The sequence below is a fragment of the Anguilla rostrata genome, chromosome 2, assembly GCF_018555375.3.
Source record: "Anguilla rostrata isolate EN2019 chromosome 2, ASM1855537v3, whole genome shotgun sequence".
NCBI classification, from domain to species: domain Eukaryota; kingdom Metazoa; phylum Chordata; class Actinopteri; order Anguilliformes; family Anguillidae; genus Anguilla; species Anguilla rostrata.
The window spans coordinates 27,802,384-27,924,279 of NC_057934.1; the positions used below are offsets into that span (position 1 = coordinate 27,802,384).

The window sequence follows — 121,896 nt, forward strand, 5'->3', positions numbered from 1 at the left end:
CTCAGAGAGATTTTGGAAAAATTTGTATTTCTGTATTTGGATGACATTTTGATTTTTTCCGCTAATCTTTCTGAACACATTGGACATGTCAGACAGGTCTTAACATGTCTCTTGGACGCTCAGTTATTTGCGAAGGCATCTTTTTACCATGTTTTAACAATTAAATAATAAACAGAGGTTAAAGTGACAATCTCGAAGATTTCAGTTTCGTTCTCTATGGCGGTGCCAATGGCGAGAAGCGGTAATTGCAGCTGTGTTTTTGGACCTCACTTCCCATAGATCCAACCGGATCCAACCAGTGTCGCCTGTGTGACGTCAGCCAGTTGGCACGCCAACTATAACACTTACTATTTACTGAATAAAAAACGGTTGTTATAAAAGTAACATTATGTACATACTCATTCGTTGTCTAACATTAGGCTAACTCAAGATGTCTTCACACTGCCAAGCCGGTTTAAAATGCCGTAGCAAACCTGGGGTAGAATTAGTGATGATCAATTTCTGCAAACGTTCTTTATCCACCTTTTGCGCGGTATGAACATCTTTACACTGCAGAGAAGAATTTGCGGGGTTCGCTGTGGCTCGTGCAATTATGTATCTCGTGCACAATAAGCAGTCTTTTTCGTGAATGATTGTTGTGTGGTATTTTTGAAACAACTGCCTTGCAAAATGTTACTCCTGGTGTTTCTGGTTTTGCTAGCTAAACTGTTCGAGAATAAAGCTGAGCTGGGTGTTGAATTAGCAATCAGAACAAGAAGAATAAAACAAAAACAAAGGAGATTTCATCAAAAAGGGCATAAAGGCTGAAGGAACATATGAGGAAGTGTAATAAAATAATAACAATGCTAATCCATACTGCCGTATTCTTTTATTTAGTTTTCTCCTGCATGACGTCTTCAGAAATCAGACCCGGCTCTGCTCCACATACCCCGGCTTTATTCCGATCATTACAATATATTGATGAACTCGATGGCAATGTAAATAACTTTCAGATCAGATCAATGATTCGCAACGAGGTGAAACGGTTTTAGAATGTTGCAGAGAAAATTGCAGCGGTGTGAACTGTCTAGTAGCAGAGCCGTTGCCTGCCCTGGGGTTTTAAAAGACGTCCTTGTCAAATCGCCAAGTGCAGTTTTAGAACATTTACAATCAGACATCTTGGAATTTTGCATGTTGCACCCAGTCTCGTTGCGAATCATTGATCTGAACTGGCCTTAAGTTAGCTACACTGCAACGTTGCAACAAGGTAGCACTGCATTCGAGAGACGGTTTGCGAGGTCGGTACCGGTCGGTAGCGTTAGCTAGCGTTTTTTTCTAATTGTTAGCCGACATTAGATTGTGTTAATTACATTAGCTAGCTAACTAACGCAACGTTACCTGATATGAGAGATGGATACTGTGCGCAAAGTTGTCTAAACTAATGTTGTCTTTCTTTACATGGTCCGGTAGCTAGCGTAAGCTGTGCAAATAGCTATGTAATTTAGTAAAGTTACATTGTCATTAAATGTAATACGAAATCTACATCAACAAATAATATGATCTCTCATGTTACACAGAAACGTTTTAGGGTTCCATAAGCCCCCTCCCCTCCCTTTCTCTGTTATTGTAACACATGCAGACACCGGAAAAAACAGTACGCCGCTCACACACAAGTGAGTTGAAGAGCGAGCCTGTTGCGTTAGTTCCGCCTACCCTCTCTGGCAGACCAAACACTGATGGGTGATGAAAAACGCGTCACTAACTGTGCGCCGCTTGTGATTTTTTCCCGGGAATGTCGCCACAGACACCAAGTTTTTTAATCATGAATTATGATAATAATAATAGTATAAATTAATATAAAAATAGGCTCAATCACCATTGTGTTAACCAATGCAGTGATAGATAGTGACTTAAAAGACATTTATTTTAATGAAAATCTTCGAGATTATTACTTTAAATTAGAATACGTTTTGCCTCAATTTATTACCACGCTCTTAGCTACTGCTGTTATAGTCTGATATAAACGTGTTGTGCAAGCTAACCTGCCATATGCATAGTCAGGACAAGAGGACAGCCATAACATCTACACCCGTTAAATGCTGTCCCTTTTCTTTATTATTCAAACGTTAGTAAAAATTCATTTCTTTTGTCAACTAATACTGGTTATGATATGTACATTTGTGTACAGTGTATTAACAAATGTGTAAAATATCACAGGAGGAAACGGGTACTACCAACAGCAGCCTGACCTGAGCTTCAACCTGATCAAACAAACCACAAAGTTCTACAGGGAGCCCCCTAAGTATCTCTGCTGCCTCTGCACTGGAGCTGAATGTGTACTTCATCTGGAACATGGGTAACTGTACTTTAAGACACTCCCTGTTAAGCTCTGGGTATTGGTCTATAATGGCACCATTAAGCTCTCCAGTGATGAGAGCATTTTCCAGTTTCTCAAGGATGGCTAGACCATCCTGGTCAAAGCGATCTCTGAACTGTGTGTCAGCCATATCTAGAACTTTATAATACTCTGCTCTGTAGTGTTCCACTAGAGATTTGGCTATATGAGCATCTGCTATACCAGTAAGGTGCCTGGGTGGCTGTCTGGAGTGCAGTATTTCAATGGGATCGATATTTAAGTAATCAATCAACCATGCCTGTTGTCTTCTCAAACAAGGTTTGGAAGCTTTCCTCATTTATTTTCTCTTGAAGAGAGAATCGGACACAACCAACAGCAGCCTGCATGCCTGAGATAGTTTGCGTTTTCTTTTGAAGCGATATGTTCAGACATTCAAGCTCTCCGATGACTGCTGATGCAAGGAAAAGTCCCAACACCGTTTTCCATTTTCGGAACCTCTCTAGCAGACCATTCGCAGTGGAGGCTGTATTTGATGCACAAGTCGCCATTTCCTGTAAGCTAGCTAAAACCACCTCATATTGATTCAGCACAGATGTGATTGCTGGTTTCCGTACAGTTCATCTGGTTGCGCACAAAGGTTTCAATGTGGTGTTAAAGCCACACTGACCTGGCAATCCCTTCAAATATTACTTTGAACTTCCCTGACCTCCCAAGCAGAACACCTAATTGGTGGACCCAATGTAAAGAGTCTCGAATCAGAGGAGAGGCTGAGCATGCTGCTTGTGTTAACAAGTTGATGCAGTGCGCACCGCAATGAACATAGAGGGCTAGTGGTTGCTGCTTCCTTAGAAGTGCCTGTGCGCCATTATATTTTCCTGCCATATTGGACACTCCATCGTAACTGTGCCCTCGCAATCCAGAAAGTGGTAGATTAAGTATCAACATCACATCAATGGCAATTTTGGCGATGCTCTGCCCTGTTGTTTCAGACACTCCATAAAGACCAACGAATTGTTCATGTGGTACGAGGTCATGGTCAATAAACCGTAAACAAATGGATTCTTGTTCGTTGCCAGAGATGTCCTGTGTACCATCTATTATGATCGAGAATTGAAGGAGTGGAAGGGACCTGATTGTGTTTGCTATGTCTTGAATTATGGCATTGCCCATTAAGTTAAGAATTTTGTTCTGTGCTTGGGGGCTAGAAAAATCTTGCCCATGCTCTGTCAACCATTTTGCAAGGATGGGATCATCCACCGACCTAAGTCTCAAAAGTTGGTACAGATTCCCACTGTCCCCATCATGACCTCGTAAGGTTTGGCCTTGTCTTGCCAAATACTGCACCGTTGCAACAACTTTCAGAAGACAATGCCTTGCCTCCTCCTGTTGTTTTCCCCAACCACTGGATAACTGTGTGTGTACAGAGTTAGATTCCTGTACACTCACCCTAACAGCGTGGCAATGAGCCTTACTACTTCCATGGAATGAAAATTTCTCGAGAGCCTTCTTCCAGTTCCTAAAGCCTAAACTGATAAAAGTGATGTCTGCTTTTTTTTTTTAGCAAAGGGTGACTTCTTTTTTGAAAATGGTTTGTGACAATGAAAGCACAAAACCACATTTACCGAGGGACTATAATGCAGCCACGGAAAATCAACGAACCACCTCTCTTGAAAGGACAACACCTTGTTTGACAGTCTCTGAACCTCACTGAATTTGGGGTGTGGTTGATATAGCTTTACATCTGACTCAACATCTTCTGCCATGGGTCTGTCCCTGTCTCTGTCCCTTTCATTGCTGCTGACCTGTGGCTAGGGCTCCTAGGACAAATGTATCACAAACTTACCCATCTTATATACACACACATGTCCACACAGCATTAACGTCAACAGCATATAGGTCGTTTCCACTACCTGTACCTGGACATGGCCAGGTGTGGCTAATCCATTTCCATTCTTTCACATTCCAGAAAGCTACGTAGGTGCTTTATATCAACGTGACAGCACAGCAACCAATCAGAGAAGGTCAAAGGTAACCCAACAAATTGGTGGAAATGTAGCTTGAAATGTTAATTTTTCATAGGAGGGGGCCTTTAACCTTTCTATCTATCTATACCTTTCTATACCTATCTCCAATGGCTTAAAAACGGCTATTTTCGCCTGTTTTGCACTACTCTTATATAAAGTCTTATAACTTTGCAGTAACACACTGCAGAGACATGGTTGATGGCTTGATTTGAAGGGCACATGTGTACCATCAAGGCTCAATGTCAAAACCTATGAAATATGTGAGTAAATATTCATGGTACACACATAATATAAAAATAAATATTTAAAAAAACACGAATCGCTTTATACTTTCCTTGGTGTAATGTTTATTTCACGAAATCTAAGAAGGATAGTTCAGGCCTCGTTTGAAAGCTAAGACTCTGCTCTGATTCGTCAAACAGTCTGATCGACATGCAAATGAACCTATCACTACTCAGGTAACTCTCGTTTGTTTACACCTCCTGATGTCTTAGGACAAGATTGGTGCTTGTAAATGTCGGTCTTGTAATAGAGCTTGTAAGTGAAAACGTCACCAAGCCACTCCCCACGTTTTCCCACAAAGTTGTCAATGGGAAAATGAATGGAGAAATTTTGAATAAGCAATATTTTTAGTTACAAGTTGGGAACCAGTTAGCTATTGGTATGCGGTACTCATGACATATATGACTCATAAAATATAATATCAGCAGCACAATTGACCCATGGCAAGTACAAGGTATAACGTTGTGTACGTTTCGTACACTTAGGAACTACACAAACCGGTACTGCGCTCCCAACGTACGCTTATATCGTCACGACTCAGATGGAACATGCTTGCGCCCTTCTACTTCTAGTGTCACTTCGATATCGTATTTCAATTTCAAATTACTGGAAATAACAGATTTGTTACTAATAAGTCATATATATTTTCATCACAATACAACAACAATATAGCTAGCCAGCATGGTTTTCGATAAATTACCGACAATATGTTTACTACTTACTATGTTTTAATAAAACTATTTATTAGAAATAGTCTATCTCTTGCCTACTGCACCTGTCTTGTCTAAGTGCACTGTGATTCTGATTCTCACAATATGTGTATTCCTTTCTAAGTGCTGTGAGCAGACTGAAAGTCTGTTACACCGAAGCCTTGCGAAACGAATGACGGTCCCAAAAAAACGTGAGAAATCTTTTATTTTTAATCGCTATAGATATTTTACAATCAGTGATTTTTAAAAAGTCAATAGGATTTTAACATTGGGCTGTGACGCCACGAACCAGACGCCCCCTGGAGGCAATTTGGCTTACAAGCTCAATACAATGCAAAACTCATCGACAGAGAAGCAGGAATTTACAATACAAAATTGAGGCGTGTTTGTCGGATATCATTTTATACGTTATGGATTTATGATGAATAGTCTTGTTGTAGTCGGTACCGCCTATACCACTAGGCAGCCGAAAACTATGTAATTTCTTTCTGTCACTTCATCAATTCTTACTCTCTGCTAAAATCATACCTGTCTGATGTGAATGTGTCACAACTCTGTCCCTTTCACTGATACGGAAGAAAACTCATCTAGACATAAAAAAGATAAAAACTGCATTTGAAATAGTGTAGCAGACAGATATGGATAACGTTAGCTTCCAAAAACACAGCTCCCCTAAGTATTGATACCCAGCATTAGCTTATATATACTGTTAACATTAGCTAACGATAGTTATCTGCTATTGATAACTAACGTTAGCTAGCTAAAGTTAGCTAACGATGAACTTACATTCTGTGATTCTGGGTTGAGTGAATAGTTGAGAATCATTTGTGGTCATTAACTAGCTATCGATAGTTGCATTCCAAATTAGCTAGAGCGATGTAACTAGCTAGCTAGCGAACTTGTTAAAAAATAAAGACACAGAAAAGACAGCTAGTTAGTTAACGTTAGCTACTCCTTCTAACTGGGAAAAGGCGCCAGTCACGTCAATTTTTTCGCGAATAGCTAGCAGGCAACACCATACAACTGGCAATGCAGCTAATGTTAAAAAGAGATATCGATAGCTAAAATAAACTTGTAATTTTACAAGACGTGTCCATAATGTTACACAAAACATTGGCTAAAACACTAACACTGCAACATGGGGATTCATGTTAATTCGTTAATCCCCCCCCCCCCCCCCAGTTAAATTAAGTGAACATCACATTCAGACAGTGTACCGACAGCTATTAACTAGCTAGCTACCTATCATACTATCAGATATAGTTCATTTGTTGACAATTAGCTAGCTAACATTGACGTTAGCTAGCATATTGATAGGTAACGCTACAAATATAATATTACCATTTACCGTTCTTTCTAACCGCTGTGAGTAACTGACTTTAGCTGACGTTAGCTACCGAGTTATGGATCGTTTTCTGGCGGACGGATGGAGATCTTCAGATGGTAGTTAGATTGGCGTCATAGAACATTTATTAACAAGGGTTATGGGAAGTGAAGTCCATAGTATGATCGGCTTGAGCAATCGCCTCTAATTTTTGACTACATATCCCATTTGTGCTTTCGTAAACTCTAACTTTTTGTGGCCATGGGGGTAAACCATTGCTACTGTGTGAAGAGGGGAGTCAGTAATTCATGTTATGTTTACAGGCGTTACATACCTTTTTGCATAATTTTGAAGTCATCTTTTACTGCTGTTGCAGCCTTTACTGTATGAAAGCTTTACATGGGAGAGGGATCAGTTATGGTTGGGGGGGACAATTCGCTTCTTTCCAAACATTGGAGGGGACATGTCCCCCGTATCCCCCTATAATCCTACGCCCATGATTCATAGCAATCCGTACATATTCACAGTTGTAACTCAAGTCTCAGAATGCAATATAGCCCTTAGGAAAGCAGTTGAAAACTGAAGCAATGTATGCCCCTGAAACCCCTTTTATGCTGGGGACTCAAGCCCTGCCAATTTTTATGAAGATTTTAACTCCTTTTATGTTTGGGACTCAAACCCTGCCTAATACTATAGGGACTCCAACCTCTTTTATGCTGGAGACTCAAACTCTTCTCGTTTTTATGTACATGTATGAAGTTGTGTTTAGACAGTTTATTATGTGTATTATATGTATTTTTCATCAAATGTAAATTAGGCGTTTATTTGATCTGTGGCCCCACTACACCTCTGATAAGCATATAGTAAAATTCAACAAAGTAAATGATTAGCTATTCAGTACTGAATGAGAACAAAATAACTTACAGTCTTATCCAATGTTCTTAGGCTTACAAAAACAAGCGCTTAGTCAGGCATCAGCATTTAGTTCTTGTTTAGCATATGTTTTGGGATGTTCATAGTTACTTGAAACAATTTAGGAAACATTGGGTAGCATTGCTTTGGAATACAGCTTGTTAATTTGTGCGAGCCAAGATAGCCAATATTGTTTCATGTAACTTGGCACAATTTAGATCAATACCAATATCAATACTTTTAATGGCAGGCCTACATTTGAATGAATGACTTATACACAGTGCTTTGTATGTGTGGGCAACCTGGCATTTTATTTTTCATCAGATTGAAACTAAAACAATGGTCATATTCTGGCACAACCCCCGCCTATTTTTGGACTCAGTCCTCTTTCGTGCTTGACCCAACAAGCACAAAAAATGAGCCGTTACCACTGCTCCTTAACATCTTTGTGCAAGAATCCTTGTGGCTAGGAACACTGGTGTCCTGAGATTGCTCAATTCAGACATTCAGTGCTTCTGCAACCAAACTATGAGTGGAAACAAGTGTGTTTTAGAGTTATTATTGGATGATTCAGGAGTTTCTAAGTGCTATTGTTGTCATGTAGTTCTTCCATTTACAGTACATTGATATCATACTCAAACATTAGTTAAGCATTCAAATGAAAATCACAAATACAAGTTGATCCATTTACGAAAGTTATCTTTATTCATGAAGACCATTGATCGCTACAATACAACACAATTGATTGAACTGCAGAATATTCATAATCATTATTAGGACTGTGCAAACCATAGCCTAGCCTACTATTTACAGTTTTGTAGCCTACAGTGAGTAGTCTACATCTTTTCATGAAACAAGCTTCACTTTTCGTTCGTAAATTATAAATACTTCACACTAGTAAATTATTCTCATTTTAACATTTGTTTACAGCTAGATTTGAGAGAAATACTTTTAGAGGGAATAGAGTTTAGTATTCTTCTCTCAAAAAAGAAATGTCTTTCATAATCTTTCATGATAAGTGGATCTTGGATGTTAACCCCTTAGCGCACATGCCAAATCTGACCAATCCCTGCCCACTTAGGGGGTACCCTATTTAAAGCTTCATAACTCCAGATGTGAGCATCACAGAGACTTGAAAAATGGCTTACATGAAGCAATACATTTGTACAATTTACAATACTAGATTAGTTTATATTCATAATTTTGGAAGAAATGAAGTGCCACAAATGTCTAGACAATTGTCTAAACAAAAAATAAAAAATGAATTTGCTCTTTTTTAGTTTGCACTGAAATACTAAGAGATTGCATATATACAGCAGGTTAAACTATACATGTCATGGATCAAAAACTTATTGACCACAAGTTTATAAAATCTAAGGGTGGATATGGAGAACTACTAAAGGTCTATGAAGCAAAAACTAAGCAGTGTACCCAGCGTCTCCAAATCTATCCAAAATGTTTAAATTATGCATTGCTGTAAATCACAACATATTCATGTATTTCACTACAAATCAACTGTTGCATCATTTTCAAGTGTGTATTACAAGCTTTCCGTGAGTATAGTGGTATAAAATATCAAGGGGTCCAGAAACATATCCAAAATCTTTCTTTTGTCCATTGTAAAGCATATAAATTAGCCCCTTATGAAGGTTTTAGATGAAACATTGATACCAGATAAAAAAATAATGCAAAAATATTGTCACACAATGTGGAAGAGTACCTAAATGTGTAATAATATTTCTATACTCTGTACTCTCGTATGTTTTCTTGTATGGGGATGGGACGACATGAAAACAATTTTCAACCGTCCACCACATTTGGCAATGTCCACCACGTTTTGGCAACTCTCACTGATCACTGTTGCATGCATCACAAAAACTAATAACTACCAATGAAGGCTTACATTACAGTGTGAAATATCCTCATTATAAAATACCACTAACCTATTGAAAGACACTCAATTTCAAAAAGAATGTATATAACCAAAATATTTTGAGCAGTAATACTTACATAGCAATGATGAAATCTTATCTGTGTTCAGTAGATAGAGATAGAGACTGTAAATCAATGATACAGTTCTATCTGCTTCTGTCCTACTCCAGAAAACAATTGGTGAAAGAATATTTTTATGAATGCCCAGATAGACAATATTGTCCATTATGTCATGGTTAGGGGGTGTAGTTGCAGATGAGACTGCAGGGAGGGGGTGCTTTTTAAATGAACGACCAGAGCGACAATGGTGGCGCGGCAAAACTCCGCATTCGGCATAGTTGTCGTGTATCGTCTACTAAGGAAACTAAAACAAAGCGTTTCTGTTTTTTACTCATACTTTGGTTGCAGTACCAGTGAATGTTTGAGTTCAGCTATCTCGGCACACCAGCGTGCTGACCACTAGGGGCTTTGCGTTAAGAGATTAATGGAGTGAACCCCCTTTTGATTGATTTGACATAAGCCATGACTTTTTGTCCCAGGAACTACTTTTCAAGGAACTAAAAGGTTCCTTCAGCCCATTGTTGTCTGTGTTTCCACCGCGGTCTAAAGTCCTGCGAAGATTAGGCAAATTAGCCCACTGACGTATGAAAAAGCGATGTTGTCGTCGGTCCATCTGTCCTATGATTTCTTCTGTAACCCCATACTAGCCTACATTATTTTCTAATAGCCGGGATAGCCCAAAGGGGTTTATTCCACTTATATACAACGGGTTACCAACAATGACTATAGATGGTTACTTTTGTATTTATTGATTTTTATCGATTTAATCACCTGAAATTGAAATATTCCTCTCCAGCCGTTTGGGCATATTTTACCGTTGTCAACCAACTGTCGTTGGTAGTTGAACTTGGACCGTTGTTATGCAACAAATAGGATATGACAGGCCAATAGTCAGATTGTAACTGTTTTATATGTCCTCTCAAACACATTCATTATGATTTTATATGAACATTCACTTTCATGTCTTGACATCCGAGGCGACAGAATGCATTCACATTCCACAAATAACTGGCAACAACAGCAGAAAACATGCACACGTTGTAAACAATTTGCTGTTGAATTGATTACTTTCTCATTGTCAATTCCATATAGGCTGATCGCAAAATGACAAGAATAGAACGAAAACTCGGACTTGCGTGAAAATTTAAATTAGCAGTGGTACAGCCACCGTTTGCTTTCCTTCAAAGTTACTGCTAGTCGAACAGCGAAGTGTGCCCTCCAGATGCGAACCATGCACCATAAATTAGTTCATAGTCTTCCTGGTCTTTTTGTGGAATTGAAGAATGACCGAGTAAAATTACGGCAGTCTGAAAAAGCAAAAGGGACGATTACTCGAATTAACCTGTTATTTTACCCTGACAAAAGTGCGGAAGGTGATTTCCAGTTGTCTTTTACTGTATCACCAATGTAAATTACGCAGAACTACCGCATACCTCACATAACTGTATCAAACGTTTTGAGTCAATTACAACGGGCTAACAAAGAAAATCCGGAAGAAAATATTCAGCAACCGAATTAAACCGTTTGAATGTTTTGGTACGTAACATGCTGTCCCAGCACAAATGCTTAGCATTTTATAAAACGAATACTAAAGCAAGAAAATAACAGAAGAGCACACGTTATAATTCCAAGACGTTGGCAGGCTATAACCAAAAGTAGGCTACTGCGCCGCATAACATACAAGTTTGATTTCAAGTTATTATGAAAATAAATCGGTTTGCGGCTGCAGATTTAAAACAGAAACAGAAATAAAACACTGCAAGTAGTCAAACAATCAGAAATGTTCAGCGCTTGCGCCCCACCCCAAAGGTTCCGGTACCTTTGGAAAGTACTACCCCTGAGCAGGGACTTTTTTGGGGGTAAAATAAAGTCCACGGAATTTAATTTAGACCCTAGTTCCTGTGGTCAAAACGCGGCTATAGGTGAGTGGTAGGGTAGAAGGAGCACCCAACTGCACTGGCACCAAAAATCCTGGGAAGTCCACATTTTCTTAAAAATTATTTTTACAATTGAGCTGGTGAGCAGGTAATAAAGGAAAAACAGTGTACTTATTCACTAGATTTGAACAAACAGCATAAATAGCTGGGCTGACAGTGCTCTGGCTTATGCCAGCCACCAAGCTGATGGTTTGCTGGCCAGAAAGGAAGGGCTGCTGTTACATTGAGAGAACCTTTGTGCATGCGGGAACCTGTTGTGTTGCCCTGGATGTTAGCTGCAGCTATCCCGCAGACCTCCTGCAGCACTACACAGGATAAATGTCCTGGTGAACATATTTATTTTAACCACAGTCACATAATAAAAATTGAATCATGTTCATGCTCACGTGTTTATTGTCATTATTCTTATTATAGACTGGTGTAAGAACAAGAACATAATACAGTACGCTGGGACCAAAGTTAAGTTAGGCCATATATGATTGATGAAATCCCTTGATGGGCTTTTGAATCAGCTATGATCGTGTGTGCATTGCATGGGAAAGCCCCGAAGTTAGCAGTCCACTGTACACTGTACACTGGGCTGCGACTTGCGCCATAGACCTGGCCTCAGCAGTTGGGTGGTAAGGGCACGAATAGCAGACTAGCTGACACCAAAATTGAAATGTGTCGCTTGATCTTGTCTGACACACCCCCAACAGCGGTTCTCCTCCTGCTACGGCACACAGCGAGTGACAAAATTACCAAATGACTGTGGCATGTCAAAATCCAGGATGAAAATACCACTTTGCCAGTGCAAAGGCTCACAACACACCATGTGTCATCTGAAAAATACAGTCCCATGAGTTTTGGAAGAGAACTGTGGATGCTCACACTCTCCCAAAGCAGCCATGGGGATCAAATATATAACTGGACATTCCAAATTTTGGAGGAAAATAGACATTACATTTTTTAAAACTGTATTGGAAATATACAATTTTTTAAAATTAAAATAGAAATTATTAATAATTCTCTGATATCAAATAATTTAATAGCAAAGGTTTGATGTAGACTCATTAAATAGCAACAATTCTTATATGTAAGTCAACTATGGGTTGCATGTTAATTTTGCTGTATGTTCTATGATTTTGTGATTTCTGTCATTTAAAAAATATCCTGTATGTCTGATACCATGGCCTTTCTTTAAGGCATTTTAAACAATGTTGTCTAAACAATACAATGAATTACCAAAATCACTACTCCCATACCTAAAGGCAGAACTTGTGGCTGCTTTCTCTTTTACACAACAGATTATATTTGATTGATTTCTCTGAAATTTGTCTTTCATCATACGGCTTACTCCTTTTCTGAGTACACCATTAACAAATTAATTAACATACTTATAGAAAATATTTTCAGTTAACTAAAAATAATAAATAGCAAGGGGCATGTCTGAGGAGGGGCATCCCTTTTCAAATGCATTTAAATGAGGATTGGCTTTGCAAGAAGATTTACAAGGGAAAACCAATCATTCCTCAATTGGAGCGCTCGCAAGAAGTGGTGAAAAGTCTCACCTCCATGTAACTTACAGTACGGTGCAAAAAACATCCGTGTATAACTCAGGATCAGCTGTGGACTTGGCTGCGCAGGTCAGCAATATGACACCATATCCTAACATATTCAGAGTGTAAGTCAGCAGCTCTTCTGTAGATTCACATTCTTTTTGGAAGAATAGACATTTAGTGAAAAATATTTAGCATTTATTTGGGCTTATTTAAACCAACATTTTTGTATTTCCATTTCAACATGTATTTATCAAGGGACACACATCCTTGCTACTGGGGATACTGTAATTGACATGGATATCTGTCACCTACCAGACCATTTCTGAAAACCTAATCACTTGTTAAAAATAGCTGTTGGCAAGTGTTCTAAGTGAAGCCATGGGTTCTCTTTAGAAACCTAAAAAGGTTTCAGCGGTTACAGCAGTGTTACAGTGGGAAGTCAACTGAAATGCATCTATTTCGATAATGTAGTTTGATATATTTAATAGTGACATACCTTATGAAATATATTGCAGAATTTAGAGGAAATTATCATAGTTATTAATTTATGCCACATTCACATACAAACATACACTTAACATGACTGTGGTCATTATGTAGCATTTGGATCTTCTTTGAAGAAGTGACTTTCCATCACATCTTCTTTCACTTTGTCATTCACTTGAAATATGTGAACCATGCCCTCACCATGTTTACCAATATAGCACTACCAGTAACCTCTGGTGTATATTCAGTATACAGAAGAATATTTGTCATTTTTTATTAGAATCCTTAAGTATGCATGTGTACTGACACAATTTTTGGTTCCAGTAGAAATGAAATGGAAAGCTGAGGTAAATGCTATATATAGTCTTATGCCTACCCATAAATGGGATGCGAGAGGAATAACATTCCTTAAGTGCAAGGGTAATATTTTTGTATCAATCGGCAAGTGACTCCCAAGTGGGCTCTGGCTGATGCTCCTCCACTTTGCAGTTCTTTATTCTCCTGGGGTAAGTCAGATTTCCTTTATACTGTTTTTATCAAGCTGAACATTAAAGATTTCTGTGATATCAAGGAAAAAGCTAAGCTTTTCAACATTCATTTTTTTGGGAACAATTTAATTGTCAGAGCTTTTGAAATTCAAACATATTGAGGTAGATGCTTTTTAATGACACATTCAATCTGGACAAGATGTGATCCTGACAATATGCAATCAAGTCAAACAAATTGATATTTTTGAATGCGGATACATTAACAAATGCTAAGTTATTGTTGCATATCTTTTGAGGTGAGATAAAATGAGGTGTTGCACATCTGGCATTTTTGTCTTACTTTCATAATTTTTGTCTTACCGTACATAATCCTTGAGGGTATAGCACAGAGAAATAAGAAGGAATGCTTTCATAGTTGTTGTAGAAGTATTTTTGATAGTTTCCATTTTCATAGAGATGGTAACGGAAGGCTATATTTTAGTAATGAAGCAGTGTTGTTTATCATTTTGTTTGTTGTACTGTATGTAATCTTTGGCCTTAAAAATATACTTAAATCATTTTATTTAGCCAAAATGTATGGTTTCTGTTACTCACCACAGCATACAAAGAAAACATACTGGGTTCAACTAGGGAGAAAATTCTCAATAAGGTCATGCAGGTCATATGATGGTAAATTATTTTTAAATGAATGTGCTAAAGGACAAAGAGATTTTCTTGTACATTATCATGTGCTTTGGAAGCCTATAGGTGTGAGCTGCTACAATTATTAGTAGAGTTGTTGAAACAATTTTATATGGCTTTATTTTTATTCAACATCTTCAATAAAATATTAAATGATGCAGTAGCATATCACCACAGTACTTTTATTTTATTATGATCTCCAACAGAACCAAGGCTTTTGCGGCTTTTATAAGTCCAAAATTAAATCAAAACTATTTAACAGTATATTAATAATTTTCATTCATGTATCAATTTCCATTAAAAAAAAAACTTGTTTTAATTGCCACAATTGTTGGATGCATTATTGCCTACACTGTCTAAGAAATTGATTTTTATATTAAAGCAACATTTAAGGGTTCAGGGAATAAGGCTTCAGGACTGAATGTGCCCAATCCTACTTGAAACCAGCAGTCAGCTTACTTCCACTGTGGCATATACTGCTAGTTTATATTATATTGTATTGCAGCCACATTAGCTACAGCAAACAGTCAAAAATAATTAAGTTTACATTAATTATTAATTGATTAATACACATTAATTGATTTTTTTATAATACATTAGAGGTACCGAGTTTCTGTATATTACAGGGTGTACAGGTCATGTCTGTGTTAATGTTAGTGACTTGTAATTATACTGTATGTAAATACCAATCAGAATTCATCTGGGGCTCATGTGGCCTGGAACCCCAGTTATCATTCATTGCAATACACTTTGTATTGTTTAATAGTAAATTGTGCTTAAACAATATGTGTACTTTTAAAAAAAGTGATGATTTTTCAAAAAATCATCCTTTTATCCACCTTTGTGTTTTTACCCAGTACTGAAAGCCCAGACCTATTGCAGGTACATCCCATAATTGCAGCATCTTCTGTAACACTAGCACATGTATTCCTCAGCCATTTTTCTTATCCAGTTGTCCATCAGAGATCTATGCAGTTATTGCGCTGGAGGGCTGTACAAGAACAGACCCTCTGAAACCTAATCCCAGACAGAGACAACATCCTTCCCAAGACAGATCTAGAGTATGCCAAGACTTATCATAACATACCAAATTTCCATGAGACCAAGACACAAGACCTTTGACCAAGACCAGTCACTATCATCAATCTTAGGGAGCAAAATTTGGTTAAACAGTGAAAAAAATAAAAAATAATCTTTTGGCATTGCTTTATAACAATCATGTATTGTCATTAAACTATTTTACTTTATACCAGCGTTTTCCAAAAACAAAACGTGAAGACACACAATTCTACCCTCCAAATTTATACAAAAATTTCTATCAAACTTATAATTCTGACAACTTCTTTCCTGCAAAAGTTTGTCATATATTTCCTTAACTAACATAAAACATGAGAAGGAAATTAATACATAATTTACAAAATATTGTAAATATATAGTTTTATTTAATAACTATAACACAGTCTTAAGATGGTAAAGTGAGAAAAAACCTGGCAAGATGTAATTTTGTAAAATGGATGCTTATTAGACCAGAGGCGTTCCTTTTGCAAGCTGATACAGGAAATGCCCTGCCAAGTGAAAGTCTTGCGCAGGTGACACAATGGTCAGTTGCTATATGCAAGGTCCTGTGGAGCTGCCAACCACATTTAACACTGGCTTGATCAGTGTGGACCAGGTGTGCTTCTGTTTAAGCTGGAGATGACACCCAAAAGTCTCCAAACAGTTATTTTTGATATCGATATCTTGTGTATATTGAAGTGCTGGGAGTTGTCATTTAAAGAGAATGTGCCTTTCCCCTTAGCTTGACAGGTCTTCTGAAGGTTTTGAGCCATGCCTACTAAGGGTTTACCATTTCACCAGCGGAAGCACAAGCATTTTTCCTATGATTATCGCAGCACTGAAGCGAAATATGTTGCCCAGAAGTACTCAAGGTAGGTAGTGTGGTTAGCTTGTTGAATGGCTTTCAATTCATTTAAATGACAAGGATATTTCTCACTTAAGTTTTCTCATGAATAGCGCAGCCACTAAACAACACCAGGTATATCCCATATTGAATGACAATTCCTCTGATAAAATTTTTAAAAATACACGAAGGCCACCAGGTATAGACTATGGTTGGTCTTGAAACATATTGTAACGTACCAGTCCTTCATTTTTTCATATCCCATATTTACCAATTCACAATTGCATTTTTGTACCAATATCAATTCAATGTGTATGTGTTCTGTAATTGCTCCTCTATATGCTATTCTCCACTGGTGGTGCTGGGTGCGACGATCCCACAAAGTATTCAAATGTAATGATGTATGCACATGATGATCTTGCATGCTAAAAAGCAAGCATCTAAAATAAAAAAGGGTCTTCATAATTAGGTTGCTCGATAGTATCGTGCCAGACGACATTGTTGGTTGTCTCTAAGCAACCTTCTTTCTCCAAAATATGGTACCTTGGGATTATCTTCCGAGAACAATAAGCACTCAATGTGCTCCTAGTAATAGTTTTGTTTCAAATGGAAGTATGGTATTTGGAGTGTGAAAGCAAACTTTTGTGCCCACCAGTCACCACATATGTCACCAAGACTTAAACATTAAGAATAGCCACTTTGAGATAACTGTTGGGAAATCCAGTCATGATGGATCCATTATTTCTAAAAACTCAATATTGAAGATTCATGATTTGTGATCTATGAATCCAAATTTGAATCAGAGGTAAATCATTGCTGTTACTGTTCTCTTTATTAACCGCCCCATCCATGTAAAACATCTTAAAATGCATGAGGTAAAATGCATTAAAATGCATTAGGGATAAAAATCTAGGATAAACAATGTTTATAAGTACATTGATCACAACACATATTCAACTTCACAAAAGTTAACATCAGTTAGGCAATACAGAAACACAAAGCTGTATTTATGAGAAAAGAATTGAAGATATGGGACCACAGTTGTCTGACGTTCATCATTTATGACAGGAATGACAGAGAAATTCTATAGGGGGAAATGCAGATGATGTTTTGGGGTGTGTCTTTAGGGTATACTGAAAGGCTATAAGAGCCCCTGCAGACCTAATTTTGGCAGGTAGTCCACTTCACTCTGGGGAGCTTGGGAGCAGAAAGAATGACTCAGTAGCAGAAGAACAAAGACATGGAATTAAGTTAATTAATCAGCAGATGATGGTCACAGGAACTGAGGATTTTATAAGTAAATTACAGATTGAAGATATACTGGACTGATAACAAAGCGGTAAGCAAGAAAAGGGGTTCTGAGTCTGCTATAACTTAACCAGGAATCCTTTCATGCACTGTGGAGTGCATGAAAGAAGCGCAGAAGAAAGAAGTTGAAGCCATCCCAAGCATCACAGTTTTGTATTCAGTGATGCAGATGTTGATGTAGAGCATAAGGAAGACTAGCAAATAATAAATTTAAAAAAACAATTTAAAAAAATTTCAGTTGAAATATCAATATTTTATTAGAATGAGTTTGTTGAGCCAATAAAAACAATTTTTAAGTTATTATTATACTATTATTATTGTTTTTACTTTTTGTACAGGAACAGTTTTAAGAAATTATAGTAACTTTGGGAGAAAGATCATATTGAAGTCCTGACATTGCAAACGCCTGCTTTTTGTGTAGGTCTTTTTTGTTACATGAATATTATTGCTCATTTTAAACATTTGCTTTTAGAAAAACAAGCTCTAAAAAAATACAGAGCCACCACCAGGCCACAGCTCAAGCTTCCCAGTCCATCCAACCTGCAAAGGAGGAGCCAGCCTACAACGTGCCCACATTTAGGCAGAGGTGGGTTCCTTGATATGCCTTCACTTGGCAGGGAGGGGTGGGTGGGGGTGGTGGTGGGGGAGTGGGGGGTCATCTCCAAGGCCATATGTTTGTCTATTTTGAGTGAATGTAAGTGAACACTGGGTAGAAGTCAGAGCTGACAGCTAGTCAAGCCTAGAGGACTGAATACTGCACATTGGTTTGTGTGATGTTGCTTAGGAACAGGGCAAAATTGTTATAGTGGAGATGCAGGACAGGACAGTCCTGTTTATTACCTGGAACTAATGAGAATTTTTTCAAATGCCTGGACATGTCCATATAATAATAATAACAAGAATAATAATAATAATAATAATAATAATAATAAATTATATTATTTTAAAAGCAGTTACGAGGCCAAATGTAAACTTGGGTTTAACGTTCAACAGATACAGACTATATGCACATACATAAGTCCACATATATTTATGTTTCAATAGGTTTCATACATGACTTGGTAATGTTAGAATTTACTCTGCTGTGCAATTATTTGCATGAAACACATGCCCAAATTTATAACCAAACACAATGTAAAACGCATTGATTGACACAGAAAAGATAAATACTGTACACCAAGATTGCACTTGTTTTAAACTCACCACATTGTTGTGAATACAAATCTATGCAACCTCTGAATCTTTCTTAAATAAAAGCAAATATTCACTAGGCTGTTTAAAATAAAGCAGTCGTAGTAAGAGAAATAATTATGAATGTTTATTTCTTCATCTTCAACCATTCAAAGGTGAATTCAAAGCATGAATATGCATTTTCAGGGAAACTAACCATTTTAATAATTACATTGATGAACATTTTAATATCAGTGTAACAAGTTTTGCCTAATTTTTGAAGGATGTATATATAAATAATATAGTAAAAATATATTGTTAATGACAGACATTTTATGTTGTTCAATAAATCAACCAGGAGACTGTATTAACATAATGCTTAATTTTATGTAAAACTACACTCAGCTATGTTTTCATTTTCTTTCTTTTTTTCCAAAAGAAAACGCTTTTGAGAGTTGAGACGCAGGTTCCTAACAATCTGTATTACAGTATGACGTGAGAATTACTTCATTACATTACAGGCATTTAGCAGACGCTCTTATCCAGAGCGACGTACAACAAGTGCACTTCTATTGTAATTTCCATAATACAGCCATTCAAATCAAGTATAGTATTTATTGTCTTTACTTACAGTACCCACCTAGAAAACACATGTAATTGTTGGCAAAAATTGTGATAGCAATGTGTGTGTGTGTGTGTGTGTGTGTGTGTGTGTGTGTGTACATGCGTGTGTGTAGAACTGGGGAAGAGAAAGAAGTGGACGAGTTTGAACGCTGTGCCATCCACTGTGGAAGAGTATTATCCGAGTTGCAGTACGAGGTGCATCTGATGCGAGAATCGGCTCATCGGGAAGTGGAAAGCATAGAGATTAAGAGAGAGGTAAAGGTCTGACTGCATGATCCTGTCAGTTTTTCATGTATTTTTAAAGGTAAATAAACTTACAAGAAAATCTGTAATTGATTAATAAATCCCTCTTTGAAAGAAGAAATACTCCAAATATCTAAACTTATACATAGCCCCCTATTTCATGGCACCATAATGTTTGAGACAAGTGGTTTTACAGGTATTTCTGATTATTCAGGTGTTTTCAATTGCTTCCTCAATCCAGGTATAAGAGAGCATTCAGTATCGAGTCTTGATTCTAGGCTTTTGATTGCCTTTGGAGTCTGTTGTTGGCATATGTCAACATGAGGACTAGAGTTGTGCTAATTAAAGTCAAGGAAGCCATTGGCTGAGAAATAATAATTTTAAAAAAACATTCCAAGCCATAGGCTAAATTTTAGGCCTTCCAAAATCTATTTGGAACTTCATTAGTCAGAAAGAGAGCACTCGTGAGCTCTGTAATCGCAAAGGGCCTGATAGGCCAAGGAAGACCTCTACAGTGGATGACTGTAGAATTTGCACTGTAATGAAGAAGAAAACCCCAGGCACCTGTCCGACAGATCAGTAGCGCTTTTTAGCCAGCAACCGTGAATGTGTCAGTGACTACAGTCCACAGAAGACTTCCTGAACAGAACTACAAGGGCTATACTGCAAGATGCAAACTACTAGTTATCCCAAAAGCAGGATGACCAAATTAGTTTTCGAAGATGTACCTAAAACAGTCTGCAGAGTTCTGGGAAAAGGCTTTGTGGATAGATGAGACCAATATTCACTTGTATCAGAATGATGGCAAGTGTGCAAGCCAAAAGGAACTGCCCATGTGAAACATGGTGGTGGGGGTGTTATGGTTTGGGCATACTATACACTCACCGGCCACTTCATTAGGTGACAGGAGTGGCACCCGGTGTGGTCTTCTGCTGCTGTAGCCCATCTGTTTCAAGGTTTGACGTGGTGTGCGTTCAGAGATGCTCTTCTGCATACCTTGGTTGTAACAAGTGGTTATTTGAGTTACTGTTGCCTTTCTATCAGCTCGAACCAGTCTGGCCATTCTCCTCTGACCTCTGCCATCAACAAGGCATTTTCGCCCAGAGAACTGCCGCTCACTGGAATATTTTCTCTTTTTCGGACCATTCTCTTTAAACCCTGGAGATGGTTGTGCTTGAAAATCCCAGTAGATCAGCAGTTTCTGAAATACTCAAAACTCTGGCACCAACAACCATGCCATGTCCAAAGTCACTTAAATCACTTTTCTTCCCCATTCTGATGCTTGGTTGGAACTTCAGCAGATCGTCTTGACCATGTCTACATGCTAAAATGCATTGAGTTGCTGCCACGTGATTGGCTGATTAGATATTTGCGTTAACGGGTGCAGTTTGCAGTTGAACAGGTGTACCTAATGGAGTGGCCAGTGAGTGTATATGACTGCTAGAGATACTGGCTGACTTGTCTTCATTGATGATGTAACTGCTGATAACAGCAGCAGAATGAATTCTAAAGTGTACAGAAGCATCTTCAAATTCAGCCACTAAATGCCTCCAAACTCATTGGATGACGCTTCACCCTACAGCAAGACAATGATCACAAATGTACTGCTAAAGCAACAAGGTGTTTTTTCAAGCCAAAAAATTGGGAAATTTTTGAATGGCCAAGTCATTCACTCGGTCTGAATCCAACTGAACATACGTTTCAAAAGCTGAAGAGAAAAGGGGAATTTGGTGAATAGGGGGAAAAAATCCTTTCTTCCTATCAAAATTACAATTTATATTTTGAATGTGGACACAAATTTGTACTATGACTTTAATTTTTTTCAGAACATATGTAAATTATCATGAATAATTCAAAAGCGTTCATTTGCATATGAGTTAAAACACTTTTTTTCTCAGTGAAGTCAGAGTTCCTTTTTTCTGTTTCAATGTGGTCAATAATTCAATAGTTGGTTATTTACAGAGGGTTTTTTCAAACTTTTGTTTTATTAATTTATTATTTATAAAACCTTATGTATATGCCGAAAGATTCAAATGTTTTGCTATTTTTCCAAATAAAATACGCCCTAAAAAAAAATAATAATAATATTTGTCAAAAAAAAAAAATAATAATAATAATTCTGGCTATTTTAGTTAAAAGCACCATGTTAAATTTGACTGGCATATCTATAATTTAGAAAAAAATGTTTTGATTTTTTTGTTCAGGAAACATGTCATTTAGAAAAAATCACAGTTAAAGCTTTTGTGCTTGGTTATACTTGACATGATTGGTTTTACATCTGAATTAACAACAAAGTTGTTTCTGACCACTATTTTTGATATTTTATAAAACTACAGTAGTTGTAGAAGCTAAGTATCATAATATCTCAAAATTGACCTATCTAGCCAAAATAATCTTGTTCACCAGTGGTTTCACCCCCTTAAGGCAACTAGCAGGAAACAAGCCCCCAAAACAAGCAGCAGCTGAAGATGTCTACATTACAGTTCTGGCAGAGCACCACCAGAGAAGATACTCAGCACCTGGGAATGTCTATGGGTTACATACTTCAAACAGTCATTGCATGCAAAAGATATGTGACAAAGTACGAAACATGATTATTATATTATTATAACATTAATATGTCCCAAACATAATGGCGCCCTGAAATAGGGGGTATAAACAATGCTGTAATTTCTACACAGTGAAACCAAAGTGTGTAAAAATACCCTTAAAACCCACTTAAAACCCAGAGCTTTTTGTAAGAATTCACCCCCATTGTGAACCCCATTATGTCTTTAATGAACCTCATTATGTCCAAAACTATATACAGTACAGACATGGTTCAAAGCTTGAAATAAAGAGCACATTTGTACCAAAATGACCATAGAATCAGGGATTCTCTTCTCCTGTTAACATTACTGCCAATCAGCTGGCCCCTTCTGAGTGTGTACTAAACACTGCACCTGGAAATCTTAAGCTTCTTTGCAATTTCTCGCAGGGTATAACCTTGCCACAATATGTTTACTTGGCCTGTACATCTAAGCTTAACACCTTCTTCTTTACCATATTTCTTTCAGTTCTAGTACCCGTCATTTTGAAACTAATTGTACATTTTTCATCTGGAATGTTTTTCTTTATAATTTGTTGCATTTTAATGAAGTTTTTTATGTAAATAGCAGGTCATGTTAACTTATTTGTGTATTTACTGAAGTTTTGCAGAATTCAACACAACTAAGTCAGAGGTGGGCCATGAGGGTTGGACTTGTTTCTGGTTTCCATGCCAACTTCTGTCTTTATTTCTTAATTAGCGCCTTTTATGCCATCTGATATTTTGGTTACTTGATAAGCACATGAATGACAGTGGAAGACTGTTCTTGTGTCCACTGTAATCTACAAGTGAACCAGTGCTGTTTTATACAGGGAAATAACTCATTTAGCCAGGGTAACTGGTGGAAACCCTGCATACACACCAGCCCTCCAGGAGCAGATAAATGAATCAGCGTGGATACAATGAAGAATCAAGGCCACTTTCTGTCAGGCATATACTGAGAGCTAAAGGCCTCTAAAGGCCTACATGGATTAAGACCCATAGGTACATGTATTCTCATGGAAAATAAAGTGCTGTAATTACCTCAACTTACCTGTAATTACCTCAGATGAGGCCCGCAGGGCTGCTGGGTAGCTCATTCTATAATAGCGCCATTTGCAGCCCATGAGCAAGCACCACGGTCTTGGATAAAATCCGGCCTGTGCTAGTGCTGACTGTGGCCGGCAACCCTGAAGGGGCTGTGCACAATTGGCTTTGCATCATCCAAGGGATATATGGGAGGGATTCAGTCAGCAGGGATAGCAGTGTTCATTGCTTGAGCCACCCCAGTTGGTCTTCCGGGTGCCTGTGGCTTGCTGTCTACACATGTCTGTGATTGGGTCTCCTCTGCCCCCGCACTTTGCAAGTGTGGCTTTTTTCTGTGGTGTGAAAAGAAACAACTGGCTGGCACTGCGTGTTTCCGAGGAGAACCACAATTTGTCTTCACTTTCCAAAGCTGACAGCAGGGGGCATATATGAACACGCTTGTAATTAGTTAATGAACATTGAACATTCCAAATTTGGGTGGGATTAGAGATGACAAATTTTAAAAATGGAAAAAAATTATGAGGCCAAGAAAGCCTTTTTTCCCGGTGTCTCATGCTGCCAACAGGCCGAAATGATGTCTGTCAAGAAGTACTATCATGAGGAAGTGGGGAAGAGTCCTGATTTCCTGATGACTTTGAGGTCCCATACCGTGTGGGAGAAGTTGCCTGTAAAGCTGTTCTGCACTGTAGAGGGGCACCCCATCCCTGTTGTGAAATGGTAGGAATCTGCCGTCATTAGTCATATGTATGTCACAAGGCCATAAATTCCCAATGTGATTTCATCACCCTGAATATTTCCAGCTTACTCTAATTGACCAACACTAGTACCACTTCCAGCAAGAATGCGGAAAAATGCACATGCCAGCCTTTTTTAAATAAATTGTAATTTTATCATTCACATTGGGAATTATTTTGACTGTTTTGATTATTTTTTATTATATTAATGAAGAACAATCACGTATAGCATACCGCTGAGAAATGATTGACAAACTTAATTCACCAAACACAATAAACTGAATACATATTTTGGTTTCATGAAAATAATGTAATGTTAAATATTTTCAGAAACATTCCCTGTAGAGCAGTGCAAAATTTAGAAGTTTTTTATTTTTATTTTTTAACTTTTATCTATTATAGGTATAAAAGTGTTTGCATCATGACTTGATGTTGATCATCCTTGTAGCTGTGATTAAGGTTGACAAATTGTTTGATGCGTTGTCATAACCCTTTTTTCCTTTTATTTAATCTCTCTGTATTATAATAAAAACGTGTGCACATGATTAATGTTTTTTTTTCATATTAGCCATTGCCTTGGTAAATGTATCATTTAAATGTTATTCCTAGAATAGCTGAGTGACCTGTATATCCATGTTTTTTAGGCTTAAGGATGGCATTGTCATTGACCGACTCAAGGCCCCTGGAAAATACATAATGGAGAGCAAGTATGGAGTACATAGTCTGGTGATAAGCAGGTACTTCATTTCAAAGTCATCTATATTGTCCTTTCAGGTGCAAATAAACTAAAATTACAATCTAGTTTTTTTTTCTGGAAAGTGAACAACCAGTTGGCTGAAGTTTCCTTAACCAACATTGACTCAATCGGGGCTTGACATTAACTTTTTGGCTCACCAGCCACTGTGGTATGTAGTTTTACAAAGTCACCAGCCACTCAGCATTTTCACCGGACAAAAAAAGATGTTCTAATGCTAAGATATCATTATGGCTGATCATTTCTATCCGCTCCTAATGTGCATTGAAGGGCAACGTGCAATCTTCTCCCATTGAGGTAATACCTTCTGACTGTTGTATTATCTGTGATACCAACTGATAGGAGGAACAGAAATATGGGGACAAATGGTTTAGGGTTTTACCGGTGTTCTCAGCCATAACGAGAAGAATACTTTTGACTTGTATAATCGGGGGTCATCATACTACATCAGGCACTAGGCATTATTACAGTGTTGGGCAGTAACAATTTTTTTTCTTCTAAGCAATGCTAAGCAGACAAAAATGCTATCATATTACATTCACAAAAATGAAAAGAAGACTAGTAGTTTGCAGCAGTGCAGGCTTGTATACAATGAAAGGCTAAAACAGATGGATTCAAATGCCAGGTTTAAGCTTTGATAATATTTAATCATGTTCAAACAGTCTCCTCTGTCATTCTTTGGCAGTGCTTAGGGTAAACTCGTCCATAAGAAGACACAGATCTTTCTGTATCAACACTGTTGGTTGGACAAATTTTTTTTCACCATTTGGAACATTTTTTCACCCGTCCCAGAACTCCTTGAGGGTCAGTGTCTATTCATGTCCAAATGATTTTCAACTAATTAGTTGATCTATCATGCTTCTATCAAGTACCATGTAGTGTGACTTTCTGCTTAGACAATGCTTGAAAATCTTTTTGACTACTACCTTTTGGGGAATTGCAAGCCCAGATTCCATTTGTGAGAGTCAGAGTGTGAGACATGTCAGATGACCTGCATATGTCAGCGAGCCTTTGAGGGTTTCATTGTAGAGCTGTGTTTACAACATATAACTCACTTTAGCAGAGACAAATACATTGTCAAAATCAACCTCAAGTTCAATAGGCATTGTTTGATTCGATCCACAACTGAGCCGTAATTTGTGGCATCAAGGTACACTGTGTTGGCAAGAATAACTTTTAAATCAGGTGTCATTTGCCATCTGTGGGCTTGTTTGCTCATTATGCGAGTCATCATTCTGCCACACTTACTTCTGCCATTGTTGTTTTCGGGGAAAATCCTTTCCATTTCTTATGTGCCTATTGAAAAATGCTAATAATTCTGTACAATCAACTTTTCAAGTGGAATGTTTTCACTCAAAAATGTGTCTGTTAAATCTTGGATATCAAATCTCATCAATTAACATTTTTGTAAATGCCAGTCGATTGTTTTTGTGCCTATATGAGTTCATTGTAAACTGTACAAAAAAATAAGACTTTATCGGTGTGCAGCATATCAGGAGGGTACTATTGCAGCCTGTCACTCAAAGTCTGTTCTGTGGATGACTCAGAAACTTGCTTTCAACTTGCTAATTTTTGGTGGCTGCAACACACATATAAAAGGATAGGTGAGTTTTTATCAATGGGAAATCTAGCCTTTTTGCACCATTGATAGAAACTCAAATATATGATTTTGTTTTTAATAATAAGGAACTTGAAAAGGCTTAATTGCATATGCTACTTCCAGGTACATATCCTGTTCGTTTGACCACTCAGCCTGTTACTCAGAGATTTGTTTCTCTGATGTTCGACCACATTTGTTTTATTGAACAGATTTAACCTCTATAGATATAAAATATTTGTTGTTTTAGCTATGGGAAATTAATTTCATGTTAATCTTTATGTTAAGACTAAGTCACTTTACACAAGACATTTTTCTAATGATCATTCACAAAGTAAAAAAATTGTGTTGTGCTTTGAATATGAATGAGAATCCACTGGCATTTACCTTGATAGTTGAGATCTATTCAATATTAATATGATTTATAGATTTACGTCTGGGAAACCAAGTCTTACAAATGGCCCGGTAAGAACACTTTTCCAATTTGGTCAAGAGCTAGACACGATGACACCCTCATCTTGGAGGGTCCTCAGCTGTTCATACCAAAGTGCTGAGCTTGGTGTCATTCGATCCATGACCTCCTTAAAGATCACAGAGTCTCCTGGCTGTCACTTTGACACTTTTTGTCAGATACAGGACTAGTGGTAAGGCTCCACACAAACTCAATATTTCCCCTAAAAATGACAGATTAAGTATAATGAAGAATGTCTTTAAAAGACTTGGGGTATACGAATACTTGATTTGAATTAAAGTTAAAATGTTGATTTGGCATTTAAAACTATATTACCAAATTGGGACGGATTTAAAATAGTACAGACAGGCTGAAGGTCACATTTCTCCTTCTATTCTCACTCTCAGCTCTTCTTGCAGCTTGGAATTTTTGTGATCTGTGTCTGAAGACCCTCCCATATGCTGTAGAATGGAGGTGCAGAGTTTCTATGCACAATGTCAGTTTTCTCACAAGTCATTTTGCCATTATTTACCAGAATCTTTAGAAGTTAAAAAGGTTATGAGGTCAAAGTGATTGGAAGACTTCAGGGAGCTCTCATTGAGATCTCTCAACTCTCACTGCCAAGAGTTTGATTCAACAGACACTAATAGTGTAGTCTGCACAACTATAGTATGTTTTACTTTTCTTAATTTTACTTACACATGAATTTTTTTGCAGTGACTGAATTAAAACAAAGTACCAGCTTCCATGTACTGCTAATATAATGCATAAATCTCATGACATTTTTCTTGTGGCTGCTTCCAAATTATGGCTAGATCTGTATTCTACCCTTTAGACAATAATAAGATATTATTCTTTGTCATAATTTGAAAAAAATCTTTGTTGATGGATTGCCAGATTTTATTAATGTGTATTAATTTTCTGCCCACAGGTGTGGGATTTCTGATTCTGGTCAATATTCAGCTGTGGCCACGAATTTGCATGGTACTGCTACCACCAGTGCCTCTGTGGTCGTTAAGAGTAAGTGTCACTGCCAGGCTGTCACAGTCACCCATGATAATGATAACCTTTGTAAATCAAGTCTCTGCACCCATAGTCATTGTTTCCTGCCAGTGTTTTCTTGAGTGCTATTTGTGTCAAAGTAAACATAGAGGTGTTACAATTTGAATTAGTTTTTTTTTTGTTCCACCCCAAATGTTCCAGGGATTAAGTGCTGTAGTCAATCAGCATTTGTCCTTAACTTTTGATGTACAAGGAAACAACATATCAACTGTTTCCCACAAACTCAGTTTGGCACTGTTGTTTTAGTGATCATTGAATGTACTAAACTGTAAAGGCAAAGTGTAACGCTTGTTTTTCTTTGTAACATTAAGGACAAATGCTGATTGAATCCCAGCCTAACTGTTTATTATTCTATGATAACGGCAATGTGCATCCATTTTGCTGAACAGCTGTATGTCTCACAGGGGCTGTAGGGAATGAGGAGCCAACCCCGCCCTTACTGTTCCCTTGCCAGGGTAAGTGCACCACATGGACTCTCTCCCATTACAAGGCAGTCTCCACTTGAGATTATAGACCATAAATAACAGCCTGGGCCTCGTGATGAGCAGTGGAAACTATTGTATGCATGTGTTTGTGTTCAGCTGACAATATTTTATTACTCTTATCATGTGAGGGAACTCAAGTAATATGGCAGTTACTATCCATAGGAGCTACAGTTATGTGTTTCTTATAGTTACATATATACATATATACATAAACCCATACACAATATGCAGCTGTTATACAGTAAATATTTGATTGAGGACAGTCATTTTGGATTTCAGTACTATAAATAAATGACTTTGAGTCATTTTGTTTGTGTTCATTATAAGCGCCACACAAATCCAGTTGTCATTTCTTAATTAAACCATGAAACTGTCATAACATTGTGAAATATAATATCATTACAGATACAGTTTCCTGTATAATTATCAATCTTTATCAGCTTGTTGTGCTTAATGTCTTGATACAGTTCCCCCATTGTCCAACATACAACATACCAAACTTGACATCACCTTTGTGGAAAAGTTTGGGGTGACATTTGGATCTGAAGGGGACACGGTTAGCCTGATTTGCAAGATGGTTGTGAACCCTGACCTTGCAAATCTTCAGCCAGAGATTATGTGGTACAGAGATGGTAAGAATATGTGATTAAATGCATGTGCGAAAGCTTAAGAAGTATGGTCCAGACAGAGATATGAGAATTATTTCAGAGAGAAAATGGCTCTTGTACTAGGGTAGTGTAGCTACAATAATTTGAACTCAGTAAACTAAATTTAGCTGCTGGTAAATTTAACTGAAATATACAGGAATGTTGTTCTTTCTGTGTTGTTCCATATTTAATTACTGTAATTTTTATAGTATGTCAGTGTATGAGACCAATTGAATCTGGTTTGAGAAGCTATTGGAATTATCAGCCCACAAAGGCAATGCATTTATACATAAATGATTGTATACATTTTATATAAAATAAAAAAGTATATATGCATTGTCAAATCCTCCCAAACCAACCAACAAAGGCAATTGGATAATTCACACATGCCTTTTCTATCTTATTTTAAGTTTAATCATTAAATAAATATATTACAAAAGAGTATATGTAGAAAGAAAAAAAATATGATAGTGCATTACTTTTTATTGTAATAACACCTAACCAAAGACAGCACTAGCAAAAGACTAAATTTCAATGACCATTTATTTCTTGCAAGCTATTTAGGTTGGGTCTTGATTTGTTCCTCTGGACCAGAAAATAAAACTTAGAGGACATAAATGACCCATGGTTTTTATTTTGTTAGATCACCTCCTGACGGAATCAAAGTGGGTTGAGATGAAATTTGGTGGGGGCACTGCCCAGCTGACTCTACCTCACCTCAATAAGGATGATGAGGGCTTGTATACCCTCCGCATGTGGACTAAAAGTGGAACTACTGAACACAGTGCATATCTCTTTGTGAAAGGTAAGAGTTCTGAGTCTGGAGATTTTTCTTGAGTCCTGAGTATTTTGTTCTGAGGTAGTAAATAAAAAATTGAAACACCAACATAGCATTGTGACCAGTGTGGCCTGCATAGGCTGTGGCATAGTCTGCAAGTGCCTGTTCTTGTGCAGAAATCATGCAATTATTTTTATAAGAAATCAATCAAGAGGAAAATGCTGACCCTGGCATCATTCCCAAATATCCCATAAGGAAATGTCCCATCTTCAACACCGTTGCTCAAGAAACAGCAAATACAGTAGAACAGCCTTGCTCATAAAAGTTCTTCTAATTACCCCTCTTTGAAGTGACATGTCTCCTTTTGCAACCAGGTTAGCCATAATTATAGGCAAGCTGGCCTGTCCCGCATTTTTATACTCTATGCATGCTGGGATGTTATTTTCTTAATGGAAGAGCAACTGCTTTCTGTATACTTCATATACATAGGCAAGCTGATTAGTTAAAGTGAGCACATAAATGCTGTGATTAGTCAGAGTAACATCCTTTAGCAAAAGGAGGTCTTCAAATCTGATTGGCTGGGCTAGACTCAGGGAAAAAAACTATTAGTGGATAGATTTGCGGTGAGGAAAGTTTTTTTTAAATCCACAAATGAATTCAAGAGATTCCACATATTCCAGATGATGTGTAAATGCACATTGACTCATTGTCAAATGAATGCCCATACACAGATAAATGTTTTCAGAAAATGTGTGTCAAGAAATTAAAATGTCTGCTTGGGAGAGACTTCATGTTTGTATTATTTATTGAAGAATTTATGAGGCAATAATAATCCCATACTTTTAAACTGTGTTGTGTGTGTGTGTGTGTGTGTTTATGTGTGTGTATTGTAGATGCAGCTCCTCTCGTGGCTGGGGCCCCCGGTGCTCCTATGGACATCAAGGTTCTTGATGCCAACCAAGATTATGTCTTCCTTACCTGGAAAGCTCCCAACACCACCACTGAGGGGCCAATCACCGGATACTTTGTTGACAGGTTACTTGCGTACTATAGTGAAAAAAAACATATAGATCTCAAAAATTGAAACCACCTAATGTTAATAAAAGTAAAAAAAATATGTTGATCTCCAGAATATAAATGGATAGTTTAAGTCCTGCATCCTGATTAGCACATAAGGTTTTTAGCCTTGCACATATAAACATACAGACGGGTGACAAATTAGTGAGTGTGTCTTAGTGAGGTATTGGGCCACCATGAACCACCAGAACAGCTTCAGTGCATTTTGGCATAGGTAGAGTCTCTGGAACTCTACTGGAGGGATAGGACACTGTTCTTCCAAAAGATACTCCCTCATTTAGTGTTTTTATATTGTGGTGGAGAGAGCTGGCTAACTCATCGGTCCAAAATATCCCATAGGTGTTCAATTGGGTTGGGTCACTGGATATGGAAGAAAATGCCCTTAAATCAAACCTGACAGTTTGCACTTTAACCTCATACTCATTGTTTCATTTAAAATTTTTAGTTTTTCCTTTTTTCATTGGAGGCAACCTTTGAATGTTTCATATTGAACTTCATAATCAAACTCTTTAGTTATTTATGGATTCAGTTTTTACTTTAATAGTTTATTTAATGTGTTTCCACACTCTCCTTTCTCTTTCACTAGACGTGAATCTGGAACTGAGGTCTGGGTGCAATGCAATGATTCTCCTGTTAAGATCTGCAAATACCCAGTGCACGGTTTGTCCATGGGCCTCTCCTATCACTTCCGCGTGCGTGCTGTGAACAGTGCAGGCATCAGCAGGCCTTCAAGAAGCACTGATAAAGTAGCTGCCCTGGATCCGACTGATGAAGAACGACGGCAAGGTAAGCAGATGCTGGTCATCACACAAACTCCCTGTTCAGTCCCATGTCTGGGATGGATACGGTCTTCAGAGGGTAAAAAAGAAAAACAAAACTGTGACTATTTTTATGCTCCTTGAGGACACCCTTAGGAATAAATCACATATTAAAAAACTACATGTGAACACCCAACTTGTCAAGAGCACACATATGAACTATACAAATAATCCCAATAATATGAGAGCAGAAAAAGGTAACCTATGCTATTTCAAATCATTTTAAAACCAGATTGAAAAGTATACTGCCCCCTGCTAAATATCATTCAGTATAGCCATACATGTCACATACGTTTATGCATTACCAAACAAAATTGTTTAAACATCACTATTTAGACTGGCTGAAAGGTGCACCATTTTAGTACCACAAATTATTTAATTTAGTGCCTTTCCCTTTCACACTGAATGACATGTGGTGTAATCCTACAACATTTGCCTGTTATTTCAGTGCTTAGTCAGATAAAACACACACACACACACACACACACAAGCATGCCTAGTGATGGAATTGAGTCTAATTATTTGCATGTTATTGTGTCAAGCTAATCCCTCCTTTGATTACATGGTGGGCTATCCCATCAAAATTGGCACTTAAATATGTCCTGGGAAGTTTTAGCGGATGTCTGGAGCTGTCTTTTAGCCTAAATTCAACATACTGTCACATAAAAGCAGATTATAAGACTTACATTACATTGAGTTCCTTTTTGACCTTACTGTTTTTAGCATGCCAACATGTTAAGCTGAATACACCAACTTAATATTAAGTTGATATTAACTTGCCATTAATTGTACTTGACTTTTGAAAAATACATAAAACACAAATAACTACACATTAAAAAGTAATATTTCTGCCTGGTATCCCCTTCTGCAGCCAAAATGAAAACAGTCCAAGATATTTCATAATATCTACAATTTCTTATGGAGGCAGTGAACTTTCATCTTTGTAAAAATCTGAATACACTGTAACTGTACACCATTGCTAATTTCTGTCCTTTTTCATGACAGTAATCAAGCTGGGTGGACATCGTGAAATTGTTCTTCACCAAGATGACCTGGAAGGTAGTGTGTGTTCATCATTTTATAAATGTAATTTAGCTAGATATAAAATATTTTCCCTCTAACTTTGCATGTAAATTTTGATTTAAAAAAAAAAAAAACATTATAGAAACTGCATTTAAATCACTGCACTGCTTTAACAAATTCATGCAAAAATATGCAGAAAAACACTTTTTCTGTGAATATGCAATACATATAATTTGGATAGTATCTGTAGTGGAATACCTAACAATTAGTCAAACAGTAAAAATAAATTATTATCTTTACAAATTATTGATATAAAAATTATGTCAACAAAACATTCACCGGTATATTGCACAGAAACAAATGTCCCAAAAGCAATGCTTTTTCATGCATTCTTTCAAGTGACTCAGATATGTTTTTTCACTTAAAATGTAGGTACATAATGGTCTAAAAAATATATTATATACCAGACTAAAAAGAAACAAATATTCAATGGCAGCTACTAGAACTATGTGAAGTAATTAATAATGTATTGCTTAAGTAAGTTTTTAGGTAGGCTAAAGTCAAGGCTAAAGCAAACTGTCATACACAGGAGAGGAAAGAGACAAGCAAACAAAGAAAAAATCTTTCCCATTCACCCTAATGCTGTCCTGGAAAAAATAATAAACTAACTAAACTGCGTGCTGTGAGAGAGAGAGCAATCTAACACAATGATGTGCTCTAGATTGTACGTGCCAAATATGAATCGAGCAAACATTCTAGGAAAAGTATGAAAAAGTTTGTTTGGTGTATTATGAGCTCAATGATATATGTTGTTCAGAATGAGAAGGTAAACATGTGGAAAAAATTTGGTGCGTGTACGTCAAATGAGATATCTGTAATTATTTTTTCAATGCTGCAATTTTTTCAGGTGATGCTGTAGCGCCACCTAGAGTGTCAGTTGTATGGGTGTCACGCATAATAAATAAGCAGCCATGCCAAACAGGACTGCAAAATTTCATGAGCTTTTGAGCATAGGAAAAGGGTAAAATGTAGCAAGAGGCAGAAAAAGAATAAGAATAATCCTAGTAAAACAATATGGGTCATACAAACCGTAGGTGCTTGGCCCCTTAATAAACCAAACCACTATCACAGCTTTTCAGCTGTTGTTTTCTCTCGGTTTTTCTCTCTCTCTGCCGTTCTCTCTGTCACTCTCTTTCTGATTAGTAGCTCAACATCAGTGCATGTGCCCACATAACCAATAGGCGTGCCCACACACTGTCCCAAGTTCCTTTCCTTGACTGAGCACTGCCACACAAACAACCCCTTTATTCTACCCTTTAATTGATAAAGTCAATGATATGCAGGAAGTTATACAAGACACCATTCTCAAACTGAATGTGATTCTGTGTGATGCATTTGACCTGTAGGCCATGTGAAGATACCTGGACCTCCCACCAATGTCCATGCTTCAGAAATAAGCAATTCATTTGTAGTGATTAGCTGGGACCCACCCCATCCCCGTGGACGGGAACCAGTATTGTACCTCATAGAGAAGGTATGTGACACCTTACATTAATCTTTAGGCATGGCAAATAGAGTACAGATCTTTATGTTGCACTGGTGACTCATTGCTTTTTTACCTGCAGTGTTTTTCTTAAGTTTTCTGGGCACTTCTCTATAGCCTCTCTCAATGAGCAAATTTGACAATTTATTCATCATTCCAGTATTTTATAAATAGATCACAGATCTACTGCATGGCTAATCCAGTTAAGGCACCATTCTTCTTCTAATGCATGGATGAGCCCCATAGTTCTGGATCAAATCCTGAATGTGCCAGAGCCTAGGGTGGCTGGTAGCCCTGCATGGCAACACATACTGTAATTGGCAGTTGCATCACACAGGGTTAGGGAAGGTTCAGTCGATAGGGACCTGTATATCATAATTCTCCAGCAACTCCTGCTGGTCAACTGGTCAAGTTTGTCTGTTAAGCTGCACGCAAAATGACTTTCTCTGAATCATCTCTGCAAAAGCCTGACTTGTGAGCTGCGGTGATATGTGAGAAGTGGTGTTTGGAAGTAGTTGGACCACCTATGTCTTTTGGTCTTGTAGTAATTTTTCTTCTTGTATGCTGCCTAGCATCATATCACCTTTTCTTAACATCCTCTGTTGTTTGTTGTATTAGACCTAATTAATTCATTTTGTATGTAATGTCAATCCAAATTTTTATCCTCTCTCTTGGTATTGTATTTCTATGCTATAATACAGCATTGTGAAGTTGTACCTTGTTGACCATTGCCTATATTTCCTGATCTGTAATCTGACCTGTAAGCATGCCATATTGTTTCTGACCCTTTTTATGGGTGTCTCCTACCACAAAATTGCGAATGAGGGTGTTGAATTTATTAGATTGTTTAAATAGAACCTAGTCTTGATAAATTGTTAATGTGCCAGTATCTGCAACCGGAACAGAGCTGCATTTTAGTGAATGTTTTGTGCTGTGACTAGTTCCTAGTTCCCAGTTAAAGCTGGCCCTCTATTTTTAGCTTGCCAGCAAACAATTTCACCTACTGTATTTGCTTGCCAATGGATTTCGCTCAACAGATAGCCAGCAAACTAATTTCAGCTTTTCTAACAAATAGATTCCAGTTATATAATTGCTATATAATTGTTTATCATTGTTTATAAATTTGGTGCCCAATGTGGGGCTGAACATATCCAATTCCCAACCTAATTTGGAATGTACAATTATCTGCAACCGCAGCTTCGTTCAAGTGTGAATTCCCATTCGGGAGAGTGTAGACATCCATGGCTCTCTTCCAAAACATGTCGCCAGTCTGCTTTTCACATCACAAATTACATCTAAGCTCACATAGAGTGGAGTCAGAGGACGATCTTTCATATGTGGCTTTTAAATGCAGTCCACGGGCACCCAATCGACCAGTAGGGGTCGCTAGATAGTGAGGAAACGTGGACCCCTAACCGACTGAACTCTCCCATACCCTGGGCAAAGCTCAATCGAGCTACCACACACTGTAGGCATCCGCATGGTCCAGTTTCAATCCAAGACTGTGGGGCTCATCCAATGCATGTAATTTTAATTCAGTGCTTTTTATTCATTTAAAATTTTTGGTTTATAAGAATACAACTCATAAATACTCCTCATTAGTTCCTCAGTCGCCTTCACTTTTTTGGATCTTTCTTTTGTGTAGTCCGTGGTTGGCAGTGATGCTTGGCAGAGACTGAACACTGGGGTGGCACTGAAATCCCCTCGCTACCCTGTGTTTGACTTGGAAAGCAGTAAACAGTATCTGTTCCGTGTGTACACCGTAAACAAATATGGTACAAGTGAGGCCTCTGTGCCCACAGGACCTATCAAGAAGGAAGACCCACACAGTAAGTAAATATTTTTCTCAATACACAACACTAATCATGCAAAATTGCTCATATCTTGCTACCACAAACAAGATTGTGTTTGATATGTTCTTTTCAGGTAGTGAAAGTCCATATGGTATGTACCATATAAAGTTTTTCACAGTTCACAGTTCATTTCCTGTATAAATACTTCACAAAAATTTAAATGTAATAACACAATTGAATAACACACCCTCTTTGTTTATTTTTAAAATGTGGAAAAAAGAATTGATATGCTGAAGTGTTACAACTAGCTTCACCAATCTACCCCTAACAGCATTGAGTGCAATATCTTTGTTCAGCTGGCACGGTCTCTAATACAGCTGACACCTTAGTTTCTACCTTTTACTATACAACGGGAATCATGTCACTAAAGCACTAAAGTTACAGGGACCTATTTCACATGGTAATCTAAATCCCAGGAAGCACATCACTGCAAAGCCTTTCTGTTTTGGTTCTGTAAAAATCTGAAAAATGTTTGATGCTGTTTCACAGAATATGTGGGTAAAATAAACAAGATGTGAAAGACCTGAATTAAGCAGCCAACCGTATAGGACAGTTTAATAAGGAAGTGGTTGTACCTGGCATTTAACTGGTCTTTACAGTTATTTTACATTGTTTGACCCTGATACGATTTAACATTAATACGCCTTGTCTTTAGCTTTGAGCAGAATTAAGCAGTTGTAACTTGCATAATATTTGATTGTTATTTGCTGAAATTAATGAAAATAAATAGATAACTTTTTTACATCTGTATTTTTCATGTCCATATTACATATTTAATTATTTGGTAGATGGGACTCAAATCAAGAAATATCTCTACAGAGTCAATGTTTAAATTTTTTTACGTGTACGTCATTTTTTACAGTGGATTAAAAATTTCCTTTGCTACTAGGTAATCCTTCATTTCAGTTTTTAGAAAATTAACCAATAAATTAATACTGTTGTTGAAACAGGAATACCACATAAATTATTGTACCTCATAGTCTTCTTGAAACTTTATCATTTTGATTGTAAAATCAAAATCTGTTTTGTGCAGGTGTCCCATCAGCCCCAGGTCAAGTTGTGGCCACAAGGAACACAAAATCATCAGCATTTGTACAATGGGATCCCCCGAAAAATCCCAGCAATCTCATTGGCTACTACATTGATGCCTGTGTAGTTGGAACAAAGGCATGGATACCATGTAACCACAAACCATATAAACACACCAGGTATTCTAAACTCCTCAAGCCTAATGTCGGGTGGTCACATTTAAAAAGAGCACAGTTGGTGTACAAACATTACTTGTTGATATCTTTATGATGCACAATGTGTTCCTGTTAGGTTTGTAGTCCATGGATTGACTGGTGGAGAGGCCTATGTCTTCCGTGTACAAGCTGTCAATGACTTTGGGCTCAGTGATGAATCCCAGGAGTCTGCTCCTCTCTTGGTAGAAGCTGCCATAAGTAAGTATAAAGTTTATACATGCAATATACTTCTAGAAAATAAGCTACTCTGGAGGTCAAGCGCTGCTTAATATAGATTATACTAAGGGGCAGATTGAACCCAAAACTTTTGAGTGGCAACAAACAAAATTTAGACAGCTTATGTGCACAACTTGTTTTCTTCAATCATTTTTTTCCCCTATTTAATACTAAGGGCCATATTTACTAAGTATGCCACAAATTTCCGTCAGTGCCGCAAAATTATGCATCTTTGCATGTTTTCCATTAGCGAGGTATTTACAAAGACTGGTTGTATAAATGAGCAGAACTGTAGCGAGTTCATTTAAAGGCCCTGCCAGTATGTAGCATTAAGATGCATCTTGCACATGGCGGGAAAGTACATTTTTATACCACTCCATCTCTGGTGAAGTTGGGTTTTGGACAGGTGTCAGAATGCATGGATGCAATGGATAGTCACTGTCCCCTTTAAATGTTAACATTTGTACTGTCCCCTTTAAATGTTAACATCTCAGTTGTATTTCAAGTTGTTTAATTCCATACCCAAAAGCCAACCATCTCCAGTCATCATCTCTCAACTTTCCAACAGACAGCTGTTAACAGAGTCATCTGTTTAAAAAAAAAAAATTAAATTCTCCCTTTCAGAAGTCATTTTCTATGTATGAGGCTTAATCATGCATCATTTAAAAAAGTTATCTGTCCTTTAAAAGTATGGATTTAGTTGGATGCTAGGTGACCAAAAACGCGATATCCCTGTGATGCTTCATTGCTTTTATATGTTTACAGAATACAATACAAAGAGAAAATGAGAGGGTTGCTATGGTTTCTACCCAGGGAGGTCATAGAGAGGGCTTCAGATTTTGAGATTAGAGACACTAGATGATGTTGAAAGCCATCTACCAGACAGTAGTTTCCTTTTGGGGAGACCTTAGGCATTTTAAATGGTGTTTAATATTTATTAAATAAATTAATTTTCAGTGTTAATGTTAAATGTGTTCAGCTAATTTGCTTGCTGTATTGACATAGCCTCGTCTTTTGGATGCTGTGATTAATGGAAAAGAAACAGCTATATGGTCATAGGCTTTCTAAAACCCTGGGGGTTAAGAGACAAACAAAAGCAGCTTTCTTCAGCGATTTGAACGTTAGCACAGCTCACTTCACAGTCAGTTACGAAGTTGCTTATACTTCAATGTTTACGCACAGTCTTTTTTCAGGAATAAAGCCCCAAGCTTCATTATTGAGGATGTAGCTGGTCTCGCATTACCAATGGAATTGTGTTTCCTTTATTAGCATTAAAAAAACATTATACACGTACTGTCACAATTATTCCACACCTCTGATACAATCATACCGACTAAATGATATGAATGTAACATCGGACTGCATGTAACTCGTATCTGACTTGATTAATTCATGACAGTAATTGAAAAGGAAAATGAACCCGATTTGAACAAATCCAGGCTTGAGTACAGCCAGCCCTGTTAAACCTAAACCTCAGTCATATTGAACTCAAGCATCAAGTGAAGTAGTCACTACAAAGTTTGTACAAGCGCACTATGCCACAATCAAATGGAAATTACAGAAGAGATGAAAAAAAAGTTATTGAAATATATCAGTCTGGAAAGGGTGGCTCTGGGACTCCACTGAACCAGAGTGAGAGCAGGGCTGGGCAATATACAACAACAATAATTATCGCCATCGTGTGATGTATTGCCTTTTTTGTATTTTCTTTTTCTCTTTAATTATACCTGATGGGGTAGTAAACAACCACGCTACAGAGGCTGTGTGAAATGCTTCCGCATCAATACTGTTATCTATTTGGAGACCATAATAGACCTTGAAAGCTTCCATGTGATTGATAAAAACACCTCATATGATCACATGGAAGCTGTGCGACCTTCCTGCTGGTGGTCTTATCAGCAACCAATAGATAACAGTCATTATGCTTTTTTTATCCAGAAGCTTTCGGGCCTCTGAAACGTGGTTGTTTACTATGGCATCAAGTGTAATTAAAGAGAAAAGGAGGAAAAGAAAGGTAATATACCTAATGGTGGCAAAGATCGTTATTGCATTCAATTATTATCATTGTGGTATGTTGCCCAGCCCTAAGTGAGAGCCAATATCTACATATGTAGAACTCTTAATGAATCTTCTCAGGAGTTGGCCGACCTACCAAAATTTACCCAAGGGTGCAGCAACGGGGATTTTTTTTTTGCTACCGTTTCAGGGTTTTTCTCACCACTTACTATTTGGGAGTTCAGTTTTAGTGCCTAGTTTTTGCTGTTTTTGCTCTGTTTCTTGCCCTTTTTCTGCTACTGTTTAAAGCATCTTTGTGACAAATAAATGTGATATCATTTTAGCAACAACTTATCCAGGAAGTCACAAAAGATCCCAGAAGAACATTCAAAGAACTGTAGACCTCTCTAGCCTCTGATTAGGTCAGTGATCATGACTCCCCAATAAGATTGGATACATAGGAGAGTACCCAGGTGGAAACTGCTGCTAACCAAGAGTAACATCAATGCTCGTCATGTCACATTTGCTGAAAAGCACTTGGTCTGGATGATCCCCAAGCCTTTTGGGATACTGTTCTATGGACAGATGAGTCAAAGGTGGAACTTTTTGGATGCATTTGGTTCCATTATTGCTGCTAAGGGTGGTGCAAGCAGTTATTACGTTTAAGAGGGCAATTACTTTTTCATATGGGTGTTATGGATGTTTGATAACTGATTTCATTAAATAAATGAAAAATGTATTTACTCAGATTTCATTTGTCTAATATTACATTTTGTCTAAAGATATGAACCTATTCAGTGTGACAAATATGCAATAATAGAGGAAATCAGGAAGGAGACAAATACTATTTCAAGGCACTGTATGTACATTATGGAGGACTAAATGTGCCAAAATGAAATAAATAATTAAACAAATAAATGTGGAATTATATAAGTAAATATATAAATAAATAATTAAATTGGTCAACAATTAAATAAATACTTCATTTTATCTTGAAATTCACAGCTCATGATTGTTCTTTTCACAATTATATTTTATTTCCTAACATGTTGTATTTCCGAATGGCTTTTTTCATTTCATAATGACACTTTTCTGAATGACTTATTTCTGAATGGTGTATTTATTTCCAAATGCCCTTTTTCATTTCATATTGATACTTTTCAAAATGGTAAGCCTTCATGTCAACCAACACCAGTGGGGCTGGACCTGGGTGGAATCTGTGGGCTGGTAGTTAGTTTGCTAACCATGCTCGTTTCAGTGATACAACATAATATTCAGGTAAGAGGGGCAAGGTAATGCATCTACTGACTGAATGATGCAGATGTTTTTTGTACACTACCAGAAAACAATTTTTAGTTTTTCTTCGGGCTGCAGGATATTCTGTTTTGAACTACATGGGTGAAAACTCCAACAAAAAAAAGTTGAGCAAAAGCTTGTGTGCTGTACCAAAATAACCACGCTTTCAACAGTGTTACCGTTTGCAGTCCTAAAACCCGGAAGAAAGTTCGCTTTTTTGAGCCATGGGTTCCCTTGTCTGATTTCCAATGCATTTTTCCCATACGGATTTCGCTTTTTGCCAGAAATAAGGTATGTGGTGAACGTAAGCCTAAGAGAGCTCCACATTTTGTTTTATGAGATAAATGATATCACCACTGTGGATTTCGAAGCTGTTATGTGCTTTTAAAATGTAAGTTACTAACATATTGCTACATTGAAACTACAACAATGGTCGCTTTCTGGTAACCACCACTCAAGTTTCCATACTAGTCCGCCTGCACACGACAACCGTTGTAGTTTCAACACAGCAACTTACTTTTTTAAAGCACATAACTGCTTCTAAATTCACGGTTGAGATATTCATGGGTGTGATTTATCACATAGAATAAAATGTGAAACTCGCTTAGACATACGTTTAGCACAGACCTTATTTTTTACAGAAAATGAAATGCCTATGAGAAAAATGAATTGGAAACCCAAAGCAGAAGTAACTCCCAAGTTTTATTTAACCTTTATTTTTCTATTTAACCTTTATTTACCCAGGGTAGGTTTGCTGAGCATGGATGCTGTTTTGCAGCAACGCCCTGCTTCACACTCATACACATTTACACCTGGGAGCTGCCCAGTACAACCACAATCCTCTATTGTTGGCCACTGAGCAGCTCCACTGGAGGGAGAGAACTTTTTTTTTTAGCCAATTAAATCAGGGAATGATTAGGTGGCAAGTTTTTTTTGCTAGAGCCAGATCTGGGATTTTAGCCAGGACACCGGGGAACCCCCTACTCTTTGCGAATAGTGTCATGGGATCTTTAATGACCTCAGTGAGCCAGGACCTCGGTTTAACGTCTCATCCGAAAGACGGAAAAGAGTTGGCCTACAAAAAGACATAATCAATGTAACACTCTATTCTAGCCGCTAGGTAAAACTACCTTTCCAGCTTTGTCAGTGTGCCATTAAGACTATGTGCTTACCGGGAATTGTGAGTGGGGTGGCTAGTGGCATTAGCCCTGCTAGCTGGCTAGCTACCAAACAGTATATTCTTAATCAGCAATGTTCCTAGCTAGCGTTCACTAGTTAACGTGCTAATGATAATAGTTATGAAAAACAATCAAGCAAACATTAGAGTGTTGGATCTAAATAAAGACACTTTCATTTGCTAGTCACTAGTCAAAACTAGCTTCTGTGTGTTCTGGAAGACAGCCATGAAGACACTTCACCAACCCTGCTAGGCAGGAACTGCGAGTGGCCTTAATCTGTGTTTTGTGTTTTTGCTTTCATTCCAATAAAGGATTTGCACTCATTCAATAAAATTTGTGGATGCATTGTTTCTTGATTTGCACCCAATGTTAGGAATGGATGTGCGTGAAGGTACTAGCACATGAATAGCTATAGCACTAGGGCTAACATGCAGATCGATACGTGCAGTGCTGCTGCTTTTGCCTGAATGCGTGAGCAACCAATGCCCGTAAGTGATTACTCCCTGCTCATGTTACCATTTTTTTACCATTTTGAAAAGTCTCATTATGAAAAGAAAGGGCGAGTTCGGAAATAAAAACTCCATTCCGAAATAAGTAATTTGTAAAAATGTCATTATGAAATGAAAAAAGCCATTCGGAAATAGAACGTGTTATTATGAAATAAAATATAACTACCTTATTGTGAAAAGGACAAGCATGAGGTCACAATTATGTTATTATTTCGAAATAAAACAAAGTATTTATCTATTTAATTATTCATTTAATTTTGGCACATTAAGTCCTCCATATTAAATGGCATCCAATATGTAAAATCGTCAATGACCATGGCAGCTGTCAAAGTTGGAGAGGAAGAGGAAGACACTGCTCATATGTTAGGTGTGCAAGACTACAAATGTGCAATATAAGGGTATCCCTCTTTTGGTTAGACAGAAATTATTTTTGCCTGCTTTAGAGAAGCAAACTATTGTTATTGTCCATATTTATTAGTTTGCTTGCTTTACCAAAGTAAACTATTGTTATTGTCCGTACTTATTAGTTTTCTTGCTTTAGTGAAGCAAACTATTGTTGTTGACTAAGTTTTTGCCTATAGAAACCTATGGAACTTGACACGTTCATAGAACGTACCTCCCTAAGGCGACTCAGTGATTTTGGCACTGTTTGGCCAATTTTCAATATTCAAAAATCTTAACTCCTGACCCTTTTCATGTAGAAATTTGAATCTTTCCTGTCCTTAGTTTTGGCCTACCCACATGGCTAAGACATCTGAAACTTGGCATGTTGGTAGAAGGTACCTTCCTATGGAGACTTAGTGATTTTGGTATTGATTGGCCACTGGATGGTGCTATAACTCTTGGCCCTTTTGACACTTGAATCTTGCCTCCCAAGATATCTGTCCTCATCAACTACTCAAACCCATAGGGGTCATAATGATCACCATTTTGATTTTTCCGCCATTGTGAATTATTTGAAAAATGTTTAAAAGACATTTCCTCCTGGACAGTTTGATGTATAAACATGCAGCAATTTGTTCAGCAGACAGCCCTCTAAAAAGTAACTGTGAAGTAAGTTTATTCTCAAAAAACCATAGCCGTTATTAGCCCATTAAAATTTATGTACGCATGGCTTATAACATAAATGCTAATAACTTGTGTGTGGTTTGACGTAAACTGATAAAATTTGCAAGCTATATTGGCACTAATGTACTTTAATGTACATAACCCTAAAGTACTGTCCTAACTTAATCACATGGTGGCGCTAGAGGTCACAATATATATTTTTAAAAATTGATTGAACAGAGAAGCGGATTTGCCTCGGCAACGCCGGCTGGTGGAGAGAGCACATGTACCTGGGTTGCGTTAACCAATCAGCCCAGGTGGTTAAAGGTGTGTTCCTCTCCACAGTTCAGAGCCGAGACCAGGAACACACATAAACCTCTTTTCCACTGTAGGGCCGAACGGTTACCAGGGGTGCTCTGTGCCATTCCGCGCTGCTCAGGACCTGTAGGAACGGTTACTGTTTCTGTTTCCATCTTTCGGGCTGCTAAAACCAGGACTAGGAAGCATTTAAGAAAAGCTAGTGACGGCAGCAAGTGATGCAGTGGATCAGCGAAGGTGTCCCATTGTGTTTCTGTAATAAATATGCGCCAGCTGTTATCGTCGCTCCCTATTCTGTTTTGTTTTTGTTATGTTCTGTTTCGTTGGCTGACGATATGGCCGTGGATTCTGTGTATTTTGGTCTGCTTTTGGTTTTTCTTTTTAGCGTATCCTCCACTGACCATGACACAGTTTCGGGCATTTTTATTTATCTTAGCTTCTCTACCGACATAGCTTACGGAAGAGGACGTGAAGAGACCGGATGCGGAGTCACAAAACTGACATAATGTGAAACCAATCAGTGAAACCAATCAGTGAATACCTATGTCATTAAGCCCGCCCACCCGAACGGTCCTGCTGCACTGAGCACGGTTGTCTAACCATGCCGAGAAAATCGTGCTGGGCACGGTTTGTAAGCGTTCCGCACCAAACCATTTCCAGGTGGAAACACCGTCTCCATGCTCAGAATCGTTTGGCCCTACAGTAGAAAAGAGGCTATAGAGAGAGAACTTATTTTGGAGATTTGTTTCTTTATCTGAGCACAAAAAGGAAGTTAATCACTGCTGAAAAGCTGGAGGAGCTGGTCAGCCGAAAAGCTGGCCAGCCATGAGCGCTGAGCTGAAAAGCTGTCACTCGGTTTTGCTTTCTTTTGTTTTGCTTTTCTTTTAGTTTGTTGTTTTAGTTTATAGTTTTTGCAGGTAATGTGTGAGGGGTTTATTTGGTTTTGTGTTGGTGTGGGTGAGCTCCATGTGGCAACCAACGGTACACACCTGGAACTGCAGCATCTCCCTCCCAGCGTCTGACCTTCATAAATTCATGAAAAATCACAATTGTCTTTTAGACATTTACAACTTTTAGTAGTGATCAGTTTCCTAATCTGGAACATATATCTGTACATTATTTGTCGCCTCCATCTTGGATTACCGCCAGTGCTATTAGCCATTACCCTCTGTCCCCAGTTTTGGCCTATCCACATAAATGATACCTAAGAAACTTGGTGCAGTGATATAGGGTTCCCTCCTGGGGCCACTGCATAGAGATTTTGGCACTGATTGGTCACTTTTTAAGTAGCGTATAATTGACTGTGTGTGCTTAGACCCCCTGTATCGCTGCTTGTAGCTATATTTATTGTACATTTTCTTCTCTATCTAGGCTTATACCTCCTACACCGTAGGAACCACTAATTGCGGTATCACAAATTCTTTCACCACCTGCTATTCAGTTTATTGAACATATCCAGATTAGCCAAAAGGTTGCGCTGTTACAACCACTTTTACATTTTGGCCTATAGCTCAAGATTCTTTGAGATTCCTTAGCTCAATCCCTAAGCATTTTCTTTTGTGTCTGTCTAGATTTTCTAGATTTAGAATTTTCTTAAAAACTTTTACATGACATCTCCTGCTAGACTACTTGACCGATTGGAAAATGTCCTGCTTTAATAGACTCTTTTTTCAAAGCTTTTTTAAGGTTTTAAGAAATGTTGTTTAGACAAACAGAATGGCTGCTACATGCCAATGAAATTTAAGTGCATGGCACAATTTCACATTTGGACAAAAACTCCTGAACGAAATGTCCAATCATAATGAAATCTGACACTGTAACATGTCAGATTTCACACAATTTGGGTGGCACGGTGGTGGAGTGGGTAGCACTGTCGCCTCACAGCAAGAAGGTTGTGGGTTCGAATCTCGGCGTGGGGCCTTCCTGTGTGGAGTTTGCATGTACTTCCCGTGTCCGCATGGGTTTCCTCTGGGTACTCTGGTTTCCTCCCACAGTCAAAAACATGCCAATTGCAGACTCTGAATTACTCATTGGCAGAGGTGGGTAGTAACGTGTTATATTTACTCCGTTACATTTACTTAAGTAACTTTTTGAATAAATTGTACTTGTAAGAGTAGTTTTAATGCAACATACTTTTCACTTTTACTCGAGTATATTTGTGAAGAAAAAATGTTACTTTTGTTACTTAAATGTTACTTTTACTCCGTTATATTTGGCTACATTCCGCTCGTTACTTTTATTTTTTACCCATTTTTTATTCAATGCACGTTCTGTTTGTTTCATTCTCTCAGAGAGACTTCAGCCAAAGAGGCTGACTGGTCTTTGCTTTGGTGCTGTCATAGCCCCACATGACTCCGTTTCACTAATCAGACGTAGCTAGTCACAGCACACAGAATGATGAGTGGGCGACAACAATGGCTGAAACAACGGCGGGTGATTCGTAGGAGGCAGAACACCCCTGGCCTCACATTCAAACTACGTTTTACTTACAGACTACCAAAAACAGTAGTTACATTATGCGCTGCCTTCTTTGTCTGCCTAGAAATGTGGACATTTCAGCCTACAAGAACTCAACTTCGAACTTGAGAAAATATGTGGCGGTAAGTTGTATGTTAGTTTTGGCTGTGGATAGATAACTATTTGACTGAGTGGTCATTTATTGTCTTGGACAATCCGTTTGTGAAATATACGTGCATTTGTGATGCCTGGGTACCTTCCAAAATAGCTGTGCGTAATACCACAGGCGTTGTTTACGGCGGTGTCGCCCTTTTTAGTACAGTCTGGCTTGATTAACAATTCATTTATTCAGTAGGTGAGAATATAAGCTTTCTAACGATGTATAACATGTCTAATTTTGCTTTTGGAATAGCGTTGTTTAGGTCAGCATAACCAAAATTTTTCTTATCATCGCATTCACTTATGCATTCACTCTGTGGTAGCAGTAAAAGACGCAGCACGGAACGTGGTCAACGATTATTCATAATTTCTTGGGAAATACTATTATTATTGAGGACTTCTGGGCATAGCTAAGCCGTATGTTTGCTGATAGACCTAGGTGACATTTTTTTCTGGAGCAAAACAGAAGCGGATTGAACTGTATTGTTGATTTACGGTCTCTGTCTCCATCTACTGAACACAGATAAGATTTCATCATTGCTATGTAAGTAGGCTATTATTGCTCAAAATACTTCAGTAATATACGTTATTTTTGAAATTGAGTGTGTTTAAATAGGTTACTGGTATTAATGTGGATATTTCACACTGTAATGTAAGCATTAGTTAGTAGTGTAATAGTTTTTGTGAAGCATGCAACAGTCATGACGTGAGCGCTGGAACATTGCATAGCATACATAACGTTTGTTTACGCTAAACCGGAAATTCTGCACATATTTCACGCAAAGCATCACGGGACTTTGGAATATCGTGGAGAAGTGCATCATAAGGTACAATAATGGTGCTACAAAGCATTATGTTTCCCACATATAAAGTTTCTGTTTGAATTTGAGCAGGCTCCTCTTTGTTGTGATGATGAGTCTATTTTAATGGATAAATCCCTGTAGCCTCATTGATATTTTTTCTGTCAACGGAGGGTTCACCCCAACAAACTGACGGGGTATACAGACTTAATAGAGTCCAACAGAAAGCGAAAATCCTCCTCTTCTGACGAACCTCCTGTGTATTGTTTTATTTAAAGGGATATAATTTAGGCCATATTTGAATTTGCACATGGCTATTTTATATTTTGTTTATTTCTATTGGACCAGCATTTACAATTTTATATTTTGGACATTTGGATTTTTACGTTCATTTACATTGCTCTGCTTATTACATTAAATCAGATTATATGAAGTAACTCAGTACTTGAGTAGTCTTTTCACGAGATACTTTCTTACTCTTACTCAAGTAATTATTTGGATGACTACTTTTACTTCTACTTGAGTCATTATTATTTTAAAGTAACAATACTTTTACTTGAGTACAGTTTTTGGCTACTCTACCCACCTCTGCTCATTGGTATGAATGTGTGAGTGAATGGTGTGTGTTCCCTGCCAGGGTGTATTCCTGCCTCTCACCCAATGCACACTGGGATAGGCGCCAGCACCCCCCGCGACCCTGCTCAGGATAAGCGGGTATAGATAATGGATGAACAAATGGGCACACAATTTCGTTGTTCTTGGCATGTAGGTGGTGCCATTATAGAATTTTGGAAAAAATGCTTATAACTACAAAGCAAAATTGCTAATTAACTTAAGTCAGTACATGTTGGGTCTTAGTTACAGGTCCTATAGAATCTAAAATTGACAAGTGAAAATTATGGCCACCATCAGCCAATGAAATTTCAGTTGTCAATAGACACACTTACCGGCTATCAATCAGCATGAAATTTGCTATGCATAAACTGCCTGGTATTCAGTGCTAGTATATACACTTTAATACACACTATAAGACTTAGTTAGCCAGCAATTTATAGCTAGCTATGCTAGCTACCCCTGCATACTATATTGTCTTTTACAGCTGTTATTACAGCTAAATTGGGTGACTAATGTTATCTTTTTGATCTTTGGACCAGTGTTCTGTGCCGATTGTGGCAAGACAGTGCTGACTTTGAGCCAAAATTGGCACAGACCCAGCCCAGAGTCTCTTGCTGTTTGGGTTGTAGCCTACCTAAAATATGAAAGTGAACAAAACCTCTCTTTCATCCATTGTTCTCTAACTATCTAATGTATTTAAGTTGCTTCATTCACAATTACTTTTTATATCCACAAAAATCTATACAGAGCTTACTGCAACATGGAAGTAGGCTATGTGTACTTCAAAGGCATGCTTGACTAACTTTATTCAGCCAACCTAGCACAAACAACAGGTTAGCCAAGACGTTCCTCATTTAATATTTCTCTCTGTACCAGCTAACATCTAGCTTGTGTTTGCTGAAGCATACAACTCTGCTTACAACTTCGCTACACATCATTACAAAAGAGGCTGGTACTCGCAACTTTAAATTAGGAACGGCTTGGCTGACTTGTTGCTGGTGCTAGTTGGCTAACTTGTTGCTGGCTGAATAATCCTCAAAAGATAATGATAGTCACCCCATTTAGCTAACAACTATTTAGCTAACATCAAAAGCAATACAGTGTGCAACATTGGCTTGTGGAGCTAGCTAGCAACTGATGGCTAAATAAGTGTTATAGTTAGTGTGTATTAAAGTGTATGTGTGTTTTGTACATGGTAGCATAGCTTGCACAGCTAGCTTATGCAATATGTTCCACATTTCACAGTTTCCAGCATTGTTGCCAATTGGCATATTTCACAGTCCTGAAGTGTTCAATGGATTTTGTCTAGATATTAAAATTAGAACATAAGTGAAACTGGAAGAGGTGATACACTGATACACATTTGTGTACTTCTGTTCTGTGACCATTGTAGGCCCACTCTGGCCCCTGCAGCTGATGATGTCCCAACACACTAACAGCTTCATATACTTTCTTTCCACCAATTGCCTGGTATTATGAAAATAGCACCTGAAATCACCTCACTGATTGGCTGTTATGAATGCCTAGCAACCACATAGCAACCACCTAGTAACACCCTAGCTACCATCTAGCAATACTCTTGCAACGCCCTGAGAAACTGCACTACTGCTATCATAGCACAGCTGGAAATTCATACACTTTAGACTTAACAAGCAAACTCACATTCTTCAGTAAATGTCATCTCTATAATTTTTTTGTTCTGGACATTTTTGTAGACCTATCTCCTAGGGATGGTGCCAAATATAAATACCATAATCTGCAACACTCGGATAATGCAAATGCTTGTAATGTTTGAAACTTGATTTGACTGCTGTACAAACACAGATACACAAATAGTGGAATCTCCCTCCACCACAATATCTCCTACAATTTTTAGACTACTTAAACGTATTACATATTAAATCAGCTAAGTTCAGCTTCTTATTCTTTAGTGTGCTTTTTTGAGATATTCCGCTTTTTAACCCCCAAAAAATACCATGTTGATCCTTGCAATGTCCTAATGCATTCTAGCAACTTCAAGTACTTTAATTCCACCAATTGCCTTATATTATGCAAACAGATTTTCTAGTTACTCATTATTTCAGGCTGAATCATTTAATAGTAAATTGCTTATCGACAAAGGTCAAATCTGTCCCCTGTAATTCATATCCTAGCAGATATTAATTGTTTTTCAGTGAAAAATAATTGTGATCAGACAGTTGATACAGGGTGCAGACTGAAATGTAGAGAAATCAGCCTTCCTTTTCTTATGAAAGCTGATTCGATAACTGAAATATCTTGTTTTGCAACTAAAAATATAGTATTGTATGTGAAGAACATTTTCTTTTGAGTAAGTGGGCAATGCTGATTTAAAATGAGCAACCTGCTCCACATTGGTAAAAAAAAAAAAAAAAGCATTCTAAGAAGAAATAAGAAATAAAACAAGAAGAAATAAAACAAGCTATAGTGGGAGGGGCACATAAATAAAATAGGGCCATCCGTGAATATCACACATTTAAGTAAAAAGGTCAGTGCTTAAATGCAGTAGTTGAATGATGAGACCTCCTTATTATTGCTTTATGTGATTGTAAATCCATAATAATGTCCATTTCACAAGAATGATATTTCATCTGCAATGTTTCATTTCTTCTGCACTTTCTCTCTTATGCATTCACTAATATTCATTCATTAATATTCCGTTTAGAAAAAGGAATCAAGATTGGTACGTATTAAGAATTTTGTTGTCATGTAGTTTATTATTCATTCACATTGCTGTGACATTATTCCACTAGTTAACAATCACATAATAATATAATATTACCTGCCCAACTGACATTCACAACTCACAGTACCATGGAATCAAGCAATATTTAATTGAACAGACCATTTAGTGCTTTGTAAATGCAATTCCCTCTCATTTTCAAAGTAACAGAGGTTCCATTTTAAGAATTTATTCTTGCTTTAAACAACCTTAGAGGGTTGTTAAAATAAAGACTCACACAGATTTCACGGCATTTATTCCAGTGGTTTCCAGAGCATGGGGCTTTAGGTGTAGGCTGAATGCAAACTCAGGAACATGTCAGGCAAGTATTTATCTGATGCCTGTCAAGCCTACATTTGTACCATTAGGCAAAAACCAAATAACAATACAATTCTTAAATTCCTATAACAAGCTCATGCATTTGTACTTTGTTTTCATTTTTATTTATGTCAATAATAATATGTAAACAGGATTATGTATGCATCTAGTTGCAATTTGTAATCATGTAGCATTGTATATTTTTGAAAAATGAAATGGAACTCTCAGTTTTTGGGCACTGAGCAACCCTGTGCAAATTGACATAACAAACAGTGTGACCAGATTTTGATGCTCTGCATGACAAATTAATATCTGAGAACACATATTCCTTTCCAAAATTGCACACGACAACCCTCTTTAAAAAGAAAAGAGCACTGCATTTGCATAAATGCAAGTCATCTTTCTGTTAATAAATTTCTCACAAATAAATTTTCTGTTGTAAAATAAAACACAGTAAACAAAATAATTCAATTCTGACTAAAAATGTGTGCCACTGTTGTACGAGGGTAACTTTTTGATGCATGTCTGTGGTCAATATTTGATGCACATTTGCATTATAATGTATGTTTCCACTGCAGCTGTCCCCTCCTCCCCTTATGGCATCACACTGTTGTCTTGTGACGGTGCCTCCATGACTCTGGGTTGGAAACATCCAAAGTACTCTGGTGGCTCCAAAGTAAATGCCTACTACATTGACCAGCGTGAGGCGACCAGCTTGCACTGGAGTGAGGTCAATGTGCCACCCATTAAGGAACGAATTTTTCAAGTATGTTGATTGCTGCCATCAGCAAACCAGTTTTATTTATACTGTATGTCTATATATTGGAAATAGTCAAGGAAGCATCCTTGAATCTAGGGTTTTGTTATTGACATATTATTTCTAGTAATTCACACCATTAAACTAATAGATCCTTTATATACTTAGCCTTCCATACTGTTGGGGACCTTTTTTTATTTGGCTATGTACTCCACAATTATAGATTTGCAATGAAACAATTCACATGTGGCTGAAGTGTACAGCTATTATTTAAGGGCATTTACAGCACTTACAGAAATGACAGCACTTTTCATACAGTCCCCCCATGTCAGGACATTGTAACATTTGGTACAAATGGCATCACAGTGTTTCTGATTAATCAGGTGTGTTCAATTGCTTCCTTAGTGCAGGTATAAGAGAGGTTTCAGAATCTAGTTTTTATTCGAGCCTTTTGATTGCCTTTGGAGTCTGTTATTGGCCTTTGTCAACACGAGGACCAGAGTTGTGCCAGTGAAAGTCATGTACTGGCCTGACAGAGCATCACCAGAGAAGATTCTCAGCACTGGGTGATGTTTATGGATCACAGATTTCATTGCATGCAAAGGATATGCGAAAAAGTACTAAACATGACTGCTTTCTGTTACATAATATTAGTGTGCCCCAAAATGATTTTGCCCTGAAATTGAGGGGGGGGGCGGGACCCAAATTGTATTTTATTTTTAAAAGTGCTGTCATTTCTACATGGGAAAACCAAAATGTATAACATTTTGACATCAATTATTTTGTACACATATTTTGGGAATTCTGTTTTCACAAACATATAGCATAAGAGCTTTATTAGTATGCAACTTGCATTTTTTACACTTAAATTCTATGAATATACTGCTGCAAATGATATTTGAAGCATGCCTAATACAATCAATTTTATTTCTCATGTACAGTTTTTAAGTTATTGTTAATCCATATTAATCTAATCTCGATTTCTTCCATTCTTACACTTTTTCTTCCACTGCAGGTTGAAAATTTGAAGGAGGGTTTATTTTATGAGTTTAACATCCAAGCTGGGAATCTGGCTGGTGTGGGACTGCCCTCAGAGCCCAGCGCTCCCTTTCATTGTGTGGCCTGGGACATGTCAGAACCAGGTACTTTAAAACTCAGCCTAGCGCTCCCTTTCATTATGTGGTCTGTGACATGTAAGAACCAGGTACTCTAAAACCCAGCCTAGCGCCCCGTTTCATTATGTGGTCTGGGATATGTAAGAACCAGGTACTCTAAAACCTAGCCCAGTGCCCCCTTTCATTGTGTGGCCTGGCAGGGGCCTCATGCATAGAACAGTCGTATGCACAGATTTGATTATAAATTATGCGTATGCCGAAATTCATACCAATGTTGAGATTTACAAACCTTGAAAAATCCATGAAGATGTGTGTACCATGCGCTCCAGAACATGCCTACAGACTATTCCTTGTGACGATTCCATTGTATTGCAAGCATGAGACACGTTTTCCAATCTCAATCTGACAATAGCCTTGATATTCAAAGAGCATGAAGTGTGTACAAACGGGACAGTGTAAACGGATCAGTTTGGTTGTTTAAAAGTGACAACAGTATACATGTATGAATAATAGAGACAAAATTCCAACAAAAATGCCATTAATACCTACATGCCATTGATGTGGGTTGTATTAACATCCATACTCACAGTACAATAACAAAAAGTCAGCTCCTGAAACGTAGGTTAACATTCACATTAATAATTGAGCTGAGACATTAAAATATTGTGTTAATCCAACGGAAGAGACGTAGTGTGAATAATTACACTGCACAGCAAAGTAGGCCTAAGAAACACATTTGAAATCAATGGAACGTGATAGCTCTAGCAACTAGAAAAATAATATGCAAATTGCTTTGCAGCAATATTTAATATTAACTCATTATAGACATGACTATAAAACTCTATGAGTTTGCCAGCACTGTTGGAAGACCTTGTGAATGGACCAATTCACCATAAGCACATTTTTAAGGACCAGGCAGATTTCGTTGCACATGAGGATGAATGTTTTCACTTTGTCATTATAGGGTATTGTGTGTAGATTGATGAGAATGAAGAAGAATTTAATCAATTTTGCGTAACAAAATTTGGAAAAAGTGAAGGGTTCTGAATACTTTCCGCTGTAGGCACTGTAGATGTATGATGCCACCATATAAGGATAATTGTGTAAGAATCCCTTCAGACACACCAAACAGCAGAAGTATCTGAGTGGTGTAGCCTTACCCAGTGCTACCAGAATGAGATTAATTTAATGTTATCTTGGTTATCTGACTCCAAAATAAGATTTGAACTTTACCTCTGTGCTACCAGTTATACATAGAAAGAGACTGCAAATGATGTGCACGCACAATTTTTGGTTCTGGTTGTACTATAAAATTCTATGTTTGAGGCCCTAGGGACTTTAAAACCCAGCCCAGTGCTTCCTTTCATTGTGTGGTCTCGGACATTTAAGAACGAAGGTACTCTAAAACCCAGCCCAGTGCCCCTTTTCATTGTGTGGTCTGGGGCATGTAAACGCCAGGTACTTTAAAACCCAGGCTTGTGACTCACTGGGAAATGGACTATATGCACGAGCAAGCTGGGTAAATCCTGATATTATCCTCCTGACCCTTTGTACAGTTCCATGGAAGGGCATGGAAATAAATAGTAACATTAGAATTATTAACAAATAAAATATGAATTAATGTCCTGATCAGTGTCACATTTGCATTCCAAAAGAAACTGGAGGTGTTGTAGGCCTGTGTGGCCAGTGAGATGTCTGTTTGTCAATGCCTGCCCTACAATGTCTAAATATTTTACTGATGAAAAAATGATCTGTCTATAGATCTGTCTCTTTCCCATGGATAGTGATTGTATGTTACATATTTCACTATATGTTTGGTTTTGATCATCAGGTCCACCCCATGATCTGTCCTTCTTGGAGGTCAGGAACAACTCTTTGCTCATTCAGTGGAAAGCTCCAGTGTACTCAGGTGAAAGTGCAGTAACTGGTTACTTTGTGGATGTATCGAAGAAGGCTCATAGTGAGTGGACCACAGTGAATGAAGCTGCTGTCAAGCACCATTACCTGAAGGTAAACACCCCTAAAATAGAACGTAATGCAACCTATTGCATTATTTAACTATTATAATTTTGTTAAATTAAGCTTATGATCGTATTTCTAGTTACATTTTGATATGAAAATGTCAGTTGCCCCTTCCAATGAAAAATACAAGATATTCCCAACATTTCTAATATTTCAACATGACTGTACTCCATCTGACTTTCAGGTGTCTGGTCTGGAGAAAGGTGAAACCTATGTTTTCCGTGTGCGTGCAGTCAATGCACAAGGAGTTGGAAAGGCCTCTGATGACTCTGAACCAGTCTGTCTCAAGGCACTGCCAGGTATCCCAGCTCCCGTACAGTAGCTACAACAAGGCATACTGCTCTCACCAGTTACTATGCAATAAAGACAACCATAAAAGTGGGTTCATACTCTTGGGCCGAATCCAGCTTGTGCCAGCACATAGCCAGTGCTGGGCTGCCAGACTGTGGCCAGAAGGTGTAGCGCACAACTGGCTTTGCATCGTGTAAGGGACATATAGGAGGTAATCAGTCAGCAGTGTTCAGTGCTCGAGCGGTACCTGTTGGCCATCCGGGGCACCTGGAGCTTGTTCTCTGTATATGTGTATGATTGGGTCTCCTCTGCCCCCACTCTGTGTGCATGTGGCTTGTGGCTTGTGGCTTGTGGCTGTGGTCTGAGAAGAAGCAGCTGGCTCGCACTATCAATAGGTATTGTGTGTATTTCAGTATTTGAAATATTGAAAACTGAAGTCCCTGAAATAAAACTGCATGCTTTCTTTTTCAATAAATCCTTTATGTCCAAATACATTAATATATACCTCAAATTAAGGGAAAATGTTTCCAGGAAAAAAAACCTTTTACTTCTGAATATGATGCAAATTCTTGAGCTCCAATGGAGGCTTCCCCCCTGGCTCCATGCAGTTAAAAATTCCTGCTTAACAGCTTGGGTGACAATTAGAATGTGGATTACTATGAATTGATTCTTTTAAAGCGCATACCTGCTCTGTATGTTTCAGTTGGTGGTCCATATTGTCTGTGTCAGTATAAATGAACATATTGGGGGAGGTGGGGGGGCTGTTATTGACTAGGTGATATCTTGAATATATACAGAATAAAGAAACAACAGAACCAGCTATCCGTAATATTTATTGTGTGGACGGGTGGTGGTAGGGGCTGGGGAACAAATTCAAACTCACTCCTACACCCCTGTGAAAAGGTGTGGTGTTATATTAACTTATTAGACATGATATCCTGCTCTTTAACATTTTCCTCTTAAATTTCGTATTTGTAAGCTGTGATTTTGCTGTTCTTACTTGTAAGGTACCAAGGAGATTCACTGTGGAGTGGACGAAGAGACAGGAGATATTTTCATGTCATTTGAAGCCTGTGAAATGAGTGAGATTTCACAGTTTATCTGGTCAAAGTCCTATAAAGAAATCACTGAGTCCCCTCGAGTCAAAATTGAAACAAAAGGCAAATGGTAAGTAATCATTATATCCTTATATCTTTGTAGTTTAACATTTACCAAAAAACAGAATGAAAAAAAATTGCATTTTTCATGGGTGGTTTTTAAAATCTTATAAATATATGTCATATTTCTTTTCAAGCTCTAAGCTTACTTTCACCAGTCCTGACAAAGATGATCTGGGGACGTTCTCTGTTGCTGTAACTGACACTGATGGTGTCTCAGCCAGCCATGTCTTAAATGAGGAAGGTGAGTTGTGATTGCATGCACGTAGTGGGTCTTGCCCTATCTTTGACCTTTTCAGTGAATCAAATGATACTTTTTTTTTCTCACTGCCATTCAAAGATTTTTTGTTTTATTTTAATAATGATATAAATGTCCTTTTTTACATCATTTTATTTGCATTGAGAATTAAGTGATGTTCCTGTTCTTAAAGAAAAATGAGGAACCCAAAAAATTCTGTTTCCATTCAGTTTTGCATTGCTACAAATATTTCAGGTTCTGTGTTCTTGTCACAAGGCTTTGTCTTAATTAAAACGTTCAATAAAATACAATGTTTTAATTTGTGTTACAGGAAAATCCTGGTCTTTTATAATAAATGTATAACTTTTGTATGTGCCATATTTGTGGAAAACAAAAACAGAGAACAATATTATTTTTTCTTTCACAGACCTGGCAAAAATGCTTGAACTCAGCTATGCAATCAGACATCCAAGTAAGTACTTATTTTCTTACGTATTGCATTTCCGGCAATTAAGGTTCCACATGAATTGACAGAGTATGTGTGCATAAATTAATGTATTTGAAGGAAAGGTGTTGTTATAAGTAGGGCCACCAGTTTGTCTCCCCTTCTTTTCTTACATAGTACTTCAGTCCTCCACCAGCTTAAAGTTACAATTTTGTCAAGCCACTTATATTTGTGAGGACACTTCAGCGACTTATTCGAAGCCAAGTGACCTGAATTAACTGTGTAATCACTGTGTGATTTAACACTAGAAAGGCCAGAGCTGACGCCATCAGGCCTTTTGAATTTAAAATGCTAACTGGATTTTGTGTTTGCAGTCAGTGTATGGCTTGACTTAAAATAATGCAGCAAGTGAAAAGGAAGGGCCCCAGACCTTAGGAATTAATTTGAAAAACAAGCTTAAAGACAGTGAAGTTGCAGGAACATCATTCAGTTTATGATCAAATAATTCGAGCTCATAGGGAAATTGTTACTGACTTATCAATAATAGCATTATTAAGGCAAATATTGCATTTTTAGTGTTGTTTGTTGGCTATGCATTAAAATCACTGATTGATATCTTTGCTGCAACAATGATTGCACCACTTTCCTACAATTCACTGGTAAACTGAACCATATCAGTTCCTGATAATAATACAGATAGAGCTATGCTCTTTTCCACCTGGAGGTGTCCTATGGAATAGTACACTGGCATTTAAATGCTTTATTTTTTTAAAGATTTCTTTCTGGGGGAGCATGCCCCCGCATACCCCTAGCATTTAGGTGTCCCCCCGGTTCAAAATCACCCCTGTGCCCCTGCCTGGGGTATAACCATTGAGATATGCTTTGTGCGCTGCTCTGCGGCAACCGGCAGCAGGTGTGCCTGTGTGTCTGTCTTCAATCCTGCCTTTAAGCTCATTTTTATGCTGTTTGATGAGTGTTCTTGTGTCAACTAGTAGTGTCTCGTTTTTAAAGGTCCTTTTTACGACATTGTGTAGGACAGATCCTTGTGTCTTCTCACTACTAGAAGTTTTTTGTTAATTTTAATTTGGGTCACTGCTTTGCCAAAACAAATCAAATACAGTACTCGTGTGAGTATTGACTGGGACTACCATGAAATCATTACACGTTGGAATATATGAACAACACAGATGGCTCCCTATCACGTCAACTGACTGATCAGGAGCAGTTTCATGACCATCGGATCCCCAAAATCTATTATAAACCACTTATAGGGCTACTAGGAATCACGAAAGGAAGGAGGTATCCATCAGAGACTCAGCAGCAAAAAAAAAATCCCTTACCTTTTATCATCATGGGGAATCTACAGTCCCTAAGGAACAAGGTTGACAATCTATAAGCCAATGTCAGTCATCATGAGCCAATGTCAGTCCATGAGTACAATCTTAAGCTTGTTTTTTATTGGGTGAAAACAGGGAGGAACCACAAACCCCAGTCTCCTCTACTTGTTCAGCACGTCACCCATTTCTCTTTCAAGATGAAACTGTGAGCACTGATTGATTGACTGATTCATTAATTTAATAGGAAATTACAAGGAAATTATTTATGCATCATACAGTCAGCAGATGAGAACACATATCATATACAGTAACACTTCAATGCAAATCTTTAGTTTGATGGTGCTTGGGCATATGTACATACGTGTATGTATGTATGAACGATAGTTTTATATTTTGTGTCGGTCTCGGTAATTTAAAGCTAGCTAATAACAGGTTGAGTTTCTTCACTCAACCACACTAAATAAAATGTTTCACTAAGTCTATGAAACCTAAAATCAACCTGGTTTTGTAACTTTCTTGATAAAATAGCTTTTCTGTTTTTGCATTTAATGCTGCCAATTTAAGAGCACTTAAATCTGAGAGTTTTCCTTGTCATTAAATATATTTGCTTTGAAAGCAATCATTTGCCTTTTATGATTTTAAATATACATAGACTACTGGTGGTGCTCGCTGCGGTGCTGTGTGCCTGCAGCGAACTATTATTGCACAATAGAGCTGCCATTTTCACTACAAACCCCTTTCCTTCATCTCTCCTTATAGCCCTTATCCACAACTTTCTTTGGTGTTCGTACTCAGGGACTGAAACGCTGCAAGTGTTTTTTGCTTTTGAACTCAGCTATTTTCTATGAGAACTAAACAGAACTTATGTTACCAGAAGAAAGCTACCCCTACATCCGGTTTACATACCCGGAAATGTGAAATAGGCAGGCAACATTCTAAAATGTTGTTTGTCAACCACCAGAAAACACCAGAAGAAGAACACCGGTAACATGAAGACCTTTGAAAAAAAACTGTCCATGTGTATTCGCCAATATGCGCATTTGTAGGCTATGGTTGCATTCTAATCCAGTTTTGGCTTCACCCTCATACACTTCACTTGCAAACTTCACTTAGGAGGATGTGACGCACATACCAATAAAACAGGATACACTTGCATTTCGCGGGTCATTTCATTTGAGACACACTTCTCCCCACCTACACTATGAAGTTTCCCTTGGGAGATAACCCTACTGCTGCATAAAGCTTTAATCCTTCGTGTACTGGGGGATGTAATACACCTTTAATAGGATGATTAGCCTATATTCTCTCAACCTGATTTTTGATTAGGCTATCAATCAAACAATTAACAGAATAGTAATATCAATAAATAAAAAACAAAAAAAGGGTTTGTGTGTTAGCATTTTTCTTTGTTTAATTTTATTGTGTAGGATTTCAATATGTGTGGAGATAGTCATGCGCTGGAAAAGGGGGGCATAAAGCATTACCTTTAAATCAAAGAGTTGGCTACTTTCAGTTTCTGTTTATTTTGCTTGATTAACAATCAAACTATTAATTCATTATATAACTAAGATCAATAGACTTAAATAGCCTATAATGATTCATAAATAAAAATGACACTACAACGTGATATTGTTTAAAAGGGATGATAATAATCTGAATAATTATCAAAAAATCCCAATGCTTTGCCTGAATTGTTTCTTGTGTTACAGCATTTTCTTCTCTTTGCATTAAAGAATGTATACAATTTTAAGAAGGCTCATAAATTAATTATAAGTTCATTATGTGACAAGAAAACAATAGAAAAACAAAAAAAGACTCTCGGCCTCTCTCGTCTCATCTGAACAAGAGGTTCCAAGTAGTTGGCCATTTTATCTGGCTAGCAAACTGCTGTTGTAGTAGTACTATCTGTAGTGTAGCAAAATAGTCACTGGGTTGCAGAATTGTTCATTGCTTTTTATGTTTTATTCAAGGGCAACTGATTACAAAATGTAGCTAAGACTAGCTGGACTAGCTATGTTATTAAGGAGTTGCCACTAAAGCGTATAGTTGATGAATCTATTTTTCCAATGGATCCTGTTGAGAGTATAACCTGCCATACATCTATTGAACCCAATTTTTTTTTTCCTTTCAGTTGTTCCTTTGAAGACAGGGCTGGCCTACGAGATCCTGGAGAGAGGTCGAGTGCGTTTCTGGGTTCAGGCTCAGAAGCTGTCCTCTGCTGTCTCCTACAGATTTATTGTCAATGACAAAGAGGTCACCAGTAGTGAGGTACAGTCAACATTTCTCTGTGTCTGTTCCAGTTGAATCATTTGCTGTATGTATATTTTGACTGTATCACATAGCCGTGTTACATGAATCTGGTTAGACTGTTTAATAAGACAGTCAACTTGGTGTATGTAAACTTTTGACCCACTCGAATTCTGCTATAGTGAATTAAAGCTGACATAAATCGGTCTGTAATCGATTGTTTTAAAATTATCTCTAATGTGATCAAGGTAGATGTTCTAATTGACTTGCCAAAAGAAATATATGGTAACATGAAATGTGCAGACTTATGAAAAACTGAGTTTGTATATCTTTAGCCTAGGTGCATGTAAATGTTTGGCCTCAACTGTATATATGCACCCAAATAATTATGTTTGCCCCTGTTGGAAGCGTGTGACCTGTGTCAATTTTTGGCTACTCATCTGAGAGACTATAATAACTGCTGATTTTGTACTATGTCGCTTTTATATGATTGATGACGACATTTAAAAGTGGCTAATCCGGTGAAGTTGAACAAGTTGAAATTGTGGCAGGTATTAAATGTTGATTCAGTGTAAATTTCTCAACCTCAACCAAAAACATTACATTACATTACAGGCATTTCGCAGATGCTCTTATCCAGAGCGACTTACACAACTTACACAACTTTTCACATAACATTTACATTGCATTTATACAACTTATATACTGAAGCAATGCAGGTTAAGTACCTTGCTCAAGGGTACAACAACCAGCTCCTTACCCATTATACTACACTTCGCCCTAAATTATGAATATAACTTAATCTAAATTAGTATTGTAAATGGTACACGACTTGTTTCATTTAAGCCATTTTCCAAGTCTCTGTGATGCTCACATCTGGAGTTGTAAAGCCGAAAATATAACACCCCCTAAATGAGCGAGGATTGGCTAGATCTGGCATCTGGGAAAGGTGTTAAAGCACGTAACGGTTTTGAAATTCACAGTTGCGATATTAACGGGTGTAATTTATGTTGTAGAACCAAACGTGAAATTCTCAAAATCGTATGTTAACCACAGACCTTATTTTCTACAGACATCAAAATTCCTATGGGAAGTATGCATTGGAAATGCAAGAGAACCCATGGCACAAAATGCTAACTCACTTTCTGGTTTTAGGATTACAAACTGTACAAACTGTGATGTCCATGGTGCAAGCAAGGTTACATAAAAATATGTTTTTTGCCCCAATAATAAAATAAAAATAAAAGAATGAAGTATTCTGATGTTTCACATGATAATCATAATTTTTTCAGGTATGTACATGTTGGGTCTTATATGACCTCTGGCCAATTCCATTATAATGGTTTAGGTAAATTGAAATTAATAGTTTAAGGATTTGGTCTTCAATCCATGAAAAGGTCACATGTGAACCTTACAAACCATAGTAGCTATGTGTTCTTTAAATCTTGAATTTAACTTCATGTTGTAGCCATGAGTGTCCAATGGGTAATAATAAAATATGGAGGATGGATTAAATCTATCAATATATTTTACATATGAGGAAAAGACATTTACATGGTTTGCTGTACACAGGGCCTTTGACTGAACATCCCCAATTTTGAATCCATCTTGCTCTTTTGTATGTGTGTCCATTTTCAGAGCCACAAGATCAGTCACAATGTCTCCACTGGCATTATTGAGATGGTGGTGGATCGTTTCACAAAAGAGAATGAGGGAACTTACACTGTTCAGATCCATGATGGAAAAGCCAAGAACCAGTCCTCCCTGGTCCTTGTCGGAGATGGTCAGTGAAAATGTGTTGGAGATTTATTATGCAGCATCTTGGGATGCTAAGTTCAAGTGATTTTGACTTTCAATTCTCTTTGCAGCATTCAAGGCAGCACTAAAGGAAGCTGAATTCCAAAGGAAAGAGTACATAAGGAAACAAGGTATTTCATCACTGTTGCACAAAATTTGGGCATTACCTGACTATAAGAGACTGCAATATGAATAATATGAAGTTTGTTCACAAGGTTAAAGTATCGATTATGGAAAACCATAAATTCATCATTATTGCACATCACTTTTGGATATTAATTTAAGCTAAAACACAGGAAATTATTTTTAGTGGACAGTTAAATTTAGCTCATTACAAAAACTTTTTTCTTCATTTTAGGTCCTCACTTCCAAGAATATATTTCTTTCTATGTGGAAGAAGACTGTACTGTGATGTTGGTCTGTAAGGTACAGTAATGTGAACTGATTTGGCTATGCACCAAAATGCAGGTTTCTTGATTAATCACAGGTGATGACTGACAATTATTGTGCTATTATTGTTTATACCTGAACAATGAGGAAGAATGGAGTTTCTTCCTTCCAGAAATTCATGCAACTATGCTTGCAAGTTTGCCGTCTGCAACAGTGTAAAAGTTTTTTTATGATTTTACTTTCATATAGGTAAAGTCCTGTGTCACATGGTGATTACAACATCATCTTCAAATGGAACATTTGAATTTGTACTTTTTAGGGACCTGAAACTTATGGTAATATAACTAATGAACCATGTGTTCATTAGCAGTGGATCTATATGCAAAAACCACAGTAAACACACTGGTATATGGGGAAACTTAGGATGCTGAGTCTTTAATTAATGAATGTGTGCTCTGTTTCTGTGTCACAGGTTGCCAATGTGAAGAAAGAGACTACGTTCCACTGGTATAAGGATGATGAAGAAATTGTTCTTGAAGTGGAACCGAAACCAATGTCTGGAACCTGCAGTCTTCCTATCCCCCTGGTAACTCGTCCAAAACAGTTAGTTAGAACATGGAGACCATATTGACAACTTGTGCATTTTTAATATATAGTTATCAGTAGTGGCTTGTGAGTCTTATCACAAGGGAGGCAAGCACCATATAGAAACCTAGTTATAACTTAGTTATTTGAAACTGAGCAGAAATCATCAGAAACCCTCTTAAAACATGAAATTAAGTGGTAATAATGGGTATACAAATGAATAAACAAGGTTTATTTTTTTTCTTGCTGCCCTTCCAAACATGAGCAAGCATTGCCTCCTCTGACCAGCCACTGGCAGTTATATATAATTGTTATGTTTCTACACTCTATGTTAATATGCTTTTTTCTTTGTTTTAATGTAGTTCTCCAGGAAAGACCAGGGTATTTACAAAGCTACACTTGGTGATGACAGAGGAAAAGATGTATCTATTTTTGACATTTCAGGCCAAGGTATTGCCACAGTGTAGTGCTCAAACACACTGATGCTGGATGTTCATTTGTAGATAATACGTGAATTACACCAAACAAATTAATTGACTTCTGTTTGTTACAGTGTTTGAAGATATCATCAATGCCATTGCCCATATTGCGGGTATGTATTCCATTCCAAGTTCATTAAGGTGTACAGAAAATGTATCACTTTGCATCCATGTTTGGATCTCATTTTAACATTAGCCTTTTTCCCAAATGAAAGTCCATTTCACACAATATTGTCACCGTATCAATTTTTCTAATTAGGCTACGCAAATCATAGCCGAATCTGCCCAAAAAGGGCAGAAGTCCTACTTGCAAGAAATTGCAGTATAAAATAATCTTAAAATTCAAATCACATCAACTCTCATGTATGACTGCTGATTGCATTATTAAATGCAATTATAGGTATGAGTGATTGTACTAATTTTGTTTTACTGGTTGTTTACTGATATTTTATTCAAAACGTAATTAGAATTTAACCAATGCCATTATATAGCATTATGTTCGCTAATTTGTAAACAATATGTGGCAATACTTTCTGTGACTTGACCTTCATAAAAGTTTAACTCCTTAATAAGCACTACATATTACCTTCATAATTAGGGCCACCAGTTTGTTTCCCCTTGTTTTCTTGCAAGGTACTTCAATCCTCTGCCAGCTAGAGGTAAAGATAGCCTCTTTTCAAGCCAGTTCTCAAACAATTATCCCATTTTCAACACCTCACTTATCAAAGTTGATAAAGTATTTGTCACTAATTAAGCACAGATGATGATTTATGGTGATGTTTACAAGCTTGTTAAATTCAGTTCCAGTACTTATTATTGGACAGGTTGCAGTATATAGGGTCATGTTTTGTTTGGAGCTGTGGGAAAGCGTTAGAAATGAGAGCAGTTATATAGCATTTAACATGCACAAAAAGGTTTGTGTTTGTATTAGTAATAAGTTTGCAACTGAGGTAAATTAAAATTAAAGAGGAAATAAATGAAAATAAAAATGGTGAATGTCATGTATAAAGTTTTATTGAAAACGTTGTGATTATATTTTATCATGGCCAGTTTTTTCAACAGTCTGTTTTATCACTGATTCACAATACTTTGGGAAAATTTGTCTGTAGGAAGACACACATTATTCTGCATCAAATGAGTTTGTTATCATGGCCAAGTATTGTTTTGCTTTTGAGTAAGGTTTGGAAATATTTCTTTAAAGGGTGTGAAACCCTAATTTCTAGCCAGTCCCCACCTACCTACAGTAAGTAGTTGAAAAATGCAGTAATGGGTGTGGAGCAGCGGTGGAGAGGAGGGAGGAGAAGGGAGGGGCAAGGGGATGGGGGTGAGTTGGGGGCGAGTGTTCACTTTCCTTCCTCTAACTCTCCCGATATGAGGCTAACTAATTGTTTTCTCAAAAAACATCTCAATTAGCAATTCAATTGTAAGATTAGTCACATGAATGTGCCATTGGAGTGCCTTTACAAGTTTAAATCCCTGCAGGTCATATGGGGAAAGCAAAGCGGTGGTCCTATTCATAAGCACTACATAGGCATTCATAAATGCTTATGTTAATAAACACGTGTATGTGTCTGGGTATATCACGATAGTCTTACTTTCTGCATCAATGGTGATATTACACACCTTATGAATTGTTGTGATTATACCCATAAGCATTTAAAATGAATGCTGATGAAGCTTTTTTGAAAGAGCCATTGAAAGAAAGTGTTTCCCAGTAGATTTGTGTAAATGTATTTTGTGTGTTTGCCTTGGGTCTTTAAAATGTGCTCTGTCACTGGTACAAACAATTTTCCATATTATGAGAGCTATTATAGTGTAGCACCAGACCTGACTAAATATTGCATTTTATTTTCCAAACACTATTTTTACTATTATTTCCTGTTATTTTCAAGAAATAAAACAGCATGCCATTGGCTTTATTTTTCACTTTTTGTCCTGGAATTGTGGGTACGATGTCTGGTGTCGGCCAGAACATCTTCGATGTTATGCATTAGTAGCCATACTTTAAATGACTCCTTTTGATCCTTGGTACATATTTTGTGCTCCCCTAATTGCACTACTTATTTCTGCCATTATGACAGAATATATCACATTCTTATGGAAGGTCATGCTTTCTTTTTCTAGGATCCTCTGCATCTGAACTTAAGCTTCAGTGCACACCAGAGGGTATCCGACTGCAGTGCTACATGAAGTACTACACAGAAGAAATGAGAACTCATTGGTTCCACAAGTATGCAAATGTTTCATTTTTATGAAGACTAGTGCTTATGTGAACTCCTGTTCAAATGAAAACCCAGCAGTACATTATACTAAACTTTGTATAACACAAATGTATTATTTATAACAGTTATTATATTATGTCACTTTGGCCTGAACAATAGTATATGGGAAAAAATAATATTAATAATAAAGAATTTATGGCTCCGCAGTCTCAAAACACTTGAAGCAAGAGAAGCTGACCTCAAGCACCACTAATGTGTAGCACCCACCTTGTTGATTTTCATTTTGCTCACTCACAACACATCTACTGAGGTGGAGAGGGAGGAAATTATTCAGCCAATCAAGCTGGCGGGATAATTTGGTTGTTATGCTGAGAAAGCTATGACAAGGCTTTTGCCAGAACCCCAGGGAGCCCTCTGCTCCCAATAAGTGACATAGGATCTTAAATGACCTCGGCAAGTCAGGCCTTAGGTTTATCATGGCATCTGAAAAATGCTGTCTACCTACAATCTCTGTGACTTCCCTGGAGAGCTTTCTTTTTTCAGTTTGGTGCTGAATGCTATGGAGAGAGATTAGTCTCAATAATATTAACAAATGTGTGTATCATGATCCATAAATAAGAGACGAGTCACAAATGTGTTTCACTATTCACAAATAAATCTCAACTTGTCTTATAAATTAACATTTAAATGAATATGCACTGATTTTTACAAATACATACATATTTGTGAATACATATTTTCACTTTTGCACAGATACCTCATACTTTGGATATGAAAACCAATCGAGAGACATGTGTGCATTTATATTTTTTTGATATGGGGCAATTCTCATGCAGTTCGTCCGCTCCGATCCACACACATTTAACTGGCTGTCTTTTTCTGTGGTGTAGGGCTTGTGCTATACTGGTCCTGGACATAGACTGTAGAAAAATATGGACAAAGTTACTGTGATGTCACCTATTGACTCTCGATGGGCTTGGTTAAAAGCATTTTGAAGCCTGGGAAATGTAGTTCATGAGCGCCGCCATGTTGTACAAATTGGATCCTGAGACTGCGCAGTAGGGACATGAAGCCCAGTTGTCCACTAAGCGTGTGAGATACAGTGACTCAGTAGTGACGCAAACTGTCCCTGATTCGTCCACAAAATATTACCGTCTTGTCCAAATAGCACAATAACTTAATGGATCGGCATATTGGGAGACATCAAGTCAATAATGTAAATAATATGGAGACTAATCTCTCTCCATAGAACTGCCTCCTGCTGGACCACCAACACCACTCAAGCAGAAAGTTTCCCAGAACTTCTACCAAATTACTAACTGAGCTCATCCCTGCTTAGTTTTGGCTACAAGGCAGGATAAATCACATATTTTCATTCTTTCACAATAGGTTTGAATTTGTCAGGAGATTCTTTTTTATTTCCTGGGCGCTGAAAAGCATCAGTCCCAAATATATATATATATTTTTTTATTTTATTTTTCCCCAAATATCCAGGGAAAGCAAGATCTCTTCATCTGAGAAGTTGAGGATTGGGGGCACCTCGGAGATGGCCTGGATGCAGATCTGTGAGCCCACTGATAAAGACAAGGGTCATTATGCCATTGAGATCCTGGATGCCAAAATGTCCCACACTCGCACCTTTGATCTTTCTGGACAAGGTATGTGTCATTTTGAAAAAGAACACACTCAAAGTCACTATATAATATTGACAAACACTCTCAACTTAAACCAGAATGCCTAGTTCAATAATTGATAAACTGCTCCAATTTTTATTAATTTAAATATAGATATTTACTGACTTCACCTGTCTTATACTGAGGAATTACATTATGTGACTATATGTGTATTGTACATGTATCTATCTTTTATGTGCCTGCCATGCATAGTATTTGTTCTACATATCTGTGACCATTTCATATACAAGGTAAAATAACAAATACAATTGCTTATAACAGACATTTTTCATACAGATGATATATTATTTTGAAATATGCAACCTTGATTTTAAATCATCACTCTTTAATGGATTTGGATGGAAAAAATAATAATTAATTGACCAGCAGGGCCTGAGTTAGGGTGTGTGGGGGAAATTGCTTCCTCAAATTTTTACTCTGCAAACTTTGACCATTAACTTCGAATGATCATTTATTTTGATCCACCCCTGGAAGAAAATACTACACTTTTTTCAAGTTAATATTCCTACCTTAGTTCCTAATCTTTCTCTGTTCAGGAGACTTAGTCAATCATAAAAAAAAATCAGTTAAAAATAATAAATAGAATAATTTAACTAGATATAAAAACACAAGTGAAAATATACAAAAAAAACTTTTTAGACATTGACTTTGTTTGCTAGTGCTTGCTGCTTAATTTCCTGCTGTCCTGAAGTTCAGTCTAGCAGCTTTCAATGATTGACAGTGATGTATATCCAGTTTTATGAACTGCCATTCCACCGTGCTGCCATCTTGCATTCAGTGTGTCATGCTTTCAAGTCTTTGAACATATGGAGAAACTTATGTATTTAATTTTATTATTATTTGCCTGTAATATTAAATTGTGCTCTATGGTTCTTGTTACCCTGTTGACAGTAGTGGGTGGCATTAGAGATCAATATTTTGTTTTCCATTGAGCAACAAGAGAGTGTGCTGCTTATTTGGCCTGCTTCCTACTGCTACGCTGTCACTATGACATACTCGGGGGAAAACCTCCACGAAAATACTTGGAATTGTCAACATTAGTTATTATTTACCATTAATATGAAGGTGTGTTTTATATTTTCATGTTATCATTTATTCTTTTGAGAACAGAAAATTACTGGAAATGTTACAAGTGGATGCTCAATGTGATACCTTTGTTTAACAGGAAAACCTGTATGCAGTTGCATGCTGTATAGTACTTAGTCCATAAGTGTGATAAGAAAAAGTTAAACATATACTACATGACCAAAAGTATTTGGACACCCCTTGGTCTGGGGCTGTTTTTCATGGTTTGGGCAAAGCCTCTTAGTTCCAGTGAAGGCAGATGCTACAGCATACAATCACATTCTAGATGATTGTGTGCTTCCCCTACAGTTTGGGGAAGGCCCTTTCCTGTTTCAGCATAACAATGTCCCCTGGCACACAGTGCCAATATATAAATGGTTTTGTCGAGAACAATATGGAGGAACTTGACTGGCCTGCACAGAGCTCTAACCTCAACCCCATTCAACACCTTTGGGATCTATTGGAAACCCAACTGCAAGCCAGGCCTAATCATCCAATCAGTGTACAACCTCATTAATGCTCTTCTGGCTGAATGGAACCAAATCCCTGCAACAATGCTCCAACCTCTAGTATAAAGCCTTCCCAAAAGAGCGGAGGGTTGTTATAGCAGCAAAGGGTGGACCAACTCCATATTAATGCCCATAATTCTGGATGAGATGTCAGATGTCCACATACTTTCAGCCACGTAGTGTGTGTATATACTGTAGCTCATCATTAACAATAATCAGCAAAGAGGAGAGAAGGTGGTGGGAAAAGTCTCAAATAAAAATGGACAGTGGATTTGAAATGAATGTGAGGTTAAAGTAGCGACTGTCAGAATTAATTTAAAGGGTTTTTTTACATCCATATTGGGTGATCTGTTTAGAAATTACGACCCTTTTTATACATAGTCCCCTAATTTTGGGGGACCAAAAGTCATTGGACAGTTGGCTGCTCAGGTTTTTATGTGTATTGTTGCATCATTAGTTCATGCACAGGAAAGCTAACAAAAGATCCAGACTTGATTCTGGGCATGGAATTTGCATTTGGAGACTGTTGTGGTTGTCACTCAACATGAGAAGTGTCAGTGCCTGTAAAGCAGGCCATCAAGTGGCTGAAAAAACAGAATAGATTGACACATTACTGCTCTGCGCAATGCATTCTGGAAGATAAATTTTCCTATTCATTTGCCTATTGACTTTTATGCTACTGACATATATAACAAAACAAGGTATCATACCAGCTTCTCGGTTCCATAACTTTACTATAAGAACTATCTACTTTATGAAAGCAACTGTAAATTTATAATCATTTAAGTAAAGGTACAAGCCTGTTGGCAAATGTTTTTACTGACAAACTACATGAATGTTACGTTCGCACAACGTCACTGATCGGAAAATGCTGGACTATGAGGGTGGTCAGCAAGAGACAGGCCTATAATTCTGCCTGTTTTTTAACGTGACAGTTAACCAACATTACATTCTTTTGTACATCATCATTGTAATTATTAATATTTATTAGCTAAGTTGCAAAGATGGTGCTGTGTTTTGTGGCAGATTGTCAACTTCATTCTGTACAGTCCTGTCATTATTATACATTTCCATCTAATGCAAAAGAGTTGCAACTACGGATTAAATTGATAAGGTAGGTTAGACCCACTGTCATCTCAAATAAAAAAGTAAGAAAAACTAATTTAATTTAGACAGTATTCTGAACCACACCAGCTAAAACACACCCACCCTTTCATACTGCAGTCACATTCTTATAGCTATCATATTTAAAAAGTGTGTGAACAGATGCAACGTGGTGTCATTTTCTTTGTTAGCTAGCGGTTGTAATGGCTAACATTAGATCATTTGTCCCTCTAAGGTAGCTAATGTTAATCAGTAGTCATAGTCAGTCAGCAATCTGGTTAATATATACAAAGCAAGTTGTGAAAACTTAAACAAATGGACAGTCAACTAGCAAATACAGCTGATCAGGTGAGTTAAAACAAAGAGCATTTTTCTTCGGCTTTTGGATGTTTGGCTGGTGAACATGGACACAGCTAGAACAAGACAAACTGCTGTTTTCAGTCAGCCAAATGTCTAAAATTGAAAATTCAATAGCTAATGCTTTTATGTCCGGTCTTTTCATTGCTCTGGAGGTGAAATGCATACGTGCATTGTACTCCTGCATCAGTGACGCTGAAAATAAACAAATCAGCCATAGCCAAAACATTAAGTGTGTCAAAATCAAGTTACTACATTGTTAAGAAGCAAGAACGCACTGGTGAGTTCAGTAAAAGCAAATAACCTAGTAGACCATGGATGGTGCAAACTGTGCCCTGAATAAAAGGTTTCCCCCCAAAATCTATGACTGTGACCCCCCCCTCCCCCAAATCACAGCAGTCTAGAACTGGAAGTACTGACCAGTCATGTTGTGTCATATTCATGGAATGGAGGAGAAATAAATTTGACGGCTTTTTGGGGAATCTAATTAAACATGTGTGTTCATTGGAGATAAATGAATCTCTGGTTTTCTAGTAGACATTGGGTTAACTAGTGCCACTGACAAGATGAGAACTTGAACAACCAACATGGACACATTAAATTTAAATTGTATTTCTCAGATTAGCTGGTTGATACTTTTACCTAAAACAATGTGGCAATATGCATATAACATTTTGTCTTTGCATTCCAGCGTATACTGAGGCCTATGCAGAATTCCAGAGACTTAAGTAAGACCATTATTGCATTTTAAATAAAGACGCAATGCACTGAGTACACAGTTCACAGGGGAGATTGATGTACACGAAAGTATATATATATATATAAGTTGGTTAGTCTACAAGACAAACTAAATACAATACTCTTGTTTTTTGCATTTCTTTTTCACAAGCTTCACACAATCTGAAACCTTTTTAGAAAATTAAAAATTCATATTTAATTGGTTCACCATAAAAATCATTAATTATACACCCATGCATGTTTTACTTGATTGTTTAAACCAATGTATCCATCCTTAAATGTTTCCATTTTTCATATGTCACGATATCTTTTATAAGAGACAGAGCTCTCTCATAATTGTTACAAATATAACCCCCCCCCCCCCCTTCCCCATTTCTTGGCTTAGCTTTTTTATACCAGCTATCCCATTTTCTGTTTATCTATGTATTCCATATGTAGCTGTACTTATTGCTGGATTTTTTCTCATTTCAATGTCCCCCAGCTTTCAAACTAAGATTCATTGATTCCTGTATTCATGTTATGCCCCATGTTATAACTTTCTTAGTTTTTAAGCATATTATCAAGGGTATGGCTTCTGATAAATTATTGCTTCATCATCCTCCATTTATTACTTATATGAAAGGGCAGGCCATCTTTCACAATTTAAAACATTTCAGTGACTGACTTCACTTTCACTAACACTTCCATCCTTTTCTTGTTTTTCAGGGCCGCAGCATTTGCAGAAAAGAGTGAGTATATTCATTATCACAAACGCAGTTTGTGACATTGTGACAAACAGAGTTTGATTCAATTGATTAGATGAAAACATTAAATTCTCTCCTTTTGTATTCCTCAGACCGTGGCAGAGTGGTTGGTGGTCTGCCCGATGTGGTTACTATTATGGAAAAGAAGGTGAGATTTGGTTTGGGTCTGCATCTCACTTATTATGCATTTGACTCGAATATCATCTGTACTGTTGCACTTGCATACAAAGCCACAGTAATGAAGATTTATCTATAATAAGCATACATTTCAGTTAGCACTTTAATAAAGTGTCAGTGTAACAATAGTGTCCCAACCAGGATCTGAACCGGAAATATTTCAATTCTAAACCTTGCTCCTTGCTGCTAGACTTGTACTTAATGATTGTAATTATATTAATTAATCATTATTGAATGAATACCAGAGCTGACTCATTTCATTGTCTTGTTTAAATACATCATATCAATGTCATTCTATTGAACATGACTAGAAATCTGGGGGAAATATGGAGGATTTTGGATTCAAATTTACTGGTGAACCATGACAGAAAATATGTATAATTAACATAATATATAATGAAATTCTGTCAGCCTCCTCCATTTGATGGCACAAGCCAGTGAGCTGTCTTCTGGAGATTTTCAATGGAGTTCAATTGAAAAACACAAGACTTTTAAAAAAGCACTTGTTCCACTGCTCTCTCTCAGCCTATTTGAAGACATAAACATAAAATGTATACTATTAAGATTGCAACAGTAAATATTTGGCTGTAATTCATAGTAATATAATAATAATGTACAATACATTTGTTAGACCACACTTGGAGTATTGTGTGCAGTTCTGTGGACCGTACTACAAGAAAAATATAGAGGCTCTGGAAAAGGTTCAAAGAAGAGCAACAAAATTGATTCCTGGTATGAAAGATAAAAGCTATGAGGAAACAGATTATGCTTAATCTCTTCAAGTTTAGTAAAAGAAGACTCAGGTGATTTGATGGAGGCATTTAAATTCATAAAGGGGATCAACAAAGTGAACTACAAGAGATTATTCAGGTTGAGTTCTGTTAGAAGAACAAGGGGATATAAATGGAAATTAACAAAAGGTAGATTCCATATGGACATTAGGAAGAATTTTTTCACACAGAGAGTAGTCAATGTGTGGAATAGCCTGCCAGGTCACGTAGTAGAGGCAGAAACTCTGGGGATTTTCAAGACTAGGCTTGATACAGTGTTAGATACTATCTAGTCTGTAGGAAATCAGAGCACTAATTTAGTTAGGAAAATGGTGAGCATTGTTGGGCTGAACGAACTGTTCTCGTCATTATTTTATGTTATGTTATGTTAATAACTTTCATTGTTACAATTTCCAGATGCATTGGTTAAATAAACAACACAGGAAAACACTTTAAATAACTGAATTAACTCTCCCTATGTCTGCTCTGTGTAGACCCTGAGCCTGACCTGTACAGTTTGGGGTGACCCCAGCCCTGAGGTGACCTGGTTCAAAAATGAACAAGAAGTGGCATCTGATGACCACAACTTGATTTCATTTGAATCGGGCAAGTTTGCCAGTCTTACGATCAAGTCTGTGACCTCGGAGGACTCCGGAAAGTATAGCATTAATGTTCGGAACAAATATGGCGGCGAGTTTGTGGAGATCACTGTAAGTGTCTACAGGCAGGGCGAGGATATCCCAGAGCCCAAACTTGGACAGATGAGCAGGACAGCTGCAGCCCCCAAATCCCCAGCCCCTCCACCCCAAGCTGCCAAGTCTCCGATCCCCTCCAGAGCAAAGTCTCCCACCCCACCTGTTGGTGCAAAGTCACCAACTCCCCCAACTGGTGCTAAATCACCCACTCCACCTGTCAGAGCAAAATCCCCCAGCCCCTCCAAATCACCCACCCCACCCAGAATTCTGAAGTCACCTACCCCCCCTAGAAAAAAGTAAATGCATATTTAAATGTGTGAGAACACAAGCAACAAACAAAAGAATTTATAGCATGAGTTTGAACACAAAAATTATTAAACAAATGGTAGTATCTGTCATTTTTCACAAAGGAAGCACTGCCACTTTCTTTGACCTGATTTACAGCATGAGAAGAGAAAAAGAAAATCAACATTTTGTTTAATGCAGCATTGTGTTACTGGCACCAGTAAAAAAACACCTATTTAAAAAAATTATGGCTTCCAAAAATCAGACTTATAATGAATCTGACTCCCCCTCCACTGAAGAACTTTGGTGAAAAATGAATGAGTTTATTATTAGTTTATGACATATATTTTAGAAGCTATACCATCAGTTAACCAATTAAGTCTTAAGGCATTCATTTTCCATCTAAATGGACCCCACTGCACCCTAGAGCAGGTACAGCTTGCCCTGTCACTGATCCAAATATGTCATATTTCACGCTTGTTCTGTTATGCCCCCTTCTTGCTGTGTGTTAATAAAAGCCTTAGAATTCACCTACTCTGTGTCGTCCTTGCAATGGTATTTCTGCTGCTACTGTCACATGTAGGTACTGATATGGGCCTGAATTTATTTAACAATGGTGACCTGAGATCTGTATAGCAGTATCTGAACTCTAACCACCTTTCACTGCTCCTTTTACTTAGTGTATGCATAAAAGCACAAACACTGTCAAAAAGTTTCTGTCAAAGCCGTTTCTACAATTTAAACTGCAGTCTGAGTCTACCCCTTGATGGGGCACATAAAAAGCAGGTGCCATCAACATTGAGGAGTTTGCAGTGATAAGGTTAATGTTAGCATCTCATTGTGTTTATGGAAATACACAATTAAATATTTATAATTCTTTGAGAATAGCGTGTCATGAATATGCGAAATATGGTCAATTTAATATTCTGAATTTCAGTTGAATCAGATGTAATAGGACACATGATTTATATTTAAGAACACTTGAAAAATTAGCCCAACTCAAAATGCTGTCTCAGTAGATTCTTGGTTTCTTTTTTTAATTCATTTTACACATATCTCTTTTACCCACGGCAAGCAGGCAGGACTGCCACCGTGGGCTATGCATGGCAAATTGTGGTCACTCACTCACTCACTCATGGACGACCTTTGAGGGATTGTTTTGTGGGACGCATGCACAGGTGGTGCTTTGTTTAGTAGGACGTTTAGTAGGACGCACATGCAGGTGGTACGGCATGACATTTTTAAGCACAGCTTTATTGCCTAACGTTACTTAAGCTAACCCTAACATGTTCGCGTTTTGCCTACTTTGATTAACCTAGTTAGCGCGTACGGACCGCCTACTTTAGTTAACCTAGTTAGCGCGTATGGATGCTATCCTGCACACATCAGTAGGAGCTAAGGACACACAGCTACAACCACCGATACAGATGTATGGACACACCGAGGACAACAAATAACATTACAGAGGTGAGGACATGCCATAGCTAGCTAGCTATATAGTTAGTACAGGTGTGCCGTGGGTCTGGACGGTTTTGTGCTTGTTTATATGTTTATGACAACAGAATGATTAGGACAAGCACAGTTTTTATTTCTTACCTTCATAACATACAACATGTCTGTTGTGGGTAATGATGCCAGCCCATATAAGAATGTCCCTAATCCCAGGTGTTCAGAGCTAAGAACATCCATTTCAGTTTTTAGTCACATGAGTTTTGATAATGCATGTTCAGGCCTTCATCTGGTTCAGGAAGTGATTATACAACTTGCAGCTCAAATCTATGGTAATTGTTTACAATAGTTTACAGTAGCTACAATAGTTCAGACGTTGTAGCAGCACACACATTAAATCCATCCATCCGTTATGCATCTGTACCCGCTTGTTCTAGGCAGGGTCACATGTGGTCCAGCGAGCATTGGCCGAGAGGCAGGAATACACCCTGTACAGGCCGCCAAACTATTGCAGGGAACACATACCATTCACTCACACAATCATACCTCTGGGCAATTTAGAGTCTCCAATTAGCCTACAGTCGTTCACAGACGTTCTTTATCCACCTTTTGCCTGGTATGAACGTCTTTACACTGAAGATAAGAATCCGCGGGATTCGCTGTGGCGCATGCAATTATGTATCTTGTGCACAATAAACATTGTCTTTCTTGTGCATGATTGTTGTATGATATTTTTGAAACAACTGCCTTGCAAAATGCTACCCCTAATGTTTCTGGTTTTGCTAGCTAAACTGTTTGAGAATAAGGCTGAGCTGGGTGTTAAATTAGCAATAAGAACAAGAAGAATAAAAAAAGGAGATTTCATCAATGTTGAACGAACATATGAGGAAGCATCCCGACAATGTGTTTTCATTTATTTATTTATTTATTTTCATTTCTAATTATCAACAGCTCCCTCGCTGTCCCCCCTCTCGCTGCTGGCCAACCTATTAACTTAACAATATTATTCGCAAGCTAGCTCCAATTTATTACGGTTCTCCGTAACTTGAATTAATGCCAAGTGACTGTTTTGCCAGTTTCCCGCTGATAGCCCAACTTCCACGCGCTGTTATGGAACGCTTGTAGTGGCGCGCGAGATGGTTACCGTGGCACTTGCTCCAGCTATTCTTCGGCTCTACTTTACATAGAACAAACACCGGGTCAGCTCTGGCTTTTCTCCTAGGTGATGAGGGGGGTCAGACCCGGCTTAGTTTAATCCACCTTTTCTCCGGCTTGACATCTTTACACAGAAATCAGACCCGGCTCTGCTCCACCTATTCCCCAGGGTTAATGCTCTGTGTAAAGACGGCTTTAGTGTTTTTAAGGTTTATAAGGCATTATGATAGGCTTAGCTGTAGGTAGGAATCCTCTTCAGTGTTTTCCTGAGCTAGATCACTGACCTTACGTGAAAATTCAAGAAGGAGAACAGGAACACTTGACAGAAGAATAGCAGCACAGTCATATTTCCCAGCAATATTTGCATATCAGAAAATAACAATAGTACAAGAGAAATGAGGACAAATTATGAAATTGAGTAGTTGAAACAATGTTTTTAGCAGAATGGGCATGTAGGTGAATTTTGACATGATCACAGAAAAGAAAATACAGTGACCATGAGTGAGATGAGTTTCCTTATTGAACGTAATATATAAAACAGATGGTAGTATTTAATACCAATTTATATAGTTGTTGAAGTAATGTGTGAAATTGTATGGGAAAACTGTTGTGCATTTGTACTTTTCTCATGTTTACTACTAGTAGTTATAATTATGAATGAGTCATGTTTTTAAATTGAATGTTTTAATGGGGTGTTGCAGACAGTACATATGTAGTGATTGTTTTTATGTGGGTAGATAGAGAACAGGGTGAGGTAACATGAACGTAGAAACATGGCGTTCGCTGATAAGAACGTGTTCTACAGTAGCCAAGTTAAGAAAAAGTTAGTAGAAACGCCACAGTGGTCAGCTGGTGTAACTTTTTAAGAAACTCAATAAATGTGCTGTCATGAACTGCATATGGCTGCCCATGAGTGACTTTTGGTAGACACATGCATAGAATATTCTGATAAGTGCAAAAGCAATAGTTCAAAAGCAATAGACAATTATTAGTTAGCAAATATAAGTGCAAGAAAATGTTAGTGTCAGATATGAAAATATCCAACCTTACGCTGCCCAGTCAATGACATTAGCAGTGCACCACCATCAACTAGCTGTCCAAGGCATGAATTTTCTTGGTCAAATATGTTCGTGGTTTTAAAGAAGACAAGTCAGTAAGCACAGTTGAGCTCCGGTTGTGTTCATATGGCCTGGCTATATTGTATCCGGTTAACTGAACGTGTAGATGGGTACGTTAGGTGAAAGATGGGGTAGATGTGGTGCAAAAGCAATAGTTGAGAAGTAATAGACAATTAATAGTGAAAAAATAAGCATGTCTAAGAAATGAAAAATGTGCTTCAGGCTGGATTTGATCCTGTGACTGAACAATCCATAAACCACGACATTACCACTGAGCCACAAACTGACTAGCTGTCAAGACTGGAAATTTTCTTGGGCAAAAAGACAAGTCCATTTTGCGTGTGTATGTGAGATTTTGATTGGCTGGTGTGGGTTAAGGATTGGCTGGTGTCGGGAAAATGTCCAATAGGGTGACATATTTTTTGTGGGCTAGGAGCATATTTGGCAGGAAAAAGAATAAGTAGGAGAAAAAACAAAATCCCCCTAGTTTGGGGCTTTATTGCATGGACATGTGAAGTTGTTCATGAATTCTGTCTGTTGAAATGGGGTCAGAATGTACAGAAATTAATGTTTTTAAGGGCTAAGAGTCTGTGGCTCATGTGGTTATTTCTGTGGGGAACCCTGAAAAGTGCCAAACTCTCAGTGCTGTGTAGGTATGGGGCATGCCCCGCCAAGGTGTAACTTAGCTGGATGGCATACCTGCCATCCCAATACTCTATAAGACCCTGTTTACACTTGGTTTTAAAATGTGTTTCAGTGATCCGAACACAAGTGGACAGCCGAGACATGTCGCCGTTCACACCTGTGTCATCATGCGTCTCCAAGGTGTCCAACTGACCACCTGTGTTCAGATTTCATTACTGCCTACGTCACTTCCGCTCGAAGATCAAAGGGCCCCGCGCACAGGTATTACGTCAGTCTGTCGCCAGACAAGCACCAGATTTGTTTTGCACGGGCTAGCTAAGAAAACAAGAATGATTCAAGAACTAATATACATGTACGGGCATCTGGTTTCACTTGCACTCCAACCACGTACATCAGTGCTTCTCTCCATTTTTTTGAGCGTTGGTGTGCTGTCACCAAAACAACCACCACTTCCTGCATTGATGACGTATTTTCCTGTTACGTCCTTGTCGGGGACGCATCAGGATGCATTAGTGTTTACACTACAAAAGATATGTCGTCTAATGCGTCCCAGACCACCTCGGCAAGTAATTTGTGTGATCGGATCACAATGCGTCTTGGTGGTCCGTTTACACTTATATTTAGCGCTGTCCACTTGTGATCCAATCGCCCAAGACTCATTTTAAAACCAAGCGTAAACAGGGTCTAAAGCCGTGTATCCACCGCAGGAACTTTACCCCGGAACTAGGAACCTTTTGAGGAACTCAGTGCGTTTCCACCGCAGGAACTGGGGTCTAAATTAAATTCCGTGGGCTTTATTTTACCCCCAAAAAGGTTCCTGCTCGGGGGGTAGTACTTTCCAAAAGTACAGGAACCTTTGGGGTGGGGCGCAAGCACTGAAAATTTCTGATTGGTCGACTACTTGCAGTGTTATTTTTTTTACTTTCAGCCGCCATGTTTAAAAATCTCCAGCCGCAAACCGATTTATTTTCATAATAACTTAAAATCAAACTTGTATGTTATGCGGCGCAGTAGTCTAGTTTTGGTTATAGCCTGCCAACGTCTTGGAATTATAACGTGTGCTTTTCTGTTCTTTTCTTGCTTTAGTATTCGTTTTATAAAATGCTAAGCATTCGTGCTGGGACAGCATATTACGTACGAAAACATTCAAACGGATTAATTCGGTTGCTGAATATTTTCTTCCGGATTTTCTTTGTTAGCCTGTTGTAATTGACTCAAAACGTTTGATACAGTTATGTGAGGTATGCGGTAGTTCTGCGTAATTCACATAGGTGATAGCCTACAGTAAAAGCAAATTGGAAATCACCTTCCGCACTTTTTGTCAGGGTAAAATAACAGGTTAATTCTAGTAATCGTCCCTTTAGCTTTTTCAGACTGCCGTAATTTTTCTCTGCCATTCTTCAATTCCACAAAAAGACCAGGAAGACTATGGACTAATTTATGGTGCATGGTTCGCATATGGAGGGCACACTTCGCTGCTTGGCTAGCAGTAACTTCGAAGGAAAGCAAACGGTGGCTGTACCACTGCTAATTTAAATTTTCACGTCCGAGTTTTCGTTCTATTATTGTCATTTTGCGATTAGCCTATATGGAACTGACGATGAGTAAGTAATCAAACAGCAAATTGTTTACAACATGTGCATGTTTTCTGCTGTTGTTGCCAGTTATATTGGAAATGTGAATGCGTCAGTTGGCTAATTTGCCTAATCTTCGCGGGACTTTAGACCGCGGTGGAAACGCAGACAACCACGGGCTGAAGGAACCTTTTAGTTCCTTGAAAAGTAGTTCCTTTTGGTACTTTTGGTGGAAACGCGGCTTAAGACTCGGAGCCGCAGCGAGAGGACCCTTGTTCCTCGATGAAACACTAGATGGCAGTGTCACAATAGTAGTTGAGTTTTTTTATTGCCCACGATTCCGTCTTGCCAATGCATCTATTTGAATGTAATAGAAAAATTGTGAAACGAATACGAAATATAAACCCATACAAATAATGCAAAATATAAAAGCATACAAATATAGCTACATATGTGTACATGTGCCCAAATACCACAGAAGTAAAGCTAATGTTACCTTTGATTCCAAATTATTGATTTACATATTTACACGAAAGCTTAAAACCATTACAGAATTAACTCCTTAGCGAACATGCTAAAGACGACAGCAAGCTAAAATGCTTAACAAACTATTGATAAAATTTGAAAACACAGGAGCTCACGATCGCTCATTTCACGGTACTTTAAATACAGTCTATACTCCTAGCATCTGAGGCGAAGTATCGTTCCCGAAACTTCCGTTTCACCATCCTATAGTCAAAAGTGCTCCCTACCGGAACTATTTTTCAGGTCTTGTAACGTTTTCCGGAACTACGTGACAACATAAGGAAGAAGCTCAGATTGCATTCGTAAAAAGTACATTATCTCTGTACTGGCCTGGTGGCCCAAGAACAACTTTTCTAACATGGATTCCATGAGGAGTATGACTTTGTAACAGAGCGGTACACGGGGCAGTTACAAAACGGCAGAATTTGTTAGCTAAGTAGCTCACGACATGACTGGCTAGCTAGATGTTAGAAGAAAGCATTCTGCTTTAAGCTAGCTAAACGGTTACAAAAATGCCATCCGGGTTTGTTAAAGATACTGTTTAACGTTGGCTAGCACTGTTACCTAGCGAACGTTACGTTTACTAACCAGCTAATTAGATAAGATTTCTTTAGTTTTATTCTCGGCAGTTTGTCATAAGCGAAAGGTATCTAGCTACGGAAATGTCCTGGTATTGACAATGAGTTTTTATGAGTAGTCGTTAGTACTGGCCATTTGGGGGTTTTTTTATCGAAACGATAAATGTATGTACAAAGATCTTATACTGCCATGTGTAATCGCGTGGAGCTACTTCTGTTAGATGAGGTGGGTTGCTAGTTACCTACCCACAATTTAGTTATTTTTGTCTCGGTGTTTATTTCTTAATTACTAGCTTGAAATTCAGTAATTAGTCTTCAACTAATGTTAGTTGACTGTCGTGGGCTTTACTCTGTCTGATTAAGTATTATCGGTACGGTTACTCTTGCATTGCATGCAGATATTTGCGAACGTTAGGCAACTAGCTAAACTTTCCTCGATGACAGCTGAGTAGCTAAGACTAACGTTACATACTTTTATAGGTGCTTCCAATTCTATTGGCTAGTTAAGAATACCCAGACGTCTTTAAGACTGCGTTTGTGGTCTGAACACCTGGGGATCATGAGGGAAATTCTAATGAGATTCAATCAGGAGCCAAAAAACGAAAGATACCGTAAAACACACCCCTGGTAAAGTTGACATCAGAGCGAAAAAACGCGGTAGATAACTCCCTAGCTAAGCTTTGTCCAGATAGGTAGTTAGCTTGCAAGAGAGCGTGTCGCTGTAAAAGTGCATCTTATTTTTAGATTTTAAAATGCTGCTGTCCCTGGTCGTACACACATACTCGTTGCGGTACTGGCTTCCAGCCGCTGTAATGTTGGGCACAGCACCGGCATACGTGCTGTCTTGGAGTGCTTGGAGACTGCTGTCTACGATACTACCGCGCAGGCCGTTCCACGTAATGGATGACCTTTTCTATGCGATTTATCAGAGCATGGTCCTCTTCTTCTTTGAGAATTACACAGGCGTTGAGGTGAGTATGACTGGTTGTCTAAATTCTGAAGTATGATAATTCGACAAGCAAGAACTGACAGAGCGTGCGCATTGCAGCGAAACATTTTCCACCAGTATCGACATTGAATAAAAGGCCCGTGTAAAAGTGCAGTCCGTCTTTATTCTTGATAAGCACGTGATTGCAATTGACCTCGTGATAGCGATTTTCAATAATAACATTTTTAAATTATATATTCTTATCTCATCCGTTGAAAATCAGGTATCATATTCTCCATCTTCGCAGAAAACAACATACCCTGCACCCATAGATGCACTTTAGAACAGGCATAGTCGTAGTCCTATAAATTATTTGACTATTGGAGTTAACAATACAGAGAAACAAACTAAATCAAGCCCTGGGAAATAGTTTGTATGGTGTTAAATATGGGTGTAGAAGTCCTAGAATTACACTAAACTGGAAATAAAATCTAATTTTGATACTGGAAAAAGATTATTGTCTGTATTGTCGTTTTCCCTGATCAATTCTGTGTTTTTTGTGGTTCTTTTCTGTTTGAAATAAACAATTAAGAATTTAAGAGTAATATTCTCATTCTGCTGCATGAAGTGTATAGCAAGAATATAGACTTTGTTGTCTCTCTGTAATGTTTGGGACAAAGACTTTTTGCAATCAAAAAATGCACGCTCTCTTTTTAATGATGTTACAAACTGTTGATTTCGGTAAGCCTAAGTTTTGGCCTTTGTCTCTGACAGCTTTAAAAAAATATATTTCTCAAACTCTCATTAGCTTCCTTCCGTCTTTCATTGGCACCACTCTGGTCCTTATGCTGAAAAAAAGGCAATAACAGACTCCAAGGGCAATCATAAGTCTAGAATCAAGACTAGATATTGAAAGCTCTTATGCTTGCACTAAAGAAGGAATGGAACACACTTGAATAATCAGAAACACCTGTGAAGCCATTTGTCTCAAACTATACAGTGCCCAGAAATTATTGCCTGGGTCCAGACCTTTGAATCCTGCCCACTGAAGATGGAAATAGAGTGTAACAAGTTGACAATTCTGTCTGATATCAGGCTACAGAAATTATGGAGTACAGAGTCAAATCAAGAAAAACTATATATTAAAAAATATATAGCTGCAAGCAGTGAGACACAGGGTCCAAGCACACACAGCCAATATTACGCCATTTAACCACTTCGTGCAATGCCCCTAGTGGTCGGCACGCCAGTGTGTCTTCATTGCTCAATTCAGACATTCTGTGCTCCTGCAACCAAATTATGAGTTGAAAACACAAACTCGGTTTTCTAGCTTTATTAGTAGACTATTCGGGACAACTGTGTCGAATACAGAGTTTCGCAGCGCCACCATTGTCGCACTGGTTGTGCATTTACCAAGCACCCCCTCCCTGCAGTCTCATCTGTAACTACACCCTCCACGCATGACACACTGGACAAGAGTGTCTATCTGGTCATACATGAAAACATTCTTTTACCACAAAAAATTTGTATTTCGTTGTAGCAACAAGATAAAGCCAACAGTAGCCGAAGGTTTCCAGTACAGCTGTGAAAAACGCTGCTCACTGTACACTAAAATAAACAAGGAATGTCATTCTACTGTCAACATCTGTGACTAAATATGGAATAAATATACAACCTTACCATTGGTTTTACGCATAGAGATGTCCCTTTCGAGACAAAGTGGTCATATATTGTCTTGGACAATCGGTTCGTGAAAAAGGCACCTGGGTGCCTTCCAAAATAGCTGGGCGTAATACCTTACATGTTGTTTACGGTGTTGTCTTCCTTTGTATACAATCTGGCTTGATAGACAATTAATCCAAAAGGTGACAGAATTAGCTTTCTAACGATGTACAATAATTATGTCTAATTGTACTTTTGGAATAGCATTATGCATTCAGTCTGTGGTAGCAGTAAAAGACATTGCATCTGGCAAAATTTTATTGATGTCATTTCTTGGAAAATATTGTTATTCTTGAGAAATTCTTAGCATGGCTAAGGCATATGTTTGCTGATAGACCCAGCTGATGTACTGTTTTCTGGACTACATTAGAACTGGGGAACAACAGCATTCATTCTGTCTGTTTCCATCTGTTGAACACAGATAAGATTTCCTCAGCCAAACGTAGCTAAGTGTTACTACTGAAAATATTTTGGTTATATACGTTATTTTTGAAATTGAGTGTCCTTTAAATAGGTTAGTGGTATTTTATAATGAGGATATTTCACACTGAAACATAAGCGTTCGTTGGTTTGCTAACTAGTGTTTAATGCACCGGATGTGACCTCAACTGGAACATTGCCAAAGCGTGGTGGACGGTTGAATATTGTTTCAATGTCATCTCATCCCCATACAAGAAAACATCACATACTGTACAGAAAAACATACAAGAGTTAATGATTACACATTTAGCAGGGTTTCCCCCAGAAAAGTTGTTAGGCCCGGTGGCAAGTATCTTTTGACGGAGGCTGGCTGCCCCGCGGCCAAGTATCTTTTTTGACGGGAGCCCGGCGTGGGCCAGCGACAGACTGATGGCAGCATTAAGGTAGGGCCCTATAGTTTCTGTGATAACAGAATCACAGACGGAATCGTGGAATTGAGTATTTAAAAAAGCTATAACACAGATTCCATAGGGCCCTACATTAAGTCAGTGCTAAAAGCTGACTGGAGATTTTAAAATATGACTACGTAATGTGAATGTTGTTATAAATATGTCATTTATTCAACACACATTTTTTTTTTAAATCAACTATTTACAGCATGACAGTCTTACAAAGAATCTGAAAACAATGTACAGTCTTGGAATGCTGTGTTTTGAACAACAACAAAAGAAATTATATTAAATAATATCAAAGTTTTTGCACTCTACAAAAAACTTGAAAAAAGTCCTGATTGGCTACTGATTCTTACAGCATTGGAATTCTGGGCACATTTCAACAACAACAAAAGAAATTAAATTAAAATAAATAATATCAAGGCAGTTTTCACGGTCAGGAAAAATTTTATAACAACGTTGTCGTGCACATAAATGTCATCAAGCTAACGTTATTAATAATAATTAATTTCCATGGCGATTAAGTCATGTAATGTTACAATATATCGAACGTTACATTCATGCTACTAGTTTAACGTTACCTACACACTGCTTAAGTTAATATAAAAAGAATGTACTTACCGACGAGATGAAGTGATAACGCAGTTTGTAACGAGGTTAGTTAGCCTACTAAATAAGAAATGGTGGCTTGCTAGGTAACGTTAGCTTGTGATAGTTGGAAGCGTCTAGTGTAAAACGTCACTCTATGCACAATGAGGGTAAAGAACAGACCTGCTGTTTTACTATAGTGCGTTCACATTTTAGCCAACAGATGTCGCTGGTGAGCTTTTCGACCGAGCCGCCCCACTGTAACTGTAGTTTAAAAAACATCTTAAAAATACATTAAAAATTATTATTTATTTTTTTTTAATTCTCCGATGCTTAGGCCCGGCGGGGGGTCAACTTAGGCCCGGCGGGCCGCCTGGCTTGCAATACACTGGCGGAAACCCTGTGGTCCAAGTGACTTTTTGTCTGGCGTGAGGAGTGGAGGGACAATCTTTCTAAGACAATCCGTTCAAAAGTTAAAGTTATGACTGTTTAAATATTGAATATTTTATTGCTATAGCCCCACCAACTGTCCAATTGGTGTAATGTTAATACAAATCGTAAAGGGCCCTCATTAACAGTCCGACCAACTTGCATTTGTTTTCACCAGTCCAAACAGACGTTACAAAAGCCAAAACCCAGGAGAAAAATAAAATGTAAAAATACTAATTATTATTATTATTATTATTATTATTAATAATAAAAAATATAATATTCCCGAACAAAAACAATATGGTTCCAACAGCTTTGATGCTTGGACCCCTAAATATGGCTTTGTCCCAAATATTATAGAGGCCACTGTGTTAACTCTGACACATTGGCAAGAGGGATTGCTTAGTCTAATTGTGTATTTTGAATAGCTTCATTGAATATATATTTACAAGGCTGACTATTTGGCAACCATTTTAAATGGTAAAATGGGCATTTTGTATATAGGTCTGTACTATAATTATTACCTTTGGTCATGTTTAGGTAAATTGTAAAAAACTAGAATAATTCCTAAACTCTTAAAAAGGAGCGAAGTTAATTTGAGGAACCTGAGGTCCTTTGGGCCCATGTGGAGAATTTATAATCATTTTGACCTAAACCCATTGCTTTGGTTGAAGTGCTACTCAATCTCAGGAAGCTACTTCAGAAAATATGGGCTTACAAGTAACTTGTTGAGAGAGTACAATCTCAGCATTGCAGGTTCAATCCCAGGGTGGTGTTGAGCTGGCAAGGGTTTCTTGGGTTACTCTTTAGCTCTAAAATTTTTATTAATTTCACTGACTTGCTTGAATGCTGTGCATGGCAACTTAATTAACCGAGATGGCATGCCATCGTCACTTTTAAAGCTGAATGTGTAAACGAAATGCCTTTTATTGTTCCTTCATTCCAAAGTTCCTGTCTCGGAAGTGTTCCCAGAAACGCTCCCTATTAAACTCACTGAAATCAAGTCTGGCAGGTTTAGCCACCTGCCACTTTTTTCAAAACTGTCATTTTATGCACCAGCTTCTTGAAGATTACCTGTGCTCTGCAATGCTTTACAAGTTTGGCCATGTCTCTCAATAAGTAGGGTAAATGTCATTATTAAGCCCTCCAAAATAAGTTTGTACAAATATAATGTATACTCCCACAACTTTTTTAAAGAAGGGAGGACATAAAATGAAAGATTAGACTCTCATTTGAAGTATAATTTTATTAATTGATTTATACCACTTTTTATATAGATATAGATGAATATAGCCTATATAAGTCTGTTATGGGCTTAATTGGCACCACTTGATTATGTATTTTTAAATCAAATCAAAGCTAATTTTTTAGCTTTCAATAGATATTTTCATTGTGTCTGCACTCCTGTCCTATGGCCTGTAAACTGAATTTGAAATGGGTGTGACCTGCCTGTTAGCTGTGTTGTCAACATAGAAAAAGCGAACTTGCAACATGTCTTCATCTGAATATAGGTTTAGGTACAGAATGACAAATATGGTGGAAATTACTCTTCAAAGTGTTGTAATGTTCTCTGTACATCCTACAGGCCTATATCCTACAGGTATTTGAAATTTGGCCAGAAATTGCGATCCAACCAGTTTGTTGAAAGTGCGCACGTTTCTATTAAGATTTTTGGTTACCTTGAAAGAAAACCAATTCCTGGATTCTAATGTACTAATGTACCAAATAATTACTTTTAGGCTATTAGTTTGAAATAAAAATGGAAAAAGACGAGTTGGCTTAATGGGAACATTAGGCTTTTATGGATAAAAATAACAATTTTATTCTACAGAATCTTATTCTTATCGTTTATATCTTTACATTATGCATTACCAAAACAAAAAGTAAAAATTGATAATATAGAGAAATAGTTCTCATTTATTTCCACTCCAGACCAGTGCAATTTAAGCCCACTTGACAAAATGTGCATTTAAATTAAAATCCAGTTAAACATGCACATTTATTCTCCATCACACAGTATAATATAAACTATAAAAATCATGCTTTATGCCATAGAAATGCACCATACTATGCAGCTGCTGCATCAAACACATCATGTGGTCTTTTCACTAGCTAGCTGAAACTCATTTTAGTGAAATTTTTAATAGATTCATGTTTAATACAAGTATTTTAGTATGTAAGGATTAAGATTTGATCACATCGAGGTCAAAAAACTGTAAGGATCAACATTTGGTCAAGCTGGGGTCACCTGGTACTTTGTCTCTTAGGTTGGGGAACTTGAATTTAACTTATTCAAAACTCAGGGGTCTAACACTTGTTTGGGGTACATATGGCATAGGCCTGAGAGTGTATTCTTGTATGCGGATGGGACAACATTAAAACAACATTGAACCGTCCACCACGTTTTGGCGATGTTCCAGCTCACGTCACATCTGGTGCTTGAAACAAACACCAGTGAGCTACTGGCGAACACTTACGCTACAGTGTAAAACATTCTCATTATAAAATAGCATTAACCTATTTAAAGACACTCAATTAAAAAAATAATGTATATAACCAAAATATTTTGAGCAGTAATACTTACATATGGACGGTGTGTTCAATAGGCTTGTCCTCCTCCAGAGAATCATGCTGTCATTCTCCTCTTCTGACTTACTGCAGAAAATGATGTCATCTAGGTCTAACAGAAAACGTATGGGTTGGCTATGCTTAAAAGTCCTCAATAATAATTATATTTTCCTAAATATGACGGAACTCAGCGATTATGTTTTGCTAGGTGCAGTGTCTTTTACTGCTACCACAGAGTGAATGCGTAAAGCGGGGTTGATGAGAGAGAACTTTTGGTTATGCTGAGCTATAAAACGCTATTCCAAAGGTAAATTTATTATTTTCTACATTGTTAGAAAGCTTATACTGTCACCTATTGGATAAATTAATTGTCAATCAAGTCTAATTGTACTACAAAGGGCGACAACACCGTAAACAGCGTGTGTGGTATTACGCACAGCTATTTTGGAAGGTACCCAGGCATCACAAATGAGCATATGTTTCACAAACCGATTGCCCATGACAATATATGACCACTCAGTTTCATTAGGGACACCTCTACGTGTAAAACGAATGGTAAGGTTGTATATTTAGTCCCAGATATTGACAGTAGAATGACGTTATAATTTTAGAAAAAGTTAGCAGCGTTTTCACTGCTGTATTGGCATATCTTAGGGCTATTGTTGGGTTTATTTAGTTGCTAGGACAAAATATGAAATTTTAGTGAAGAAAGAATATTTTTATGAGTGGCCAGACAGACACACTTGTCCAGTGTGTCATGCGTGGGGGGAGTAGTTGCAGTTGCAGACAAGCCTGCAGGGAGGGGGGTGCTTGGTATATTGACTACTGGCATGACAATGATGGTGCTTAGTCTACTTATACAGGTAGAACACAGAGTTTGTGTGTTCAACTCATAATTTGGTTGCAGGAGCATTGAATGTCTGAATTGAGCAAAGTTGACCACTAGGGGGTTTGCGCACAGGGTTAAGAACACACACTACTAGCTATCATCCTATTTATATAGCAGCTAGTCAGTTCATGTAAGATAACTGGATTATTTCAGAAATCCACTTTTTCAATGAAAGACAGTGGTTAATCATCAAGAGCAATGAATTCAGTTAATATTTCTGTTCTTCTCTTTGATCTCTGACTGTCAGTAGGCAATTTCTCTTGTATTTTTCAGCATTTGCAGCAATGTTTATCCGCAGCAACACTCATTTGTCTTGTCTTACGCTCGTCAATGTTTTTCCGGTATTCCTGTGGGTGATGAGTTTTATTAATGTTTGGCTGCCTACCCATGCTAATATGGGTAGAATTCAGCAGTGTTCTTTTCCCCCCCCTATTTTCCAGGTCCTCATTTATGGAGATATACCAAAGAATAAAGAGAATGTGGTTTACCTTTCCAACCACCAATGCACAGGTAGGGGCTTTTGCTTGTTATACGTATGAATCAGGGCTTTGGCTCATTTGAAAATTTCAGTGAGTCTTGAATTGTAATATGCAATTGAAATTTGATATCTGATATTTTCCTTTGTCCCTTGATTGCTCTGTCACCATCAGTGGACTGGATCATTGCTGACATGTTAGCCATCAGGCAGAATGCAATTGGTCATGTACGATACGTCTTAAAAGATGGATTGAAGTGGCTCCCTCTGTACGGATGGTACTTTTCTCAGGTAGCATACCGTTTCACTGATATAACTGAAGGCAGGCTTACTATTGCATTCAAGTAAACTTTCAGATCTGTCACTTTTTGATTATACCATATTGTATTGAAAATAACAATATGGCAAATATGATTGTCTTCACTAAATATTAAACACCTGTTACAATAGGGCAGATTATCTGAAAAATCATAGCCCTTTATGATACAAACATAGTCCTGTATGATAGAAAAAGATTCAGATATGGAGCCATCAAAAATGTGGGCCCTGGGGGCCTTGGTGGCCATTTTAGTTTATAAAAAAAAAATAATAATAATAAATAAAATAAAACAGTATAGACTCCTGTGGTGAAGTGAGTCATTATCAATCTTTTCAACATTTTCCTGAGAAAAAATGGTTCTTGTCAGGTTTAAGAATAGACTGATCGTCCTTAGACAAAAGATACAATCCATAAAGACAGCACCACACCTGGGGTCTTTATGCCTCCGCAACGGCAAAGCCGTGGCCGGAGGCATTATGTTTTCGGGTTGTCCGTCCTTCCGTCCGTCCGTCCCGATTATCATGAACGCGATATCTCAGGAACGCCTTGAGGGAATTTCTTCAAATTTGGCACAAACGTCTACTTGGACTCAAGGATGAACTGATTAGATTTTGGTGGTCAAAGGTCAAGGTCACTGTGACCTCACAAAACACGTTTTTGGCCATAACTCAAGAATTAATATGCTAATTATGACAGAGTTTCACACAAATGTCCAATACGATAAAATGATGAAGTGATGACATTTTATATCCAAACTGGCTACTGGTTGGCGGAGGCATACAACCGCAAGGCGGTATTTCTAGTTTTTTTTTTTTTTTTTTTTTTTTTTTTTAAATCTCATTTGGGTAACATTTACATTTTACACAGTATCTTCCAAAAGTAAGGAAATCAAAGTGAAATTTGTTATTTTTGCAGTACACTCAAGGCATTTGGATTTGCGATTTAATGATAATGAGAGAAAAGTACAGATAATCCGCTTTTATATAATTGTATTTACGTTTTACCATTTTACAAAAAAAGTTTTTTAGTCCTCCCATTTTCAGCTGTGCAAAATTATCGGATGTACCTACAAGTAAAGCAATAATAAAGTCTAATATTTGGTTGCATAGCCCTTAAATGCAATAACTACATCAATTTTACAAACCAATGTCATTGCCTGTTGTGTGGTATCTTATTTTTGGAGATGCCTTTCCAGGTCTTCACTGCAGCTGCTTTCAGTTGATCTTTGTTTTGTGGGTTTCTGTCTTCAGTCTGTACTTGAGCAAGTCAAGTGCATGCTCATGCTGGAGTTAAATTAGGTGATTGGTAAATGGTAAATGGACTGCATTTATATAGCGCTTTTATCCAAAGCGCTTTACAATTGATGCCTCTCATTCACCCGTTCACACACACACTCACAAACCAATGGTGAAAGGCTACCATGCAAGGTACCAATAAACTCATTGGGAGCAATTGGGGGTTAGGTGTCTTGCTCAGGGACACTTCGACACGCCCAGGGCAGGGGATCAAACCGGCAACCCTCCGACTGTCAGACAACCGCTCTTACCTCCTGAGCTATGTTGCCCCGATTGATTTAGCCAGTCCAATATTTTTTCTGTTCTTCCCATTGATTAATATTTTGGTTGCAGTGTGTTTGGGGTCATTGTCTTGCTGCAGAATTGCAGAATGCAGAAGTGCTGGCCGATGAGGTTGGAGGAAGTTCTTTATACATAGCCAGACAAAATCTGTTTTTACACTTCCAAATTCTTAGTATAATTCACTTTTTTGTGACTCAAACAATATTATACTTTGCATCAAATTATTTTCTTCTATCAAGAGGTCTTGGGGAGCTGTGTAGTATAGTGGGTTGGTCTTGTAACCTAAAGGTCACAGGCTCGATTGCCCGCTAGGACACTGCCGTTGTATCCTTGAGCAAGTTACCTAACCTGCATTACTTCAATATATATCCAGCTGTATAATTGGAATGTAAAAATGTTGTGTAAGTCACTCTGAGTAAGTCTGCTAAATGCATATAATGTAAAGGTCTACTTCCCCTATGGGAACTGCTGTTACAGTAAATAACCTGTATTTATTTCTATCAGGGGAAATTGATTTGATTCATTCTAGCTTACATTACGTGTAGCCAATTTCATTAACAAAGCTAACAAAGTTCCTAACAACTTTTAAAAGACTGAAGATTAAAAAGACCATGAAAGACTGTGGTCTACAGACCATAAAAAAGTAATTCTGTTTTACAAGAAATACGACATTCTTTTTACACTTTTCAAGTGTATTAGCTAGCTATGATAGACCTATGGCCTGCTAATGTTACTTATTCCACACGCGATTCCGTGTTTACATCCCAGTTCTAACTAAATGTCCCGGGGGGTATTTCAGGAAGCAGGATTACTGAGTTAACTGGATAACTGCACGGAGTTAAACCTGGAATAGCTCTTTTGCAGTCCATGTTCCAGATTTGGGAGGGTTCCTAGTTTTACTCAGTGCAGTTATCCAGCTAACTCAGTAATTCTTCTTTGTGGAACAGGACCTCGAATAGCTGAATACCAAAAGAGGAAAAACACAAAATAGCTGCACCACCACTACGAAGTAGTGACTGTACAATATTCCCATGCGCTTTGGGGTGCACTCAGTGCAGTCGTTATAACACTGCATGGAATCATTCGTTGCTAAAAATGCTATTTGTAATATCTCTGATTTCCTCCCTTCTTCGCTTGACATTTTGCTTGTAGCACTCGGTTATGTCCTCAGTAGAGGTGTAGGTGGGGTTGAGGACTAAGGCGGTGTGAGTGGGGTTTACAAACACAGTCTATGAGGGCTGCAAAATTCTACAAAGCATACCTTTAAGGCCCGTGTTAGAAAGCATTCCATGTTGAGCTCTAATGTGTTTATACACAGAAATACATGCACCAAAATGCAATTGCCTCGATTACCTCGTAAGGGTGTGATTGAATTCGGTATCGTGAAGTGAGTCCTCCTTATATCAGACTAGGACAATTTTATCTCAAAAAATGGATGATGACTCGGCTCACCATCAGACTCAATATTTTGAAAAATGGCCAGCAGGGACCCAGTTTTTGATGGCTCCACACCTGAATCTTTTTCTGTCATAGAGAGCTACAATACCTCTTGTACCAAGTTTTCTACTTGTATCATAACGTGCACGATTCTTCATTTTTTAAAGCTGATAAACCACTCTACTAGAGCACTGTCAAGAAAGTGTTTCATAAATTCTAATTCTTACAGAATCTGTGTGTTTCAGGGGGTGAGACATAGGATGATGGGGAAATGGCTACTATAGAATTGTAATCCACAAATCATGTTTTAAAAGTTTCATTATGAACATTTCACCAGCCTGCTGATTTAACACTACAGACTATTACAATACTAAATATTTTTCTTTTCTTAAAAGATTATATGTAAATGTAAAACAACCATGTATATTGTCTTAATTGGCTCCAGTGGATTCTTAAGAAATTGTCTTTAAACTTGACCTTCAGATCTGATATTCATTAAAAAAAAGTTACACTTCCATTCACTGCAGTTGTGTGTGTAACTGATGTGTTATTTCTTAATCTTTTTTTTCTTCAACTATATAGCATGGAGGTGTCTATGTCAAGCGCAGTGCCAACTTTGAGGAAAAAGCCATGAAATGCAAACTGCTCTCTCAGACAAAATGTGGAGCACCGGTAGGTATAAAAACTGTGCTTTGGTGTAATCTATTACAGAGTTTCCCTGTTGTCCTCGGGGTGACAACAATTCTGGCTTGTTACTGCATGTGTACTCCCATTTTATTTTAATATTACTGATATGTACCTTTTTGGCTTTGTCATTGTACAATGTGAATTTGTTGATCATTATGCTGGGTAACTTGTTGTAGCAGTTAAAGGCAGGGCTGTGATTAAGTATGTGGCTAGGGTCTACCGGGGATTAGCCTAATGTTAAATGCAATTTTCAGTTTTCCAACTTTCCCCTGTGAGAAACTTTCAGGCTGCTCCAAAATTAACATCATAATATAGGGTAAATGAATTAAATGTAATTTTACAGACAACTGGGAATGATCCTTTCACCATAGTAATTGGAATTGTATTACCTAAAGAGACCCATTAAAACAAAACTATCGAGGTTTTGGTGCTTCACATAAAAACAATGTTACCATAATTGTCACAGAAAATCATTACACGTAAAACGCCCCTTGTGTAGATATCGAGTCAGCAAATTTTTGGTTGTAATGTATCACAACCCATTATTCCAGTAGAGCGATTGAGATTTTAATCTATGAATAAATTGATTTGCGCATGGCAGAGTTTTGTTGAGAGCCTGAATAAAATGTGGGATCTTGTGAAATGTTGCCTGGTTGTCATGGGCACGTTGGGTCAATTGCAGCATACTTGTCTGGAGTTTAAACCTCAAGTTTTAAACCTCTAGTCCACAGAACTGCATTACAACTGGAACAGGTAATCCTTATTTCACAGATTTGGATAGCTGTTCCTGTTGTAATGCAGTTCTGTGGATTTAAAGATTTAAACCTGAGATTGAAAATCTAGCTATGCAGCTGCAATGGACCCACTTAGTTACTGAACCAACATCAATATTTAGTACACTTTTAAACGAGATGGATAGTGATCCATTATTATCTCTATCCCAATTCCTCAGTATCAGTGAGTGGTTTTTGCATGGTTGAGGGCTCCAGTGAAAGCAATTCATTATGCATATTAGAGGAGGGCAGTATCCAGATTTTCACAATGTCAGACTGTCAATGGAAAAATACCACAGTATTAATGTATACTCTTTCAATTGTAACAACTGCTAAAATGTTATCGTAAACACATTGGAAGAATGTTTGCTCCTGCAAAGTTCTGGGCAAGATGTGACCATTGATATTCGTGTTTGTCTGCGTGACAGCTTTATGGTGAGACTCAATCAGGCTGTTAGGCAGGAATTTGAAACTGCCTGTCATGAGAATGCTGGGGGTTTGAGGGCTGCTGAGGCCCTCATCAGGTTCCAGAGTCATGCCTCCCACCTCCCCTACAAGAAATGAATGTATTAGCACTTGAATCATATTTAGAGGTAAAAGATGGCTTTCTTGGAAACACTTTCCCTTAATTTTCATATGTATGTCGTTGAACCTAAAGTTAAAATATAAAAAATATAATGCAAATAACTTAAATAAAAGCATGCAGTTTTTACATTTATTTATTTCAGTGACTTTTCAATTTTCACTTTCAAATTCTACAAATACACTATTAACAAGTTTGTAAAACATCAGAGCTTTGGAAAATAGGAAATAAATGTTATTTTGAAAGTGAGAGCAATTTTATTTTCCAATCTTTTTACAAAATACACTAGTGAATCATGACTACAACGGTTTTGGAAATTGGATCTGTTTATATCCATAACCTTTTAAAAAAGAGTTAAATTGACTAGCTAGCTTTTAAAATAATATCAATGTAATAGTAATTAGCATATAATGTAAAACATATGACTGTTTGCAATTCTTAGTAGTGTAAATTCACCACCTCTATTACAATTACACAAAGAGTCGTACTAGCATTTAAAACGTAGGACAGACTGTAATTCTTACTAGTTTAAATTGAAGTACAAAAAAGCAAGTGCAAAAAGAATTCAAAATTAAGTTAAAATAATTATTGGCCAATTGCTGTAAGAAAAAGGGAGTGGTAGAGGGAAAGAGAGAGGAGGGAAGGAAAAAGGACTTCTAGCGGGTTTGGGGGCATGTCACATGCTGTTACATGTGTTGCACTGGTTTATTTATAGTGTTTGGAATCACACTAATGCTGCAGTAGGAAATATGGCATCACCTGCTATGAGAGATTTGGAGATCACATTAAACTCAAATCTGGATGTGAATGAAAGTGAACCTATCAAAGAAAACATTTCTAGACCAAAAAAGACCTTTTTTCCAACTTCAAATAGCTAAAATGTTTAATCACCTGGTTCCAATTACAGATTATTCCAACTACATTAATAATGGTGTCTACATGCATATTATAACTTGATTAAAATTCAGCAGCTTTGAATATATTTTTATAATCGACATAACATTACTTATCACAGTCAGGATATTGCTTTTCCAACTTAATGTTACAAATGATGTAGCTTAGTAGTACTGTAGGCCTGTACAGTAAGTGTGTAGATAACGTTACTGTAATTGCTTTAAATTGACAGAACTTTGTAACCACTTCGTTGCTTTTATATTGATGTAGTGAAAGTAGTCTGTTCTCTGAGAACAGACTACTGTATCAACCTTGGCCAGCCGCTAATTATTCATATCGCAGCGCAAACGCAGTATCACTCCTCACATAATTGACATTACGTTAGGCTTCACAGTCGGATACTGACAGCCTTGCTGACTCAATGCTGGAAATAACGCTTTAAACTATGGTGACCACATTCACTTTGATGTAGCTAACAAGTGAATAATTAAACTATTGTAACCAACATTCTCATCAAATAGATAATTAACTCCTCAGATATGTTCTGGACCGATGGCTTGCGGAATTTGAGATGCAGGACTTGAGTGTTCTAAAGTAAAGAGACGGCCAGGCTAGCGCGTGTAGCATTCTGGCAATTGGCCAACCCCAGATTGGAACATTTTCTTTCAACTGCAACCTGCCAATATGACATTGAACTTTAGTGCAGCTGCTTTTTTCAGTTAAGAAAATTCCCTTTTGTGGAATCAATGCATTTTGTTGTACGGAATTGCCTATGGGATGGTTAACGGGGGGTTCCAGTTTTGGATAACAGGAGGGATCGAGCCCCCACGTTAAATGACAATTCAAACCCTGCCTACAGTAAACTATGTATCTGAAGAAAAACACATTTTTAATGTTCAAAAATGCCAAGTTACTCACGCATACAAAGCACTATAACTCATTAAGACTTGCAAAATCTAGGCCTGTCAATAAAAGTACTGATATCAAAATTAGGCTATGTTACAAGAAACAATATTGGCTACCTTAGCTAACACTAATGAAACATGCTGTATTTCAATGCAATGCTGTTACCCAATGTTTCCTAAATTATTTTAAGGAACTTGGCCCTGTGTCAAAATAATTTAGATTTTTTGGAATGTGCTGAACATTGTGGTTACGCTAGCCCATCGAATGTCTTTGGAACGCAGGACATTTGAAAATCTGTATTTTACACTGATTCACTTGCTTTCTGCTAAAGATAACAGTTTGTGGCCATAATATGTCATAATTGTGTTATGACATTTGTAACAAGCAGGACTAGTGGTATGAAACAAGCTAGACTATAGGTAGGCTAATGTATTGGCATTCTGATTAATTTGTTTGACTCTAATAGTACCTTTTTAAAAAGAACCCTAGGAGTGATTTCTGTTTTAATTAAGTCGAGTTAATTGGCTAGACTGAGGTCTTGTTTTTGACTTGTCATTCAAATGCATTCTCTTTGAATCTCGCAATGCTACCAACAAGCAACAATGGCTGTGTAACAGCACAAATGTCAGACACCAACAGTTGGTTCAAAAAAACAGGAGTTGGCTAATTATTTTTTAAAATAGACCTGAATATCTGCATTTATAGAATGCAGTGTAATTTTCCCTGGAATTTGACAGCATTGGTGATTATGTATCGGTTCATGTCAATTCATATAATTGTTTTAAAACTGGCTGTCTATATCACTGCAAGCCTATGTACTTACCATGTAAATCAAACTAATGTTTTAGCTATAATGCATAACAACTCACCCAAGTTGTATGTTAATCAACTGTAACTTCGAATTTTTTGACCTAATTGCTTCTCTCTGCCATTTTGTTTTGTTATTTTGTTTTGGTCAAGATGTATCTAGTCATTTTCCCTGAAGGAACTCGATACAATCCAGATCTTCCCAAAGTGATTCGTGACAGCCAAGCTTTTGCCAAGAAAGAAGGTATGACTCTGAAAAATTTATAGAAGCCCATCACATAACAACAGCACTCATTGTAACTGTGCAGGTTCCTATGGTGCTTGCTTATTTTGAAGCAAAGGTAATTCCTTTTTCCATTTAAAGGTACCGTAAATAAATTTAGTAGAATCTCAGAGATAACGGCCTCAAAGTAATAGGCAACCTAAGGGGAAGGGGAACTTGCCTAATTACGGCTTATTAAACTCATTATTAAAAATGCATAGATTATAGATATTGTTTATGCAAAAACTGACCATTAAACAGAAAGATGTTGTACTGTCCAGTGTCCACCTCACCTTCTATAACTGTCTAAAACAGAATTTCTGATAGCATGTTTTTAACGGAGCGGCATTATGAAAGGAAAACAATAGTGAAACAAGTTTTAACCTGTTGTTTGGCACATTGACAGCACTACTAACAGCTTTAATTGAACTGGGTAGTTGGAAGTCACCTGTGCATCCACAGACTGCTGCTCTCTTTTCAGTATTCCTTCACTGATGTCTGTGACACAGCAAGAAGTTAGCATTTATCATTGAGACGTAGCCTACTGGCAAATGAAAAAGTAGCCTACATCAGCAACCTGTGCCAACGGCGCTAAGTCAAACTTGTATTGCATTAGTAATAAACAATATGACAACATGATTAACATAATATTATGTTTGTTTATAAACGGAGCCACTAGTGTCTGAATGCAAAAAAAATAATAAAAGATTGACAGGCCGTCCGCAATTAAGTGCCGAGGCCGGCAACAAGGAGATCCAATTTCATTATACAACAGCTTGGCTGAATACTCTATTCTGATTGGTCCAAGGGTGGGCATTATTTCTCAGTAAAGGGACACCTTGGCCTTTTAACAGTTCTAAAATCAATGCGCTACAAAATACAGCATTCCAAAGCAGTTTAAACAGCAACTTTCGCTTCTGAATTGTTGTTGCATCCCCTCCCGTTTTTAATGTCCAATTTCACAATTGATGGCAACGTTGAATCACATTTCTAGTTACTGTTGCTAGCTTTACAAATCGGAATCATCCCTTATTTGGACAGGAGAATAGGCGTTACGCATTTAACTCATGGCTACGGACGCATTTTCATCCGTACGTTTGTGAACGATTGCGTTTATAGTAATCGCTGTTTTGAATACAATTCAATAGTTAGCTAGCTAGCTAGCCAGGATAACAAGCATGCCGTGAGTCCCTTCTGACCTAAAACCAAGAATTTTAATATTGGCTAGGTGACAAGTGACGGCGAACCTATCATAAAGCTAGCTGGCATTCAAAACCCGTTTCTGAGGGTCTTAGAAAAACGTTGTCTACACTGCGCAACCATGAATTAGATTTTTGTTGCTTGGTCTTTACTTTTTCTCAGGACTTGCAGTTTTGAAACACAATCTCACTCCAAGAATGAAAGCTTCTCATATAGCCATCAGTACAATGAAGGACCACCTGGATTCTGTTTATGACATCACTGTGGCGTATGAGGGTACTCTGAATACTAAAGGGGAACGACGTTCTGCTCCCTCAATGCCAGGTAAGCTTTAATAGATTTTTTAATGAGTGGTAAAGTTTCCTGTGCAATGGCTATTGAAATGCTTTTCACCTTATGAAACGTAGATACATACCCACAGTATAGACTACCTTGCCTGCATGAACTGTTTTACAACCTTGGTGTAAATGTCCTTATGCCTCTTTTTTTGATTCAAATGTCAATCTTCTCTTGTAACGGCTATATTCAGTAGTGCTTGGCTTTTTTGCATTCTCTAAATGGAACAGTAAAAAAGTATTATCATTTACTCAGGTATCACTGTTATTGTGCATAGTAGGCAAAAGTAGGTTTCACAACAAGTATATAGAACTGGAGGTAAGGTAATGTAGGTAACAGGTCATTCTTTCACCCATTCCTAATTACCGGATGCACTTTGCTCAAATGCAGAGGTTTGAGGAGTGCTTAGAATTATTGTGGCATATTTCCTCGGTTTAACCTGCTTATATGTGCATGTTGAAGTAATACCTGTTATGTGCTAAGATGTACAGCAACTCATGTCTATATATCTACTTACTTACAGTTTCATGCTGTCCAATTACTAATACAGTAAGAGTGTTTAAAAATGTTGTGCAAATAAAATTCTGTATTTAAATGTTAAAAGTTACACTACATGGCCAAAAGTATGTGGACTCCTGAACATTCATTCATTACAGGCATTTAGCAGACGCTCTTATCCAGAGCGATACCCCCATGTGTGCTTGTTCAACATCTCAGTTCAAAACCACAGGCATTAATATGGAGTTGCCCCCCCCCGCCCCCCTTTGTTGCTTTAACAGCATCAACTCTTCTGGGAAGGCTTTCCACTAGATTTCAGAACATGGTGGCAGGGATTCGCTTGCATTCAGCTACAAGAGCAATAGGAAGGTTTGGCACAGATTTTGGGCACTAAGGCCTGGCTCGCAGGCGACATTCCACTTCATTCATGTGCAGGCCAGTCAAGTTCTTCCACACCAAACTTGGCATTACCGTTTCTTTATGGATCTTGCTTTGTGCACAGGGGCATTGTCATGCTGAAACAGGAAAGGGCCTTCCCCAAACTGTTACCACAAAGTTGGAAGCACACAATTCTCTAGAATGTCATCATATGCTGTAGCATTAAGATTCCCTTCACTGAAAATTGGCCTTGATCAAACCATGAGAAACAGCCCCAGACCATTATTCATCCTCTTATTCATGCATTTGGGCAGGTAGCGTTCTCCTGGCATTCGCCAACCCTGGATTCGTTTGTCAGACTGTCAGATAGTGGAGCATGATTCATCACTCTAGAGAACGCATTTCCACTGCTCCAGAGTGCAATGGCAGTGTGCTTTACACCACTCCCGCCGACACTTGGCATTGCGCATGGTTATCTTAGGCTTGTTGTACGGCTGCTCAGCCAAGGAAACCCATTACATGAAACTCCCACCAAATACTACTTGTGCTGACGTTGCTTGCACAGGCAGTCTGGAACTCAGTTGTTGAGTGTTACAACTGAGGACAGACTATTTTTGCGCACTACGTGCTTCAGCACTTGGCGGTCCTGTTCTGTGAGCTTGTGTGCCGTTCCGCTTCACGGTTGAGCTGTTGTTGCTCCTAGACCTTATTAGTTCATAATAACAGCACTTACAATTGCCCGGGGCAGCTCTAGCAGGGAAGAAATGTGATGAACTGACCTCTTGAAAAGGTGGAATCCTATGACAGTGCCATGTTGAAAGTCACTGAGCTCTTCCAGTGTTTGTCTGTGGCAATTGCATGGCTGTATGCTTGCATGGTGGGAGGCAGTATTGTTTGTTTGTAACTTGGCTTTATTTTGGTATCAGTGCTTTTAACAGCAGGCCTAGATTTTGCCTATTTTTATTAATGACTTATAGACAGTGCTTTGTATGCATAAGTAACTTGCCATTTTTGTATGTTGAAAACATTTTTTTGTTGACCATAAACATAACGCATTGCCCAAATGTTTGTTTTTATGCCTCCGCGACGGCACAGCCGTGGCCGGAGGCATTATGTTTTTGGGTTGTCTTTCCGTCCGTCCGTCTGTCCCGATTCTCGTGAACGCGATATCTCAGGAACACTTTTAGGGAATTTCTTCAAATTTGGCACAAACGTCCATTTGGACTCAAGGATGAACTGATTAGATTTTGGTGGTCAGAGGTTAAAGGTAAAGGTCACTGTGACCTCACGCCCATCCCAGTCTCGTGAACGCAATATCTCAGGAACGCCTTGAGGCAATTTCTTCAGATTTGGCACAAACGTCCACTTGGACTCAAGGATGAACTGATTAGATTTTGGTGATCAAAGGTCAAGGTCACTGTGACCTCACAAAACACGTTTTTGCCTTGAGGGAATTTCTTCACATTTGGCACACATGTCCACTTGGACTCAAGGATGAACTGAATAGATTTTGGTGGTCAAAGGTCAAGGTCACTGTGGCCTCACGTCCGTCCCATTCTCTCGTGAACGCGATATCTCAGGAACGCCTTGAGGCAATTTCTTCAAATTTGGCACAGACGTCCACTTGGACTCAAGGATGAACTGATTAGATTTTGTTGGTCAAAGGTCAAGGTCACTGTGACCTCACAAAACACGTTTTTGGCCGTAACTCAAGAATTCATACGCTAATTATGACAAAGTTTCACACAAATATCTAATAGTATAAAATGATGAAGTGATTACATTTTATATCCAGACTACCTACTGGTTGGCGGAGGCATACAACCGCGAAGCGGTATTTCTAGTTTGCCAAATGTATCTTTGTTGATTGTGGCCAAAGTGTATTTTGTTTCATTACTCCAGAGGACAAAACATCTCTACTTTGTGTGTGTTGTGTTACGTACTTCAGACGCAATTTTTACGCCTCTGCTACGGCACAGCCGTGGCTGGAGGAATTATGTTTTCAGGTTGTCTGTACGTCCCATTCTCGTGAACGCGATATCTCAGGAACGCCTTGAGGGAATTTTTTCAAATTTAGCACAAACGTCCACGTGGACTAAAGGATAAACTGATTAAATTTTGGTGGTTAAAGGTCAAGGTCACTGTGACCTCACAAAACACATTTTTGGCCATAACTCAAGAATTCATATGCTAATTGGCTACTGGTTGGCGGAGGCATACAACTGCGAGGCCGTATTTCTAGTTGTGTAAGCAATGCTGCACAGTGGACCAGTGCACCACTACTCGGGTGTCAGCTAAACATTTCTGCAGGTGCTTTGCATTTTGCAGCGGGATCTGTGTTTTCTTTGTAGACCTGGCGCAGTCTGTGCGCAGTTCTGTCAGAAGATTTTTCTTGATCTTTGAGATCTTTCCTCAACTTCAACAGTTTCACTTAGCTTCAGTTTCATAATGATGTTTCTGGTGGTGGATATTTTCCAGGCTGGATTAGTTTTGACCTGTTTAGAATTTACAGAAATGTTTAAGTTTTGACACTGCTGAGGATGGGTTAACTTGGAGGTTCGAGAAAAGATGCAATTCCACCAGGTGTGGCCAAACCTAAGCATACTACTGTACCCCAGTGAATTCTTCAGCACTCACTCTCTCCATCTCTCTGGTTGCAGACAAAATATTTTATTTCTTGACAAGTGAGAGCGGATCATATTTATCTATTTGTTGACTATACCTGCCTGTGAACTGATTCTGATATTCTGTTTCATATTCTGTGTTTAAATGACCCTGTCCAGCATATTAATCCTTGTTTTCAAAATTTAACAGATGCTTGCAGCTGTTTTTAAGTTTGTAAATATAGATTCACACTCAGAAATAGTGATACTTCCATCGATTGTATATGCTGGCATTAAAATAAAATGAATTTCCTAGTCAAATTAGAAACCTTCAATTTATAAATTGTGATGGGTAGTATTCTTTGGTCTTCTTCAGGTCTATTTGATAATTTTATTGCTTTGTGGACTGTGTGTGATCTGATTTTTTTTGTCTATTTTGTTTGCTATACTGACAGAATTCCTGTGTAAGGAATGTCCAAGGGTCCACATCCACTTTGAGCGTGTGGATCTGAAGGAGATCCCCAAAGAAGCTGTGTTCTTCCGCAGATGGCTGCATGAAAGATTTGAAATCAAGGACAAGTGAGTCTGGAAAACTTATTTAAATAAAGGCTGTCCTTTAGTCATGACTGAATGTGCTGCTCATTTTAAACATCAGGCATCATTTAAACCCCTTTGCACAAGCCCCCTAGTGGCTAGGACCCTGGTGTCCTGAAATTGCTCAACTCAAATTTTCAGTGCTCCAACAACCAAACTATGAGTGGAAACCAAAAACTCTGTGTTATTATACTGTTCTCTCCTGGAGAAAATCTTATACCACCTATAATTAAACACAGTCCTGGTGTCACTGGCATGTAAATTTCCTGCAGCCATCTGTGTTTGTTGGTGGAATATGTCAAGCTGCATGTCATCTTTAGAAGTCCAAAGTGTTCATTTACTTCCTAAATAGTATGTTCCTGAACAAAATCAAAGAAACAAGTATTTCCTCTGGGTGTTTTTAAGTATTCAATTTTCTGAAATTCCATGTACTTAACAGCATTTTAAAAGTATTTTCAACTAGCATACTCAATAGTAGGCAAGCGCACTGATTCAGACACGGCCAAAGGCATGGTCAATAGTCTTCTGCTGCTTTGAACGATACACTGCTTAATACCAAGGACATACTGACATGGTATTTTGCTGGGCACTAGCCCTATTTAAAAGATAGTATGTCCTTTTTGATTCTGGCATCATCAGGGTGCTTATGCAATGGTGAACTGGGATATCAGTTTGGACTTACTGATCTTCAGGAAACAACAGTTCGTACACCTAGCATTTACTAGATAGTATATGCCACATGACCAGGGCGGCCTGGCTACACAGTCTAGTCAGCCCTCACACAGTGCCAGTATGGCTAACGTTCGATCCAGGATCACAGCTTCTGTTTCGTCTCTGTGCTGGAGGGATACCAGTATTGTTTTCCTGATCCTTTAAGGAAACAACTGGGCCTCTGCTGTACCCATAATTTACTGTCACATAATGTTGGTATGGCTAATGTCCGATCCAGGATCACAGGTTGTATTCTGTCTCTGTGCTGGATGGATATCAGTATGGTCCCCTGATCATTGAGGAAACAGCCATACTAATGCTCTACCCTTTTGGGGTTAGGTACGTGACTGAAATGAGCGATGTGTGTGAAATACACAGAGCAGGTTCGGTCAGAGAGCTCTTGCTGCGGCTGACCATTGGTTGGCCTCAGCAAGCGCATGTTCCTGTGCTCATTGCATACACACCGCTAATGGAGCACCCTGTTTAATGGTGCAGTGTGTAGAATTTAGTAGCCTCTAGCGGAACGGACTTGGCAGAAATGGAATATAATATTCATAAGTATGTTTTAATTAGTGTATAATCCCATGAAAATAAGAATCGTTGTGTTTTTGTTATCTTAGAATGAGCCCTTTATATCTACATAGGGAGCGGGTCCTCTTCCATGGAGGCTGCCATGTTGCACTGCCATGTTTTTACAGTAGCCCAGAACGGACAAACTGCTCTAGAGAGGGCCTTTCGCGTTTTTTTTTTTTTTTTTTTGGGCGGCGCGAATGCACCGGTTGGAAGACGAAGAAGAAGAAAGAAGAGACTGAGTGATCATATATTGTCTTGGACAATCCGTTTGTGAATTATACACGCATTTGTGATGCCTGGGTACCTTCCAAAATAGCTGTGCGTAATACCACACGTGTTGTTTATGGCATTCTCGCCCTTTTTAGTACAGTCTGGCTTGATTGACAGTCCATTTATTCAGTAGGTGAGAGTATAAGCTTTCTAACAATGTATTTACATGTCTAATTTTGCTTTTGGAATAGCGTTTTATTGGTTTTATCATCGCGTTCACTTACGCATTCACTCTGTGGTAGCAGTAAAAAGACGCTGCACCTAACGAAATGTTGTGAACGATTTTTCGTAATTTCTTGTTATTATTGAGGACTTCTGGGCATAGCTAAGCCGTATGTTTGCTGATAGACCTAGCTGACAACGTTTTCTGGTGTAAGACAGGAGCGGATAGAAATATATCATTGATTTACTGTCTCTGTCTCTATCTGTTGAAATCAGATAAGATGTCATCATTGCTATGTAAGTATTACTGCTCAAAATGTTTGGGTTATATACGTTATTTTTGAAATTGAGTGTATTTAAATAGGTTAGTGGTATTATATAATGAGGATATTTCACACTGTAATGTAAGCGTTAGTTAGTAGTGTAATAGTTTTTGTGACTCCTCATGTCTTACTATGATTTACCATGCAAAGCAGCTAACGTTAGCAATAAATGGTACCACAATGCGGAACAATTAGTAATTATAATCGGTATCTTACTTGTAAGCTATCAGCTATAATTTTACAGACTACATAATTAAATACAATTTATAAATCTGTCAAGGAACCTGATCACTTGACATTGGCTACTCGATGCTGTTGTAGACGATGACATCATTTTTGGAACTTACAGGCCACCGTAGCTTCTACGTCGTTGGAAAGGGAGGGGTGAGGGGTGGGTATGCAGTTGGTTGCAATCTGCATTTAGTAGGGGAGATAAATTTTGCTCTTTAGTAAGATAGTGTGTGCAGAAGAAGTACCTAAGTTAAATCCATTCTTTGCCAAACCTAAATAATTGTTTTGCATATTCATTAAAATATTTTAGTTGTCCTGACTGAAATATTTTGAGGGCGAATTGCCCCAAATTAACAACCGTTCCTTATACCATGGTCATTTGCCAAAGATTAAAATATAAGTAGAATAGCCCATCCTGAGGTTTGCATTGAAGGATTTGAATGTACTCCACATCGCGCGTTGAAAAGCATTAATGTACACCTCGTCATTAATTATTTTGAATTTATGAAACTAATTCTAACAGAACAATACTGAACTCTTTGTGTAGCTGTTTTCTTAAAGTTCCAGGAAATTGAAATCTGTGAATTATTTACTGTTGTGTTGTTTTAGAACTTTTTTGCATTCAAACACATTTATAAAAGATTCTTGCAAAAAAAAATAAAGAATTGTTATAAATGCCTGTGCTGAAATCGGCTTGCTTTCCCCCTTGGTGAAATGGAAGGTTTTAAGTGGGCGGGGTTAACTGGATGTTAGTTAAATAACAAAAACGCTAAGCCTTGCATGTAATGTGAAAATGATACTCCTGCCACTGTTTTGACAAGGCAATGGATGCAGAGAAAGCAATACGTTAATGTTAGTGTATGCTAATGTTAGTGTACAATAGCTCAGTGTTATTAAATTATTACCTCGTTAATGATCTTCAGGTTTAACTATACGATGGTAAAGCCTAGTTTATGTTGCATTCTTTGGTTTGTCTTGTAGTGTATTGTTACTGTATGGGACAATTGGCTCTAACCGGCTCTAATCTAGCAACGAGAAATGGTTTACATATGACGTGTTTTACGGATATGAACGTGTAATGGTTGGCCACCCTGTCCTTGTCTGCTGAACAGGTCTTGATAATCTAATAGTTTTTATTACAATTTAATGGTTATAACTTGGTTTTAAAAGTTGAATGAAATATTAAGAAGGCATTCAATTGTCACTTGGGGAATATAACCACAATTTGAATCCAGTTTCCTGGACCTTTAAAATTATCTAAAAGACTTGAAGTGTTTATGGTTTCCATGTCCTTTTTATTTTACATTTATTCCAATGAAATATTTTTTATTCCTTTTAAATTAATTAGGATTTTTGTGGTGAATTTTCAAACTTGTGTAGTGCATTTTATTTGCAGGTGAATCTGGTTTGAATTACCCTTATACAGTATTTTTCCTTGACACTATATACACTACAAATAACAAGTCATTGTGAACAATTATTTGATAGTCTTTCATAGCCTGGATTAACATGTTCCTTCACTGTTGTTTCCTGGAGAACGTGAATTCAGAATGTTTCTCGGTCACAAAATGAAGGATTACAATAGCCATTTCCTATCGTCTTGACATGTAACTTGTGTATTTTTTGCTTGTTTTTTTTTTTTTTTACTAATTTTATTTATCTGTCCAAACTTTATTAGTTACATAACAACTTTTTTTCCCATTGTTGTTAGGTTGCTGACCAGTTTTTATGAGTCAGAAGTGCCTGAACAGAGATGCAAATTCCCTGGAGAAGGTCAAAGGTCACCACTGAGCCTCAAGAAGACATTACCATCACTGTTGTTTTTGGGTGGCCTCACTTTACCGATGCTGTTCACAGATACTGGCAGGAAACTCTACCTAAAAACTTGGATTTATGGGACCTTGGTGGGGTGGTTGTGGGTGAATATTAGTCCCTAAGGAACAGGTACACTCCTGTTATGCCATTATGCGTATCAGTCTTTTCCTCTTCATCTTAGCTGAACAATTTTTTTTTTTTTAATGAAGCCTTCAGTTCAATTCTGAAAATTTGGGTCTCTGAATACGATTTTCCTGAACAGTCTGTCATTATAAGAAGCTTTTAACTCATGATCGGTTTCAATCCAAGTAAAACTGAGCCATTTGGATGAAGTTGTAGTATATACAACTGAACCAAATCTTACATATTTGAAGCCTTCTTGTGAGTTGTCTTAAAACATTTTCTCTCCTGAAGAAACTGGTTAAACTGGCTTACTGATGAAAATTGAAAAGCTTACTTGAGATAATTAACCAGTCCAGCCAAGAGGAAGGGTGTTTAAGGCAAAACAGAAATCTGTCTTTCATTAATCCGCCATTTTCAGCGTCCACATTACAATAACCATGATGTACTGGCAAACTGGTAATGTGTCAAAAAGAACCATAAAACCAGCTGTCTTTCAACAGGGTTCTGGGTTATGACTGGGGTTTATATACTGTGTTTACCTAAATCTGAAGTATTATCTTCATTGCATTTATTTGGTGTGCCTCCATTTGTATTTGCGCTTCAGAGGTTTGTATGCTTGCAAAATATGCCCATGATTTTTTTGCTAGAAATAATGGCAAAACCGAGAAGGTTAAATAAAATTTACACCACTGTACCTACTTTTTTTTTTTTAGAAGCATTCCTTCCTTTCTCTGCAAATAGTGTTTTGTACATGAATACCAACTTGAGAAAATGTGAACTGATCAAATAGACTAGTCCTCTGTTTGGGGGAAAATACCTTTATTTGCATCAGTGATTTTGGTCAAAGAATCAAGTACACAGAAAGTATATGTACCAGCTTTTGCAAATAACAGTACACCGCTTGTGGGAAATGGCTATGTACAGACAATGCCAATATAAGTATATTTTACTTAAGTTTTACTTGGAGTAATATGCATCAGTATACCATTTGTATTATTATTTTGTACAACTACCTACTTTTATGATTTCAGAACAAAATGTTACTATATATAGTCAAACCTTTAAATGATTTTAATTCAGTTCAGCTCAATTCGAGTTATTCCTCTTTTCCTTCCATATCTTATTTTTACAGAACGTAAAAGATACATAAAGTAAATTTGTTCAATTTGAATTCAGCACCAAGTTGTTTGTGATTGCCTGATTGGTCAAAAAAAGTAGTTGAACTATCATCAGTGATAGACAATTTCAAGTACTGTTTACTCCTTGAAATATGTGCCTTCTACTGTACCTTCTAGGGTTTGGTGTTTATACCACTGAGTACTGTCACAGTTTAAGCCATGTTGTTTGTAATGTATGCTGAGATTATCACAAGTGGACGGCAGGTGAATTATTCATCAGTTGAGGTAAACCAAGTCTAGATTATCATTTTATTAATTCATTAACATAATTATGTTAAGTCCCAAAACCGATCAGAAATCGATGGCTTAGTATTTATGTAAACTGTTGCAGGTTAGATATTGAATGGATTTTAAATACTTTCCCCATTGTCTAGTTTATGTGCTAGATGAGGTAATGATTAAGAAAATGTATAATTTCACTTAAGAATATTGACAAATCGTTAGACTCATGTTTCCACTGTTAGTATTTGCTCAGCCATGCCAGGTTTGTGTAGCTTTGTCTTGAGGTCGCAACCACCTGTTCCATTAAATGTTATTTTTACAGATTCATAAAACTTGCACTGATCTGAAAAATATGTTAATTATGCTCAGTATTTTGAAATAACACCAAATAACACAAAGTTCAGTTGAACCTAGGGTGTAATTTAAAGGTTCTCTCCAACTGCAGCATCATGTGAATATATTTTATTTGTTACTGGGTCATTGATCAATATTTCTGAATTATTAGAGTGATTGGTCCTGGAAAATGAGTCTTCAGTCTACCAGCAAACAATGTGTTAACTCCAAGTGTGTATCTAATAAAGTGAGTAATACAACACAATTAGGAAATTTAAATGTTTTATTGTTTCTATTCTATTCTACCAAAATATATATTTGTTCTTTTGCCTTGGTTTATGCATATGAATGATTATGTTACAGCAGCTTTGTGCAGGATATGTAGAAATATTACTGGGCATGATTTTGCTTTTCAATAATTCCTTTTGTGACATGACTTTTTGATACCAAAATGTTGAATGTTACCGAAACATCCATCCTGGTTTCGTTTGAATGATTTAGTTATTCTGTTAAAAACCTTGACTTCTCATTTAAGTTGAATGCATTTTTTAGAAGTGATAATTAGGCCAGTTTGCATGCATTTTCCTTCTATAATGTAACCATACTGTTTGCAAATACCAGAATTCTACCTCTGCACACATTTTGGTTCAAGATTTTGTTCCAAAATGTCTACAGATAACTGAATTAATATTGAAATGGTTTCTTGTGCTTCATAATATGTTTCTGTTTTTACCACAGCATGTTAAATAAAAATATATTTTATAAATGTGGGCATGCAGTTACTTTATGCATGTATGCATCCATTTAATGTGTGCCTAAATTCCGCAATGCTTTCCCCTCATTCATTCTGAAATGAAAAGTATTACCTAATATGTCCATTAATTGCTCAAACTATATTCTTTCAAACTGTGTTCATATTTGTTTCTTGAATGATGCTCTTTCTCTGACTGATTTCAGTACCTGTGTCTTCCAAGAAATCAATTTACATTTTATAAAAATCTATTTTCTTGATAGTATTTTTGGGGGGCAACTTACAATATTTGCATCTTGCACATTATTTATTCTGCTTGATTTTAATTGTTGACAAAGGTTTATGCTGAAAGTAAAATGGAGCACCCCCTGTCCTGTCATCTTGCCACAGCATCATATGCTGATGCCTTTATGTAAATACATTTATTTTGTGTGAATTGTCTTTGTGTGATTAAGATAATTCATATTCATGTATTCAGATACAGTACCAGTCAAACATTTGGACACACCTGCTCACATAAGGGTTTCTTTATTTTTGCTAATTTCTTCATTTTAGAATAATAGTCATCAAAACTATGAAATGACACAAATGGAAAAAAAATTATGCAGTGACCAAAAATAAGGTAAAACAAATCAAAACTCTTATTTTACATTCTTAAAAGTAGCCACCCTTTGCCTTGATAACAGCTTGGCACACTTGTGACATTCTCTCAACCAACTTCATGAGGTAGCCATCCTCCCTTTACAAGGGTAACAACACTGATTATTCTATAATGTTTGATAAGGTGGAAGAATGCAAGGGATTAGAGATTTCTGTCAGAGGTGTTACTGACTGCCCAGATTTTTGCTGATGCCATATTTAAGGCTTTGTTTTTCAGTCTGTTAAATTAAGCAAATTAATAGTAATTGTGTATTAAAATATACAGAAATGTAATTTTAAAATGTGTTCCATAGAGGTTAATTTATTTCCACTTACAAAATCATTTTTCTTACCCCTATCTGAATGCATTTTCCATCCAGACATGATTGCTTTCATTTGTGGAGTTTTGTCCTGTCACAGCACGTATATAATATTCATTTGTGGAGTTTTGTCCTGTCACAGCACGTATATAATATTCATATTTCATCAAGAGAAGACCAAGAACGTACCAATTCAAAATGAAAAAATCCACACACCTCTAAGCCATGTCAGAAAAACGATGAGGAAACTGTAGTTGTGCCTTCAAATTATATCACCATGGCCTGACAGGCTGTCGCGCAAGGAAGCCCTTACTCAAGACCGGCATAACAAAGCCAGAATGAAGTTTGCAGGTGATCACCAGGATGAAGATCTAGCCTTCTGGAGGAGTGTTCTTGTCAGATGAAAGAAAATTTGAACTGTTTGGCCATAATGATCAGCGTTATGTATGGAGGAAAAGGGGTAATGCTTTTCATCGAAAGAACAATCCCAACTGTGAAGCATGGGAGTGGCAGCATCATGTGGGGGTGTTTGGCTGCAAAAGGGACTGGTACTTACTTAATCCTCTTCATTCCCTGTGGAACATAAGGCTGCGACTATCTGCTTCCATCTGGTCCTATCCTGTGCAGCATGTTGTGCTTCGCCCCAAGTTTGGTCCTATCCTGTGCAGCATGTTGTGCTTCACCCCAAGTTAGGTTTGCCGTTTTCAGTTCCAAGGTCACAGTTTTCCACCCGTTTGTTCTTGGCCTCCCTTGTTTCCTTTTTCCAAGTGGGGTCCATCTCAAGGCGACTTTAGGAATGCGGTCCTGGTCCGTTCTGAGGACATGGCCGAGCCATTGGAGCCGTCGATGTTTAATTTCCAGCACCATATTGCGACAGTTTGTGTTTTTGTACAGGTCCTCATTGAAGATCATTTCTGGCCAAAAGATGCGACATATCTTCCGGAGACATCCATTGTTCTTTTTCATGTCACTCTCAACCACTCGCCAGCATTCTGAGCCGTACAGTAGAACTGATTTAACATTACTGTTATACAGTTGGATCTTGGTTTTTAGGCTGTACTGCTTTGACTTCCAGCTGGTTTGAAGGCTTGCAAATGTACTGCGAGCTCTCCCGAGCCTTATACTGATGTCTTTGCTGCATGCATTGTCCTTACTGAGGAGACTTCCCAGATATGTAAACTCCTCAACATAATCGAGAGAGTTACCATCCACAGTGATTGATGCATGTGGTGCTGAATTTATGCACATCACTTGGGTTTTGGAGATGTTGGTGTTCAAACCTATCTGTTTGGCAAATCTGTCAGTCCTATTCGTCTTCTCTTGCAGGTGTGTATGATTTGTGGAGAGAACAGCAAGGTCATCAGCATAATCAAGATCTTTTAGCTGGGTAAAGAGAGTCCACTGAATGCCTCTTAGCTTCTCTGAGGTGGTCTGTCGCATGGTCCAGTCAATGGCAATCAGGAAGTGTATGGGGGAGATGATACATCCCTGGCATACACCCGATTCCACGGGGAACCATTCAGTGAGGTTGTCATTTACAATGACACTACACTCAAATTGATGGTAAAACATCCTTATCAATGCAGTCATCTTTGGAGGAACTCCATAGGATTGCACAATCTTCCACAGGGTGTCACGGCGTAAGCTGTCAAAAGCTTTCCGGAAGTCGAAGTTGATGTATAATGGATTGTTCCACTCCAGGTATTGCTCAATGATGTTTTTTAGTGCAAAGATCTGGTCTATGCACCCTCTTCCTTTCCTGAAGCCTGCCTGCTCCTGCCTCTATTTGGTGTCAATCACCAAAAGGGATTGGTGCACTTAAGAAAATAGATGGCATCATGAGGAAGGAGGATTATCTAGAAATACTGAAGCAACACCTCAAGACAACAGCTAGAAAGATAAAACTTGGTTGCAACTGGGTCTTCCAGCAGGGCGACGATCCATACCTTCAAGCATACCTTCAAAGTTGGCTTAAAGGCAACAAAGTGAAAGTATTGGAGCGGCCATCACAAAGCCCTGACCTGAATCCAATAGAAAATGTGTGGACTGAACTGAAAAAGCGTGTCCGAGCAGGGAGGCCCACAAACCTGACTGAGTTACACCAGGTCTGTCAGGAGGACTGAGCAAAAATCCTGGCAAAATATTGTGAGAAGCTTGTGGAAGGCTACCCCAAGCGTTTTATTCAAGTTAAGTGAGTAATGGCAATGCCACCAAATACTAACAATGTGTATGTAAACTTTTGACCCACTGAAAATCTGATATAGTACATAAAAGCTGAAATAAATCTGTCTCTTAGCTATTGTTTTGAAATTACCTCTTATGAAAATAAAGTAGATACCCTAATTGACTTAATACAGGAAATATACAGTAACATGAAATGTGTGTAGTTGTGAAATTGAGTTAGAATGTCTTTAGCCTAGGTGTATGTAAACTTTTGGCCTCAACTATAGCTGAATCTAGTTACCAATTACATTTGGTTGATTGAGTAAATAAGGGGGCCATTTTTTCATTTTTTCACCATCGGTGTTATGGATGTTTGATAACTTTTTTCATTAGATATATGTCATCTCTGTGCAGTGGCTATCTCATATTCTTGTTTTAGCAGTGTGAGTAAACATGGGATACATGCATTTCCAGTTTGGAGCTCTGTAAAGACGTCACTGACTTTTTTCACATGGGTTGCCATTGTCTATGCTCCTTGAATTTTCCACCACAACTATAATTACTTTTGGTGCCATATAAAATAAAAATGAGGAAACCGCCAGTGTGTCTTGCTTGATTTCATCTCAAATCTGTTTATGAATGAATATATTCAGGCAGGGACTGCAGAGAAAATGAGAAATTCAGAAACGCAAATGAGGAGCTGTAATAAAAAGTGAAGGAAGGGCTGGAATGAAAATGATTAAGGTAGAAGGTTTCAACTGCCAATTTTCTTGCTTCGCCCTCTCATCATACTAAAATGTAATTTGTAGTAGTTTCAGGCAATTGATGCTTTATTTATTTATTTATTTATAAAAGACTAAATACAATAGCATTCTAATAGCCTTCCTTTCTGTAATTAACTTTTAAATGAGGAATGTACACATTTCAGATTTCAAATAGTTCCTATCATAGCCAAATATTTGCAACTGATTGCTTTCAAATATCTAAATAGATAGTATAATTTAAGTGACAGCATTTTTCATGGGGTAGAAGCCATTTATTTCTTCAAATGAACTTACTGTGCCTTTGGGAAGCATATCTTTCACCAAATGTTTGGAACAAAGGCTACCAAATACATATTTTTATTTAGATTTGCTAAATGTTTTACTTTTTGTCTGAATGGAATACATTTCAAAATGGAAAAAACTGGGTTACAGATAATCACAAAAATTAACAGAGAAGAATGAATGAAAAGAGAAAGATAATTAGCTTTTGTGTATTAGGTCCCAGGTGATTTGTAATCATTTGCCAAAATAGAAGAAAATTACAGTCTGTATAATGACAGTGTACTGTGTACAGAACATAGATAAAACAGTACCATTTAGAATGATGAGAATTCAATTAGAATTACAATTATAATGGACATAATGAGCAGCAGTCTACAATGACAGCTGCAGTCTTCAATGGGGGCAGTGTAGCATTAAGGGTAAGGTGCTGATCTTGTAACTTAAAGGTCATAGGTTTGATTCCTGGGTAGAAACACTGCCGTTAAGCAAGGTATTTAACTTGCATTGCTTCAGTATATGTCCAGCTGTATAAACGGATGCAATGTAAAAGTTGTGTAAGTTTCTCTGGATAAGAGTGTCAGCTAAATGCCTATAACGTAATGTAATGATCATAATACAATGAACTAAACATAATGCAATGCAATATCATTCTCCTTGGAAAAAGGCCGTACTGTTTAATATGTAAATATTGAATATCATGTACAGTGCCATTGTGCAATAGTTATCTGTAACTTTCCAGAATAGGAATGAATTATGCAGCTAGAGTCAAACACAAAAGATGTTTCTCCAGCCCCACCTCCTTCCCCCAGACACAATGCTCTAGCTTACTGAATCATTCTCATTCTATCACGTTTTGTTGTCTGGTTCACCCAGCTGGTCATGAGACCACAGTTACCATGCTTTGATGGCCAACAGCTGCTATGTACAGGTGACAATGTCCAGGGAGAATTTTCCAACACATCACCATTGTGCCATTTGTCTATAAAAAAGATGCACAAGCTTGATTCTGGTTTTAAATGGGTTGTAAAAATGTTTCCTATCTGAACTAGCAAAACCATGTAAAAAGGAATGAACGTGTCAGAGAATTCCAGTATCAAGGTAATATTTTTAAGTTATGAAAATATATAATATCTGCTGTTTTGCTGCAGGTTGTATGTGTTACATATCCTTAGCCAAGCATACATATGATGAAACTCAGGTTTACATCATGTGGTCTTTTTTTGTGTTCCATAATAACCATTGAGCCAATAATGTAAAGTATTTAGTGCTATTCTGAATCACTTTGTGGGTAGCCTCTTGATTACGACACACACTTTGCTCTACAACAATGCTTTGAACTTTTTTGATTTCATGAAACATTCTTGTCAACAATGAAATATCAATTCAGCCTCTGCTTCATCTGCAAAGATCCAAATAAGTTGCGTGGCAAATGCCATGGGGTGGCCGACTCTTGGGCATATACAGTTCCCCAGTGTGGTTGGGAATGTAATTTCGCACCAGGGCATTTTTTTTCTCTAATTCCTTCTGTTTGGTGCCCTCTTTGCTTTCTTCATTTCAACTTAAACTTCAACTTCAGCACACATACTCCATACATGTAAAATGGGGTGCTAATTTGATGATTTGTATTTTCACACAAATTTCCAACTTATTTTATATTCTGTTGATACTTTCCAGGAAACAACACAAAAGAAAACAGACCAAATTGATGGCAACAGCATCACCCTGGGCCGGAAAAAGGGAGTTAAGGTTAGTGGGAAGTACGCAGGTCCAATGGACTGGGAGAGAGAACCATCTGCGGCCGTGGGCCAGTCTTATGTTAGCACCCGTCACCCTCCGGACACCCTGATATCAAACAGCCCACCACTACAGAGGGCCTCCAGCTCCTCCCAGGCCCACATGCAGCAACATCCCAGGGAGGACAACAACAAGGCAGTGGAAGATTGGGACAGGGAGAGTGTCCAGGGTGCAGCAGATGCCAATATTTCCAAGCAGACACTGGAGGAATTAAAAAGCCTGCTGAGGGAGAGCTCCCTTCTGAGTGTGCAGGGAAAGGAGGGAGGCAACCCTGGGAGTACTTACTCTTACCTGAAAATGACCAAGCCTGAGGGCAGGCAGGAGGAAGTTAACAACATGTCCTTCACCACCTTCAAACCCCAGAATCAAAGCTCTCAGAAGGCCCCCCGATCTAGGAAGGACCTCTCGTCCTTTCCCATCAGCAACCCAGACTCCCCTGGATCATACAGATCTGATGTGTCTGTGAATAGGCCATCCGGTTTAAGGCAGCCCATTGCTGAGTGTGCCACCTGGAGAGATGTGTTGATGTCACAAGTTGGTCAGTATTAACCCACTTTACAAAATAATAATTGAATCCATATTCAATTATTAAATATATTGCCTTTCATTTTTTATTGTGGTAAAATGTAATATTTTATTAAACAGTATACATTGTACATGTTTTTGTAAATATAATAATTATCCAACCTAATATTAAATGTTTTTTTTTTCTTTTTAAGTATATGGTCATCTTACTGAAGCCGCAATCCCCCATAATTAATTTATTACTTTTTTCCCCCACAAAAATGCAAGTGGCACATGTTGCAGTCAGGGAGACTGAGGCAGTGGAGAAAAGAAAATAATGTATTAACTGCGTAGAATTTGACAAAATACAGTGCCCTCCAAAAGTATGGTAATGGTAGAGTGAAATTTGTTATTATTTCTATATACTTAAGGCATTTGGATTCCAGTTGAATAGATGAGTATGTCTTTTGTCTCATTCATCTTTTGATCTCAAATCCAAATGCCTAAGTATATAACAAAAATAACAAATTTCACTCTACCATTGACATACTTTTGGAGGGCATTGCACTCTTTGCAATTTAGGGAAATAAAACAATCACTGCACATATCATGTGGCTCTACATTGCAACAAACTCAAAGGAAATTAGTAATAACCATGCATTCTGGTATCTTTTGCCTTGTTTCACTTTGCAAAAATTATGCATTAAACACATTAAATTCACAGAATACGATTATCTGCTTCAAAATTGTTTTAAAAAGTTTTTAGTTACGTTTAATAGTTTTTTGGGGCATAGTTTTACATCATGTAGAAATTATAGAAGCCTGGAGAAACTCCCATTTCATGTCAAATTTAGAAGTTGGACTCTAATTGCGAACTTCTCAAATAATTGCCTAACAATTGTGAAACTTTTTTTTTGTTTTCAAACGCCTGAAATAGACAACGATAAAGACGTGAACATACAGACCCAACGATCTCAAAGCTTCTTTCACTATGACTCAACCATTGGGCACATAAAACAGAAGATTGCCCAGGAGGAAGTCAATCTTGTTCGATTTGAGGCAACAGATCTGCATGGGGTGTCCCGGTCTAAGACAGTCCCTGCCCGCTTCTTTCAGGTAACTTAAACACTCACACGTATTACTGTACATATTTTGATTTTTTTAATGAATCCATTCAATTAATTTTTGTAACTCTATTTGAATGTTAAAATGAGTAGTATGTAGGTCAAATTTAGATACAATCAATTATATCATTGAATAAAAGTTACTATGTCTCCAAGGCAGACATAATATGAAGATAAAATAATATCTATATGAAAGAAGTACATATCATTGAAGAATTTCAATGCTTTATGCTCAGAAGTCTGGGAAAAGAAATGGTAAAGAGATGTAGGAGCTGATATTACATGTTTCAGTTGTAATGATGTTATCTTTTTCTACAATTTTCAGGAGAAGGCTTTATATGGTGTGCCAATGCCAAGAAGTTACCTAGAGTTGACCCTGAGCCCTAAAAACAATGAAGTGGATCATGCCAGTGCAGCAAATTTCAACAGTGACGTGCTACTTATTCCTGACCTGCCCACATTCAGGATCTTACCCTGGGCCAACCAGACAGCCCGAGTGATCTGCGACTCCTGCTCTGTCACAGGTTACCCCTTACGCACATCACCTCGGTTTATTGCCAAACAACTGCTCGGGCAGCTGCAGAGCCTTGGATTCTCCCTGCACTCCTCTTTCACCTATGAGTGCTGTGTCTTCGGTGTCCCTGAGAAGATCAACTCCAAGACTCTCTTTTTCCCTGCTGCCACTTTACTGAGCAACAACGACCTGCCCTTCTTCCAACAGCTGGTCAGCAGCATGTACTACATGGGGGCCGATGTTGACAGCTTCTCCTCTGCCAGCGGGCCCGGGCAGATGGAGATCTCCTTTCAGCCCGAGTTTGGAATCGCTGCTGCTGACAACGCCTTTACTTTCCGCACAGGCATCAAAGAGATGGCGCACAAGCATGGCTATATTGCTAGCTTCTTCACAGATGATGGTTTCTACAATTCCGGTGTGCTCTCCCACAGCCTGTGGGATGCCAATGGGAGGAAAAACCTCTTCTACTTGGGGGGAGGAGAGCTGTCAGAGATTGGGAGGAAATGGTTGGCGGGGTTACTCCACCATTCGGCCGCCCTCAGCTGCGTGATGGCTCCTGGGGTAAGCTGCCGCCGTCAGATCGCCAAAGATGTTAAAGACCCCAAGCACACAATCTATGCCACCTGTGGCTTCAATGACAACAGCTGTGCTTTCAATGTGAAGTTCCACGGTGGCAAGGGGATGCACATAGATAACAAGCTGGGATCAGCTATGGCCAACCCGTACCTTGTGCTCGCTACCACTGTGGCGGCAGGCCTGGATGGAATCAAACGTAACCTCACCGTTGACCTAGATCCCACTAAAACTCTGGCACAGCAGAAGCAATTTTCCATTCCTGTGAAACTGGAAGATGCCCTTGTTGCTCTGGAAGAAGACCATATAATCAGAGCGGGCCTTGGAGATTCGTTTGTGCAGTACTTCATGGCTCTGAAGCGTTATGAAATTGAGACACAAGAAATGGATGCAGAGAGGAATAAATGCTTGGAATACTTTATTTAATAGCTCCCTTTTCTGAAAAGCTTTTTTCATCAAAAATACCATTAAAATCAAAGCATGGAGGCTTGCAATTAAGTGCAGATTTGGTTTATGGCAGTAGAAAGCACAGAATGTCACATAAGAACATTTTTAGTGATTTCAAGCTTTTAAGATTTATTTTGTAGTTACAGTTCAGACAGTACCACGTGGATTGCTGTAGGTTTACAATAAATGCCCTTTCTATTTCACATGGGATATTTGTTTCGTACTTTGACCATTTGTAGCCAATTTTTCACAACTGAGAACCAAATATTCTTTGAAAAACTTGGAAATGGACATGTCATTTAAATTAACAGGTGGCCATGGACATTGAAAGCTAATATCTCAATATTTTATTTTTATATTTTCAGGAAAATGGTGAAATAATGGACATATTTTAAATAATAAAATCCAGTAAAACATTTTCTGTGATTTTATAAGTCTCTTTAGCTCATCTATAAGTGAGTGTTTGTTCATCTCTCATGAAGATATTTTACTGAACTTGTTTGATAATGAAAAAGGCATAAATGATCTGAAATGAGGAAAGCAATATTTTAGAATGATCACAGTTTCTTAAAGATGTAACTGATTTTATTTGCGTATTCTGGTGTGATATTAATATAATCAACTGCAGAAGTTTTTTGCTTCACTATATATTTTAGTGAATTGTTCTTGAATTTTTCATTTCAAATTGACTCAGCTTCTGCTATACTTGATACTGAATGCATTAAAGTATAATTTCAGCAACAGCATTTTCATGAATTATGGAATTAACCCATCGGTTTACCTGTTTTGTTAAAATGTGTAATTAGACATAAAATTCACATCTAGATGGTGGGATACCATCATACATCACATTTTTTACACTGACACATTGTAATGTATGTGTTTATTTCTCAATTTGAAAACAGTTACATTTACATCTTCAGAGATTTTCTGTAACAAAAATAAATATGGCTTATGTTTGCTTAGTTTGCCAATAAAGAAAGCAGCAATATCTTAGCCTAGTGTGTATTTGTGTGTGGTGCATACACAGATTTGGCGGAGACAGAGACATTGCGTATGAATTTCATATGGATTCATTAGTTGATTAGCTATGAAGGAATCAGTCTGGAGCACACAAATATGAAGCTTTATTGAGAACAAACTGCAAACAAGAATAACGTTTTGAAAACTGATCTCAACAGTTTAGAATTTACTTTTAAAATGCCAATGTTTGCATGTGCATAATTTTTAGTCAGCCTGTATAATATTTCAAATGTATTTGTTCTTTGTGCCTGTAACAAGGGCATTTGGAAAATATGAGGTACCCAGCATAAAAAACTGTACATTCTGATTAAAATGCATTGTTAATGATGCTTTCTACCGGTCATTTTAACACCTTCAAATCTTCTGAGAATAATTGTAGGGATTTATCCCTTCATGTTAAAAACTATTTTAGATAAATAGACAAATAAACAAATAAATAAATAAACAAACAAAAAAATAAACAAACAAATAAATAAATAAATAAATAAATAAATATAGACAACAGTTTGTTTTGCTAAAGCAAGCAAACCAATAAGTATGCAAGAGAACAGGTAGTGTTCTCATGTCAAGTGAATGTAGCCTAAATTAAAAATAAAAGATTTTCTCACCACTGTTCAATTTCTTCCTTGAGCCATAGCTGATTTTCTGAAGCACATAATAGCCTTTGCAGACGTGCTAGGATGACCGAGAAAGCATACAATCCCATTACGCAACCGATTCAACCCCTTCAAGCAGATGCCATGTTTGGCCAATCCTTGCCCATTTAGGCGATGCCCAATTTAAAGCTTTATAACTCCAGGTGTGAGCATCACAGCAATACAAGTGTTTTATGAAATTCATTTTGTGTTAAATTCATTATGTGTTCATTTTGTGTTTATGCAGTGCTTTTGTGTGTTATTTGGGTTTATGGTAGGTTTATGATATTGTGAAAGGAGTTTATTTCTGATGGCTCATGGCCAAAATAATATAGTTTGTTGTCAGGAATTTGTTGATTATGGTGTGTTTTCAAGGTGTTCCCCACCAAATCCTTTATGGCCAAAATGATTGACTTTTCGTTTTAATTGGTTTGCCAAATATGTTCCTGATTTTTTGCTGTGTTCGAACTGGTCTTGTCGGAGTCTTCGAATGAAAAATTGTGTCTTATTATGTAGAATTTCATTAAATTGAAATTATTTTGTTAATTTT

General features: G+C 37.8%; 3 protein-coding genes and 1 pseudogene across 7 annotated transcripts; 3 read left to right on the top strand and 1 right to left on the bottom strand.

Moving 5' to 3' along the window:
- The window catches only part of LOC135242658 (uncharacterized), a 7,774-nt pseudogene extending 5,288 nt beyond the window's left edge, over positions 1 to 2,486 (bottom strand).
- Positions 2,487 to 13,923: 11,437 nt separating this feature from the next.
- myom2a (myomesin 2a) lies at positions 13,924 to 75,033 on the top strand. Of its 5 annotated transcripts, XM_064324442.1 has the most exons (39): positions 13,924 to 14,049; positions 16,511 to 16,640; positions 18,393 to 18,506; positions 19,828 to 19,969; positions 24,136 to 24,287; positions 24,949 to 25,041; positions 28,038 to 28,126; positions 28,573 to 28,623; positions 29,121 to 29,285; positions 29,944 to 30,105; positions 30,972 to 31,113; positions 31,742 to 31,941; positions 32,979 to 33,032; positions 34,403 to 34,530; positions 36,185 to 36,368; positions 36,466 to 36,483; positions 37,426 to 37,600; positions 37,713 to 37,834; positions 50,910 to 50,927; positions 51,863 to 52,050; positions 53,057 to 53,183; positions 54,988 to 55,166; positions 55,363 to 55,477; positions 56,477 to 56,636; positions 56,764 to 56,870; positions 57,292 to 57,336; positions 60,778 to 60,914; positions 62,532 to 62,676; positions 62,762 to 62,821; positions 63,049 to 63,116; positions 63,553 to 63,666; positions 64,028 to 64,115; positions 64,219 to 64,257; positions 66,269 to 66,374; positions 67,861 to 68,024; positions 71,787 to 71,823; positions 72,539 to 72,561; positions 72,669 to 72,724; positions 74,018 to 75,033. In XM_064324442.1, exons 2-39 carry the CDS (start codon positions 16,540 to 16,542, stop codon positions 74,516 to 74,518), a joined length of 4,569 nt encoding a protein of 1,522 aa, XP_064180512.1. In that variant the 5' UTR covers positions 13,924 to 14,049; positions 16,511 to 16,539; the 3' UTR covers positions 74,519 to 75,033. The 5 variants fall into 5 exon arrangements, with proteins under 5 accessions (XP_064180512.1, XP_064180515.1, XP_064180514.1 ...); XM_064324445.1 differs by lacking the exon at positions 50,910 to 50,927; XM_064324444.1 differs by lacking the exon at positions 36,466 to 36,483.
- Positions 75,034 to 81,275: 6,242 nt separating this feature from the next.
- On the top strand, positions 81,276 to 110,579 carry agpat5 (1-acylglycerol-3-phosphate O-acyltransferase 5 (lysophosphatidic acid acyltransferase, epsilon)). The gene is made up of 8 exons (XM_064324497.1): positions 81,276 to 82,518; positions 89,984 to 90,053; positions 90,194 to 90,309; positions 93,934 to 94,023; positions 98,155 to 98,245; positions 99,626 to 99,787; positions 103,734 to 103,857; positions 107,854 to 110,579. Exons 1-8 carry the CDS (start codon positions 82,300 to 82,302, stop codon positions 108,077 to 108,079), a joined length of 1,098 nt encoding a protein of 365 aa, XP_064180567.1. The 5' UTR covers positions 81,276 to 82,299; the 3' UTR covers positions 108,080 to 110,579.
- A 5,158-nt stretch (positions 110,580 to 115,737) lies between these two features.
- Positions 115,738 to 120,679, top strand: lgsn (lengsin, lens protein with glutamine synthetase domain). Its single transcript, XM_064324474.1, has 4 exons — positions 115,738 to 115,830; positions 116,407 to 117,064; positions 117,968 to 118,146; positions 118,480 to 120,679. Exons 1-4 carry the CDS (start codon positions 115,801 to 115,803, stop codon positions 119,665 to 119,667), a joined length of 2,055 nt encoding a protein of 684 aa, XP_064180544.1. The 5' UTR covers positions 115,738 to 115,800; the 3' UTR covers positions 119,668 to 120,679.
- Positions 120,680 to 121,896: the final 1,217 nt, after the last annotated feature.

Coding starts and splice junctions, on each gene's coding strand:
- lgsn (XM_064324474.1), top strand. CDS start 115,801: ATGAACGTGTCAGAGAATTCCAGTATCAAG. Junction 115,831..116,406: donor CAGAGAATTCCAGTATCAAG/GTAATATTTTTA, acceptor GATACTTTCCAG/GAAACAACACAAAAGAAAAC. Junction 117,065..117,967: donor TGTGTTGATGTCACAAGTTG/GTCAGTATTAAC, acceptor CGCCTGAAATAG/ACAACGATAAAGACGTGAAC.
- myom2a (XM_064324442.1), top strand. CDS start 16,540: ATGCCTACTAAGGGTTTACCATTTCACCAGCGGAAGCACAAGCATTTT. Junction 55,478..56,476: donor CTGTCTCAAGGCACTGCCAG/GTATCCCAGCTC, acceptor CTTACTTGTAAG/GTACCAAGGAGATTCACTGT. Junction 72,562..72,668: donor CGCAGCATTTGCAGAAAAGA/GTGAGTATATTC, acceptor TGTATTCCTCAG/ACCGTGGCAGAGTGGTTGGT.
- agpat5 (XM_064324497.1), top strand. CDS start 82,300: ATGCTGCTGTCCCTGGTCGTACACACATACTCGTTGCGGTACTGGCTT. Junction 94,024..98,154: donor AGACAAAATGTGGAGCACCG/GTAGGTATAAAA, acceptor GTTTTGGTCAAG/ATGTATCTAGTCATTTTCCC. Junction 99,788..103,733: donor TTCTGCTCCCTCAATGCCAG/GTAAGCTTTAAT, acceptor CTATACTGACAG/AATTCCTGTGTAAGGAATGT.